General features: G+C 45.9%; 2 protein-coding genes across 3 annotated transcripts in view; one reads left to right on the top strand and one right to left on the bottom strand.

Moving 5' to 3' along the window:
* GTF2B (general transcription factor IIB) overlaps nt 1–10,761 on the top strand; it is a 23,711-nt gene extending 12,950 nt beyond the window's left edge. Inside the window, exons 2-7 of the mRNA XM_066597324.1 lie at nt 2,771–2,871; nt 4,315–4,448; nt 5,799–5,945; nt 6,044–6,173; nt 7,367–7,648; nt 10,385–10,761. Coding sequence (XP_066453421.1) covers nt 2,771–2,871; nt 4,315–4,448; nt 5,799–5,945; nt 6,044–6,173; nt 7,367–7,648; nt 10,385–10,518 — 928 coding nt within the window. The 3' untranslated portion in view covers nt 10,519–10,761. The remainder of the gene's footprint in view (nt 1–2,770; nt 2,872–4,314; nt 4,449–5,798; nt 5,946–6,043; nt 6,174–7,366; nt 7,649–10,384) is intronic.
* A 13,797-nt stretch (nt 10,762–24,558) lies between these two features.
* PKN2 (protein kinase N2) lies at nt 24,559–141,911 on the bottom strand. 2 transcript variants are annotated; one of them, XR_010791258.1, is made up of 23 exons: nt 141,581–141,911; nt 78,989–79,286; nt 72,357–72,511; nt 70,276–70,396; nt 66,630–66,775; nt 62,013–62,226; nt 57,048–57,233; nt 55,704–55,813; nt 48,902–49,045; nt 46,990–47,065; nt 46,728–46,902; nt 43,426–43,558; nt 41,217–41,353; nt 41,058–41,133; nt 40,889–40,980; nt 39,646–39,822; nt 39,117–39,179; nt 37,039–37,115; nt 34,459–34,601; nt 33,048–33,155; nt 32,200–32,280; nt 25,992–31,138; nt 24,559–25,452 (listed from the first exon to the last, which is right to left on the bottom strand). XR_010791258.1 is itself a non-coding variant. In XM_066597323.1 (22 exons), the coding sequence occupies exons 1-22, from the start codon at nt 141,626–141,628 to the stop codon at nt 30,935–30,937; spliced, it is 2,964 nt and encodes a 987-aa protein (XP_066453420.1). In that variant the 5' UTR covers nt 141,629–141,911; the 3' UTR covers nt 24,559–30,934. The 2 variants fall into 2 exon arrangements, 1 of the variants encoding a protein (XP_066453420.1); XM_066597323.1 differs by having other exon boundaries at nt 24,559–31,138.
* Between the last annotated feature and the right edge of the window lie 2,268 nt (nt 141,912–144,179).

The following is a 144,179-nucleotide window of genomic DNA, read 5'->3' as shown; positions in this document are numbered from 1 at the left end:
GTATTCCAGAATAGGAGGCTATTAGAGCAGCATGTATAGTATGACATCAAGTCTTTCTGATATGGTGTGGGATGTTGCACTTCCTACTATGTATTAAGGCCTCCCTCACACAGGCGTTTGCAGAAACGCAGTGTTTTTCAACGGTTCCAGCAGCGTTGTCAACTACGGTTCCAGCATCTTTGACAACGTTTTGGCTGCCTTTTCAGCTGTGCCAAGGATGCTGAAGGAAAAAAAAATTAATCCTCACCTAGCTGGTGCTTTCAGGGTCCCTGCCGCTGCTCTCTGGATCTCCGAGCAGGCTGCCGGGCACTGGTCATGGCCAACAAGCATCTATTGTTAGTGACAGGGATTAAAATCCCTGCCTCCAGCAAGAGGTTGGCTAAGGCAGCTGAGTGTCAGCTGGCTCTGCGAATCAGAACTAGTACTTGGTACTTGATGCACCAATCACTTTCAATGAATAGCAGTGATTGACAGGGCCAGCTGACACTCGTCGGCCTCAGCCAATCAGAGCAATCTCTTGCTAGAGGTGGGGATTTTAATCCCCGTCACTAGCAATAGATGCTTTGTCGGCCATGACCAATGCCCGGCAGCCTGCACGGAGCTCCAGAGAACAGCGGCAGGGACCCCGACAGCAACAGCTAGAGGAGTATTGATATATTTTTTTTTGGTAGTGGAGCTAGCACTTGCGTTTAGCGCTGCCAACAAACGTGGTGCCAAGTTGTGCCACGGTTTCTGCAGCACTGCTACTGTTTCCCCCCGAAAATGAGACACTGTCTTATAATACTTTTTGCTTCAAAAGAGGCATAGTGTGGTATTTTCGGGGGGGTGTCTTATACTTACCCAGCTGCCGGCGTCTGTGTCCCTCACGCTGGTCCCTGCGCTGCTGTAGTCAACGCTGACAGGATTCTCAAGCCCCCAACCCTCCCTGAAAATAGGGGTAGGGCTTATTTTCAGGGGAAACCGGTAATGCTGCTTATTTATTTTAATGGCTAACGCACGCCTCAGAAAGGCCAAAGATGGAACATGCATCACCGCCAAAGTGCAGCTTTGAAGACCATGCGGTTTGATGCTTATGTGAACAGCCCCATTGAAATGAAAGGGAGCGTTGTACAGCGTTCAGCACAGCGCTGAGAAGGCAGCACCAACCGCTGTACAAAAACATCTGTGTGAGGGAGGCCTTATACAGCGAGGTGGTTGCTTACGGGAGACTTTCATGTACTGGATGTTTACAAAAGTAGCAAAGGCCTTCATTTCCCAAGTAGTAACAATGTGTAGGATTTCAGCAGTTCCAGAATGTGGTCCAGTTTATGGTGTGATTGTGGCGAAGATCCAAGCGGGCTGTTTACAAGCTAGTGAGATATTGTGTGAAGTAATAACCCAACTGCATTGTAATGAATTCCCTGGCTAAAATGTTTGGAGCAGAAACCCCTTTATGAAAAATAGTAGTTCCACATACGAGCTGTGTTGGATCATAGCAATAATCACTACATGCCTGGAATCCACAAGCTTTTTTTTGTTTGTTTTTAATTATGTGAAGTAGAATTAGTGATGATTCCTAGTTGATTTCGGTGGAACTATGTAATGCCCCATTTTACCTGCGGAGGTGCTGTAGGGGAATTGAACACATGCTGCTGTGTTCTTCAGACTACAGCGTATTTATTACTGGTAGATGCAGCAGCAGAACACAATGTGTTTTTCTTCAATGGACCCTTCCAAAGGGAATTGTTAAAAGCAGATGTGCATACTGCAGCCATCAGTCAAGAAACCAAGGAGCAGTAGTTGCCTGCACAGGATTAACATGGCTTAAGATCTGAGGACCGAGGACCCAAAAATTAGTATGGCATTTTGTTGTGAGTTTTGTTTCAGTGATTCCTTACAGACAGTGCAGGAAGCAGATAGTGCTGTCTGTTTTCCAATGGCCTGGTTTGGTACTGCAGGCGTACTTACCATAGAATTTCATGGAAGCTGTGCCTGCGGTACCAAACCAGATCGCTGCAATGTTGAAGGCGCTATTTGCTTCTAGCATTGACCACATTGACAGCTCTGCCAGGAATCAGTAGTTTGGCGAGGATCCCGAGCAGCGGACCGCCACTGATCTGCTAATGACCTGTCCTGAGGATTGGTCAGCAACAGAAAACAATGACTAAAGTTTCAGTCAACCCCATTAAGGCTCAGATTCGGCACGGCTAACATTCTGCCGGCAATGCAGGCGAATAAGAGTTTATATCCCAATCAGAATATGGAATAACGAGCACGCTGCAGATGGTAAAATCCGCCATATGTTCATTATTGCCATAGACTCTATGTGCCTAAATTCCTGTGAAAGCAAATATGCAACAAATTCTGCATTGGACCCCCCCTTTATAAGACGAATGAATATATATATATATATATATATATATATATATATATATATATACACCGTTAAATGTCACATTACTAAATAGATAGTTTTATTGTATATTTACAACTTGGCAAAGTTTTTGTGCTCTGATATTGTATTCCATTAAGTGGACTTTCTATTCTAAGTGGCTCAGTTATTTTATCACAATAGTGAGAAGCCTGATGTTACCACTCTAATACAGTAAATTTATACACAAGTCATACTAAGGAATCTGAGTCTGGGAAAACGGAGGAGTCGGTGGTTTGGCTTACCGGCTCTACAGCCCTGCTAAGATCGGGCAGAACTTTAGAAAAAAAGTTCCCAATTTTAATGCAAAAAAAAAAAAATTTACTTTTTTTTTCTCCCCCCCCCCCCCCCATCCTTTAGTGTGGAGCCGAGAGTGACTTGTCCAAATCATCCAGATGCCATGTTGGTAGAAGACTACAGAGCTGGAGACATGATCTGCTCAGAATGTGGATTAGTTGTAGGTAAGATGAATTATGGTGTACGGATGGGAACCAGTCACTGAGCGCTGCAGCAGCTCCTTACTGTAGGGTTCGGCTGGCATCACGTTGTACTAGACAGGTGAGACGTATGTTTTTACTGCTACAACAGGAGGAACTGGATGCCTGCAGAGCTGGATTCTGTGTCATTGTGTATAAAGAAAACCTCACAGTATACAATATGTTGATGGCACGGGATGCAACTGTATAGGTACACGGATCTTCCCTGGTGGCCATTAAAACGTGTGCCTCAGCTGTATGGTAAAATCTAACCTGACGGTGGCTTTACAGGGGCTCGCTCCTTGGCGGGATTACTTGGAGGACTATGGGGAGCGGTCAGAATCCCTCACTTGTTAAAGTTGCTTGAATTTTAACTCTCCTAAAAACCAAGTGACTTTCAGACCATTTTTAAACAGACTTCATCTATGAACAATTGCCACTTTTCTCTGACTGGAGGTGGGAGCGGCCGGTAGAGATCGGCGCACTCTGCCCCATTCAGTGAGCGATAATCATGGGGACAACTGTGGGGTGCATAAAGAGAATCTGTTGCCATATCTTTGCACCATAGTGCCTGTCACACTGATGACACTGGAGTGTATTTTATGAGCAGCAGCCTGACACAGAAGTAGTCCTGGATATTCATAAACTGCAGGCTGGCCACACCCACCCCGCCCTCCAGCCAATGATTGACTGCTGTCTGCTCATTACTGCCAATCATTGGTTGGCAGGTGGGTGTAGCTAGTCTGCAGCTCATGAATATCCAGGATTACTTTTAGTAGTCTATATATATGCTGCCACCGATTAACCCTTTCCAATCCACTGTCTGACGTCTTCCTACATTCTGATTGAAGCTTGTACAGCAATGTCAGAAGACATCCGACAGGGTATTCTTACCATCTATTTCCAGCCACTCTGCTGTTGGAGCCTCTATGGCGCGCACACACTGGCTTTAGCCAGCAGATGGCACCACTGTATAACAGCAAAAAGAGAAAGCCTTTTTAAGAAACCTAAATTGGATTGGAAAGGGTTAAATGTAATTTTTCTCCAAAACTACTACAGATCCACGCAGATCACTGATCGGTGTGACTGTCACTACCTTATGCTGTCCTTGGTCTCATTAAGCACCAGATGGTCATCCTGTGTAAGCCACCCTAAGAATTCTATCCTAGACAATCTAGTTCAACGGTCAGTTTACATTTCATGTTTTTCATCCCTTTTTAAAGCGGTTATATAGATGGGTAAATGGATTTGGCTCAGCCTGCTGCACACACATAATAGAAGCCATGCTCTCCTCACCCCGATCCTCATCGCTCCCCTCATTCAACCAATGTCCGGTCCTCACTTGCTCTTCACTTCCTATAATCCAAGTTTGCAGCTCTTTCTCATTCTGGATTATCCCTGAAGTAAACCCGTTTGTTTAACTTTTAGGTGATCGAGTTATCGATGTTGGCTCGGAATGGAGGACATTTAGCAATGACAAAGCTACCAAAGATCCGTCTAGAGTCGGAGACACCCAGAATCCTCTGCTAAGTGGTGGAGATCTGACTACAATGATTGGAAAGGTATTTCTTATGGGAAATGCTGCTGCTAGGTGTGTTGGGCTGATTATACATTTACACTGTTATTCTTTATATAGCGGTAGTCAACCGTATTCTCCAGCCTCTGGTTCCCTAGCTGTTGTCAAACCAAAGCTTACCGCAGCAGTTGGGGATTGCTGGGAGTTGTAGTTTCCCTATAGACTGCGATGCAAAAAAAAAAGTAAAATCTTTTCCATAAAAAAAATGAAGAAACGCATTCGTAAAAGTCTTAACTATTAAAATTACATTATTTCTCACAGGAATACTGTAAGTGAAAAGTACAGAATGCCAGAATGGTGTTTGGTTAGCCAGGCTCCCCAAAAAATGAACTAAAACGTCATCAAAAAGATGTATGTACCCCAAAATAATGAAAACTACAGCTAGCCCTAAAAAATAAAAGCCCGCTCACTGAAAAGTGGGAAGGGGGGTGGAGGAGTTATGGGAATGGTAGTGAAAAGCAATTTGTGTGTTTTAAAAAAAAAAAAAAAAAATTCTGTTTTCTTTGTTTTTAAAAGTAAATGGTGTATTCTGTGGGTCAGTATGGTTATGGCGATATCAAATCTGTAAATTTCACACTGGGTTTCTTTTAACTACTGTGTCCACCATAAATCCCCCCCCCCCCCCCCCCAAAAAAAGCGCAACTGGATTTTTTTCTCCTCACCCCACTTAATATTTTTGACGCTTTTACAAAATATGGGATAAAATAAGAATGAAGTACACTCCTATCCCTGCAGTTCCCCATCCACCGCTGCAGCCCCAGCGTCTGCCATATGAAACGCAGAAGAATCGGCAGACGGTCAGATGCCATTTATTGTCTACATGACCGCTTGCAGGCTTAAGCGGCCATAGAAGATTTGCTGTTAAAGCCTGCGAATGGCCACGTACACAATGAATGGCATGTGACCGCCAATCGCTTCTTCCAGGTTCCTTACCTGCGGGCGCAGGGGCTGGGTGCGGAGGCATGATAGAGTACTCAATTTTACTTATAACACATTAAAAATGTTTGTTTTTACGTGCTGCTGAAGCCCTTTAAGTGATGCCATTAAAAAAACATTTCTCGCGCACAAAAAGAAAACCTCATACAATGGCCGAAGGAAAATACCTACGGCTCTGATGGGGATGAAGAACATATTTTTAAAAAATTCTCTGGTTAAAGGATCCGCTGCTGACTTCTTGATGCCGAATACAACTGGTCACCTTCAGGTGTTATCGAGTCGTGCCTTGATGGGTCACAGCAGTTCTGACATGAGGGGTCTACCCCATATGAGGCTGGCGTGTTCTGTGTTTGTGTTTTGACAACTGGTGCATTATTTATTTCGCTGTCCTTTGCCACAGGGAACAGGTTCAGCAAGCTTTGATGAATTTGGGAATTCCAAATACCAGAACCGTAGGACAATGAGCAGCTCAGACAGAGCAATGATGAATGCCTTCAAGGAAATTACAAATATGGCAGACAGAATAAACCTCCCACGTAATATCATTGTAAGTCCACATCTTGTAACTCCAAATTTGAGTTGTAAATATCACTTTTCTAAAATGTTTAAATTTAAAAAAAAAATGTTTTTTTTTTTCCTTTCCAGGATCGGACTAATAATTTATTTAAGCAAGTGTATGAACAGAAGAGCCTAAAGGGTAGAGCGAATGATGCTATAGCTTCTGCATGTCTGTATATTGCCTGTAGACAAGAAGGCGTACCCCGAACATTTAAAGGTAAGCACTCCTGCCGGCTGAAGTTTGATCACTCTGCTTGGAATTGAGTAATTTTTGTAAACATGTTAATCGCAGTCATGATAAAATTTGTTCAGCCTGTACAAAAAATGGAAACGGACTAAACCTCACACAAAAATATTCTCTCCATTATTGTGTCCTTAATACGGACGAGTGTCCCCGGCTGACCCAGATCTGAACTACAGTTTGTGAGAAGCCAGCTGACCTGTAAAAACTAAAGACTGCACTGTCTAATGTCACTTCTCACAAAAATGACTGTTGCCACTGAATAGGAGAATGCCGTTATCATTATGGCGGTAATGGTTATGGCTAGAGATGAGCGAGCACGCTCAGTAAGGGCAGTTGAGCGAGCCTCGCTCATCTCGAGTAACTGCCTTCTCCTCCGAGTGTGCTCGGGGGGGGGGGGGGGGGGGGGGGGAGGGGGAGAGGGATCACTCTCCCCTCCGCTCTTCCCCGCCGCCCCTCTGAGCACGCTCGGAGGAGAGGGCAGTTACTCAAGATGAGCGAGGCTCACTCGAGTAACTGCCCTTACCGAGCGTGCTCGCTCATCTCTAGTTATGGCAGACTTCCCATGGTTCAACTGAACCGAACAGAGAATGCCATAAAATCTTTGCTTTTCGAAATTGGCTCATTTGAACTACAGGAGTGCCTGGTGGTGTGGCCGTAGTACATACTTTGTACTCCCCATATGGAACCCTTATAATACATCCTATGTTGGCCTCTAATGGCTCCCCGCAGCTCCATCTTCTGCATTTGGTCTGTGTTGACAGGCTGCAGTGAGCCCGTTTATGGGGCGTCATATGCTGCTGCAGCCATACGGACCTTGGCATTGGAGGGCTGTGATTGGTTGCAGCGGCCTTTGACATACTGTACGCTGACCGCAGCCTGTAAATAAAGTCAGAAGAAACTGAAGTTGCAGCGGTGGAGCCAGGAGAGGAGAAAGTAGGATGTTTTACACAGGGGGAGCACAAATTACATACAAACGGACACCCCCATTAAGCAACATTCAGTGCCAACTTCACCTGCTGTGTTCTGTTTAATTTCCATTAAGACCTCGTTGAGAAGAGCTTCTGCCCTCCCCCTGAACACATCTGATGCAGATTTGCTGGCATTTAATTAAAACTCATTCTTGTGAACGGATTATGATGGCCTGACAATCGATGTTTACTTTGCAGAAATCTGCGCCGTCTCAAGAATCTCCAAGAAAGAAATTGGCAGATGTTTTAAGCTGATTTTGAAGGCTTTGGAAACAAATGTGGATTTGATTACGACGGGAGACTTTATGTCCAGGTTCTGCTCAAACTTGGGTCTCACCAAACAAGTGCAGATGGCAGCTACTTACATTGCACGCAAGGCTGTGGAGCTGGACTTGGTTCCTGGAAGAAGTCCCATATCTGTGGCAGCTGCTGCCATTTACATGGCTTCACAAGCATCTGCTGAAAAGAGAACGCAGAAAGGTTAGTACAATGCTGCTACAGTGACCCCTCCACTGCTCGGGAAGCCTCTGCTCTTAGGTTTTGTATAGTTTATTACAATGCCTTCTACGCAGTACAAAACCCTGTGCAATAGTATTTCTGCAGGTCTGGACTTGTGGATGTCAATTTGGCTATACAGAATACATCCTTTTAAAAGTCTCTGGCAGGCCAGAAAATACAGGCGAGACCGGAAGTCACAAGAAGTTGACATCTTATGTTCACAGATGTGTTTTGCTTTCAGTTCCTGTTGGGTGTCCCCACAATACAATAGTTACTTTGCACCTGAGCAGCTTTGTAATGTTCAGTCCTGTCAGCAGAGAGCGCTGCAGCAACGAAAGGAGCACTTTAACCTTAACCCCTTAATGCCACAGGCTGTACAATTACGTTCTGCAGCTTCATGGGATGTTTGAAAGGGGATCACGGGGCAAACACGCTCCATACAATGCGAGTGCCGGCTGTTTCTTACAGCCGACACCCACACACAAGAGCTCTGATGAGCCTCGCGGTTAACCCTGTAAATGCCAATGTCAGTTCTGACAGCGGCATTTAAGTGCCCCAACTGATGTTCGGGTGTCCCGTACTGCCCTCCGTGATGAGATTGCGGATTATCATGGCAGCCGAGGGCCTTCTGAGAGGCCCCAGGGTTGCCATTGCAAAATGCCTATCAAGCCATGTCCACATGTTCATCTCCCTCACATATATCTTCCCATAATGTGGGTTTTACATAGACAAACCCCTCCCCCTCTGTTTTTTGCAATCTTTTCTGAACAGACTGTAACCCTAGTAATCGCCATACAGTTTATAGAGATTTTTATTTTTTTAACATTATATCCCTAACTATTCTGCCAGTTCCAACTGTACTGCCCCCACCCACTCCGCTCCGTCACCATTCTTACAACTTGGTCTCAGGTTACTGTCTACAGTCTGTTGTCATTTGGTGCCTGGATCTTTTTCCTCTACCCCTCCTGTCACCCAGCTAGCTGCCTGCTCATCATGCTCTCCCAAACTACCATCCACCCCCACATCTACCGCAGCCAGTGCCTTCTGAGTAAGCAGCAAACTCCCGTCCAGGCTGCCAGTGGATCTCGGTGTTGCAAGATACTAATCTAGATCCATGATCTGGGCTTCCGAATGCACAACACTCCCATCTCGTACAGCAGTGTGCACCCTCCAACGGCTGGTCAAGGACTGCACACATGGTACAAGATGAAACACATTCTAAGCGGGGATCATAGAGATAGATTAGATAGAAGGAAAGATAAGTAGTAAACAGAAGTGACTCTTCCAAAGTCCCTGAATCCAAAGTCACTAATCCCAAATCACACACTGAAGAAACAGCATTCACACTCGGGCTCACACACTCACTTCTGTTTGCTTTGTACGGCTCTTATCTGTAACGCTCCTGCTCCTCCGAAAGGTTAATCAGTAACTATGGGGAGAATAGAAAAAACACATTCTTCAGCACTTTCACAGTGAAGTTAAAAAATAAATTGGTTAACTTTTTGTTAAAGAAAATTGTACATATAACTGTATGCATTTTGGTTTCTTTTGCACAATACAACTTTTTAATCTTCTATTGTGGGATGAACAAAAATGGCAATTCTTGCTGTTCTTTTATAAGGTTCACATTGTAGGATGTAGATTACATTAGTTTTGTTGCAGGGGTCATAAAACTGCAATACCAAATCCTTTCTTTCCCTCTTGCAGTCACTTGTTTTTGTTTTTTTTCATAATACACTGCACTACTTGGGCCCTGATATAATATGTTCATGTGCTTTTACTAAAGGGAGAAGTAGAATTGTAAGAGTTGTGTCCTCCAAAAAATAATTATTATGTTAAACGGACTAAACTTTGCACCTTTTCTGTTTGCTAATTAGTTAGTGGTTCCATCTCAAAGCTTCACTAGCCAAACAAAGGCATATTGTAGCCAGGAATACTTTGTGAATGCAGCCTAGGGTCCCGTTCAGAAGGCGGTTATTTTCCAGTATTTCGTGTATCTTTGTATAAGCCTTACCAGGAGTGGAAATACGGAGAAAGTGTAGCGGAAGAATTTGCACATCTTATGTATTTTTGGATCCACTCTTGGTATTGGCTTAAATACTGACCATATGCTGCTGTCTGAACGGGCCCTGACCAAGGTCCAATTTCCACTGGCTGATCTGATTTGTGGAATCCCTGCATCGAACCGCCCATAGGGATACATGGGTGTCCACAAATGAAATAAAGCATGCAGACTTGATTTGTGGACCTTTTTTGGTTCAGAAAAAAATCACAGCATGCTCCATTTCAGTGCAGGTCGCGTGCGGACAGCTTCTATTAAAGTCAATGGAAGCTGGACAGTCAACAGATACAGCAGGAAAGCGGGAGTTAAGAAAAAAAACAAACCCTCCGCTGCGCATGTGCGGCGGTGTGCCGGACGGCACTTCCGCACACATCCGCAGTGAAGAAGATAGAAGACCCGGACAGGTGAGTAGAAGATCCGCAGGGTCTTCTGCCACACCACAGGCAGGGTCTGGTTCTGCTTTGTACATTATATGGCCGGTTGCATCGATATTGAGTTTGTTCAACATTCACCTGATGTCGGGCACCTGAACTGCAGGAGTTCCTCTCTTTAAACCAAAGTGAGGTGTAGGATCACCTCCTGGCTTTTGTTATAAATACATAACTGCATACAGTATTTTCTATGAAACCCTCTTACCAAATGTATCCTTTCCACAGAAATCGGTGACATAGCAGGTGTAGCTGACGTAACCATCCGACAGTCCTACAGACTCATCTACCCTCGGGCTCCAGACTTGTTCCCTGCAGACTTCAAGTTTGACACACCCGTTGACAAGCTGCCTCAGTTATAAAACTACTCGTGGTTCTGGAATAGTTGACCTTTTGTTGATCGCGGTTTTGTTTCAAGGTGATGCAGAGAAGTCGTGTACAGCTGGTGGAATCTGCAGCAAGTCTGATAAAACATTCCAAGCATTTTCTAAGTGTATATATCATAGCGGGTTAAATATTTAAGATCTGACAAATGGCGTGTTTCTTTTGTTTTGCATACATTGTATATTGTTGGCTAGTAAGAACTATTAAAGACTTTCCAGAAACCTTTTGTCGTCATCCTTTTAGGAGCCGACCACAACTTACAGTTCTAACATGTAAGGAAAGGTACCTGACAAGTAGAGGAGCAGATAAGCTCCGTATTAACCGAAGCCTTTTTACTGTACATTGTAATGGGGGACTTATTATTTTTTATTCATGCAATTTTCTATTTTAATATATAATTTTCTGTAATTGAATGGCCTACTGTGATTTTTCTTTGGTGACCAGGGACAAGTGAAATTTACTAATGGCTGAGCATTCACTTTAACAGATTACAATTTATCTAATGGTAGCAAGAAAGTGCTAAATGGGTCTTTTGGGCCGTAAATAAAAAATGGACAGGTTTAGAATTGTGTAAAAGAATCAAAAATGACATGCCTACCCCAGTCACTTCCTGAGCCATGCTGTGGCCCAGCCACTTGAAACCTGAGAGATGCAGGTTGGTGGTCATATGCTATTCATTGTGAATGTGATCAGGCTTCAGCGGCCATGGAAGATTCCTTACTGAAGGCTGCAGTTGACCGAGTGGTTACATGCACATGAATGGTATGTGGGTGATTGGGCTGCAGTGTGAGTTTGGTAGCTCATGGAGTAGGAAAATGTCTTAAACTTTGACAGTCTTAGAACTGTGCACAATGAAGTCCTGGAAACCCCTTCAAAGGAATTCTGTCAATGTATCATGTCCTATTAACTCTTCACACCATAGGTGCAAAGGCAGGCAGTGGTGGCATTGCAGAAACCTACTTTTTCTTTGTCTGTCTTTAATGCCCAGAGAACTGTGTGCAAACAAGCGCTAGATCATTGGCTTTGGCTGGTCCAGTTTGTCATTTTTCCCAACACCTCACTTTGTTCCAAAGCAGATGGTATCTGTGTCATTGGCAACTCTTTTCTGCTCATCGCTGGACAAGGGAAGAGGGTTTGGTGAAGTCTGACAGCAGAAGGTCCGAATGGTTTGATCTGACACTAGACTGTTCGATGGGCATTCGTTTTTATACAATGCAGATATATATGGCAAAAAACCTGGCTTCTTGTGACTGTAGCACTAGCAACAGAAATAAAGGGGTAACCACTACCCTCTTTAGCCCAGATCTAATTGTGTGACTCGCTCGTAGGGACATCCTATGCTGAGGGACTCCTTAGGATTGTATTTATCTGCTTGTTTTTCATTTTGCTGTAACTCGCTGTAATCACTTACTACGATTTTGTATCTCATTGGTTTGTATGTACATCTCTTTGCACCAGTTTTGATAAATGTCTTCCCCCATTGTCATTACTGTAAATTTCTTTAATATAGCCCCCCTCTGCCAGCCTGAAGTTACTACGTACATTAATTTTAAATATAGAATTGCTGGTCGGCAGATGCCTTGTCCGCAGCCGTAGACCAAGCCCCACTTCAGTGTCGGGTCCCCTTTTACATCTCACAGAAATAACATGCATGTTAACTTCAAGTTGTAACTGAGTGAACTTGAATACTGTCTGACTCCTTTTTAGGTTTGGGCTCCGCTGCTACATGACGTTTCTGCAAAAAAAAACTGTTACAACTTGCATGTTATGGAGGAATATTGTAAGCATCCCTACAGCTACTAACTTAACTAGACTTATAACTATCATCCCTTAGCTAATAATTCTTTACATTCTATCCATCCTGCCAGCACACATGGAGGTTGCCCTCTTGACCTCGTTGGAACAGGAAGAGGAGAGTTCAAAAGCCCACTTCCTACCACTACTATCCAGTGTTCTTCCTGTCCCAATGGGATACAGAGGGAGTTCTCCATGTATGCCGAAGGATGGACGAAGAAGCGCTCACCGCGATGGAGTATGGATCCAGTGTGCGTTCAAGAGAGCGGTGGTGGTCTGAGCTCGCTGACTTTGGCAGATGCTGCAGCATTCCTGAACATGGGTCTGGCGTTTAATGGTGGCCAGCTCGGGATGAGGATGTGTCGCACACAATGACGTCAGACGCATGCTCCGGTGCCGTCTGCGACGCCAAATTGAAAAAAAGCGGTGGTTTTGATTTTACTGGAGCTCACCCTGTGGGATACAGCTTCTGATTCACCATCTAAACACTATGGATAACATGGAAGGTGATAGAGAAAACCCACCAACTGTGAGTAGTCATTACAGGCTATATTGGTATAATGGCTTCTGTATTGAAGGAGGAAGCATCAAAACTGAAGCCTGACAAAAGATTAAAAGATGCGCATTGTGTTTTGAGCGATAATTGTCTAAATGGACCTTTATCCTTGCTAGATAAAAAGTTTAAATTGTCCACCTGTGTGAAACAAATTGTTAAATTGGTGGTAGTCACCCTGTAACCTTAGGGAAAAAAAAACTCAAACTATAGAGAACTGAGAAGTTTGGTAAACATTAATCCAAGCTGAAGATATAGTACGTGGAAACGCGTAAAAATATTGTCTGACAACAGTGTCTTTAATTTATCAGGGCGGTGCCAGCCAGCCTCATCTGCAACATTTATTGAGAAGAATATTCTCCTGGGCAGAACTGTTGGGTTGAGTTATTTTTCACTGTCCCAGAATGGCCAAAAAGGCCATGGTTCCTGTTTATTGACCTCTTTGGCGATAGACTCCAATTACACTGCCCCTCAGGCAGGACCCTCTGTCAAAGGCCCCAGTGTTCTGCCAGGAGATCTGTTGGATGAAGCTGACGGCAGAGATTGAGAGACTGAGGGCTATCATCCAAGGTAATAGACACTCTTAAAGAGTCAAAAGGATATTACCTTCATTATATACTCTGGTATATGGAGGAAATTCTGCCATGCGTACGGATCAGATAGTCCAGATCTGAATAATCCTGACCTTACGAAGATCTTAGGTTTACAAGAAGGTCTAGGTAAGGGACTTAGCCCTAGAACACTGCGGGAACAGCTGGCGGCTCTTGGTTCCTTGATGTCCAACTGATAGAAAGCAGGTTTTCACAGGGAGCGGATGGGCTTAAACCATTTGTTAAAAAATTGGTTCCCTCTTGGGACCTTAATGGGGTGTTTAGTCTCTGCGAACCTCCCTTTGAGCCCATGCATTTGGTATCACTTAAAAACCGATCTATTAAAATAGCCTTTCTGGTAGCTATTGCAACAGCTAGACTGACTGGTGAGATATGAGTTATCTTGTAGGGAACCCTACTTCAGGGTATTGCACGATAGAATAGTTATCCTTTTTTTTCCCCCACAGTGGTATCTACGTTCCAAATGGAACAGGAAATAATTATGGCCTTTGGGCAGAAGGTTCTCCAGTGGATTTTCTAAAGATGTATCCTAAAGGCTTGGTTGCATCCTTACCTTTTTGGGTTTCAAAAGCCAGGTCTAACAACCGGGGAAAAGGTTTTATCCAGACTCAACTCCCTGCAGTGAACTTTCAGAAACAATCTTTTGTTTCAAGATCATTTTGTGGCATTTATTGATAAGAGATTTTGCAATGACCAGGCAGAGCCAGCTCCAGCTTTGTAAGAACAGAAAGAGTGTTGGTATCTTCCTTACTTTCACCTGTAAAAATCTAAACAGATCAGGCTGGTGTTTGACTCAAGGGCTAAGCATCATGTTGCATCTGACTAATGTTCTTCCGATGGTGGAAGGGTAGGATATGCTAAAAGTAAAACCTGCTGTGAAGGCACAACTCTCCAGTGGCTCCAATAAAAGGTACCAAAACAATTAGATGAATATCCAACTTCTCGTTTTATTTAGAATATTAAAATCCAGCTAATAAACACGTTTCGGGGTGAACCCCTTCATCCGTAGTGCTGGGATGACATGAGCTGAAGCAGGGTGGATGTCCAAGGGAGAAATGGATAATCTAGATGTGCTTGAGAGGTTCAGAAAGGAGCCAGTCACCATTACTGCTTGAGTATTAAAGGGTATTCACCATATAAAACAAACATTGCTTTTTGCCTAGATAAACCATGATTTATAGGGGATTATCCAACTTCTAAGAAAATATCTTCCAAAACACATCTCTGGAATGGCAACAGGTCCTCTTAGAGCTTTGTGTTGTGCTGCTCCTCTTATGAACTGACAAATGGGTGTCACCTTGCCCCTGTCAGCACTGATTGGATGAAGGCAGACTATGTAAGGTCAAAGCTCCAACTGGTAACAGCCAATTGTCTGTGCTGTTCCTTCTATAAACTTATGAATGTATAAAGATGCTGTAGTATTGTTTCTTCACATGTATTTTAGTACATGCTTTGATGAGAAATGCTCAATCCATTAAAGATCAAGCACTGTAAATATACAGCACCTGGACCTGTGCTTTAATCCCACCCAATAATACAGTGTGGGATTAAAGCTCCTCCAATCTAGCAAGAACAAGTCGTGTTCTCAGCTATTAGATAGAAGTGGTTTAAAAAATAAATAAATAAAGCTGCTTCTGCTTCCTCCTTTGGGTCCTCATCTGTCTCTCTTTTAGAGGCAGCATAGCACTCAAATGAGTGCTATGTATAGAATACAGGAAGTGGCAGTGCCACTTTCTATATGGAATCCAGCAACCCACAACATGTCAGAGTTGCAGGATCTTAACAGTAGGGGGATGGTTTCACCTGTAATGTGGGCTTTTATGCATGCCCCAATTAGTGGAGAATTGAAATACATTTGACAGTGTGAACGTCCCCCAGCTGTATTAGGACATCATGGGGGAACATAAATGTTAAAAAAAAATTACAAAATAAAATTTAGGTCATGCCAATGTTAGTGCAAATGCATTTTAGATATACTGTGGGTGTCATATCAGATATGGTGGTAGGAGCTCTGAGAAGCCAATGAACACCACTCAGTCTAGTGTGAAAACTGAATGACATCGGCTTTAATTGTGGTGGGAAAGAGGTTATATTGTAACTCAAACAAAACAAAGGTGTGACATTCAGATGCATTACAACATATTGTGTGCTAATAAGTCATTCTCATGGGGAGAACCATACAATGTGCCCTCATAAAAGCAAGAAGGCAGCAGCCACAGCGCTAATGAGGATCTCAGCAGAAATAAAGGCCATGGTCTAAATTTCTAACACTACATCAGAAGGTCCAGCCTTTGTACTGCATTCATACGACTAGGTCTTCTATGCAATGTAACCATCTGTAAGGCCGAGGCTACATGGAGAATTTATAGCACGATTTTCCGGTGTTTTAGTAAAGGTGTGTTTACATGGAACAATTGTCGCTCAAATTTGACCAATGCAGTGGGTTTTTTTGACCAAATTCATTCCATGTAAACATGACCAACGATTGAGCGATAATTGGTTCACTTATCATTCATGGCATACAAGCATGTAAATAATCATTTATTTGCTAATCGTTTCATTTAAATACCATTCAGTAGTTCTCATTCCCATACAGTACCTGTGAATGACTGAACGATTCAGCACAATTTAGCTGTCTGTATAAAACAGGCTAGAGGAGCAAAAGAGTGAATTCTTCTCAGTCGTACGAACAATGTCAATCGCTCCATCTAAAATCACATCTAGCAGTTTCCAGTGATGGGGATCCCGTGTGAAATTGGGACTTAACAGGGTACGGCACAAGAAATGGATTGCCAGCAGCTTCGTTTTAGCTCACTTGAAGGGTACTTTTACACGGGACAACTATCACTCTTGTTTTCACACAGAAGCGTGTCATTCACCGAATGGAGGCGGAGCACGCTGAAGATCTCTTGTAGCCGCCCGCATCCATTCAGAGTAAACAGGCAGTTCATAGAGGTTTACATGGGCTGACAGTCACTTGGTTTTTAGGCAAGCTGAAAACCAAGAGACTCAGACAAGTGATTGATTCTCGGTCATTCGCCCTGTCAGATCCTGTTTTTTTTTTTATATAGGATAGATGCCTGTAAAAAATCGCTCTTTGGAGTGACTACTCTGGTGAATATCCCCCCGCTAAAAAGCGCTCAAATGAAGGGACTTCTCCGTGAACGACTGCCTTCTCTCAGCCTGGTCACCCTACTGCTTACAGAACAACTTCTGGGAGTTCCACAAACTTTTGGAACCATGTCACCCCCAAGTCTCCAATTCTTTGTACACTTTAATCCAGCCAAACTGATGAAGGGGTCTGACCCCGAAACATTTTCACTTTCTGGCTTTTCATGTTGTACAATAAAAGAAGTTCTTCCACTATTGTATCTATCACCTTCGAGGTCTACCAAGCTTCGAGTGTTACGCCTTTTTTCCCTTCCTCCTCGTCACTTTCACGCCCACCTGGATGGAGCGTTTTTCTGGCAACACCTCTACCGTTCCGACCGCTTACAATTCCAAAACCTTATTGATTTATCACTCCTTCCACCTGGTTTTGCTCCACCCTTATTTTTTCTCCAGCTTTACTGTTCACAGTGAATGGAGACGAGTGGCTGGAAGAGATCTCTACCTCCATTCACTGGACTATTCCTCCTATGTGAAAGCACATAAGTGACAGTGTGAGGGTATATATATATTGCCATATGTGTTTTTTATGCTTTTATACCTATATGCAAGTTTTATTCAATTCCAAATGAGAAAAAACTTTAATACTTCGCCTTACATCAGATATGCCAAGGCTGAGAGAGATGTTCTAAGAAATTCAGAGAAGATACGGAACCAGACAAGGCCGCATGTACTTGGCCGATTTCCCAGAAACGCAGAAACAAGATATCAAGATGTTCAAATGTACATAATTTTGACTGTCTTAGGCCAGAAATCCGGACTTCCCATATATGGATGTTAGGCCGGACTTCTTAGAATTGTGTGGGTAATTCTTTGTACTGGAGTTAATTGAATACGTGATTTTCTGTATAAGCCAGAAGCGCCTCACTGTCTAAGGCGGAAATCCGGACTGCCCATATATGATTATGAGCCCATCACCCCATAGTGGGGATGGGACAGAGGGTATAAGATCTCATGTAATCTGTAATAAAGTGCGCAGTTTTTTCTCCCGTGTGAGGAATGATACCAGATCCCTGTGTGGTGTCTCTTCTTACCGCCGGCAGCGGGGCAAGTGGGGTGGGCCCGATTGGTGTTGCACTTAGAAATTTTAACCCTCATAAATGGCGCCCGAACGTGCGGCGGTAAAATCGGAGCTTACAGCGCAATTCACCCGGATCCACGCTACTGAGAAACCGTCCTACTGCAAACCGAGCCTGATCAACTCACTTAGAACTCCAGGTAAGACAAACATATATCTATGTTGTGTTTTACGCTGAGAGTCTTGCAGCAGGACTGACTATCTGTGGTTTGTGACCGGACGGGTTGGGTTAAGAGTTCTACACGGTAACTCGTGTGGGCTCCGGGTTTGCCGTCATGGACCACTGACCGTGATATGCGCACCAATGGCTCACCCAGAAATTAGTCTGTAGTTTATTTGTTGTTGAAGTCCGTAGCGTTTTAGCGATAGTGGAGATTGTTTGTTGTATCTGCAGAATTTTTTTTTCTCTTACTTTTCATTTGATCTCACAAGAGAAGGGACCCTCAGGTTAGTTTAGTTAGTTGTTAATGGTTTAGCAGAGAGGGATGCATTTTGTGAGATGTCTCATAGAAAGAAGGGACTTTCGGTCGGTTTGCCTTATATATGGGGCTAGCGATTTGATTTCAGAGAGATGCATTTTTATGGGACTGGTTCCATAAGAAGAAGGGACCCTCGGTTGTCTGCCGGTATATAAGGGGCTGACAATTTGAAAATTAAGAGGGATGCATTCTATGGAGCGTGTTATTTTTTGTTGTTTTTGTTGTAATATGCGTAAGACCTTATTAAAGAAGACAGAGCCCCTCAAGGGCTGCCGCCGTGTGGATGAATCTGTAGAATGTAAGAAAACTCTAATGAAAATGTGTGACACCGACCGCATGGCAGATTACAAAATGGTGTCTGGGAGGAGGTCTTTAGGACCCAGAGGTGCCTTGGAAGATCAAGGTTTGCTAGAAGGAGAGAGAGAGAGACAGTCAGAGTAAGTTAAGTATGTACACATTATTTGTTTAAGAAAGTGTCCGTAAGTGAAATGTTGAAAAGTACAGTAAGTGATCAAGAGGGCGTCAGGAGAGTGTCTATTGAAGGTTATATTGGCAGTTAGGTAGGGGAGAAAAGTGCTGAAGGAGCAAGAAAGTCGATAAGTAAGTTACAATGCACGTGATTTGTTGGTAAAGAGAGATGAAAATGTGTATAATACAAGATAGATAATAGATAATGTATAATCCATACTAGGTGGATATATATGTGTATATATATATATATACTGTAAGTGCAAATAGTTAGCTGAAGGGGAGAAGAGTCTGTTGACATATAGCTGTGAGCTTGTGTTCAGTCTCCAAGGTCAGGAAGATAACAGCGAGTGAGAAGATACAATAACATCCTTGGTTAATATCTTGGCTTGCTTGCAATGAATTGAAATGAATTTAATTAGTAGTTATACTGTCTTAGTAGGCAGGGAAATATAGTAATTTCTAATGTATATTCTTACTTATACAGGGGTTGAAAATGAATGTTGCAAGGTCCCAGGGTATGTGTTAATTATGATTTCAAAATGTTTTTTCAATAGTTTAAGCTAAAACTTATTTCAGTCTGTGTTTCATAGTCGCGGAGAGATAAGAGATTTGTTTTGAAAAGGTGGGGGCTTTCAGAACTCACTCCAAATTCAGGGTCACAGAAACTAAATACTTCAGTGTTTAATACAGCATATAATAGCTTCAGTAGATAAGAAATATAGAATATTTTAGTCACTCAGCAAACTTTTTCACATAATTTGTCATAGATAGCGCTCATTCACAATCTCATTTCAATAGAATTATGTACTTTATAAAAATAATAGCACTCACCTCGGTGTTTTTCAGCTGATGTATGTATGTTTGCCAAACTTTTTTTTTGTCTGTGCATCTGTGTGTACTGGTACACCTTTAAAGGGGGGCGACGGAGCAGACTTGAGCGCATGGATGGATGTGAGTTAGTGACCCGTGTTCAAGCTGTGGTGGAATGTGTGATGTGGAAATTGACTGGGGGTAAAAGTCCTACCCCATGCATGGGACTTTGCTTGGTTGTGATGTGGATGCTTAGACGTTTAAGCTGAAATTAAGTTGAGAAGACGGACGCAATGTGCCAATATCGAAGGGGTGGAGCTAGATGATGTAATAGTACGTAGTAATGTTTCATCCCTCCTGCACAAGGGAGGGGGGAGAATTTTGAGCAGCTAGTTGTTTTTTTTTCCTGTTTTGTTTTTTTTCTCCTGTCTCAGATTTTGATAAGAAATTGCAGGCAGGAACAGACTAATAATGAATTCACTTAAAGGGATCTCACATTTCAAATATTAGTAGATGGTTTGTAGATTATTCTGCCCCGATGTAACTCATGTTTCTGCTATTGGTGTTAACATTTTACAGGCCTTATCTGCATCCATCAAATCTTTTTACAATGTTATAATAACTTAAACCCGGCTACTATTGTTCCAATTGAGTACCCTGGTTTCAAAGGGGGGGAGGAATAGACGTAGGTGATCTAGGTATTGCAAATCAGCCATTTTTAAATTTTTTGCAAGTCATTTTTACATTTTTTAATTTTTTGCAACAAGGTTCTGATCTTTTTGAAATAGAATACCAGCCTGATTGTCTAGCAGTGATGCAACAAGAAAATTTAAGTTTAAAAAGTTACTGAAAGCCCTTGTTAATAATGCATATTTTGAGTTGTTTTTTATAGATGGTACCCAGGGTGATTGACGACTCCACACTGGATATACGGTGGTTACACAACAAGATGTCCTAAAAAGCAGAATGTCTCCGCATGTCGCAGTACAAGAAGCGGAATTAAAAGCACTCACGGAGGCGTGTAGAGTGGAGGAAGGTAAGACGGCAAACATTTACACTGACTCCCGGTATGCATTTGGCATAGCTCATGATTACGGCCCAACATGGAAGGCCAGACAGTTTTTTACCACAGCAGGACAGCCAATTAAGAATGATGCAATGGTGCAGTCTCATGGAGACCCTACTTCTACCTGACAAAGTGGAAAGCTCACACCAATTCCTACACCAAAGAAGCGAGAGGCAACGCCATCACAGGCCACACAGCAAAAGCAGCGGCCCTCAAGCCGTGGAAGAAAGAAGAAAAGAAGAATTTAACAATGATTTTGGACTTTGACTACACTTGGACTTTGATAATAAATCTTGGACTTTGATAAAAATCTTGGACTTTGATAAACTTGGACTTTGATAATAAATCTTGGACTTTGATAAAAATCTTGGACTTTGATTATAACCTTGAACTTTGACTAAAACTACAAATGGACTAAAAAGGGACGGCGTATGGTGAACAGTCAACAGCACTTGCCCACCATAGTCCCTGTGCCCCATGATGGCCCAGCTGACGCACGAAAAGACGCACCTCTCAAAGCAGTAATGATGACGACGCTTGAACAAGGACGGGTGGCTCCTTGGTTTTCTGTAGCTGCCGCATCATTTGTCCAATTTTGCATGATCTTTGCCATAAAGCAACAGGGCAGAAGTAAATTTGCCACATCACACTTGCCTAGGCCACTCTACCCATTTCAGGGATTGCAAATTGGCTACACTCAGCTACCACTTGTTGGGAAGCATGAATATGTGCTTGTTGTTGATTTCTTTTCAGGTTGGAGACCTACCCTGTTACCAAAGTAAATAAGCAGGTAACCGCACAGAAGCTCATGAATGAGGTAATCCGCAGATATGGGGCACCGGAAGTGATTGAGTCAAACAAAGGTACACACTTCACAGGTGAAATAATGCAACACATTATGTCTGTTTTGGGTATATTCCAGGCTTTTCACACACCCTACCATCCACGGAGTAGGGGGAAAGTAGATACAAAAGACAATGGAGGAAAATGGTAAAATTTTGAATTGAGTGTTTTCCATTAGTTTTTCTTTTTCTCAGGAGGATACATACCACAGTAGATGAGTTTGGGGAATGATTTTCTTGTTAATTTTGTCATGAGCCTCTCCAAGGAATTGTCAATAATGTATTCTGTAGTCTCTGCTTTTCTCTCAGGTCCTACAGATGAGTGTCACAATCTAAAATCAGGTGACAGGGTCTATGTAAAAAAGTTTGAGAGACAAACCCTGTTTGAATGTCCCTACCAGATGTTGTTCACCCCAACTGCAGTCAAGCTTGAAGGAAAGCCCACTTGGATCCACACTTCGCACTGAAAGAACTAATGATCCTGCATATCCTTTACATGCTATAATGTGGTACAATTCCTCTAACACACATCTTTGACTACTGTACACTAGCCCCCTGTTTCAGAACAAAGTAATACAATCAAATGTGCAATATGCCTACACTGAGGGTGAGAATCCAACACCGCATCCTGCTAAGAGAAAAGTTGACTCTTTAGGTGGTAACTTTGATCCACATGTACACATAGATACAATAGGAGTGCCAAGGGGGGTGCCAGATTAATTTAATTCTAGAGATCAGGTTAAAGCAGGTTTTGAGTCCTTATTTGCTATTGTCACTGTTAATAATAATGTAGATTAGATGAATTATATCTATTACAATCGGCAGAGGTTTGTAAACTACACCAGAGATGCTTTACAAGGTTTAGCGGACCAGTTAGGGCCCACTGCATCCATGGCGTTCCAAAATAGAGTAGCCCTGGATATGATTTTAACAGAAAGAGGTTGGGTATGTAATTTTCTGTATGTGTATTATCCCTTTGATCAAAGAGTATGAGTAAGGGACTGGATAATGTGACCAAAATTTCCCTTGTTTGAAATAAGATGAAGAGCCAGTTCCGATAATGCCAACCAGATATGTTACCAGAAGAATGGAGAGATGGACTAGTACTGTGTCTGCCTCAGTCTCATAAGATGGACTGTCAGTGGACTTCCCATTTGCCTAGGGAAAGTGCAGAGACCTTAGGTTCCGGCGAGGGCACACCCTGTGGGGTGTTAACTTGTACAGATAGAGGGTATGGATGCCCGGAAATAAGCCCAGGGAATCCATGGCCTCCTTCTGAGGTGAGGTAGGGATCCCTCCCTTTTAGGAGTAGGGACTTACGGGCAGTGGAGAAACCCTGACGCAAGGGAGAGACGACCGAGGAAGAGTGCAAGGTCTGATGCTTGATCTCCATATTAAGTTTTTTAGGGGGGTTTGTGAGGGTATATATATATTGCCATATGTGTTTTTTATGCTTTTATACCTATATGCAAGTTTTATTCAATTCCAAATGAGAAAAAACTTTAATACTTCGCCTTACATCAGATATGCCAAGGCTGAGAGAGATGTTCTAAGAAATTCAGAGAAGATACGGAACCAGACAAGGCCGCATGTACTTGGCCGATTTCCCAGAAACGCAGAAACAAGATATCAAGATGTTCAAATGTACATAATTTTGACTGTCTTAGGCCAGAAATCCGGACTTCCCATATATGGATGTTAGGCCGGACTTCTTAGAATTGTGTGGGTAATTCTTTGTACTGGAGTTAATTGAATACGTGATTTTCTGTATAAGCCAGAAGCGCCTCACTGTCTAAGGCGGAAATCCGGACTGCCCATATATGATTATGAGCCCATCACCCCATAGTGGGGATGGGACAGAGGGTATAAGATCTCATGTAATCTGTAATAAAGTGCGCAGTTTTTTCTCCCGTGTGAGGAATGATACCAGATCCCTGTGTGGTGTCTCTTCTTACCGCCGGCAGCGGGGCAAGTGGGGTGGGCCCGATTGGTGTTGCACTTAGAAATTTTAACCCTCATAACAGTCACCCCGTATCAAAGAGTACCCTAACTCACAGGCAAATTCACATGTGGGAGATTGATTTTAAAAAATCTTCCGTAACTCCCATTCAACTGAACGGTATCTGAAATCCTTTCGTGTCCAAATGGGCTCATTTCTAACATATGCATAACCAATTGCAGTTGCATAAGTTTCCATAGCAAGTCTGCCATATATGAACCTGTCCTATGGCTTTGGACTACAGTTGTAGCTTAAAAGGAGTCCTAGAACAGACTGTACTGAATACATAATGAAATGCTAAGTGGATTGAACAGTCATGGCTCTTGAGCTGGCTATAATGAACAACCACCCTGTCCCCCTACTCCCCATAAACCTGCAAAGTCTGCTGTGTGTGTTTATTTCAATGGGAAGTAGAGAACAAGTTCTGCCAGATGCCAAAACAAAACCCAACATGTTTACTCCCTCTTTTCTCCAACATGTATGTAGTGTCAACTGAAAAGGGAAACTGTCATAAGCTATAAGCACAATAAACTAAGTTATGTTCCTTATAGCTTAGGCTCCTCATACTCATCCGGTCCCCCCAGTAAAGTCAGCTGGGCTCTTTTCAGAAGCCATTCATCTCTATGCATGCGCACAGCCTACTGAAAACAAACCGCCAAAGCAGCTGTAACACCTTCCGACTTTATTGGAGGAGGGCGCAGGAACGGGAAACAATATGAAAAGAGGCTCCCAACTTGTCACCTAAATTATAACCACCTTTACTTAGTTTATGACACTTATAAATGATGGCAGATTTCCTTTAAAGAAGTTGTCCCATTACAACTATTGATCATCATTAAATCCAGCCCATAAATTATAAACATTTTTATATTTACACATTTTTAATAAGTGTGAATACAAAATCTTTAAATTCCGGGATCGATTTAAATATAAATAGTTTTCATGGGACAACACCTTTAAGGCTTTCTCCCCCATTTGGATACCCGTGTGCTAAAAAGCCCATCGTCGCTGTACTGCAGCACATGATGCAGAACCACTGTGTCCTCTGAAGTGGAAACCTCAGTGGTTATGTGGGGTCACTTACAAGGATTCATGTATAGGTCAAATACATCGAGACAACCAAGGAAACGACACGAACGTCACCAGATCTATTTGAAAAGTTTTAATTTGTGCATTCATATGACTTAATGACTGCAAAAACACTCTGTTGTAGAATGACATTTCTTAAAAGGCACATGTAGTATCAATGCATAGTGTACCATCCTAAAAATACTCTAATATCCTTACAAAGTGCTTTAGCAGCCACTTACAGCTATAGCAAAATATATTTACAATCTAGTTTAAAATCATAATTTGCCTAAAAATAGTTGAAATTTGTAAAAAAAAACAAACACAAAAAAACAAAACAAGAAACATTCTAAAATTAGTGCTTCTCCTCAGCTTACATCTGTGACATACCCTGGGCTTATAACGTCTAGTGATTCCATTATGGTAGCAGTTATGTACATGATGTGGTTTAGCTTGATAATTTGTCAGTTATGATACTAAAACCCTTGTTTGCTCGCTGCCGTCTTACTACATAAAACAATCAAATAGAAAAAAAATGCACCTCAGAAGCAAAGTATCTAAAATAAACATTATTTAAGAGTACAAGATTCCTGCTCGTATTTCCTAGGCACGTGTAACAGCCTTCATCATCGGGCCGAGGCCATTCTCTACCCAGAATGCAGTTCAAAAACCAGATGAAAGCTGCATATTTTATAGGTGGCGGCCATTTTTATTAAAATTGATAGATACAAAGCGGCATCCTCTCATTTCTCGCAATCAGCGACCTCACAGAGGCCTGAAGAACTTCATGATTTAGTGATGCGTTGTGTAGTAGATTGTCACGTGTGGCTCTCATTAAAGGGACGTGCTTGCTGGGACATCTTACCAACACTAGAGGGGGGGGGGCAGGGACTTCTAAAGGCGCTTCTCAGACAATTGGTTGTTATTGCTTCGTTTCATCCATAAGACAGTTTGCAGAGTTGCTTCATTCTCCCTTAGGGCTCATGTCCACGGGCAAAATAAGAATTAAAATCCGAAGCAGATTTTAACTCTTCTCCTGCCCGCGGATCCGCACCCCATAGGGATGCATTGACCACCCGCGGGGTAGATAAATACCCGCGGATGGTCAATAAAAGGGATTTTAAAAAAAATGGAGCATGAAAAAATCTGGACCATGCTCCATTTTTATGCGGGAGACCTAAAATAGGAATTTAAAAGAATTTACCCATGCGGAGCGGACGGGGAAGGTCTTCTCTGCCTCACGGCCGCATCTTTCTTGCTTTGGCTCGGCGGATGTGCCCGGCGCATGCACGCGGCACGTCGGCGACGTGCCGCAGCCGTGACGAGTTCATCCGCCGGCCGAAAAAGAAGATCCGGCCGTGAGGAAGAGAAGACTTTCCCTGCCTGCTACGGATGGGTAAATTCTTTTAAATTCCTATTTTCAGCGCTCATGTCCACGGGGCAGGAGGGACCCGCTGCAGATTCTCCATGTAGAATCCGTAGCGGGCCTGATTTTCCCCGTGAAAATGAGGCCTTAAAGAAAATCTATTGTGTCAACAGCTTCTAGGCATAGACGTGGGTCTCGAAAGGAGACCCTATGCCGTCTCCCTTCCATCCGTCCTCTACACTTTGGTAAAACATTCAACAGTAAGACGTGAGGAACAGGTGGAAAAGAGCACGGACTGCAGGCTGTCAGACTACACAGTTTGTTTGTAGTCTGTTACCATGGTGACCTAACTCTGCATAGGAACTACAGACAAAAATTGATTTTTAAAAGGGGTATTCTGGGGCTTCAGGTCGTCAATAGATGATCGGTGGGGATCTGCCACTCAGATCCCCCGCTAATAAGCTGATTCCCAAAGCCGCTGTCAATGCGGTTAATGCAGGAATATTGACCATAGCAGGGTGGCCCAGGTTGGGAATGGAGGCATAGCTCTCATTGAATTCATCGGGAACTGCACAAGCCATACCGACCCAGGCTTCAGTGCTTTCCGCTTCCTGTACTGACTGCAGTGACAGCAGCCCCAGGGATCCGAGTGAGGCGGTCCCAGTCGGTTATTAGGAAAAGAAAGAAAAACTAGTCCTAGAACACCCCTTTAATGAAGACTATTTGCAAAGCTGCTTCTTTTTAGATGTATTGGTCCAATTAAAAAAAAAACCACGCAGTAAAAGCTGGACATAAAACATTTACCCATCGTTCTAACAGCCCTACTAGCATCAGCATAGCTGAGAGACTGGATTACATGCAAGGGAGTGCATTATATGACCCCCTAAGAATTTTGACCCCATAACCTGGTACATATTAAATGGGGATGTATTTAGTAGGTAAAACGGTGTCCACTGGTTCAGCTTTGAAAGACTTTTGTACAGATGCACTAATTAATTCGAGCCTACCTGGTGACAGGTCCCCTTTAAGAGAATGTTTAAATGACATAATAGACACACACGTTATTACTGGGTAGCACGAACATATTTTCTAGATCCCTAGGCAAGTGTCCAGGTTATAGCGAGCCTAGTTGGAGTGAGGTACTTGTAGTCGAGGTACACAAGGGAATATGAGCAAGGATCTTGGCCGTACGTAAAACACTTACTAGTATTTGATCTCAAAATGAACAAAAATACATGACATGACTCTTTACTGCTGGAAGGGCCTGAAAATCCATAAGCAGAGCCCGCCAGTCAGAAAAAAGGCAGGTTTTAAAAAATTTTTCTTTTTTTTTTTTTTTTTTTTTTTTAACTCTTCAGACTCTGAGGTACAGCTACAATTAGTGTTACAATAGGATTATAAAATATACATTATCATCAAAAATATTTATACATTCTGTTACACCATATTGCATTTCACCTCCGATGCGCAAGGTTCAGAAATCCAGTGGCCCGCATATTAGTGTGTGTTTCTCAAAGGCGAACTTCTCATCTGTTGTTCACGCGGTCACGCCAAGGTGTCCGCATGAGAAAAAATATTACAAGTTCCATAAATACATATGAAGGACATGCACTAGAAGAACAGGACTGCAGCGTGTAGCTCCCAGCATAGGTACAATCCCCTTCTCCGAGCGGAGGGAGTCTAGGAAACACCATTTATGGTTTCTTCGGGGAGCGCTGTCATTTAAAGCAAAATACACAATCTCAGAAGAGAGGAATTAAAGGGAACATTGTGACACGTAGTTAGAAAACAGTTCTCGGAGCGTTTAACCAGCGAGGCATCCTCTCACCTGTAATATACCTGCATGCACCAGTCTAAGCATCTTTCAATCACGCGGTTAATGATACCCACGCAAAACCTGCATTTCCTGGCGCCCGCATAGAATACGCTGAAGACTGACGGCTTTATTAAGCACAGGGACGCTGGGACACTAATAAGGCAACTAGTTCAGCACTTTTACAAACTCTCCCTGTGAATTGGATTGTTCGGCTACAGAGAGCAATCCTCTTATTGACGGGTTTCTAGTCCAGACCCGGCTCATCGATCACCGCGTGGATAGAAATGAAATTTGCATTGGTGACTGTCGAATTCCCTAATATGCAGCCATATTTCCCACCAATAGAATAATGGAGGCTGATCTATGGATCTCTGTTAGGTTGTATTCACACGGGCGACTGCAATGTAGGTCAGTGAAAAACTGATGGTTTTAAATTGCAATTTCTATGCATTTGCAATAAAATCTGCATGGAAAAGAAGAAAAAAAATTGCATGTGGTCCCAATAGTAAAATGCTTTAAATTGGATCACACTTGCATGCAAATCCCATAGCATGCTAGTGTAATTTTTTTTTTTTTTTAAACACGCCAATAGAAAATAAATGGGAGATTCTTGAACAAGAATCGCCTAAAAATATGTTTTCAAACTTCGATTGTCGCTCCTAGTAAAAAAAAAAAACAAAAAAAAAAAAACAAAAACACACATTTGTGTGAATCAGCCCATTTAAATGTTCTTTTCCCAGTTGTATCACAATTGGACAGAACTCACGCTGGAAAAAAAAACAAAACGCCCGTGTAAATACAGCCCTATAGGGTTTTCCATGACTTAAATATTGATGACCTTTCCTTAGGATAAGTAGTTCTCAAATGGGTCCAACTCTCAACACCCCACGAATTAGCCGTTTGGACTTGGTCTGTGATGTAATCGATGAACGAAACATATCTCTTGTCAAGCTGCTGTATGTCCAATTCAAGTAAATGGGATTGAGCTGCAATACCAGACACAGCCACTACAAAATATAAAGCGCTGTGCCTGGTCAGAGCACTGTGATCTTGTCAAACAGCTGACCCAGTGGGGGGTGCTGGCAGTCAGACCCTCACCAATCTGATAGTAATGACCTATGATCCTTAGGATGGGTCAATGTCAAAGTCCTGCAAAACCCTTTAAAAAGGTATTCCCATCTTGACTTTTCATAACCAAGATGGGAAGCTGCTGCCATCACTACCAGCTAACCGGTAGACTAAGAACTTGGGTCTAACAGGAGGTCGGAACAAAGCTTCTAGGTTTTCCAATCTCAGCCATGAAAAGCCAAGATGGGAGCACTCCTTTTAAGTTGTTCAGGACCCAATGTCTTGAGTTAGGGGGCTAGTGGATGTGGTAGAATATGGCTCTGTAATAGCATAGCTGCTAGTAAGCGAATTTACACAAATGGACAAAGCTTTCTGCTGCACCAACCAGATTAGGCAGTACAGTACATTACTACAACATCCCAATCCTAAGGAGATGCAGTTGGCTTCAACATGTCGTGAGGCCCTTGCCTCTCCCAATTAATGAAGTCATTGGCACAGGAGCCACCGCTGAACTATGTGACATCTAAGTTGGGACCGCAGCAAGGCAAAGTATTTGGCAAGTGACTTTGGTACGTGTGATTCTCAGCTGGAAGATCACAGTCTTGGAGAGTTAAGGCATTACTAGGACATGATAGTGGAATACTTGTTAGTGGAATTTCACAGCGACAAGGCATCTCCTGCTGTGGAAAAGTGATGCACAAAGTAGGCCCAGACCCGAGATTCTGCAGCCCGAGCCACATCAGATGATGGGTATAATGCAGAGCCTTTAAAGAGACCAGATTATGGATACAAAAGCTATAAGAAGAAAAGGAGAACAAACCAAAACATGACTGACTGCAACTGATGCCCTGGAATCATTTCCTTAAAACTGGCTAACACAACACAAAGAGTCACATCCTTAAAGAAGGGGTTATCAGGGGATATGGTATTGTGTAAAACCTTGCTAAGCCTTCAATAGTAAAACAGAATACATACTCACCCTTCCCTGTTCCTCACTACTAGGGAGCAGACGATGACACCTCCAACAAAAGGGTCGTGTGAGGGCTTCAGCCTGTGAATAGCTGCAGCTCTCACGTGACCTCTTGTTGTGTTGTCAATCCTTTCCCAGAAGTGAAGTACAACGGGGACCGAAGAGACAGCAGTGATGGGTAGGAAGGGGTGGGGGCGTGAACAGGCAAAAGTTAGTATGTATTGTGTTCTTTTTACTACAGGTGTTACACAACACTAGGTCCCCCCGATTACCTGTTTAAATGGCCCTGTACAACGTTAAAAAAAAACAAAACACAGCGCCTGCTGTAGGGCGGTAACCAACAGTAGTGTCTTATGAAGGCACCAGTAGGATTATGATAGTGTTAGAAGGCCGACAGCTTTAGATCTAGAGGGTCTAGTGGACAGAATGCTTAAGCGGATCTTAGAAAATCAAGACCTTAATTAGCAGACGCTCTTGTATTGCACCATGTTGCACCCAGAATCCCTGTTCTAGAGGACGCACCAGCTCCAGATAGCGGTGCATTGGATATAAATAGGAAAAGGCCCTTATTTCGAGCAAACACAAAAGCGATTATCCGTCCTTCAGAACTGAACTGACCAATAGTCCGGACTAAGACATTTCTCCCATTCTGCGCACATTACTGATTGATGCATCAGGAGCTTTAGTGTTCTACGTTACCAACATTCCTAATCGTACAGACATTTCTTCTGTTCGGAAAGCGATAAAAAAAAAAAAAAAAGTTAAAATTTAACAATGTTCTATTTATCTGAAAAAATAAAATTTCTTATTCCAAAAGCACGAGCAGCCCTAGCGTGGGTCCCATGCCAAGCAAACTCTTTAGCTGCGAGTATCGTTAAAGCATCATTTTAGGTTTCTATACCAAGATCCCGGTATCCGCGGGTAGGAAGTCCCCATGGAGAACAGACTACAGGCCCCGAATCCTCGTATTCATGGGACCAGGTGTAAAGTTGCGTTCCAGTGCTCAGTTATAAAAAATATGGGCGTATGTTGGAAGTGGCCGCTCTTCTATGGAGTTCACATACATATATTTATATATATATAAAATGAAAAAGTACTTTAAAATAATCTTCATGTGTTTTAAAAAATAAAATAAATCAGGAACTGAAGATGGCACAAAGTGGTGAAGACTGATTCTTGCTTTTCCGTAGTCCTCTTGTCAGCCAGTTCTCTCCAGTTTCACAGCATCCGCCTTCTCAACACCAATCGGCTATATAGTCAAAATCTCTGAATGCTTCCTGCTCGTCCTCTGTCAGTAACCTTGGCTCCCGGGGAGGGGTTAAAATGGGGGCTTCTGAGGTAAATTCATCGTCGAAATTGCTCACGTCTTCCCGTCCTTTGATTGTGGGTACAAAAGGAGGCTTCACTTTCTTTGCCAATAATCCTTGCCAGTCTATATGCTGCATAAAAAAGGAAACGGCATTAATATTTATGGAACTGCGGGGACCCCACTTACTAAAAAGTCCACGCAAAGGGCACTTTTACATGGGTGGGAGAAAAAGAAAATTTTGCCCGATTGCTCAGTAGTCACCTCGTTTTCAGCTCATTGAAACAAGGCAACTAATGAGCAACTTTACTCTGCGTGTCAACAAGTAGTCGTCCTTTTAAACGACCATTTAAAAATGAACGATCAGACACTCAATTTATGGTCGGATTGTGTCGTTTAGGTGACTATAAAAAAAAAAAAAAACGTCCTGGTCAGCTGTATATCTTCCTGCATAAACGATGAGACGCCCAAGCGGTCAATTACTGCTGTGTGGGAACGGACAATCATAATGACAATTGTCGTCACCGTAGAGCAGATATGTTCATGTACACGGAGGGACGAGTGCGACCGCCATGCTCATCAGGCAGATTATCAGTGTACAAAACCCTAACCAACTATAATAAATCAAGAATGAAACCCTAGAAGCCGACCTGTCACTCAGAGGGCTGCCCAACTGATCAAGGCAGGCATATACACAAATATATGTATATGGCAGCAAGAACAGCACTACCTACCATGCCATCGTGATGGAGAGAAACGTATAAGAATACACAATTCTCCATTTTCATCTTATAAGTCGTCTTCTAGTAAGAAGTTACTGGATGGCTAATGAGCAGCTGCTCTAAGTAGGTTCTACTGTAAAAGGGGCATCAGAGGGAAGTGGCACTTTTGGTTACTTCCTCGCTCTGGCACAGGAAGGGGAGAACAGAGGGTCCCATCAGATAACAGTTCCTCCCTTATACAAGATAGAAGTGTGTTGAGCATTAAAAAAAGCATACAACTAATCATTAACCTGCAGGAGGCGCTACAACCCTTTACTGCTGCCTTATCAGTTGGACATTTGGGCATCAGTGATCCAGAGAAGCCGTTTCGTTGAACCCCTGGGAACAGTTCCACGATGCTAACCTGGTGCTATAAGCCTCCTTGTACGGGGAGACTGTGCACAAGGCCGGTGTTTAATACCCCATCACTTACCCTGAAGAACGCGTGCTTCTTCACGTCTTCTGCGTCCTTTTCACTCGCTCCCAGCCTGCGTTCAGGATTTCTTCTCAATAGCTGCAAGAGATTTATTTTTCAGTGTTGATAAAAGTCAATAAATGCAAAAGAGGTCATAAATGCAAATTCTCCACGTCAAACAAATCTGATTACCTACAGCTGTAGATTTACAAGATCATCGAGTCTCTGACACATCAGAAAAGCTTTAGTCAGCAGCAAATCATGTCAGCATGGGACAGAGATCAGGACCCCTAAATTGTGCTTTAAAAGGGGAGCTGCACCAGTTCGTCTGTGATATTCGGATCCTTGTATCTAATTTGGGATCCACAGCAGGAGCTCAAGTCTCAGTAGATAATGTCTGTAAAAGCTACCCCAGCACCATGTTGGCAGAACCGCGTTATGAGTTGCATATAGTAAGTGTAAGGGCAAAACCACACGTGTTCTTCTCCCCTTCTACAGCCGTGATAATCATGGCTGTAGAACGGGACAAAACGAATCCACTGATGTCAATAGGAGTTCCGTGGTTTAGTTTTTTACTATCGGGATTTCTCAGCCTTGAATACTACGGCCAAGAAAACATCGGTCAGGTCCTACCTTCCCCGCATGTAGTGAATACATGGTGCAGGGAAGAGCGGGCAGCACCCATCTTAATGAGGGAAGAAATTCCTCTTGTTCAGGCACAACTGCACTCCGTACGGCCGGTCATAGTTGCGCCTAACGCAGGGTGTGCTTTCTTTTTTTTTTTTTTTAAATGTTGACATTCTAGACACAAGAAGTACATTCTAAATAATACATTTTGCCCAAAAATACCACAATCTGTTACTTACTCTTCTCATAATAGAAATGGCTTCTGTAGACAGGAACCGCGGGTATCGGACTTCGTCATTAACTATGCTGTCGAACACTTCCTCTTCATCATCTCCAGGAAAGGGGGACTAAACAATAAGACAGCAAGAACACTGGATCAGGAATTACAGTAATACAAAGTACTTTATTTGGCCCTGGCATGGATAGCAACCACATTAGTTATCAATATTGCTTCTTGGGGGAGACCCAAAACACACTTGTTCAGACATTTCTGCATCTTCCATTTTCATTATGTGACACTATTTATTGGACTTAAGCAGGGGCTCCCGTAATTAGAACCGGTGGTACATGGGATATACCATCATATCTTGATTGGTGGGGGTACCACTCATGGGACCCTCTCTCACCAATCCTCAGGTTGAACAATCGGCGCTCCTGTCCACCGGCTGTGTATAAACTACAACATGGCCCTTTTCGCTTAGGGCTACAAGAAGACTTTAGCTGCACTGCATCAGGACACAATAGAAATTAATGCAGCTGTGTTGCGACTTGCAAGTTGCTGTGCCCAAACAGTCACAAGACGTCCGGCATGCTTGAACTTCTGGTAATCGTTATATAGCTGTAACTTAAAGGGGTTGTCCTGCGAAAGCAAGTGGGGTTATGCACTTCTGTATGGCCATATTAATGCACTTTGTAATATACATCGTGCATTAAATATGAGCCATACAGAAGTTATTCACTTACCTTCCCTGCGCTGGCGTCCCCGTCTCCATGGCTCCGTCTAACTTCAGCGTCTAATCGCCCGATTAGACGCGCTTGCGCAGAAGGGTCTTCTCCCATCTGTTGGTCCGGCACGAGCGGCATTCTGGCTCCACCCCCTTCTACAAGTCATCGCGTAGCTCCGCCCATCACGTGTGCCGATTCCAGCCTCCTGATTGGCTGGAATCGGCACACGTGATGGGGCGGAGCTACACGATGACACGCAGAAGGGGGCGGAGCCAGAACGCCGCTGCTGCCGGACCGAGCCGAAGGGAAAAGACCCTTCTGCGCAAGCGCGTCTAATCCGGCGATTAGACGCTGAAGTTAGACGGAGCCATGGAGACGGGGACGCCAGCGCAGGGAAGGTAAGTGAATAACTTCTGTATGGCTCATATTTAATGCACGATGTATATTACAAAGTGCATTAATATGGCCATACAGAAGTGTATAGACCCACTTGCTTTCGCGAGACAACCCCTTTAAATACAATTCTTGTACTTCTGAATTACAAAAGTTTGATAAAAACTTCTAACTTGGATCCATTACAAAGAGGTTAAGGAAATTCTTCAGTCCCATTCTCCAATCCTTGGACTGGAGTTCATTATGGAGCTTTATGTATCACATGCCTAATAAAGACACTTGTAGTTAGAAGGTTCACAATCTACCACCTACCTCTCCAACAAGCATCTCATAGATGAGGACACCGAGTCCCCACCAGTCCACCGCTCTGGTGTATGACGTTTCTGTGAGCACTTCTGGTGCCAGGAACTCCGGCGTTCCGCAAAAAGTGCTTGTTCGATCGCCAAATCCCATTCCTGAGAGTAAGAGAAGGCGCAAAACTGGTTTAGTTCTGAGATATTATCTAGTGTACGTATGTGTACACACACACACACACACACACACCTCTAAACACTAGCAAGCATAATAGTAACAAAAGGGTGCCTTCACACATAGGGGGCCTTCCGCAGCAGGAAAACCGCAGAGGCCAAATTCACGCTTAAATACGCATATTTGACAGTGTTTTTTTCTTGCGGATCTGCTGCAGGATTTAACCCTTGTAGTTCAAGAGTTGCATTCTGCAGCAGAAGTCTGCAGCGTAAATTGACTGTAAATGGTGCAGAATTTCTGCTATAGAATCCAGCAGCAGAAACTGCAGCATTTCTGCTGTGTGTGAATGCAGCCCAGACGTATAGTTACACAGTTGGCCAGTAAATTTATTGTCATGTCGCCACAGCACAATAGACTTGTATAGGAGAGGGGTGCACGGGACTCTGGGGTGTCGGTGCGGCAAAAAAAAAAACAAACCCCGTCATGCAGCGCTCCCTCGGGCCCCGCACTAGTCCCAACGCTAACATTTATGCCTACATGGCTGCTTTCAGCTGTTTCAAATAGAACGCATAGTCCCACAGATCGCCCGTAAAGGCGCCACACAGTAACTGCCATAATGCCAGCTATGCAGTCTTTCTAACATAGAAGTGAGCAGCCACCAGATGGCGATCACACTCCTCTTTCAGGTACTGCACAACACCAATGCTGTGTGCAGGCAAGAGAGCGGAGCAGCCATCTAATGACAGCAGGGTGTGTCCTCATGGTTGGGGTCATAAAGAACAGCAGCGTGGGTCACATGTGGGTGCACCCCTTGTTTAATAGAAGGGAGTGCTATATTTAAATGCTGACCTACTTCAGCCCCTTGCGGGCTGGCCAGGTTTTGCTTTTTCATTTGTAACATCGCAGTACGAGGGCTTGTTATAGCGGGATAAGATATTTTATTGGGATCATTTATTTAATCATAGGGATCATTAATGTAGTTAAAAAAACTATTTTTATTACTGCAATAGTGTGATAACTTTTTTTTTTCTACCGTTGACAGTTGCGCGGGGGCTCATTTTTGCAGGACGTAATTTCTATTGGCACCATTTTTAAAGTACATGTGCGTTTAAAAAAAAAAATAAAAAAAAAAAAGAGAAAAATGGTCACAATTCTGGCGGGTTTTTTTTTCCTTCTTGAGGACGTTAACCCCGCGGGTAAATATTGCTACGTCCAATACTTCAAAGTCATGCAATGCAATTTTTAATTTTTTTTATTTTATTTTTTTTAAATTTGGAGATTTTATTTATATTAGAAATATAGTGAAGAGGTATTATTTTTTTAACTTATTACCATTTATTTTCTTTTAGTCTCCATTAGGGGGACATTGTTTGATCTCTCATGCAGTATGGTGATCTAATACCGTAGTATTATCACATCATACCTCGATCTGACAGGCAATCAAGTCACGCCACAGGCATGGTTTCAATCAGCAATAACAGCCCTGGGAGCTTTCAGAAGGCCCCCCGGCTGTCATGAAAGCTGAATGGTACCCCGTGATATCATCGCGAAGGCTATTTAGGACCCCTGAACATCGATCAAAGCATTTAAATCCCCCTGTCAGAATTGCTGGCAGCATTTAGAGGGTTAACCGCTCTGATCAGCCAGCATACGCATTGTATGGAGTGGGATTGACTCCCGCCTCGATCCCCCTTTATACAAACCCCGAACCTCCATGATGTAACGTATGTCCTGGGGTGTTAACCCTTTCCAATCCACTGTCTGACGTCTTAAGACATTATGATTTAAGACTGTACAGCTCCGATGTTGGAAGACATCTGTCGGGGTTCTCTTAGGCCACCTGCACACGGGTGGAAATCCCGCGGCGGTATTTCCCGCGGGATTTCCGCCACTGAAAGTTTGCATAGGAGTGCATTACAATACGCACTCCTATGCAGACGGCCGCGGTTTGGCCGCGCGAAATCTCGCGCGGCAAACAAACCGCAGCACGTCCTATTTTTGTGCGGGGCACGCACTCACCCGGCCGCCGGCTCCGGGCTGCGCGGCAGCCGGCACATGAAAGAGCCGGGGCCGCCAGGCGCGGGTGAGTACGCGCTCGTCTCTGCAGGCTCTCGGGTCGGGTCCCGCGGCGAGAATTCTCGCTGCCGGATCCGACCCGCTCGTCTGCAGGCGGCCTTACTGTATATTGCCAGCCTCTCTTCTGTCGGAGCCTATCCAATGTGTCAACTCATGCAGTACTGGCTTTAGCCAGCAGATAGTGCCGTTGTGTAACAGCAGAAAAAGAGTAAGCCCCCTAGGAAAACCAGGATACAAATTGGAGTGGAAAGGGTTAAGAGGCTACATTTTGTTAGAAGGTTCCCCTGGAAATCAGTTGATCGCAGGGCATCACTCATTAGTTTGTTACCGCTGTGCTCATAGCTTTACCTTCTTTGCAAAGGCCAAAGTCTGCAATTTTCACAAATCCTTCTGTATCCAGCAGCAGGTTATCCAGCTTCAGATCTCTGCGGACGGGCAAAGGGGAAAAATGTGAAACAAGATGCAAAACAAAAACAAACTTACATGAGAATCATCTGGAAAAGAAACAAATACTCCCATTAAAGGGGTTGTCCAGGGAGAATACTATTGATGACCCGATCAATAGTTGATCGGCTGGGGTCCGTCGCTCGGGACCCAACCGGTCAGCTGAGCGGGCACATGCCGTCAGCGCTGCAAATACAAAAGTCTCAGCGCCGACCTCCATGTAGTGGCCGGTTCTTGTAACTGCAGGCACGGCTCTCATTGAAATCAATGCAAGCTGCTTATCCTGTCTCTACAATGCAAACAAAGATTCCACCCAGTTCAGGTTTGAGAGAAGGAACGTTACTGGCATGCAAGAAGCTGAATGGTTGTATAGATGAATCACCTATCTGGGCCACTGTGACCAGACTATAAAGAGGTGTTGGGACTAGTGGATGCATGAAGGCATGGACACAAAGTGACCGGGCTCAGGACGTTCTCTGCAGACCACCAGAAAAAGGATAGTCTGACCAGCAGCAACTGTTTTATTGTCCACCACCCAGAGACAGGTGACACCATTGTTACACCCCTGTGTCTGCCAAAACCATTTTCAGGCGCTTGGCTGATTGATATTTGGCATTATCGAGCCCATTACATGTACGGCTTTTGACACCCACCCACCGTCACCTCTGTTTGCAGTGATGTCGGGAACAAAACTAGACTGCTACAAAGTGGAACAGGGCTGGTTGTCTTCAGCGACGAGTGCAGGTTTAGTTTGAGCACTGACATTTTTGTGTCCTGAGACGTTGGTGTGAGCGCCTCAGTCCTGCCTTTGCTGTGGAGCGGCACACTGCCCCCTGCTGGTGTGATAGTCTGGGGGGCCATCGCATATAACAGTCTGCCCCCCCTAGTAATGGTACGAGGGACAATGACAGCTCAGCCATATGTTCAGGACATCCTGCAGAGACATGTGTTCCTCTCATTAAGATTCATCACCAATGGAACATGTTTGCACAATCTAGAGGCTCAGTTACAGCAAATGTGGACCGATATGCTGCAGGATAACATACGGAGCCTGTATGCCTCCATGTCAACCTGTATCACATCTTGTATCCAAGTTAAGGCGGTACAACAGGGTACTAGATCCTCCATGCCTGCCCGTATCATATCTTGTATAGAGGTGGTACAGCAGGGTACTAGAGCCTCCATGCCCGCCCGCATCACATCTTACATCCCAGCTAGAGGCGGCCAACAGGGTACTAGTGCCTCCATGCCCGCTCTTATCACATCTTGTATCCAAGCTAGAGTTGGTACAACAGGGTACTAGAGCCTCCATGCCCCCTGTATCACATCTTGTATCCAAGCTAGAGTTTGTACAACAGGATACTAGAGCCTCCATGCCCACCAGTATCACATCTTGTATCCAAGCTAGAGTTGGTACAACAAAGTACTAGAGCCTCCATACCCACCCGTATCACATCTTGTTTCCAAGCTAGAGGCCGTGCAACAGGGTACTAGAACCTCCATGTCCACCAGTATCACATTTTGTATCCAAGCTAGAGGCGGTAAAACAGGGTACTAGAGCCTCCTTGCCCGCTCATATCACATCTTGTATCTAAGCTAGATGCAGTACAACAGGGAACTCGAGCCTCCATACCCACACATATCTCATCTTGTATCCAAGCTAGAGGTGGTACAACAGAGTACTAGAGCCTTCATACCCACCCGTATCACATCTTGTTTCCAAGCTAGAGGCGGTACAGCAGGGTACTAGAGCCTCCATGCCTGCCCGTATCATATCTTATATAGAGGTGGTACAGCAGGGTACTAGAGCCCCCATGCCAGCCCGCATCACATCTTACATCCAAGCTAGAGACGGCCAACAGGGTACTAGTGCCTCCAGCCCTCTCTTATCACATCTTGTATCCAAACAGGGTACTAGAGCCTCCATCCCTGCCCGTATCACATCTTACATCCAAGATAGAGATGGCCCAACAGGTACTTACCGGTAAACAATCTTGTGCTCATGTAAATACTGAAGGCCGAGAACCACACACGCTGCATAAAACCTGGTAAGAAGAGAACACAAAACAACCACTTCAGTAAATGAGCTGTAATAACACCAAAGCACAACCAAGTTATGGCGGACTGAACGCAGAGCGCAAAATACAAGATATACTATTATCAACCTATTACAATGTGACCTTCAATTGTTGCGAGCCCTTGAATTTAGTTTTTTTTCCCTGAGAACGCACTGAATTCCATTATAAGGTTAAATAAATCAACTCGCAACAAAGTATATTATACTGTCATTTACGTCAACAGGCGCTGCACTTTATGCATCAGAGTTGTGTGCCTGAAGTGGCATAACAGATGTGGGATAGTCACACCAAGCGCTACTAAGATGCATGCGATCGCGTGACCAAAGCGCGCCTAGCCATATCCTTACTTCTATTCCCAGCTCTACCCGCCACCATGATGTGCATTAAATAACCAAGATCTGGGCCCTTAAGAACGACGTACAAGACAACTTACACGGCTCTAGGTTCGGAGAAGACATCGGTGTGGATGTGCATCATCAGATCCCCTCCAGCTGCATATTCCATCACAAAACAGACGTGATCTTTTGTTTGGAAGCAGGCAAATAGATTTACCAGGAACGGGTGCCGTACGCTATTCACAGTTTCAAAGATTCGCTTCTCGCACATTAGGCTAAAAGAAAAAAAAACAGCAAAAAAAAAAACAAAGGCATGTGGTGAGTAAGAGGAACACAGACTGAACTGTGAACACCAGCAAATCACAAGGAGAATTACAATAAAAAATTATTTTAACCCTTTAATGTCACTGTATGCAAGTTTATGTCCTGTCTGCGGGGCACTTAATGCAACAGGACGTAAACGTACGTTATGTGGATGACACGGGATCAGAAAGCAGAGTCTGCGCCATCCAGCGCCAGGAGCCGGCGGATACATAAGGCCAGCGATTCCCGCTGTTAACCCCCCTACATAGATCGCAGCATGTAAAAAGTTTACAGAGGGATCACGCTCCCTCTGTGGCATCATCAGAAGTCCTGCAATGCATCATGGTCGATCATAGCCATTATGGTTCAAGCCCCCTACAGGAAAATATAATATTAAAAAAAAACTCCACTCCCTACTTTTTTGTGCATTTTGCCCTATTTGTATAAAACAAATTTGAAATGTAAGACATGCCATATATTTGTTATCATCGTAGCCGTGAGAATAGGTTGAACACTTTTATCCTGCATGGAAAAAAAAAAAAAGACAAAATGCTTATTGTGTTCGTTTTGCCTTCCAAAAAACGCAATAAAAGTGATCATAAAAATAAAAACTACAGCTTGTCATGCAAAAAACCAAGCCCTCATACGGCCATGTGAACAGAAAAATAACAAAAAGGTTATGGCTTATGAAAATCCCTAAAAATGTGTTAGAAGGAGAAGCCCCACGACAACAGGATATATTTCCACCTCTCCAGCAAGCCCGCGCTACAAGTCCGTCACCTCGTTCCCCGCTTAATTAATATGCAGGGATTTTGTGTCGAACCAAAATCCTTGAAGACATAATGTTCGGTGTACAAGTGCCCGGAGACTGTCACTACTGTGAGCTAGACTGCAAAACTGGCTGTCCACAAGAGGGCAGTATGGTTGCCGGTTACTTCTCCCCTTACGTCACTCGGAGCTGTAATCATCAAGTAAAGTAGTCCCATATTATATGTTTAGGGCACTTCATTCAATGCACTTGTAAATAAAAAGAAGTACCTGTCCACTTCGTCACGGGCTACAATATCTCCTTTCTTTAAGGCTTTGATGGCAAACATCTCATTCGTGTTCTTGTACTCGGCCAGCAGTACCTGCAGTGGAACAACACTGTAAATACATCCAACATGCAGCGCGCCTGAAACACACAAGGATCAACAACTCTACATACCTTTCCAAAATGCCCCCTGCCCAATACGGCACAACAGCGGAAGTCCTGGAGACTGAACTGGAACCGCGGTTGTACTCTGCAGAAAGAGGTCCAAGAAGCTCAGAGATAAGCTAAAGACAAATCTACCAATCAGACCTGTAATAAAGCCAATCCCGTTACCGTCTCTCCTCGGCCTCCTGCATCGCACTGTAATCCAGATCCGACACGGTGATCTGCCCATCATTCTTCAAGTCTGTTGTGGATTTTGAAGTTAGGCTGTTTCTGTTATTTGAAAACTCATAGTTTGGTCCCGAGTCCTTTATAGAAGGAAACAAGAGTATTAAAGTAATCCTCTGTGGGGAATCCTCCAGCTGTAGTACCGGGGACATTAATAAGACACATCCAGAGTTACAACACTCATTGTACAAACTAATGTACAGGATTGGTCATCTCTCCATTGTGCAGTTCCTCTGTTATTTCCCCGGGTAATATATGAATAAATTGACGACAAAGTGTTATAATTAGTCTTTGTCAGCAGAGCATGACCCTACCTACTTTAATGAGGGAGATGGAACAATACCTCTGCAGCGCCACCTATTGAAAGGCAGCATTCCTGCAAGTCAATGCTAGACTCTTTATACAAGCCTTGTAACAATGACTAGGAATTGAAAGCCAATCCATACACAAAACAGCTGTTTCGGGTTGTTTGCCCCTCAGTGTGCAGTAGGTTTCTGGCTTGGCTAGTGAGAGGCCTGTGATGTGGGTCAGGAACGCCATCTTTTCTCCTTAGGGAGAACACTTAGAAGGTGAATGAGCGAGTCTCCTCATTCACCTTCTAGGTGCTCTCCGAGAGGAGAAAAGATGGTGTTCCTGACCCACATCACAGGCCTCTTTTGCTAACCAAGCCAGAAACCTACTGCACACGGATGAGGGCCAAACACCCTGAAACAGCTGTCTGTGTATGGTATTCTGACTTAGCTTTCAATTTTCACCAATAGATTCTGCGGCAAAGGTGTTGTTCCTTCCATCTCCCTTATTTGCATATTACCCAGAGCAGCATTAATGGCCTTATAAGTCTCCTCACATACCTTCTAGGTGCTCTCCCTAAGGAGAAAAGATAGTGTTCCTGACCTACCTGCTTTGACACATTGTAGTCAATAACTATAGTATCAGACTGTGGGGTTGTCCCTTATTGACAAGGGGAATGGCAACAGCCAGTTGTGAATTAACTCATACATTTCCAAAAAGAATTAACCGAGGAATGGCAGAGCACAGTTTAAAGAAAAGATATCCCGAAGAACTGTTACCAAGCACATCAGGGGAGCTGAAAACTCCTCTTTAGGCTGGTTTCACACGGCAGAGAAACCTGCGTGAGATATGCGAGATGCGAATACGAACTCCGTTCTGTATAATTGAGTCATAAACATGAGCGATGTTTTCCTGCAGCACAAGGCGGGAAAAAAAAAGGGGGGGGGGGGGGATAAAAAAAAAAAATCGAGGCATGTCCTATCTTTTTGCATTTCTCGGAACGCATTGACCATTATTTTCAAAGGGATGGTAAAAGACATTGCACACAAGTGGGATACGAGGATCGCTACTTTGCTGAAGTGACGGGAGGAGTTTTTGCCATAAAAACGCCTCTCATCCCTGTAAAAACAAATGAAGAGTGTGATTGTCAGGCCAAGTTGCTCGGTCCAAAATCGCGCTCACCTATTTGTAGGAAGCCTTAAAAGTACAACTCAAATGAAGCCTAAAAATTCAGGTCAACTCAATATATCCACCAAACCCTACCTAATGGAGGCCAGGAATCTCCTATATACTATTCTGCTTGGAATGAAGTCACCGTACATGCAGGAGCCCCTGACATAGCAGTCCAGGGAGAACTGTAGGTCAGGTCTGGGGCCCAGTACGACTGTGTCCACCTTTTTGTGATCTGCAGTTATGCAAAAAAGGGGCATGTACATTTATTATGCACTTCCATTGTGTATAAGTCAGTGTCTAATCAGTTGGAGTCCAGAGGTTCCCCCGCCTTGTATGAACACAGCAGCGGTCAGATCTGAGAATTACTGCTCCATACATCTCTATGGGACTGCTATAGATCGTCAAGGGCTTGCACTGGACCATTTCCCATAGAGAAGGGCGAAGCCGCAGTACACATGCTCAACCACCACTCCAATGTGCTGGAGATAACGGAGGATCCCAACAAAGGAGATTTACCAAGCCAGTCTAAATGAAAAGCTGTCTGTTGCCCGTAGCATCCGCAGCTCAGCGTTCATTTCTCAAACTACTGTGATAATATGAAAGCTGCGCTGTGATTGGTTGACGGGCAACAGTGTTTCTTTAGATAGTTTTGATAACTCTGCCCCACAGTTTGCACTACACCAGGTACCTGAGGTGGTGTACTTGATGTCTTAATTTCTGCCGACGATGGATACAGATCCAGGTCTAATGACGATGCCCTAGGTGGAGCCGTAGGAGGCTCTGGTTCTGTTTCAAAGTCCAACTTGCCTATAGGAGACTCTCTGAAAGAAATGAAATTTTACAGGTCAGTGAAAAAGTTGTAGGACGTCGTTTGTAAAGCTTTTCACACCACTTTCTGATGAAGCTTTGCAGCTTTTTGCACCGGCCTCGCCACGCTTGCACAAAAAACAGTGAGTGGAGTCATCATGGACCTACCGATTTATGTATAAAATTTACGCTGTAAACTAGCAAATTATGCCAGATAAGACCATACGGTGCACGGAGGTGCCGAGATGCACCCTATACATGGAGAGGCAGGCTTCTCTGGAAAGTCCAGGCATAATAATTTAATGTGAACATAAAAGGCACACATGATCATTAAAAACTTTTACTATTGGGGAAAGAAAAAAAAAGCAGCCTTTGTGTATAGTATTGTTCTAGGCTTGTTATAGGGAACCCTGCTGGTTTCTTTCTTCACTCTGAACATCCACCATGCCCAGTACTGGTGATCGCACGCTCCGAAGATCCTCCTGTATATGGCGAAGGGCGATAAGTCCAGCCAATAAGAACCAACTCACTATATGCCGATTTTCTCCCCTTCTATCTTTCCTTTTTTATTTCCACAGTTCTATTATTGTATAGGTGTCGGCAGAATTAATTTTTGTTCGACATAACCCCTTAACGCAACAGGATGTAAAATTATGCCCTGTGGATGGCGCAGATCAGAAGCTGAGCCCACTCCGTCCTGCAGCGAGGGCCAGCTGTTACTGATAGCCGGCCTCCAGATACAGCAGCGGGGATACATAACTCTGATCCCCGCTGTTAACCATCTACATGCCACGATCTATGCAGATTGCAGCATGCAAAGGGTTCACACAGGGAGCGGGAATCAGGACGCCAGATGGCTATTTTAAGTACAGAAGTCCCGCAATGTATTATCATAGTGATCATAGCTGTTAGAGTCAAAACCGTGTAGGGAACTTAAACCATATTTGTATTTTTTTTTTTTAAATAAAACAAAATCCCACATATTTGGCATCATCGTATCCATAACTACCAATACAATAAATGGAACATACTATTATACAGCAAAAACTAAATAAAAAAAAAAGAGATTTGTTTTGCCTCCCGGAGAAATGCAATAAAAAAAAGCGATCAAGTAAGCCGTACATGCCCCAAAATGGTACCAATAAAAACTACATCTCATCACGTATTTAAAAAAAATAAATATATACAGGTCGCCCCACAAAATCAAGAGCTCCCACAGCTCCATAGACGAACACAAAACTGTGGGAAGTCAAAAGATAACAGAAGTTTAAGAATTAAAAAAAAACCTTAAATATTAGTACATTAAAAAAACCTACATAAATTTGACCCAGCCATAATTGTATTGGAAAACAGAATGAAGATAAGATTTTCGGCACACTGTGAATACCATAAAACCCCACCAAAAATTGTGATATTGTATTTTTTTTTCATCTCTCATTTCGCCCCACTTGTAAATGTGTAAAGTTTTCCAATTGATATCTGGTACCACTAAAAAATACAAGTCATCCAGCAAAACCCGAGCCCTCATGTATCCGCCTACACTGCCTGGAGAACCAACCCAACAATACAAAAAAGCTATGAGAGTGGGGATAGAAAAGTGAAAGCGCCTCAGTGAGAAGGGGTTAACCTGCACACCAGGCTATCTTATCTGCAGATTACTACTACAATGAAAGTCATGTTTACCGCCATAAACCCCTGGGAGTAGATGAGAACATCGGGGAACTGTTTAATTACTTAATGTCTCAATGAGCCATAAAAGCTGTAAATCTTTGTATTAGATTTTTTTAATTATTCATTTATTTGCAAAATTCAAAATCAAGGAACCTTCTACACTCTAATGTGCTGCTCACTTGTCTGCTGCAGAATCTAAGCACCCTGACGTCCTTGCAGACAACGCAGCGCTGGCCAGATCCGCTTCCTCAACCTGATTGTAAAGGGTGGATTTTGCTGCGACTTTGTTGCTCCCAAATCTGTGGCATAACATTACACCAAGGGTGAATCCACTCTTAGGGCTTTTACCCACTAGCATTTTTTTTTTTGTAACGCTGCGATATCGCTGCATTTTTTTTCGATAGGACTTTTTAATGTTAAAAATCGCAAGTTTGTGTTTTTTGCGATTTTTGTGCGATCCGATTTTAACATTAGCAAGTCCAATTGAAAAAAAACGCTGCGATATCGCAGCGTTACAAAAAAAAAAAATGCTAGTGCATAAAAGCCCCTAGGCTGCATTTTGACACAAAGATGGTCGCTCAAAAGATGGCTTTTGCACAATCATTTAGCATAAAACTACTACTTGGTACTAATGCCTATTAGTACCAATTAGTAGCACGTGAGCCGCTGGGAGCTGTATTCAGAGAACAGACTACCCGCTGTTCTCTGAATAAATTCCCTTTGTTCGGGCAGAACACAGCATGCGGTCCTTCTTATCAGCTGTTCTGCCAAACGATGGAATTCATGCCGAACTGAAATAGTTAGTCAGAAAAGTGAAAGATGGGCACATTAACACGTAACGATTAGCACTCAAAAGATGGCTTTTGAGTGATAACTGTTGTCTAAATGGGCCTTTATGCTTCCCCAACAGTGCTAGACGCCGTCAGAGGCTCCCATTGTTGCCACTCACATAGCATGCTGTGGAAAAGTGCTTCTTCTTGCACACAAGCAGAAATAATGAGATCTTTCGCTTGCAGAGGAAAAAGGAAAGGAAAAAAAAACAAAAAAACTCAGCACGCTCTATTTTTGTGTGGCGTCTGCATGGACAACTTCCATTGAAATCAATGGAAGCCGTCCGACCCGCGGCCTTCCCGCAATTAACATTGTGTTAAGGTGACAATTCCAGCGTCATCAACTAGCGACAGCTCGGGAAAATCTGTACTGAGCATGTCCGACGGTGACCTGCAGTACAGATATACAACAAACAGACCGGTACGCGTGGTCACCAGCCGGGCACAGGGTCGGATTCCGGTGCTGGATCCCATAAATTGTGTATATAAGAGCTGAAACTAGGAGCAGGTTGCAAGCAGGGAATCAAGGTTCTGAAATTAATGAAGATTGCGGCCTGAAACCTTTGTAATTTTTAACCATTAGCCTTTGGAAAAGGTCTCCGTAGCCATTAGAGGGCCTTTAATAACGTGAAGCTTTATGAAGTCCACCTGACAAAGTACAAAGGAGCGCCCTACTACTTACCCGACTGCTGGAGATAATTCTACATTCCGGGTGTCTACAACAGGGACAGAGGCGGGAACAGACACCTGAGGGCTATAGGTGCCGGAGTGATTGACAGTGGGGATCGCTCTTCTAACTAGTCGCCCCCATGTGGCAATGTTGATGTTCATCTGAGGAGCTCTGAGGAATGTTTTGCCTGCAAACAAATAAGAATAATTAATATATGTGGGCAGAGGATCCAGAGGGCAAACATTACAGTCTGGAAATGCAGATCCCACTGTACCTTGCTGTTTTGAAAAGATCTTCTTTTGCCTCTGAAGCTTTGGTCTTCTTTCAATAACTGGATTGAAAAAGGTTACCTGGAAAATGGAAAACAAAAATATCTACCTATATCGCACAATCTTCTTATAGGTGAGCTTGGTTCTGCCAGCCAGGACTATAAGGAGGGACTACATCTGATATGTACTGCGTCAGGAGAGACTGCAGAACCGGATTATGACAGAGGTAGCGCACAGAGCACAAGACAGAGAGCATAAACTCTGGGCCCAACTATCAAAAGTGCCAGAGGAGCGGTGACCTTGTGGTCCAGTCACTGGCGTTTCAGACTGAAACACAGAAAAGAAATGTGACTCCCCTATAGCGCTCTGCTGGTCTCAGACTTACAATGAAGCAGATTGCACGAGCAACCATCACTCCACTTAAACGCCTCATCACATGATTGGGGCTCGAATCACCAATATGGGATATTCACATGGGGCTGAATTTTTGCTTTGACTGAAAAGAAGTTCCATACCGGTGATCGGAGTAGTTTCTATAGTACGTGCAGAGACTTCTGCAAGCCACATTTACATGAATAGGACCAGTCGCGGAAGTTTCTTAAAAGCAACCCTCTGGTTTTGGGACAAAAAGGTTTTCCCGGGACAGAAGGGTATATTACCTGCAGTTCTTCTCGGTCAGCCTGCCGATCCACCGCTTCAAGAGGTCTACGGCAATTTTCTAGCAACCTTTTGCACACTGTGCAGTCTGATTGGCCAGTGCTGATCACATGAGCAGCTCTGGCCAATCAGAGATGGTATAGTGCATTAGTAGTCCAACACTAGCAACGCGCTGTGGGGATTATTTTGTTTGAAGCTTGGACAGCCTAAAACAGGACTTGGAACCAGTGGATTGGAGGGGTGATAGAAAACACCTGAAGGATATATTTTCCCCTCTGGTCCTGGACAGAATTCTGCCCAAAAACTGTAGGGTCGCTTCAACAAGCCAGGTCATGTGTCAACCTACCCAATGGCCACATGGGGCAGATCTACTGTATCATAAGTTATCCCTCAAAATGTATTCATGACCTATCCACAGGGTAGGTGATAAATCACTGCAAACACCACTGGACCACCACTTGGGTAGAGCTACACAGGCTGAGGATTTTCTGTGCAGTTTCCATACAGAAACAGCAGTATTTACAGTTACACCAGAGTGGATGAGATTTAACACAAATCCCATCTACTCCGCAGAAAAACAAAATCCAGATGACATCTATGTGGAACTTGACAAGCGATGCACCTTTTAAATCCGTAGCATGTGAATGTCTGCTGCGGATCTTCACCCGTGCCGATGTGCAGCCAAGACATCTGCGCAAACACACTTTAGATTTCGAGCAGATAAACTGTAAATTTCCCATCCTGTGTAGCTCTACCCAAAATAGTGAAGGTGGGGTCCCAGCAGTGATCAAACAACCCGTGGGACAAGGGATAATGCCATTAAAGGGATTGTCCAGCTTTCACCGATTGGAAGCCTATCCGCCAGACAGATGATCAGTAGTAGATTGGAGAGCGTCTGCGCCCCATGACCCCTGCTTATAGGTCATCAACAGTTTAAAGCTGAACAACCCCTTTAAAGTGATTTATGACATTAAGAAAAAAAAAAAATCGACAGCGTTATTTATCATGCTGTATGATTACATCAGGGGGGAACCAGTCACCGCTTCCAAAATCATCACAGAGAGCCTCCAAGAATAACTAAACCATTTACTGTCATTAGTGAAAAAGTTACTGAACTCTACACATCTTAACTAGAGATAAGCGAGCATACTCATTAAGGCGATTTACTCAAGAGAGCATCGCCTTTTTCGAGTAACGGCTGGCTCATCCCTGAAAATTCGGGGGGGGGAGGGGGGGGGGGGGGTTGTGCAATGTTCTTACCTCTGCGAAGAGGGTGCCCTGCGGCTCCAGGTACAGGCACATCCCGTGCCGCTGATTGTCCAGGAAATCTTCTAACCTCAAAAACTTTACTGCACACAGGGATCTCCAATCTCTCCAAAACACCGAAATCTCAAGTTCTCTGGACTAAGAGAAAAGACATAAAAGTAACCACCATTGCCTATAATGTACCATGCTTAACTCACCCAGGTTTAGCAATTCATCAAAAATACTAAAGAGTGATTTAATTTTATTCAATGTACTATTGCATTAGGTTTTGGATTCACATTTTGCTCTTTGGTAATGACTGGATCTAGGGCAAGTGGAAGGTTTTACAACCAGTGACAAAATCTCTACCTCATATCTCCAGCTGGATATACGTCACATATACAAAAAAAATAAAAGCAAAAACACAGCACATGCCATAGAATGCTGCCACTAGGACAGTGGCAAATACCCAGATTGAACTACCGCTTCTGATCATGTTGATTTTTCTTTGGCCATTTCTATAAGCAACAAGACCTATCAAATGTCAAAATTAGAGAGAAGTAAATTTTGAGGCTAGGGTTACATGTCAACATCTGGCCACAACAGGGGTTCCACAACCTCATACTCCTATTGAAGACAATTGAGTTACAGTTGCCATAGGTACTATTGTATCTTGTCTCCACTGGAAGAATGGGTAAAGACCTGGGTTTGAGATTCAGGGGACGCCCACAGGTGGTGATTGGCTGATGTAGCCTGTCGCTTACCCCGCTGCCCTGCCATCCCCGCTCCTAACAGGGTGCGATATGCAGTGGCATGTACCCCTGATGAGCACCCCACAGCTGACCTTACAGTGTCCCATTTCCTCTCATGTCTATGCTGTTATCAGGGCTGCCCGTGACCCGGCCCTGGCACTCAAACAGCCTGCCATATGTCAGCTCACCGGCTTCCGGTTGCCAGAAAAAGGTTCATGGATGGATTGTCAGAGGAACTGACAACGGCTGCACACTCCCTTCGCCGCTGCCGGCAGCAGCCTCCTGATGTGCAGCTGGTCATTCTTTTTCCTGTCAGCCTCTGAAATGTGCTGGATGCTGCATTGTAATTCTGTCTGCCTCTGCACTGTGGTCCCAGCTCCGCCATCACAATGTTCCTGGTCGGACGTGCTGAAAGCACCGCGGCGCACTTGCATGTGGGCTGGTCGCGGCACACTTGCCAGCAGCCAGGTGGTCAGTCGTCTCGTCACCCTCCGCAGTGTGCTGGCAGCTGTAAGTATGTTGCCGGCTGAAGCATCAACAGTACAACAGTACCGTTGCCATGAGTCGCAGGTTGCAAGCAAATCCAACATCCAAGAAACTTTTAGCAGCCTGTGGCAACTTGCACTGTGACCGCATTCACTTTAATAAGAGTGCGAGGTTGAAGAGCTACAAAGTGATTTTTTTTGGGGGGGGAGGGATCACGCTACCCGTTGTAGCCAAAAAGGTGACATGTAGTCGTAGCCTAAAATATACTTGCAGTGAAACATAAAGACAAAGTGCCTTAGTGAAGCATTTCCCTCATAGCTCAGCAGTTTGTGCTGAAGTCCTTCCCTCCGTTTACAAACAAGATATTGCCTATGCTACAGATGAATCCTGTCTTTCGCAAAAACTGCTGTCTGACATCACACTTGCCACTCCTTCAATTACCCTCTCGCAGGAGACACTGCTAGTCTGAAACTGTACTGAGGCTGCTGTAATCACAGGGCATTAGCTAGCAGGTTCCCTCAACAGACCGCTAACAATTTTCTATGGGATCAACACTTTAGCTAAACCTTTATTAGAAGAGAGAATGCAAAGCACTGAAGTAAATTGCCTGCACTCAGTTGGCCCCATATTGAAATAAATGCAAAGCTTGTAAGTGGACAAACCTAAATGAATCACTATTTAACCCCTTAGTGACGGCCCTATCGTAAAACTACGTCCAGGACGTGTATGGAGGGAGGTAGCGGCGCTATCTCCCTTCATACAGCGCGGGCATCAGCTGTTTACTACACCTGACACCCGCGGGCAATAGCTGCGCTCGGCCGTTCGCGGCTATTAACCCTTTAAATGCCGCTGTCAATTCTGACAGCGGCATTTAAATCCCCCGAACGCTGTTCAGGGGTCCCGCACGCCCCTAATGAATGGCCCCAGGGCTGCCTTAGCAGATTGCCTATCAAGCCATCCACGCAGGGAGGCTTGAAAGACTGCCAGTAAAAAAGCAGTATGACGTAATGCTATAGCATTACGTCATACTGCAGGAGCGATCAAAGCATCGCATGTTAAAGTCCCCCAGGGGGACTTCAAAGTAATGTAAAAAAAATAATCAATAAAGGTTTAAAAAAATAAAAAAAAGTTATAAAAGTTTAAAATCACCCCCCTTTTGCCATATCAATTCTTAAAAAAAATCAAAATCATAAAATCAAAATCTGTATTTGATATCGCCGCGTCCGTAAAAGTCCGATCTATCAAAGTAGTGCATTATTTTTCCCGCACGATGAACGTCGTCTGAAAAAAAAAAATAAAGAACGCCAGAAATGCACTTCTTTAGTTACCCTGTCTCCCAGAAAAAACGCAATAAAAAGCGATCAAAAAGTCGTATGTATTCCAAATTGATACTATCGGAAACTTCAGGACATTCCGCAAAAAATGAGCCCTTGCTCAACTACGTCGACAGAAAAATAAAGGTATTGCGCGCACAAAATGACCGCAGAAAATAATTGAAAAAAATTAAATATCTTAAAAAAAAAAATTTTAAGTACTACAGCAAAAAAAAATACTATACAAGTTTGGTATCGTAGCAATCGTACTGACGCATAGAATAAAAATATCAGGTCGTTTTTGTTGCAATTTGTGTGTTGTAGAAACAGGACGCACCGAAAAATGGTGGAATGACGTTTTTTTTCCATTTCTCTCCGCTAAGAATTTTTTAAAAAGTTTTTCAGTAAATTATATGGTACAATAAATAGTGCCATTGAAAAATACAACTCGTCCCGCAAAAAACAAGCCCTCATACAGCAACGTCGATGGATAAATTAAGGAGCTACGATTTTTTAAAAGGGAGTAGGAAAAAACAAAAATGGAAAAAAGCAAAAAGCTCCGTCACTAAGGGGTTAATAGCTCTAGATTAGAAACCAGAATTTTCTGAAACCTCAGAGAATTCGCACAAGTGGATCACAGGAGGTACAATTTAAAAGGATGTAAAGTTGTGATTGGACTATTGTGATGCATGTAGCCAAAATACTCCATTTACAGTCCACGTGGCTGTGTGTTATGTTTACCTAAAACATTAAGTAATGAGCAGCAATACATTGTTCATAGCAGCGAACGTTCTGCCAAAATACAGCGGAGCAACAGCAAAGGAATTTCTGCTTCCATGCCAGTTAAGTGGTCTACTGTTTATTGTCCCATTTTTAGGATACAGACTACAGCTAGTCAAAAAGAGTTTTATAAACTTACAGAAGGTTAAAAAGGGAACCTCAGTCACCAGCTTCATGGTGCCTGAACCACAGATGGAATGAACCCGGGACAAGCATTTACAGAGCGTCCATGTAGGTCTTATACCGAAACACTACGGCGTTTGAGAAAACATACATATTGAAGTGTGACGTGGATGGGAGCTAGAATGGTGCGGCTCCAGCCTCTCCCCACCTGCATCATGCCCATACACTGCTCTCCCCAATACATTATAGGGGAGAGAGCTGTCAGTCTCCGTGATGCAGGTGGGGAAAGTCTGGCACAGCCCGCCGCTACGACTCAAATCACCGTTCATCAGACTAAGGAGAAACCACCTCCACCTGTTGCCCTGCCGAGAGCGGTTTTGATAAAACTCTGGCATTATTTTAACCCCTTTAGGATGCTGCCTTATTTACCCCCCATTATCGTTTTTTCATCCCCCCTTTAAGAAAACTCGTAACTCCTTCATTTATTCATCAACGTCGCTGTAGGAGGGCTTGTTTTTTGCGGGACGAGTTGTATTTTTTAATGGTGCTATTTAATGTACCATATAATGTACTGAAAAACTTAATTTTTTTCAATTTTCTGCCGCCATCTTCTGCGCACAATAACTTAAATTTTCCGTCTACGCAGTTGAGCGGGGGCTCGTTTTTTTGCGAGATGTCCTGTAGTTACTGTTAGTACCAAGTCAAAATACATACGAAGTGTACCGATCCCTAAAAGTCTCCTTTAGATGCAAGTCATCTCTTGTGGATTGCATGGGGAGATTAGTTTGTCGTAAGTGTATTATGCAAATGAAATCCCCACCCTTCTTATTCTGTATTCCAGTGAATGTATTAAAAAGGTGATGGCATTTGTGGCTCTATTTCATGCTGTTCCTATGTGAATGGTAGGGGATTTTAATTGTCTGGATCCCTGTTCAGATAGAACCCTTTAGTGCCTTCTCCTTCCCCAACTGTTTTTGCACACTTATTATTGGAATTAGGTTTACGTGATCTGTGGAGGTTGAGAAATCCAGAAGTTTGACAATACTCTTGTTATTCCACTTCACATAATAGAAATTCTAGAACAGATCTTCCCATAGGTCTGCTATCTATGATTCCTTATGTACAAAGAGTGGAATGTCTACCACAAACGGTCTCATCACTTTCCACTCTGTCGTTGATTTAGGACTAGTGGGGGATTTGGTTTGGCTCTAAACCTACAGATCATTTGAGAGGTGTTGCAAAAAATAAGTGTGTTTATGAATTGGAAGGTTTTTGGGGAACGGGAGACTAGGTCATTTTTTGGCTTCTATAATTAAGGCACAGGAATCATCATCTTATATGACAGGAATGAGACGGCCCGATAAGTCTTTGGTTATAGAAGGATGAAATTTTGGAGCAATTTTTTAAAAACCTCTATGCTTCTCGGTTAAGTGTGGATTGTGAAGATCTTTATGAATACTTGGCGCAGGTGCAATTGGCAATTTTGTCTGATGATCGGCACGTGGGGTTAGAGGGTCCTTTGACACTGAATTAGTTTTATTTTCCTAAAGAAAAGTCGTCTGGGTTGGATGGTCTTCCTAATGACTTTTTTTAAAGCACTACCAGGATACGCTTCTGCCACATCTGACAATGCATGAAGGAATCCTTCCACCATCAATGAGAGATGCCAAGATGGTCTTTATCCCTAAACCTGGAAAGGATTGGTCTCTTCCTTATGCCTATCGTCCAATATCTCTGCTGACCACTGATGTTAAAATCTTGGCAAAGATACTTGCGAATAGATTACTTTTAGTAATCTACTAAAATCTACTATGAATAAATGTGGGACCCTTCAAAAGGGCTAAATGGTCTGGAAGGTTGGAAATTCCAAAAATTCCAAATGTTCTTCACCATCTACCAATTTTTTATTTTTGGTTTTATCTGGAGCTCTGGGATTTTCTATAGGATTTACCCATACTACTGGCTCTTGGATATATTTTTTGGTATCTCAATTTTAACAGTTGAAGGGGTTAGGGGAAAAACTGTACATTAGTTTCTAAAATGACAGTTTGTAGCCCCCCTATACTGAGAGAGGGATGAAAGGTGAATAAAGGACTATATACGGCAATTTTATTTAAATTATGGAATATATTTAAGCAGATTTTGAAGCTAGATGAAGGAACCTTAAATTGCCAGTTTTTTAGTTTTTTTAAAAGTTGGATGGATTTTCACTATGGGAGAAGAGAGGGGTAATCCTTTTGAAACCGCTACTGCGTTTTTTGTTTTTTTAAATATAGTTTTGAACAATTTAAAGAGCTTTATGATAAGCCCCATATTTAATTTTTTTTCTTCAGTTATGACTAGAGATGAGCGAGTATACTCGCTAAAGGCAATTGCTCGAGCGAGCATTGCCTTTAGCGAGTAACTGCCCGCTCGAGATGAAAGGTTCAGGTGCCGGCGGCGGGCAGGGAGCTGCGGGGGAGAGCGGAGCGGAGGGGAGATCTCGCTCTCCCTCTCTCTCCTGCTGACAGCCGCTACTCACCGCTCCCCCGAACCTTTCATCTCTAGCGGGTAGGTACTCGATAAAGGCAATGCTCGCTCGAGCAATTGCCTTTACCAAGTATACTCGCTCATCTCTAGTTATCATGCGTTTGCTGCTATTTACAGCAATTCCCAATTAAAGAAAAATGGGAAAGAGATTTAGGCCATGTTAGCAAAGGTAAATGGTCTGTAATGTTGTGTATGATTTCATTGATCTCTATCTGAAAGTCAACAAATATTGCAATTGTCTTTAGTGCATGGGGTTTATTGTGAACCATTAAAGTACTTTAATATTGGTATTAAACTTCCTGTCCAAAACGTTATAAGGATGGTGCAGTTTTAATGCATATGGTCTGGGATTGTGTAAAATCGTGTGGGGTACTAAAGATAATTTAATAAAAAATTAGGGGGAAAGCCGAAGCAATGTCAAAGTATTATTTTACTTAAAGAGTAGTAGATGCTTGGAACAAACTTCCAGCATGCGTGGTTGGAAAAGGAATAATAAATGAATTCAAGCAGGTTTGTGATATTCTGGAAATAGAAAGGAAATAAGGGCAGAATGGATGGACCATGTGGTCATTCTCTGCCATAAATTTTCTAATTCCTTCAAAAAAAAGAAGAAAGAAAGAAATACAGATTCATCCAGGTATAAATTCGCCCCAATCAGACCTAGATGGGCGAAAAGATAATGTCCCATTGTTTTCCATTCACAGAGGAAAGGTTCATAATGGACACTTTCTATGTTTCCAGTTAGTCAAATACCCCTTGATGTAACGGATGCACACAAATACATGTATCCCTTTGCAGACTGCTGTAATTCCGGTTCTTCACTCCTCTACTTACTCTGTCCAGCTCTAGTGTAAACTTCTGGTCCCATGACTGGTTGGAAATAGGTTTCCAGTTGGTCTGGCCGACCACGGTATTGTCCAGCTTCAGCACAGCACAGACCTCATCTGTAAGGAAATTACACCAACTCAGCTTAAAAGGCTAAGAGGATTGCAAGAAACAAAAAGCCCCAGTGTTAAGCAGATATTTTCTTGTTGTGGGTTTAAGAAAAGATTAGCGCTTTAGTTTTCTTCTGTAAAAAAAAAAGCCCAAATGTATGAACAGACCAATTGCTTTCAAATGGACCGGGGTTTCTTGCCAATTACTGGGCATGTTAAGCGGTATTTACTATGGATTGTCTTTAAACCTTTAGTCTCGGTTAGGTCTCCAATTAAATGTTAAAATGTAGCTTGCTAGGCCGTACATACACATTATTGACCAGGACAACACACCATACTTATCAATTTACCTTATAACAGCTCATTTTTAATGTCAATAACCACAGGTTTGGTTGAAAAAAAAAATTGTTTATCAATGGCTTAAATCTGTTCATAAATATACAGCCAATCTATAGAAATAAAACTATATACTTCCCCTTTAACAGGAACCAAGGTTGGAAAGACACTGTTCCCTTTGTTCATCTAGGTAGCAACACATCTATACCCGTTTTTATAAGTGTCCCTCCAAATATACTTTCACCACCTGATCGGGCATCAGATATGGAGACGCAACTGCATGCAGGTCTGTATAGATGGCTGAACAACCATAGCATGCATTGTGCATAGGGCGTCTCCTAATTAATAAGACCCGCGTACAACATTGCACATTTGTCTTGACAACTGCATTGTCCAGTTGCATCTCTCTAAGAACGATGTTTGATTAGCTATGCATTAGAATAAATTTACATGGGGTCAGCCCAATATCCACTAAAGGATTGGGCATGTAGAATTTCAGTATGTCCAATCCTTTTGTTCCCTCATTATTCTAAGACAAAGTCTACCTTATACCAAAGCTATAAAGTTGCCTTAGAGAGAAGGGACTTATGAACATAGGTGCAAGATGGACCCAAAACAAGAAAAACTATACTTAAAATGTCTTCTAACATTTATCGCCACATGCAAATAACAGTGGATCACTGACCATAAAGTAATGGTGCTCTAACGGTTGTATAATCCATATATGTCAGTAAGCAAGGGTAGAACTGGCCAATTTCTACAAACAATTTAAGATTAAGCAATATTAAACATGCAAACGCGCAGGCCAACTGCTAGAAACCCTTTTTCCATAAACGTAGCGATCAGGAGACATTCGTCTGCCAAGATCATGTAAATGGAAGGAGACAATAACAGAAAATTACTGAACTGGAAAAGTCATCTGTCTTCAGGAGATTCCGACTGCTGACACTTTTATTTTTACTTGTCCTGCTCATGAAGGAGGATCTGGCTTCACTTGGACTCCAGCCTGGTAGGGTAGTGGTAGCGGCTTTCGACCTGCCAGGAACATTCTCAAGAATGTCCTGGCAGCCCATGAGTCGGACTTCCAGGGTACCTGAGGAATACAAACAGTGAGAAAAATGATTGTGTTTGTAATGGATGAGTAGAAGGTAGCAGACTAGATCAACGACTAGAGCTTCACTCAGCTCACACTAGCCAATGGAGTCAACATTAGTATGGATAATGCAGTGGTTAACATTTGTTTTGGGTACACCATGAAAAACCTAACAATTGCCTTCCTAGGCTACCTGGCCTAAACATGTGAGGATATCTGGGTTTGGCACTCGTGATTGGCAGATAATTGCTGGGCTTAACCAGAAAATTCAGCAGATCTTAGTAGTGCTAGGGTAACAGCGCCCATACAACACAAAGGTCGTATTCATCATAGCACTCCAAGCATGCTCAGAGCATGGAAACCATAGAAACCAGAACTATAGTACTAGGCAGTGACTGCTCTCAATGTGCTCCTTAAAAGAACAGTCAACCTCTTTGGTCATATTCAGCATTGCACTCTGAACATGCTCGGAGCGTGGAACACACAGAAACTAAGACTGCAGTACTAGGCAGCGAGTGCAGTCAGCTCTCCCCCTCCCGATCCTGGACTATGGTATGCCACCTCCCTGCTGACATTACTATTAACACTCCCTCTGACAAGTGTGCTCACTGAACTTGTGGGGATTAACCCTTTGAAGGCAAAGACACCCTGTGATCTGTATAAATGCACTCAAGCACATGATTCCTTCAGAGGGTTAACTGCTTCACGTCCAGTGAGCATGAGGGGAAAGTGTTAATGATAGTGATGTCAGTGGAGAGGAGGAGCCAGGATTGGGATGGAGAGAGCCGACAGTAGTTGCTGCCTGGTTTCTGTGTTTTCCACGCTCTGAGCATGTTCAGAGTGCAATGATGAATATGACCAAAGAGGTGGACTGTTCTTTTAATGAGCACATTGATCACTAAATTAACAAGATAAAATAATAAGTGTGGATTCATAGGTGCTTTCCCCATTAAATATAAAACACACAGTCTGGTTACTGACAGATCTGTTCCTTCTCAAAAAAATAAATAAATAAAAAAAAATAAAGTTGTTCGAACCATTCCAAGGCACAAACAACTTTCAGAAGATCTCATATGTGCGTTATAGACAGACACAGCCGGAAAAATGCTGCAAAAGCTTTGCTTAAGGCCCATTTACACGGGACGAATGTTGGTCAAACGATACCAGACACTCGTGCCCACATGTACTCGCTCCCGTGCTGTTGCACAGGAGCTAGCATCACTGGCTCTCTGGCAGAGCAGCCAGCAGGAGATTTCACTCCTCGCTCTCCCCCGCCCTTCTCCATTCACTGACATAGCGGCCGTTCGGTACTGAATGGCTGCTATTTACAGTAAACAATCAGCTCATCATCCCTCGTTTATGCTGCATAAACGATAGACAATGAGCTGAACTATGATCATTCAGTGTAAATAGCAGCTGTTCAGTACTGAACAGCCACTGTGTTAGTGAATGGAGAAGGGCAGGGAAGAGCTAGGAGTGAAACCTCCTCCTGCCTCCCCACTACAAGCCAACGATACTCGCTCCTGTGCAACAGCACGGGAGCGAGTACATGCGGGGATGAGTGTCGGGCAATAAATGGGGCTTTAGACTTGACCACACGTCGATTCACGTTTATTCAAAATGATCTACTAATGGAAAAAAAAATCTGAACTGTTGCTAATCTCCCCAAGAATGAGTCTCTCAAGTTCACTCCTAGAGCATAATATGTAATCCTATAGGATTCCGCAGCAAAAAGCCGCCGTGTGCATGAGCCTTTAGCTATAGACAAAACACAATCAACGTGTCATTCGTAATCAATGCAGAAATCCACGTAAAGCCAAGGGGTTCATTCCTTCTTGCCACTGTAGTCTAAAAGGGGAATCCTAGAAGCTCGCCTAATGCTTTCAATTGCTGACAGGTAGATGGCGCTCTACATTCAACATGCTTCAGTATGGTACTTGGAGGTCTCAAAAATATACCCACAGGATCCTCTGTCCATTATAACATTTTATGGAACCCTTTTTAAAAAAGTTTTCCCGGGATAAAATAAAAGCCGCTCATGGACAAGAATGGCGCAGTTTCAAAAAATAAAAGATCTGCATCCCGCGTTGTATCTCAGCCTTATTCACTTGAATGAAGGCTATGTGTGATACCGGACACGGCACAGTGAGGAGGAGAAAGCAGACGCTTGTATCTCAAAAGTCATTTGACAATTAGACGGAACTCTTTAATGGGATGGGGCTGTATGAGATTAAAATACTGCATGATTACAATATGGCCAGCATCAATTACCATAAAACAGGTCCTGCAACATCACTACAAGAACTGCTCATAGAAACTTATTGGCAAGCTGAAAAATTTTAAAGGGAACCAGTCAGCATTCAAGTGCGGCGCTGCAATGTACGTACTGCGCTCTTCTACAAGACCCTATTGCTGGTCATGCTAATAAAGCCGTAGCGGGGGTAATTGGCTTTCCAGACTGGTGTGGTAGGTAGGCCGGACCAGCTCATCTGTGGCTTTTTCCCCAACGTCATCCCCGCTGCGCTGGGAACCGGTCTGCATGTTTTACATTTGGCGTGGGAGATCGTTAGAAGCAGAGGACTCCGGTATAGTTTTATTAACATGACCAGCAATAGGGCCGTGTAGATGAGCGCAGTTTACACATTGCAGCGCTGCACTAATATTACATTGCAAAAATCTGCTGACGGGTTTCCTTTAATATTTTAGATGTAAATATCACAAATTTGCTGCTCTACTTCTAGAAATGCAGTCCAATAATAGCAGAACTTGACTCAAGTATATATCACTCCGGTCCCAGTGGTGCTACAACCTCAGCCACCCACCAGGAACATGAGTAGATGCACTTAGTCAGATGCCAATTAGAAGCTAATTAACCTACATAATCTGTAGATATACAAGCACTGGCGGAGAAGCGGCATGAGGCTGGAGAGGTCTCGGAAGGCAGACAAGCAGCGATGATCATGCTCAACACCAGCAGAGCGCAGCATTTCGGATATGGGTCACAACGTTACAACATGTATTTGACCACAATGGAGACCAACGAGACAATGGTAAGCAGGCTTGTTGTGCCACGGTTGCAGTTAAAGCAAATATACCCTTATAGAAGAAGCAATCTAATGGAGGTCGCTGCAGAATTCTGCATCCATCTGGGAGGTTTTCAGCCATTAGAGGACTAGACTGCATATCCTAATGCTTCACCAGTCACTGCAAGGTAGCAGCTTAATAACCCAGCTGAACCTCACTGACCAAAGCGCAGAACAAAGTGGCTGCAAGGAAGAGAGCGGAGATCCACTATGCAAGTAAAACGAACATTCACTTTAATACCCAACCACAGAATAGGTGATCGATGTCCGATCGGTAGGGATCTCACTGCTGTGACTCCCATTGATTCTCAGAAAAGAGGTTTCATGTCCCCCCTCCTCCTCACTGCACTCTCAATGCAAAGACTGAATGGAGCAGAGGTCACACACGCACAACGCTGCTCCATTCGTGTTCAATAGGACTGCCGGCGGTAGCCAGGTGCTCGCACTTGTCCATTTCCATCAGTCCCGTTGAAATGAATGAGTAGCGCCGTGCAGGTGTGACCTCTGCTTCATTCAATCTGAAGTCATTGTAAAGGATGCTGCAAGCCTTTTATGGCTGAAGAGGGGAATACAGGACCCTGGTTTTTGGGATCGGTTGGAGTGGGGGTGGGTTCATCTGTGAGATCCCTACTAGAGATGAGCGAGCGTTCTCAGTAAGGACAGATACTCGAGTATCGTCCTCACCAAGTACCTGCCTGATCGTCCGTCCGGGTGCCGGCGGGGTCGAGTGCTGTGTTGCAGGAGTGAGCGGGGGTGGTTAAGAGAGAGATCTCTCCCCCTCCCCCCCGAATCTTTGCGGGCGAGCAGGCAGGTACTCGCTAAGGACGATACTCGCTTGAGTATCTGTCCTTACCGAGTACGCTCGCTCATCTCTAATCCCTACCGATCAGATTTATCAGCCATCCTATGTGTAGCTGGTAAAAGCAAATCTTGCTTCAAACCCTGGAACTGCGAGTATGGCTGATGAGGCTGCTGCTATGTAATAGAATACCATGCACTGTTGTTTCTAACTATTGCTGCAACTTGGAAGAAATAAGTGGCCACAAATCCCAAGATAAGCTTAGATAAAAACTTTTCATGTGCGATTTGGGTCATAAAAGTTGGCAATATATATTCAATAGCTATTGGCTGAACACTCGTTTAGCAGACCGCGTTTCCTCCCAATAACACATGCTTGCTCCGTCCTGCCAAGTGTGCATATGTTCTCAATAGGAAGAGGAGAGCAAAACACTTTTTTGGCGTATCCCCCTTGAGAACAAAGGATCAGACCAGTTGAAATTCAATATGCCTGATCCTTCTCCAATGTACGAGACCACCCCATGTATGTATTGCTACATCACTCATTTCAGAAAATAGAAGCATCACAGGGAGCTACGTGGGGTAGAAGGGTGCCCAACTTCTGGACAGCAACTGAAATTTACACTGGGCTCTGCGGTTCACAATCTATACTCACCTATCAGTATGCCTTAGCAGAGTGAGAGGAAATCAGAGCAACCCATAGCCAAGCGAACGCAGGAAGAACATATAAACCCCATGCAGAGGTTGTCCTTTAAATGCAGTACACCAACACGGCAAGGCAATAGTGCTAACCACTGAGCCACCATTCTGCTTTTACCATCTAAATGACTACTAGATCATTGCACTCTTATTTCACAACTTGAACTCCCGTCCATCACGGAAGGATTCTTCGGTTTACCTGTTAGAGCAGCTGGCTTGGATAGTGTACTGTACTGGTTCTGTGTAGAGATCATACTTTGTCGTGGGCTCAAAGTCGGAGATGCAACCATAGACAGCTCTTCTATGATGATATTGCTTTTCGGGTGATTTTTGGGGAGTTCACTGAGTCTTTGTTCTAGAGAGTATTTCAGGAGGTCCAGCTTCTGACTGGATTCATTAAATCTTGACTGAGCCTGAAAACCATAGAAAGTCCATCAGAGTTTAGATTAACGGAAAAAGGTTACAAAAATGTTACAAATACATCGCACTTTAACACGTTTAAGCATCTCAAAATAAAAAAAACAAATTTCACCCTGTTTTTTGAGGTCATTTATTTTTACGCCGTCCAACATGTGTCAAGTGTTACGTTAACTTTATTCTATGGGCTCAATCATGTAGGCGTATTGTCACAGTGTATTACGCATGGATATATCCCACGGGTGATACACTGTAAATGGAATCACGAACGGAGAATCATGGCGAATCTCGACGGTGAGCCTATCTGTCAGATATGCTCAGTGCGGAGAACAGTCAGCTCTCCCCTGCTCCTGGGCGGCTACGCCCGTGGACAGGGAGCCTAAGGCAGTGGCTTGGCTGATTAACAGCCAGGCTCCTGCTCTAACAGCCAGTAGCAGAGAATCATCAGATCCTGGCAGTTTAACCCCTTACATGTCCCAATCAGTAACTGCACCATGTAAGCAGATGACAGGGGAAGGGAGCCCTTTCTGCCAGATATCATCACGCTGCAGCATGATCACAAGATACCAACAGGCTCCCATGGCAGCCAGAAGCCTCAGACCTCCATGTCTGTCATGTAACTCAATCTATTAGACCTCACCTCGGGCGGAGTATATATAGTAGGCTGTCGTCATAGGTTTAATGTTTTCGTGCAAGATGATTCAGTTTTTATTGACACTATTTTGATATATATGACTGAGGATTTTTTTTAAATTTCTGTTTCGGCAAAATGTGATGAACAGAGAACTGCTATTTTAGCATTAGAAAAAAAAAAAACAGTGCTGGAAAATGTAATCTTTTATGGTACATGATATGTGGCAATACTGATTATGTATAGTTTTGTTTTTTCAATTTTAAAAACCTTGTGTAAAAGGGGGAAATTTCTCTCTTTTTTTTTTTTAACAGAAAAACATTTAGATGCTGTTGGCGGCAATGACAGCATCTGCCGGGTGCAGAGGAGTGATTAGATGAGCAAGTCATCATGCTTTCACTCTCAATCCTTTTCTGGGAAAGACCCCCATGTGTGGCAACAAGAGAGCAAGCATGCTCTCTGATTGATTGGGTGGAGAAGGTTACATGCGACCTGGTAAGTGGTAGGAGAATCACAAATTTTCTCTGCTGGTTGCCCATCCCCCTTTTCCTCTGCTCTGCACACCCACTGAAAAGTGACAGCCATAAATTCAGTATTCTCGACACCTCTACAAACGGCTGTAGCTGCCATCGGTATTACACACCAGCTTCTGGTGTCATTTTACAGAGAAACCACGTTTGTAGCAAATAAAACTGAAGCTACAGCAGTGTGAAGCGGTACGAGCTCCGTCCATCCAGAACGGTGATGTCCTTTTGCTGCAGAGTTCGTCCGAAACGGTGTGCTTTAGAACATGGATATCACCATACATAAGAATCGAGACTGACGGTTCCATAGAAGTAAAGCGCTGGAAGCACTGCGTTTTCAGCCTTGAGTGAGCAGTCCCATTGAAATGAATGGGAGCGTTGTACAGCGTTTAGCGCAGCACTGAAAACGCAGCGCTAAACGCTGTACAAAAACGCCCGTGTGAGGGAGGCCTAAGATGTACAGAAGCCTGACGACTGGAGGATCAGCAGTGCAGCAAGAAGAACCACCTCTAATGTATTCCACATGAGGAATCGATACTACTATATATAGTAGCTTTACCAGAAGGTCACAATTTAGAGGATCTTAATCCTACTGTCCGTCATCTAGATTTTCCCCAACTAACGACATGCTGCTTTCTTCAGTTCTATTCCACCGAGATGGAAGAGATATGCTCTTGCAAGCAGTTCAGCAGTAATCAACGGCAATTTGTAACATACACAGCAGGACACAATGTAGCAAAACATCTAAAAATCATTCTACAGCATGAAAAAAAACCAAAAAAAACAATACACACATTGCGGTAGTATATCTGTACATATCAGACAAGAAATAGGACATGCTATTGCATGCCACCTATGTGTCAAACCGACTGGTGTCTGTGCGCTGTCTGATGAGTGTTGTGCCTGAGCCACTCAGACACAACTTGCACACATGGGAAGTGTGCTGGAGGCCTAAAGCAGATCAGTTTTTCTTCTACTCTCAAACCACCCAGGTTAAAAGGGGTTGTCTCGCGATAGCAAGTGTGGTTATACACTTCTGTATGGCCATATTAATGCACTTTGTAATGTACATCATGCATTAAATATGAGCCATACAGAAGTTATTCACTTACCTGCTCCATTGCTGGCGTCCCCGTCGCCATGGATCCGTCTAATTCTGATGTCTTCTTGCTTTTTTAGACGCGCTTGCGCTGTGCGGTCTTCTTCCTGGTGAATGGGGCCGCTCGTGCTGGAGAGCTGGTCATCATAGCTCCGCCCCGTCACATGTGCCGATTCCAGCCAATCAGGAGGCTGGAATCGGCAATGGACCGCACAGAGCCCACGATGCACCATGGGAGAAGACCCGCGGTGCATCGTGGGTGAAGATCCCGGCGGCCATCTTGGTGAAGGAAGAAGAAGGAAGACGTCGCAGAGCGGGGATTCGGGTAAGTAATAAATTTTTTTTTTTTTAACACATCCTTTGGGGTTGTCCTGCGCTGAACGAGGGGCCTATGGAAAAAAAAACGTTTCGGCGTGAGACAACCCCTTTAAGCCTTAAAAAGGGACTATCCTATGACACCCCTCTTCCAAATGTAAGCATCTCCTCAAACATACCGCTGCCGATGCTTGCATACTGTACAAGTAAATAATACAACCCCCACAACACCCATTCAAGTGCTCTTCGCATGTCCCCCTATTAGGATCCCCATTGAGGAACGGTCCGATATGCACATGCTGTAAGGGAGCCAATATTTGTCCAGGCTCATACAGGGCGTTTGCACTGCAGTTCTGGCGATGCATTATTTTACCCGGATGTACAGAGAATTTCTCATTTACACACTATGGCTTTTATTCCGATTTAGAAGCTGCCAAGGGTTTTGGGAACTGCAGCGTGTGCTGGATGCGGATCACCCAATGACTTCAAAAAGGGGGGAAAAAATAGAAACCCAGGTGATAGCATGATGAGCATCTTTTACATGCAAGTTTGGTTTCAACAAAAATAGTTGAAACACACCATTGCTAGAACTATTTGTATGCAATAAAGGGCTCTGCATTCGCATATAGAAACCCGATGTTGAGCATGGACGTTCGCACAATACTGCGCCACTGTGTTACCTACAGATTCTCGCGGGATAGAAGTTGGTAAAACCGCGCTACGCTTTATTACTCCGATTACCACACAAAATAAAGAGATGCAAAAACCTTGAAAACCATTTTATGTGACTCGAGTGATTTATAGTAAATGGATTATTTAAGCCTACTTATCCAGCAAATGTGCATTATCACAGAGCCGTCTGCCAGAGGAGGGACGGACCTCACCTAAAATAAACTTCAAAAGTCAAACACTACTCCACCCAAGAAAAACACCAAACCCAACTGCACCGGAGCTGTCAGATTCTGAGGTATCATGTATTAGCCATGACTAAACCCTTCTGGCTCAGGCTGCAATGCAGAAGTAATGCCAGGGAAATCAAGAATGCTGCAAGCATAGTCGGTTACAATGTAAACTCTGAAGTATTTTTGTGGAACATCCCCTTGAGCTCATCACCTATCCGCAGGGTAAGTGTCTGATAGGGGTCCCAGTGGCCGGACTCCCACCAATCACAAGAAAGGGGTTCCTGAGCACTTCCTGTATGAATAGAGTGGTGGCCACAACAGCGCACTACCGCTCTACTCACTTCTATGGGACTGTGAGAGAGGAAGCACAAGAAAAACTACAGAACCAGGTTAGGCAGATGGAATACAAGCACTGGGCTATATCCAGCCGTCCCGTGAATGGAGTGATAGTGAATGGCGTGATAATGAATATGCACAGCCCCCGCTCCATTCATTCAGGATCCCCATTCTTATGATCATGGGGGTCACAGTGGACAGACTCCCAATAATCGGGAACTTATCACCTACCCTATATAAGTTATTTTTGTGCGCCAGAACGTGTATGAATATATATTCTCGCACTCCGTATGCAGGCGAATTAAAATTTTCCAAAATGTATTCTTCACTAGTCAATACGCTCGGCCTAGTAGGTTTTTAACTATTCAAGAATAAAGTTTGGAATTTTTTATTCGGCTGCATAGAGAATGCGTAAATCCATCCTTCATACACGGTCCGTGCTGCAGCAACCCACAGCGATCTCTAAAGCACCGTCAGCTGCCAAGGAGATACAATTCCATGGAGGACAATATGTGGAGGTGAGCAGCTTGAACCTTTGACTTGCAACCTTTGTATAAGTCTCCTCGCTGACAAAACCCTTAGCAGAACTTACTTCAGTAAGGGCTTTCCTGTCCGTCACCTTCCCGGATCCTAGCAGCTTCATTACGTTTTTGGCTCCTTCTGCCACTGCGAACTCTATCCTAAAGTGATGCCGTAATTCTTCCATTCGGAGCTCCAGTGGGCTAATCACAGGTTTTGCTGAAAGCAGTGCAAAAACGTTAGATGGAAGATTAACAGTCCTATCGACATTGTAGAAGCAACAAGTCATGATGAAGCTGGACAAGAGTACAATCGCTAAAAGCAAGGAGACATTCACACACTTGACGAAGGCCAGCTTCACACTGGCGGAAAAAACGTGCGATGCAAGAGCGAGTGAAAATGCACGATTATGAAACCAATAAAATTTCAATGGTTTCATTCTCATTTGCGAGGTTTTCGCTTCTGCGATGTTGCGTGAAAAAAAATTTAAAATCTCAGCATGTCCCTTCTTTTTGCAATATCGTCCATTGTTTTCAATGGGACTGGCTGCAGCAGCGCCGGCCCCATTGAAAACAAAGGGAGAACACGTTGATCTCCTGCCGCAGCGGTGACAGCCACGCCGGGGGATTACTTCAGACAAGCAGGGATGCAAGGTTGTCTCTATGTGAAAACGCCTCGCATCCAGGGGTTTTCAGAAGGGTTGCGAGAGGGATATTGGGCCATGAATCACGAGACGATATCGCCCTGGTCAATGTGAAGTCGGCCTTGAAGGAGCTGTCATTATCTTTTTGCACCCCTGTGAGGGCAGCATGAGGTAGTGACAGTCACACTGATTGCAGGGATATCTCTCCTGGGTGGATCTGTGCGGGGTTTGAAAAAACTAGTAGTCCTGGATATTCATGAGCTGCAGGCTAGCCACACCCACCCTGCCCTCCAGCCAATGATTGACAGCTGTCTGCCTATTACTGTGCATAGAGAGCTACCAATCATTGGCTGGAGGGTGGGGTGGGTGTGGCTAGCTGCAGCTCATGAACAAGCAGGACTATTTCTATGTCTTGCTACTACTAATTAAATGCAAGTTTCTCCAGAACTACTGCACAGATCTACACAGCAGACATATCAGTGTGACCGGCATTACCTTATGGTGCTCTCAGTCAGGGCTGCTTAAACATTGTGACAGTCTCTAAGTTTTGTTTTGCAAGCAAAATGCTGAAGTGTAGAGATTCATGCCATGCAGTAGATGTTCATTATTAAATCTAGCTATCAGGTATACTTAAAGTTATTATTCATAGGTTCCAACAGGACTTTAAAGGGTTTGTCCAACTCTGAACTATTGATTACCTATCCTCAGGTCATAGGTCATCAATAGTTGATAGCCAAGGATCTGCCATCGACTGCAAAAGTGTGTAGAGATGTCCCCGTCCGACTTTGTACACTGGCAGCGGCCCAGTGAGCAGTTGATCGGCACTGGTTCCTGGTGGCAACACTTAACATCATGGGCTCTATTCTGAGGATTGGTCTACAGCGGTTCAAAGTTGGGCAACTGTACCTCCAATTTCATCCTATGACATGTCACAGAAGTAGCTTGGAAATGGGTCATTTTTAAATTACCATAAAATGGCTGGATTTTAAAATCCATATTACTCAGACCCCCAGTGGTACGGATCCGAACCCAGAATGCCCCAATAACCAGACCGTGGTGATCAAAGATTGATTTAGAAGAACCACGGTAAGGCCGGTCTCACATGACTGGACTTCCATTGCGGTTTCCACGACCGGTGTCTGCAAGGAGGATCCGCAGCAAAAGGCATGCATTGACGGGTATGAACCACAAAAAACACTTTTCCTTCACACTCATAGAAACAAGTAGATTGCAGAGGGTAAAACTGGCAGCACGCTCTATTTTGCTGTGGATGCCGTGGCTTGAAGTCAATGGAAGCAGTCCAACCCACAGCCAACCCACAGGTACCAGAGTCATTGTCTAGCAACAATGCGGGGAAAAAAAAATATATATCTATACTGTGCATGACCAACAGCGAACGCCCATGGTCATCCCTAATAAAGAAGAATGCAGGGTTGCCAGCCAGGGTCAGAGTCGGATTCCACTGTGGGCTCCTACATGCAGAATCCAGATCACCTGTGAGAGACCGGCCTAAGCCTGGGTATTGTGGACATAATACAAATACTAAAATGTGGTGGCATTAAAGCTGTGCAATAAGGACCATACACAAAAAACATGAATTTACATTAGACTAGTGGATAGTTTATTTTAGCAACTCAACTTCAGCCCTCAGCCGCCCTGGTGCCGTCTGACATGTCTGAATTGCAAACTATTTAGAAAGAGCTTGTATACAATAACAGAACATGCACAGAGCAAGCGGCCCGTTGTCTGGTAAAACTTTTATTGCCTCCTTTGCAGTCGTGATCATTGACCGTCCCAGCTTTTGGCACCAATCGCACATGACCAGCAACACAGAGCAATGGACACCTTTAGCCTGGGTTCTCACATGCTGGATTCCAGGAAATGGAATTTGGCCGCAGCGAAAAAACGCAAGATTTCCGCCGGGAGAAGCGCTGCTTTGAAGCGGCCTGGGCGCTTGCTCTTCCGCTGCGACCGGCGCTTTCATAGACTAGAATGCAACCGCAGCGGAAGAAAAGAAAAAAAATAAAATAAACATGCTGCAACCGGCAAATCTGCAACGGCGGCTTTTGCCGTGGTGGATTTGCCATACCGTGTGTACGAGATTTCTGAGAAATGTCGTCCAAATGGCTGGCGTATCCCGAGATTAACGTCCGCAGGCGGATTTGCCGCGGCGAACTTCCAGACAGAATTTCTGCGGCAAATCCGCCCCGTGTGGACCCTGCCTCAGGCCGCCTGTACACGGCTGGATTTGCATTGCGGAGTCCGCAGTGAGCATCCACCAGCAAATACTGCCCTGTAGCATGCCATGGAAATACGGGATTTCATCTCCATGAACGGAAACAGATTGCAATTATCTGCATGTGGAGGAGAAACCGCGGCATGCTGCGATTCTGTGCGGGCTACGCCCAGACGGCTTCCACTGAAGTCAATGGAAGCCGTCCGTCCCGCGGCACCTCAGAAGTATTGCAGTTTCCGTGTCAACGCCTAGCACCGGTGCCTACTACACATGCACAACGGAGCTCCAGCTGGCACATCAGCAGCACAGAAAAAAGCCGCCAGACAGGTATGCAGGAGTCACTGGCCAGGCACCGAGTCGAACTCTGCTGCGGGAATACCGCATGCCGGTGGAGTGCCGCGTGCATGCGCCGTGCCTTTTTTTTTTATTTTATTTTTTTTAAACTTCTTTCCCGTGGATCCACGACACAGCCAGTGTCATCCGTAGCTGTGTCGCAGATCAGACGGCTTCCATGGAAGCCGTCCGTGTGGGGAAAACCACAGAAAATGGAGCATACTGCGCTTGTTTTCCTGCACATGTGAACCGAGCACCGGGGGAAAATGACATCCACAGGTATTTAATTACCTGCGGGTGCCCAATGAGTCCTTGTGCGCGTAGACCCGCGCAGATTTTCTAATTCCATTTTTGCCTTGACCTTAGACTTTTGGCATTTTCTTCATGAAAGAGTGAGGATCATATATACCCCATCAGCTCAGGGCCGAAACATCTCATCACTACACAACAGACGCTGCTCTAGATGGAAGTAAAACATCAGGTATGTACATTGTTCTGAAGCTTTACCGTTATCAAAGGACATTTCGTGGGTCTGCTGCATGGCCTGAAGGATCTGCATGCGGATGACTTCAATCTTGGTTTTGCTGTCTTGAAGCATTTGCTGGGCCGTGCCAAGCAGCTTTCTGTCCTGTAGACAAAGAAGAAGGAAAGTATTTAACACATCGACTGCAGGTGAACAAGGCGGGCGCTTAATGTAACTTAGAGACCACAGATACATGAAGGGGTGCTGCAAGCGATGCAGCTTCCTCAGGGATGACCGAGTGTATTCTTCTGTTCTTATGGTACATTTTACACTAAGGCTTACGCACTTTATTATATTCTAGCATCTTGTTTATTTTCGTTATATATGATGTATTACCATCTTTACACTTTTTATTTTATTTTTATTTTTTTTAATAAAAGTTTAAAACTGAAACCAACCAGCGCCGCTATGTTATAGACTGGAGTCCTTAACTGCTTTGTGAATAGTCTAGGGTGCTCTTCATGGGGGCTTCTTTTTGCAATATACTAGGTAAACAAACCAAAAACAAATACATTTTATACATTCACATTGGGGAATATACTTGCTGCAACGTGCCAAGATACCAAATTCCAGGTAATTGCAGAAAGTCCGTGAAGACATGACCGACTCCTCATCGTGAGGATGCACACGTCTAGAATCATTGTCACGACGACGCAAGTATCCATGTTCATTTTGTATCACGCTCACCGTTCTGACGTCTGGCTGTACAAGACATTGCTGCCTTCAACTTGTGAAATGTTAGGAGGTCTATGTGGGGCGTGCCGTCCGCAGCGCAAAATCTGCACGTGGCTTCGGTGGAAATATATCACAGGATTTCACCCGCTCATTTGAAGGAGTGAAATCTACAGCTTAAATGGCCATACCGGGGATTTATTCCACAAGTCAATCTACACAGTTTACTGGATGAGGGATATATATATTTAATTCATTTTGGCTGTATGGTAATCTGCTGTATCTCCCACATGTAGATCTGTGATGGAAGATGTGCAGCAGTTATACCACGAGTGAACATACCTAAATGTTGTGACTAGATGGTCAGGAGGAGCACTCCTACTGGGGTCTACTACCGCATTGTGCCACTTCTGTCTCCATATTCCCACATTCTACACACCAAATCACACCAGCCTATTATGATGGAGCGCCCCTTTACCAAGACAGATGACCCGCTGGACCCTACTCGACTCTGAAGGACTCCTGCGGTGGGCAGCACCAATGTTAGACATCAAAGTAGTTCGGTAAGTTGTGGCCTCCAATGGAGTCAGCTTGTTGTTAGCAGCACATCCCACAGATGCCCGATCAGATCGTGGGATGACATTTTAAAGGCCAAGTCATCACCTTGAACATGCTGTGGCGTTCCTCAAACCATTCGAGAGCAGCACACCGGCTCCGCCATCTCTTCATATGATGCAAAAGATGTGATTTACCAGACCACCTCCCGCCATTGCTCTGTGGTCCAGGTCTGCCCACTATAAAGGCGCTTTCAAGCATACATATGGGTCATCTCAGCCACTTTGGTCTCAGTCAGCCCTGCAGCTTGTATTGTGGGATCAGACATCTATCAGTAAGTTTCTTCACCAGTAGCTCTTCTGTGGCACCAGACCAGACAGTCTAGCTCTCATTGCCCACACACCACTGATTCTTGGGCACCCATGACACCATGGCAGGTTCACCACCTGTCCTTGCTTGGACCATTATTGGCAGGTACCTCCCGCTGCATATTGCGGACACCCCACAAGACTTGTCATTTTGATGACTTCTTGATCCAGTTGTCCAGCCCTCAGAAGCTTGAACACAACATCAAAGACTCATTACCTACTGTCTCATATAACCAACCAGGACAGGCGCCATTGTAGTGAGGATCTTATTCACTTGACCATTGGTTGTAATAATATTTCTGATCAATAAGTTTCCGTAGTTTCCGGTAGTTGGTCATGAGGGAAGGAGAAGTAATGCAGATCTGCTGCACTTTACTTCACACAACTCTTGGCTGCAAGGCTGTTAAAAGGTATTATATTAAATATTACCCATTTTAAGCAAGATAAAACCTGATTACATTCGGACTTACTTTTGAAGGACCATTTGAGTACGTCTGAATCATATTTTCTGCTCCTTGTTTCACTTTCAGCTCAATGTCTAACTGTTTCTGCAAAGCTATCAGCCTTCCATTGCTTGCAGATGAGCCAGCGTCACTTTTCGGAGTGTCTGGTGTCTTGGGACAATCTGTAAGTGTCAAACAAACATATAGAGGATCATGAAGAGTCAATGGTATACATCGGAAAACTGAGTGATGTATGATTTAAAAAATCAGAAGCTAGTGTATAAAAAAAAAAAAAAAATTAAAAATTAAAAAAAGGGGGGAAAATCTGCACTCCTATATAGAAAGTAAAACTGCTCAATGGCCTGGAGCAAGATACAAAAAGTGTCCTAGGCAATCAATGGAAGGTTAAGGGGAGCGAGGTGCAAAGCATCTGGTTTAGAACAGAAAGCTTCATTCTGTCCGACAGGTAATGTAAAGGTAAGCTGGTGGGCAGATCAAAGTAAGAGCCTTAAAGGGGTATTCCGGTGAGTCACAATAAAAGTTCTATGCTTCATAAGGCGATGACAATGTTATATTGCAAAATTACCTATGACTTGTTTTATAAAGCTGATGTATCTCCGGTGGGCTCCCCCACTTAGTTCACCATTGGTACCCAATGGTTACAACCTGTACGCTCCGCTGTTTTACTGGTTGGGCACGCTCAGTACCTTCACATTCTGTAAGGAGGACACAGTTTGTTGCTTGTCAGTAACAGGCAGTGGGGCATTGTGGGAGATGTAGTTTTTGCGCTCCACAGCAGCCATATTAAATAAAGCGGAAATCTGAAGCTGCTGGAACGCAGCAGGATTCAGATGGACATAATGGCAATAAGGGGAAACATGAGGGAGGCTTTGAAAATTTGGCCCAGACTCCAGCTACCACTTAAGGGCAGGCTTACACGAACGTGCGGTAAAACGCTTCATGTAAAAACACAGCCTGTGGAGCTGCTGATTGTGACTGCGTATGCCTGTGCATGATGGCGTATCTCATGGCTTCCAGCTTGTTTTTCCCAAACTTTCCTTGTTTGGCATTTTTTATATGCACATTGCCAAGAAACCACACATATGCAATGTAATTATGTATGTACAGCGTTTTCATATGCCCCCATAGAGAATAGGGCTCTATTGCACCTAATACTCGGTAAGATACAATTTGCATATAAGTCCTCCTTCACACAGGCGACACGGCATCACCGCGAGAAAAATAGTAGTGGTCGCATGTGACGCTACAAAGTAGCGAGGATTTTCAGGGAAGAAGGTGTGTGTGTGTGTGTGTGTGTGTGTGTGTGTGTGTGTGTGTGTGTGTGTGTGTGGGGGGGGGGGGGGGGGGGGGGGGGTGGAGGAGTATCTTGAAATATAAGCCCTACCCCAAAAATAAGCTGTGACTGAAGAAAAAAAAATCATAAGTATACATCACCTCTCCCGCGCTGTCTGGGGCACCGCAGTAGCTTCTCTTCTTCATCTTCTGTTCAGGAATTGAAAAATCCCCTGCTGCTGGAAGCACTGACTGTGATTGGCTGATGCTTAGCCAATCACAGCCAGTGCTCGATGAATGGCTGTGTGATACACACGTAAATAAACGCAGCAGATGCGAGTGGATCAATGTACTTTCACTGACTATTCACCGCGTATTAGAGCGCCAAATAAAATCCACACAGGGCCAAAAAAGCACGTAGTGTAACAGCAAAACCACTTTATTCAATAACGCAAAGAGTTAAAACTATATGCAAATATTTGGAATGAAAAATCACAGCATGTTCTATTTTTGTGTGGACTCCACACGAAGGGCTTCCATTGAAGTCAATGGAAGCTGTCCGCCCCGTGGCCCATCTGCAGTCGACATTGCGATAGGCCGTGGGTACCCGGGTTAGCGACGACACGGGAAATACGAATGTTTAGGGGGGGAAAAAAAAAGCTGGACTGCGCATGATCGATGGTGAGTGTCTGTGGTCATCCACAGTACAGGAAAACAAGGTATGTGGGGGTCGCTGCCCGCAGTCAGAGCCAGATTCCGCTGTGAGCTCCTGCATGTGGAATCCGGCCCGACCGACCATGTGAGACAGACCTAACGGTGATGAACACAGAAGATTTCAACCATTAGAAAAATAATTAAAAGAAAGAAAAAAAAAGTCATCACTTGAAATATAAGGAATGCTTGTTTCGGCCAGCCAACAACAAAGTTATTGTTTGCGAGGAAGTTGGCCATGTTTGAACCCTTCCTGTAAGAAGGTTCCCAGACCAGACTTCGCTGGGGTCACGGAGCACATTGCCAATGTAAGAGGCGCTAATGGCCAATAAGGACAAAAAGGTGGAGAAAGGAATCATGAAGATACTTCTGCCTAAGGCCCATTTACACAGGACGAGTGTCGGGCAAGCGATGCCCAACACTCGTCCCTGCGTCCCCGTGCTCCTGCACTGGAGCTAGCACAGCTGGCTTGCACACGGCGCAGCCAGCAGGGGGCGGGGCAGTGCAGGGGATTTCTCTCCTCTCGCTCCCCCGCCCCTCTCCATTGAGATACACAGCGGCCGTTTGCTATGGAACGGCGGCTTTTAAACTTAAAAGATGAGCGATAAAGATCACTGCAGTTTAAACAGCCGCTGTTCAGTAGTGAACGGCCGTTGTATATCTCAATGGAGAGGGGCGAGGGAGCGAGAGGAGAGAAATCTCCTGCACTGCCCCCCCCCCCTCCCCGCTGGCCGCTCCGTAATACAGCCACCTGGGCTAGCTCCAGAGCAGGAGCGCAGGGACACAGGGACGAGTGTCGGGCATAGTTTGCCCGACATTCGTCCCATGTAAATTGGCCTTAAGGCAGTGCTTTCCAAACTCAGGTCTTCATTACCCCCCCCCCCCCCCCCCCCCCTCCACCCCCAACAGGTCACATATGGCAATTTCTGACGGACAAATATTACCTGTGCAATATTAAGGAAATCCTGAAAGTGTGACCCATTCATGAGGCCTGGAGTTTGGGGAGCACTGATCCAAGGTTTTGAGTGGAGTGAAGGTGGCCATACACATGAAGCTTCAGTCGTGACAACAGTAAGGACTCATTCACTTCTGTGGAGGAAGCTCCACTAGACAGATAACTTACCTGAAAGCGCTGCGGAATAAGTTGGCACTATACAAATAAGATTTTTTTTTTTAATGTCCTGGAAGTAATACTGCAGTCCTACTTTTCATACCGTAAAATGTCGAACTCCCCAGCTAAAAACCCAAAGAATCCCATTATGGTCAATGGGGTCCATCGGGAGACGTTTGTGCCCAACATACGAGGGATCTGGCGCCGCTGCCACTTGCTTTGTTCTAATCCGTTATAAGAGCAGAACAATGAATATATAAACTAGTGATACAAACAAGGCCTTATCTGTAATATTACTTTGGCACTCATATTTCAAGGGTCCACAAAGAACTGCAGGGTTGCTTTAGCAGTTTCTTCGCAAGCCTGCAATATGGGGCATCAGAATTGGGGTCACCGGGGATTTTCTTCCTCAAACTCATCAAAACAGCAGTGTTGCAAGAGCCAAATATGGCTCTATCATACACACACTTTCCGGCACAAGATAGAGCAACTACTTTGCGGGGAATCCCTTCAGAAGTGGCGGGGAGTGAGGGGATTCCCCACATGGACGAAGGAATCCCCTGCTGCTGCTGTCAGAGAGGACCACAGATTTTTCTTATTGCTTTCAATGGGGCCGATGTCGCTACTGCCCCATTGAAAGCAATGGGATGAAGGGCTACCCCGCAGTGATGAGAGGCTGTTTTCACATGAAAACGCCTCACATCCACGGGCCTGTCACATGATGAAACTAGCCTTAGTGATAGAAACAATCCACAAAACACAATATAAAACAAAAAAAATATACTCCTTACTAGAATCATTTACATGTATAGCTGCATGAGAGTAAAAGAACTGCTTGGAATTACCAGTATTACTCAAAAATATGGTTTGTCCATAATTGTGATTTAGATCAGCATTTCTCAACTCCAGTCCTCAAGGACCCCCAACAGGTCATGTTTTCAGGATCTCCTATGGTAAGAACACCTGTGGCAATGTCTGGGGCCCCGACAATAATTACATCACCTGTGCAACACTGAGGAAATCCTGAAAACATGACCTGTTGGGGTCCCTAGGACTGGAGTTGAGAAACAGCGATTTAGATAATCCGACTAAACTAGTAACAAACCGTTGTGCCATTTAGGTCTTATTGAGCAAATTGTGCAAAAATCCACAGCGCACAGAGATAAGGTAAGTGAACCTATATTAAAAGCCAATTGGCAAAAAGTGTTTTAATTAAGATGGGTCCAAAAGTGTAGTTTTCACAGGTGCCTTCTCCGTTAAATAAAGGTGATAAATGTGATAAATTTATTCAAAAAAGATTTGTTAGTGTGAACCATGCCATGATACAAATATCTTCCAGAAGAGGTTTTATAGACACAAATTAATCTGAAAAAGGAGTAGTAAAAAAGAAAAAAAAAAAAAAAAAAGCAGCACTGGTGAAAACCTGGGTGTACATAAATCCACAGTTAGGGTGCATTCAGGCGACCGTACATCGGATGGGTATTTACGCCGGCCGGTACACGGTGTCCCCCTCTGCAGGGGGAGGAGGCTGGAAGAGCTGGGAGCAGTGCTCTGAGCTCCCGCCCCATCTCTGCCTCCTCTCCACCCCCCTGCACCATTTTCAATGAGGAGAAGCAGGACGGGGTGGAGCCAATTCCCAAACTTAGCCCCACCCCTTCCTGCCTCTCCTCATTGAAAATAGTGCAGGGGGGTGGAGAGGAGGCAGAGATGGGGCGGGAGCTCAGAGCACTGTTCCCGGCTCTTCCATCCTCCTCCCCCTGGAGAGAGAGACGCCGAATATCGGCCGGCATTAATACCCAGCCAATATACGTTCGTCTGAATGCACCCTTAGGCCCCTAACTGTCTATGACTAGAAAGGTAACCAATATAGCATTTTGAGCATATTCTAGCAAGTCTAATATGGATCCGTTTTACAGACGTGGTACAAATGACATTACAACAGTATGTCTTCAGTATTTCATCACCATTTCATCACCATTTGCCGCTGTATATTTTATTTTGGGCAAATAAATATCCGTATTTACTCAACAGAAATATGGAGGCAAATATGGAAAAACTAGGTCATGGTTTTTTTGTTTAAATATTAAAAAAAAAAAACAGCAGTTAAAAATCTGTCCATGTGGATAAATAGGTTTTACACTAGCTCCATATTACGGTCCGCGAAACAGAGACCAATTATGGAGCTAAAATACGCGCATCTAAAAAAAGTGGCCTTAGACATTATTTACAGATGAAAGTCATTATGAAGAAAGTCACTGCGGCAAAAAAACACTATTGCAGTCCATCCCAAGCTTGCCCGAGACCTCCAGGATTTCCCGCAATGTTTCAGCGAAAAGGTTTTATTGGCAAATGAGACAAAAGTGGAACTTCTTAACACAAGTGCACAACGTTATGTCTGGAGGGGAAAAACATTGCACACCAACACCTCATTCCAACTGTGAAGCGTGGTGGAGGGATCATCATGGTTTAGGGCTGCTTGACTGTCTTATGGCCTCAATGTCCTACAATCCGTTATGGAAGAATGTTTTGTATGGGTGCTTTTAGAGACGGAACAATTGTCATGTGTTTAAAGAGGTCATCAGATACATTAAAAAAAAAAAAGTTTTTCAAAAGGGGTCTCCAAGTGTGTAGACACAATAAGGCCCCCTATCCACGGACGTTGTGGTATCCCGCAGCGAATCTCCTCCGTGGGAGCCGCCGCCCAGGAGCAGGAGCCGGCAGACGAATCTCCGCTGTCAGCTTGACAGATAGGCTGACCGCGGAGAATCATGGCAATTTGCAGCATGCTGCGAATTGCCGGCCACGAGTGGAGAATCTCAATGATTCTCTGCTTGTGGACAGGGGGCTGGCGCTTTCCATAGCAACACTATGGAAAGCTTCAGACAGTGTGATTCGTCGTCGATTTACCGCCTGTGGACAGGGAACCTTCAGAGCTCATATACACCCCTCTCCCCGCTCATCCCTTGTCGGTGGCTCCAGTTTCCCTGCCGACGTCATCTTTGCAGGTTGCAGTCAGCCTTAGCAATCTCCAAACAAGCAATGCCAGAACTCAGCGACTGCTACTCTGTCATTGGCTGCAGCGGCAGGTTTACGGGACTGCAGCCTGCAAAGATGAAGTCAGCAGGAACACTGGAGCTGCCGACCGGGAACTCACAACTGTACAGACAATGGGGCGATGTTGGAGATGTAGCTTTTGACCTCTCCGGAGGCCGTATTGAATCACAATGAGAAGATCTGAAGCTAGCTGGGATGCAGCAAAGGCGCAGGTCAGCAAAAAAAAAAAAGAAGCGTACCAAGTTTACTTTCATGATTTAGATGTTTGAAACAATGGCATTAAGTGGAAATATTGGGCAAATTTTACTCAAATCTCCGGAATACCCCTTTAACCATATAGTTGGCTACAGTTTATTCCCTTTCAATAAGCCCATAGCTGCACTACACGAGACATTCATGTGCTATATAAGTTAACAAAAGGAAACGGGGATCTACGGCAAATTATATATATGTCAGTGTGACTCATTAGAAAATTGCATACGCTACATACCTGGCAGATCCTCTTCTTCCCGCACAACGATGTGTGCATTTATTTCTTGCAAGCTGTTATGTAGCTCTTCTAGTTTTTTGTTTGATTTTTTCAATATATTATCCACATACGCCAAATTCTTTTTATCCGTCGTAACCTTGCGTAGGTTTTCTGCTCCTTCTTTAATTTTAAGTTCTTTTCTAATTTCACGCTTGATCTGGTCTTTTATTTCGTCCAAATTTGGCTGTGTAAGAGGGTCGGAAAAATCTAGTTTCTGATTAATACCCATGGGTTCAGGAGCTATGTGGCTTCTGGTGTCCTAGAAATAGAAAAACACTAAAATAAGGCAATGCACACGTTAGTGTCATAGAATTTACATGTAAAACCACGTACAATGAAACAGGTCTGCCTACAGTATAACAGAAATAAGAGGTAACAAGTATACTCAGCAATTGGTACGCTTCCAAAAGTAAATCCTGGGCTGGAAACACGAGCTGGAATTGTGTTTCTTTAAGATTGGCCAAGAAGATCTAAAGACGACTTTAGAGGCCCTCCATTCATATATTCAGGTGCATGGTAAGCACCATTGACAGAGTCGTCCAGTGAGGGAAGGGCATTGAAGGGAACTGTAAACTAAAAGGGGTTGTCAAAGTTAAAAGATCCTATTATTTGTATAGCGCCAACATATTCCACAGCGCTTTCAGGTCAAGTCAACCTTGAGCGGGCTACTTGAACCATGCAGGGATTGAACCCACAACCTTCAGGTTGTGAGCGAGAGCTTAGGACTGCATACTGCTGTCTTAAGACTCTGTGCAACTCGAGGCCCCTGAATAAGCATATACTCACCTCTCCTTGCCCGTGCGGTGGCGCTGCTCCGGGTCGTCACGTTTACAGGCTGCCGCAGCGTGTTTGCGGGACGTCATAGGCGCTGCAGCCAATAAGAGCTCAGTGATCAATTGCTGATCTCAGTTACTGGCTGCAGTGCCGGTGACGTCCCATCAACCAGGTAGGAGTGCAGCCAGTGAACACTGAGGCGGAGGACGAAGGGGCGCCGCGGGAGACAGTGGGGCGAGGAGAGTATAAGTTTATTTGTTATGTTGGTGCATGGCAATGGCATTTTACACAGGTTCGTTTAACTTTGAGAACCCCTTTAATGGACCAATTAAAAAAAAAAAAAAAAAAGGATGCAACTGTTTAACATATGCCATCAAGACCTCTACAAAGTAGTAGTACGAGGATATTGTTGCGCAAAGACAGCCTAAGAATAGAAGTTAACCACCAGCTGAAGTTTTCAGCATTATGCAATCACCTCTCATAGTACACTGCAGTACGCCAATGAGCTCATAAAATGACAGTGTCACAAATGGGATTATAATTATTTCAGAAGAATGGCCTCTTCTATTCTACATTAATTTCAAGCCTGTTTGTACGGTGAACAGCTGATGAAATCATTCAATGAATATTTAATGGTTCCAGATCTCCTATCCTGCGCTTCACATTTCAGTGCATGCTCAGTAACATTCCCTCTACCGTAGCACGTCACCTAGTAGTGCGATGGCTCCTTAAAGGGGTTGTCCCGCGCCGAAACGGATTTTTTAAATTATTTTTTTAACCCCCCCCCCCCCCCCGTTCGGCGCGAGACAACCCCGATGCAGGGGTTAAAAAAACAACCCGCACAGCGCTTACCTGAATCCCGGCGGCCCGGCGTCTTCATACTCACCTGCTGAAGATGGCCGCCGGGATCCTCTGTCTCCGTGGACCGCAGGGCTTCTGTGCGGTCCATTGCCGATTCCAGCCTCCTGATTGGCTGGAATCGGCACGTGACGGGGCGGAGCTACACGGAGCCGGCATTCTGCACCAGCGGCCCCATAGAAGACTGCAGAAGACCCGGACTGCGCAAGCGCGGCTAATTTGGCCATCGGAGGGCGAAAATTAGTCGGCTCCATGGGAACGAGGACGCTAGCAACGGAGCAGGTAAGTGAAAAACTTCTTATAACTTCTGTATGGCTCATAATTAATGCACAATGTACATTACAAAGTGCATTAATATGGCCATACAGAAGTGTATAGACCCACTTGCTGCCGCGGGACAACCCCTTTAATGCACATGGGGCTCGCCTGCTGGGTACGGCCAAAAACAGCAAACACGTGTGTCAAGTAGCCTTCTACAAGTTTTGCAGAAAATACAGGGAATGTATTATCCGTCATAATGACCTAAATCTACAGCAGAACGGTACAGGAGGAGAGAACCCTCGTTCAGATGCTGCCCCCCCCCAAAAAACTATTAACAGTTCTCTGCATAGGACTGGGGAGTCTGTAAACCAAACCGGGTCGTCAGGATGGAATGTAACTGTGTGTGATTGAAACACTGATATAAGGGGTAGAATAGCAGAGCAAAAGGAGAATTTATTACAGAAAACGGACCCCTTCAACAGTGGCTCTAGTACCCTGTTGTGCCGCCTCTAGCTTAGATACAAGATGTGATACGGGCGGGCATGGAGGCTCTAGTACCCTGTTGTACCACCTCTAGCTTGGATACAAGATGTGATACAGGCGGGCATGGAGGCTCTAGTACCCTGTTGTACCGCCTCTAGCTTAGATACAAGATATGATACAGGTGGACATGAAGGCTCTAGTACCCTGTTGTACCACCTCTAGCTTGGATACAAGATGTGATACAGGCGGGCATGGAGGCTCTAGTACCCTGTTGTACCGCCTCTTGCTTGGATGCATGATGTGATATGGGCAGGCATGGAGGCTCTAGTATCCTGCTGTATCGCCTCTAGCTTAGATACAAGATGTGATACAGGCAGGCATAAAGGCTTCGTATGGTATCCTGCGGAACATCGGCCAACATTTTCTGTAACAGAGCCTCTAAATTGCACAAACTCGTAGGCGGTCAAAATTGGCACACCAGATGGACCCATACATGTTCTATTGGCAATAAATCTGGTGCCCGGGCAGCCACAGAAGTGTGACAATGTTGGAGGCTCCTGTGACCCGCTTGTGTGCGCGGCCAGGCATTATCCTGCTGGAAGCCTCTTGGAAGCCGCCATGAGAGGAACACCAGTGGCTGCAGGATGTCCTGAACATATCGCTGAGCTGTCATTGTCCCTCATACCACTACTAGGGGTGTCCAACTGTCGTATGTGATGGCCCCCCAGACCATCACACCAGCAGTGGGGCAATGTGCCGCTTCACAGCAAAGGCAAGTTTTGAGGCACTCAACCCGAGGTCTCCAGACACAAATATGGCCATCGTCGGTGCCCCCCCAAAAAACGCCTGGATTAGTCACTGAAGACAACCCGGTTCCACACCATAGCAGTCCAGTTTCGATGTTCATGACACCACTGCAAACGGAGGTGACTGTGGGTGTCAGAGGCAGTACAAGTAATGGGCGCCGCGTGACCTAACCTGATCTAAATTATTTTAAAGACTAGAGAACAGACTCTCTACACCAACTTGGTGACCACCAGGGCAACATCTCTGGTTTTCTTTTGTCGTTTCCACATTTTAGTTACCAATGTTTTTCATAACGAAGAGCTTAGATGAATAGAAAATATGTAGATTGCTGGAGACCTTCCTTAGCAGTTACCAGTTCTAGAGAGGTGGTTTCAGCAGTCTATATACAGAAGGAGCTAACCACAGGCGGTGTCTGGGAACAGTCCACCAGGTGCTGAGATATTTGCCAGGTAGAGTAGATGAAGCGTCCGTAATACACTGTGGGCAATAGATTATTGATCTGTACCAGCTTTCCCTCCTCCAGTATATACAAGTCAGCTAGTGTCACCTTGATTAAGTTATTTATTTCTGCTTGAAACTTCCAACCTCTTTCAGATGGTCATGTGATCTCAATTCTGACCAGCTTAGATCTGCTTGGGGTTGGGTGTACATTTTCTAGTCACATTCTCAGTTTGTGTGATGCTGTTGCATGGATCTACCACAGCAACTAAGTTGAAGGGAGAGTCAGGCACTCCCATCACCGTTGATGGGATGTTGATCGCACAGCTTCCTGTCACACCATTATAATAGAGGAAATCACAGCTCATCCTCCAGACTTTTCTACTTATGGTATGTAGCTCATTTAGGTGCTGATAATTAAACTGCCCCCCCTTGGCAGGCAGAATGGTATAACCATTGCAGTATTATTGTATCTTGGCGCCACAAGGAAGTCCTGGTGGAGCCAAGATTGACAGGGGGTGACGCCCCCTGTAGCCGATTGGCTGCACAGCGGCCTGGGCTGTAGGTCCTGGCAGCCCACTAAGCAAAACGTAAAATTTCAAGGCCTTAATGTCAGAAGCAGACATCGGCCTGAGGCTGTAGCCGTGTGACAGCCGGACGGCGGTGTGTCAAGCGGCAGCAGAGCAGGAAGTGGACAGAGCCGTGGGGCCCTGCGGTGAATCCAGTGGCGGCGTGGAGTGAGCAGGTAGCCGGGATGCAAGTGACAGGCTGTGGACAGGATGGAGGGCTCATCCGGCGATCTGCCATGATGCATCGGGTCTGTCGGTTGTCCGGCACGCAAGACAGAGCCTCTGGCAGGGACAGACTGCTCATCCAGCGGTCGGGAGAGACGCATGGCTAAGAAGCGCCATGGGACCCAGCGGCGAGACTCCATGCTGCAGCGTCTGCTTTGCTTGTTGCCGGGCGTGCTGCCTTACCGTCAGGCTTACTTTTCTTTTTAGCCGTAATTTCTTAAGTGCAGAGATTGCAGCGCTAAGTGGATAAGTAATCCTCACCCTAAGCCAGCACGCCCGGCAAACTATGCGGACGCTGCTAGGACCTTGAAGTCTTGAGCCAATCGAGAGCTAGCCGTGTGACAGCGGCGTTACCCCTGTCAAACCCCTAGCTTCTGGTGGCGTCAAGATACAATACCAACCTTTACTTCATACCAATCCCACAATGCATTAAAACTAAGTGTAATTATTTAATTTTTTTTTAAATATACATACACACACACACTATATATATATATATATATATATATATATATATATATATATATATATATATATATACATATACATACATATATATATATATATATATATATATATATATATATATATATATATATATATACACACACACATATATACATATATATATATATACACACACACACACATATATATATACACACACACATATATATATACACACATACATACACACATACATACACACACATACATACACACACACACACGTACACGTGTGTGTGTGCATCTATCAAGATGGTGCCCAATAAGTATCAGACAAGGGGCTGCACTTCATTCGAGTGACTCAAACACAAATGCCTATAGAAAACAAAAAAAGGCAGAGTGCCTCATTGGGTAGTACCACTGACTGAAAATAAAAGCAACAAAAACAAAAAAAATTGCTCACTTTGACTGTGCCCAGTGCACAACCACCAATAAGACAGGAATATAATCCCTGATAGCAGGAATACCTGAAAAAGCATGACACCTCCAGTGATAAGCCAATGTGGAGAGATTATATCTAGAAACCATGGAAGTTGCGCTCCAAGGATAATAATTCCAGAAAGATGATAAATTTGCTTTAATGAAGTCCAGAAAGACGTGTTTGAGAGTGAATTGCTGCACCGTAAACAGACAACATACTAAATCAGCGACTCAAAACAATCCATGTACCTGGATGGAACACGTGAGGTCATGGATATAGCTATAACCTTTTCAATTGGAAGAGCCCTTTAGATCACCTTAACTCTTGTTAGCCAGTCAACAGATATCCCGACACTTAGAGTTAAACATTTATAGAACGAGACAAGATTTTCACCAAGACTTACTTCAAAACAGCTGATGGCAATATGGAAAATTTAAGAAAATTATTGCAATTATAAGTGGAAGACGAAAGTCCCCTATGGACCATTTCAACACCTACGCCATAAGTGGGTAAAACATTCCAATTTTATTGAACAGAGTGAAATTTTGAAAAGTCAGTTGAGTGAGAAAGATCATCCAAAGCCATTGATCTCGGCCTCCTTTGATCGATCAAGAAAACGAACAGTCCGATTGTTTAAAGAGGAAGAGATGGCCCCAATCCTGCATGGGACCCAACGTCATTACCGCCTGTACCGGTTCACACGGTCTAATCAGAAGGGTTCTTGAGGAACATTTGCCCTGATCTATTCTTTTAGATGGCCCCTTTCTGAAAACCAAAAATACCAGTGAGCGAGTTAAAATTATTTTTTGTAGGACGAAAACAATTAAAAATGATGATATAGACCCAAGTAAGTCCGGGCTCACACGATTGGGTCGGATTTCACATGCGGGAAGCCCACAGTGGATTCTGGTGACCATGTGTACAGTAAATGCCCGTGTTTAACCGCGGATAGTCCGTGCAGACTGTGATCTCGGAATCCACAACTCAAATCTGGTTGTGAGAGACCGGCCTAAGCTGTGGACGACTGGCTGTCAGAATCCTCACAATACACCCCGTCTCAGGATTGTTGGGTGTTGTAGATGTAACCAACCGAGAGGTAAATGTTGTATTAGCATATGCAATAATGCCACTGAGGATGATTACCGGCATTTCTTACCCAACTGCGAGTTTGAGAAGAACCATTTTTTTGGTTTATGAGCTGGAGTGCTACTGTGGTCTCCAATACTTGGGTATGACCACAATGAACTGATAGGTGTGTACAAGCAAGCACAAGCCCAATGTATAAATAGGGTATTAATAGCAGTCTTTCCTGATATACGTTTCTGGCACTAACTTCAGCTTAGTGTTACTCCCTCGAAGAGATCAGCCGAGATGGAGCAGACCGGTTTGAGAGTCTCCGTAAATGGGACTTGTTCTGCATCTACAGGCTAACTACTAGAGATGAGCGAGTATACTCGATAAAGGCAATTGCTCAAGCGAGCATTGCCTTAAGCGAGTATCTCCCCTGCTCGAGACGGATGGTTCGGGTGCCGGCGCGGGGGAGCGGTGAGTATCGGCTGTCAGCAGGAGGGGGGGGGGGGGGGGGGGAGAGGGAGAGAGAGATCTCCCCTCCGTTCCGCCCCACTCTCCCCCGCAGCTCCCTGCCCGCTGCCGTCACCCGAACCTGCAGTCTTGAGCGGGGGAGATACTCGCTAAAGGCAATGCTCGCTCGAGCAAGTGCCTTTAGCGAGTATACTCGCTCATCTATACTAACTAAGAACCTCTGGAGATGTTTGAGAATATCTTTGATCAGGACTGAAGGAGCTCCCTTTCCTTCTTTTCTGTGCTTTTAGGTGTATTTTTAGCCATTATGTATTTGACTCAAAATGCCTTTTTTAGCTAGTCTTTTTTTGTTATAGGTTATGCTTTTCCCATCTTGTTCTCTTATTACTATTTATACACATTTGCTGTTTTACTTGATATCTGCTACTGCATCTTCATATATACCATTTAGTTGTATATTCATTTACCAATTGTTATCTGATTTGTATACGGTCACTATTTTTAAATGGTTTTTAGCCCCTGTTGTGTCATCACAACAGCAGGAGTAATACTGATATTTACACTATATACCTGGGCACGTTCTGTGGGTTATTCGCTCCTAATTGTGAGTGTATGATCTGCCGATGATTCGTTCGCTCCGCAGGGATAGCATGCTTACGTCACTAGCTCTTAAGTCTTGGCTAACAATCACACCGCCATTAACTTTGGCCAGTGGACCGCAGCGAGCAGGAACTTTTGGCCACATCTAAGGGCTTGTTCACCCGGGCATAAGCACATTTCGGCTATGCAAATATACTGCATGTTTGCCCCTGCTCCTGTATACGCGTGCACATCTCAAACAAACGTTACCCGTGCGTCAGACTCTACGTGGAACTCTACCCAATGATAGCCTTCCAAAACTCCATCTCTAATAGCTGCAGTGATTGCTTGTGCAATGTAAAAGGACCTTAACCAACAAAACGCCAAATGCGTAGAAATGGCTGCAGTCCCTTATCCTAAAAAGCTCACAATCATATTGTAGCATTAGTCCGTCTGGGTGTAGCACAGAGGATGAAAAAACTAATCTGTTGTACAAGAAGCCCCCGAACCCGGTTTATATATGACTGGAGTGTTACATTCATTATTAAACTCTCCCATTTATAGAAGATACTTAAAGGGAACATGGCGCACACCCATTCCGCGCGGGGAAGCTGTCCGTGTGTAGCCCGCTCTAGAATAGAGCATGCTGCGTTTTTATTTTCAGCCCATCGTGTCCGCAAATAAAACCAGCATGTGTGCGTGGAGCGGAGAAATCTCCATGCGCATTATGGGCAAATTGAGCCGCGGATTGCTCGCGCCGATGCCAAGCGCAAGATCCACAATTCAATTTGCCCCATGTGCATGAGGCCTAAGATTTTCATGTGGCGTGCGAACTTAAGGCCCTTTTACATGCAACAATTATCGCTTAAAATTTGTCCAAACGGCCAAAAATGAGCAGAAGATATGCACATAGGCGTTAACAGAAAAGGCCGCTACTCACCTGTAGAATACTCTTCTGGTCGCGGTTTGTATTGCAGCGACGATGATATGCCAAGAGTCAAACAGGACATTGTGCCTTCACTACTCCAAAAACCTAGCACTGGAGTGGGGGCACTGCACCACCAACCACAAGGGGGCGATCCCGTTACTGGACATCACCAGCAGAAGAACCGCATCATTGCATCTGGTGGACAGGCTTGTAAGACGGTTAGATCTCAGAAACCAAGTAGCTGGTTCTTCCTGGCACTCGGACTGCACTGCTCTGCTTACATGGAGTAGCAGAGGATGTGAGACTAATTAGGAGGCGTCTCCACAGGCGACATCATTTCCTTGCCTGTTCCTGTCCATTTTTTTAAAGGAAACCAATCAGGAAGGCGATTATCCAGGGAAGCAGCGCCAAAGGGTTTTACGGCATTGCGTTCCTCGCTCCTTCCTCCTTGTAAAGCATACAAAAGAGTCATAGAATGCATAAAAACATCAGAAACTGCGATGTGTGAACACGGCCTTACAAATGTGCAGAGAGAAACCTCTATAGCGATGTGAAAAAAGCCAGTTAGTACATTTTAGTCCATGTCTTACTGGTAGATATTTGGCTTAAAAGGCACCTTCCGGGGAACCCTGACGATTAGATGTCTGAAGTGCCCAGAAGGCTCGGATGAGCACCTTGGCCACATTGTAGTAGGCACAGCAGTGTACATCTCCTAGTGGCTGTGCCTGGTATAGCAGCTTCCAAGCGCATTCACTTGAATGGACCAAGCTGCACATGGGCCCCTCTTACACGGAGCGATAAATCATTGACAGTTCTGGGCTGTGAACTCCGTATTACTATACTAACACATTAGTGTTCATATGTAGACGTTCAGGAGCCTGAGATGTTCACACAAGCCCCGTGGCCTGTTCAATCAGCTGGTCGATGGGGAATCCTGAGTGACTGACCCCACCAATTAGATTTTGATGGCTTATCCTGAGGATCGTTCATCCCCAATGCAGTCTAAATTGATCATTTCACATGTGTTGATCAATCAGGGCTGGTTTTAAGAAGGACCCTTAGGCAGTCTGACATCTTCCAGTTGGGTGCAGTGTAGGGTTAAAACTCTATCGTCTCTCCTTAAGGAGAGCACCTAGAAGGTGAGTGAGGAGACTTATAAGGCCATGCATGCTCCTCTGGGAAATATGCAAATAAGGTAGATGGAACAATTAGGCAGCCTGCACACGTGGGGCAGCGGCGGCATCGCGCGTACGTACCAGAAAATGTTTGTTTTTTTTTAAACTCCTGCTTTTCCTGCGTAGGACGCGGAATCAGTGACCCTACCACAATCTAAATTACGTAAGGGCCGCGGATCTGATGGCTTCCATGGACTTGAATTAAAGCAGTCTCTGTGGAATACGTGCAAAAATGGAGCATGCTGCGATTTTTCCTTCGGAAAGGGAAACTGCAGTTGGTTTCTACTCCTGTGCAGAAAGAATCACTTTTCCATAGTATGTGCTGCGAAACCTGGACGCCCGCCGCAGCAAAAACTAGCCCGAGTGCAGGCGGCCTACCTCTGTAGCACCACCTATTGAATGGCAGCAGTCCTGCACACCAATGTCCAACTTTTGGGAAAAGTCACACATAAAAAGGGTCATAAAAATATATATATAGATATATATATATCCCAGGTAGCTCTAGAACTAGAGGTTGAGTCCCCTCTACTATACATGTACGCAACTGAACGGCACTGGGGATAATGAGTCTCGTGCGCACAATGGGCCACTGGCGTTAATGGGATTGTGCATATTTCCCAGCTGAGTAATCGGCATTCTGGTATGAACCAGGTTAAAAAGCAGCATTTATATTCAGAGATGTTGGTCACCAAAGCGTTCCGGTTTGCAGTTACGGGAATAGCTTTGTTGTGTAAAGACATGGGCTGTGATTCAGATTTAGGATAAATCCTAGGATTCTGGCTTGAACTCCGTAGACTCATACGTCAGTCTATTAAGTCTGGGATCCCTGCTGCCAGCTATTTGTTCTCAAATGCTCCAGGCCAATATCAAACCCCAGAACAAAGTGCTAATTATAATAATCATCATCAAGAAAGTCCAAAGTTTGTCTGTGCAACTCCGAGCTTGTGCTGCATGCCACGGGGAAAAGGCAACGACCGAGGCCCATCTCAGTGCTCTGCGGCCCCCCATATATGTAAGCTATGGGATAGGAGGTGTATCCTAAAGGATTCAGAAACTGAACAGACACTTTAAATAGAAACAGCTTCCCCCTCAGTTTTAGGGTGAATCAACATTAACATGGGAAAACCCAGTCATCCGAGAGACTTCCAAGTGAAGCCTGGTCATCAGTGCTAGACTAGCCGGGCCAGGGTTTCAAAAACAGCCGTCCATCAATAGCGTCAAGAGTATACAGAGAGCGGTGTGATTGGAAAAAAGTCACTGAGTAAAAGAGGATCATGTGGATGCAAAGAACTCCCCAGCCAAAGGGGGTCGGAGGTGGATGTCAAGAATCGTTCTGATGCACAGTAAGGCTGCCTGTCCATGGGCGTTTTTGCATTGCGTGCCTCGCAGCGATAATCCGGCGTTGCTATGAAAAGCGCAGCCCCCCTGTCCACTAGTGGCCGGCAAATCGCAGCATGCTGTGAATTGCCACGATGAGCCTATCTGTCAGATGGATCTCCGCGGTGAGCCTGTCTGCTGGCTCCTGCTTTCGGGTGCCGGATCTCCACCGAGGGAGATCCCAACGCCCGTGGACAGGCAGCCTAAAGATGACCAATGCAAAAATATCGCCTGGTCAGAGGAATCCAGATTTCTGTTGCACTATGTTAATGGGAGATCAGAATTTGGCACAAGCAGCATGAATCGAGGACCCCTTCCTGTCAGCTGTTGCCATCGAGTCTATACCTTCAGATAATCTGTGAACGTTACAAGAAATGGTCCGCAGGGGCCAATATCTCTGCAGAACAATTCCAATCCCCGGTGGGATTACGCCACCATGAATCGCTACGGTTCTGAAGGTCTAAGAGGGTTCAACGTGCGACCGGATGGCAGTCTCTAAGGAGGTGACCATTCATCTTAAGTCACCTTAAAAGGAAATTAAAAAAAGGAATACAAAATCAAGGCAATCTGCATTTATTGCCAAGTTATTATAATATTAATCTTGTCTTCGTTTTTAAAAGAAAACCCAATATAATCTAGTTCCTGAGGGCGTAACTAAAGCCAAAGTGCTCAAAAATATACTCCACCGGGCATACAACAGTTAAGGCACCATTGCAATATTTGCAGGAAACCTCTAGAATCCCATATATAATGTATATATCCCCCAGTACAGTCATATACGGACACACCATCCCTGTGCATCCTTCTGCAGACAATGCGGCCCCTCATGGCCACCTGTCACCGCGCACAATGTAGGTCCTCATGTAAGAAGGGAACCTCTTAGAAGACACTGACAGCTGCTCCTTCATGCCTCCCCTGCCGCGCTTCCTCCTAAAGCTCCTTACACCAGATGTCCAGCTTACCTTATTAAATATGGTCTCTTTAATATTTATAGGCCTGGAGAAACGTATGAACTTCAAGGCAAACCCATCTACTTCCAGTCCGGACAAGAGATCAGAGAAATAATTAGCCATCCCCCGCAATAAATAGGGACGCGCCGCTCGTTTTAATGTATTCTCTTGATCAGTTTGTACATAATTTACCATATTACATAGGTTAGAAATGACTGCCAATGTGCAGAGATGGGAGAGGACAAACAATTCTCCCCCCTTGCCCTACAGGACTAAACAAGTATGTTCTTCTGATCCCCCAGAGGAAAAGCGTATGCAGGACAGTTCTCTACACAACAACATTTTTATGTCCCTGCCCCTTAAAGAGATTGGCTGTCACACTCTGGACGTATATGCATATTGCACTCACTTCCATGCAGTGCAGCCTCCTGTCTGATGCTTATCAGGCACTATCTTGATGCTGAGGTTTCTCCCAGTTTTCTCTTTTCTGTGTGAGCAATTCCATGATGCATTAGTACAACATCACACGACCATCTAGAGACAGGACCATCACTGCCTGCCATGAGGACAGTGTGACTATCACCACACTTTTATATTCACTTAAACATGTTTCAGACCATGAAAGTATACAGTCAGGAGAATAAGCTATCATCTCCATTATAACTGTGTGACATGAGCCTCTAATCATTATCAGTAAGGTCTCCTGTCCATGGGTGTAGAGATATCCTGCGGCAGATCGCCGCCGCAGAAGCTGCTGCCAGGGAAAGCCAACAGCTCTCCGCGCTGAGCCTATCTGACAGATAGGCTCATCGCGGAGAATCACAGCAAATCGCAGCATGCTGCGATTTAAATCCCATGAGTGGAGAATCGCTAGGTTTCTCCGCTCGTGGACAGCGGGGCTGCGCTTTCAATAGTAAGTCTATTGAAAGTGTTCACTGTGCTTCCCACAGCCGGATTATCAACGCAGGTAACGCAGTGGGAGGGGGGGGGGGGGGGGGAATTGAAAAATTTAAAAGCGCCCATGGACAGGAGGCCTAGCTAGAATAGGAGTTCATGTACCCACCTGTGAAAAGCCAGTATTATTGTATCTTGACGCCACCAGGAAGTCCTGGTGGAGTCAAGACTGACAAAGGGTTCATGGCCCCCTGTACCCAATTGGCTGCACAGGGCCCTGGAAGGGCAGTAAAGCCGGCGGCGCTGCAAAGCAGGCACCCCCACCCCGAACCAATGTCACTTCGACATACTGGTGGCTGCAGGGAGGCGACAAGGCTGGTGTGAGATACATCGGTGTCTGTCGGCTGCCCACTGCAGGAGCACACGCTGCCGAATGAGATCACATAACCCAACTGAAGAGAATAACTAAGCAATGTGATGCTAGCTGACTGATATATACTGGGGGGCCAGTTACATAATTAATGAAAACATTTACCGGAGTGGCCCTTTAACTGAAGGGACACTTTTTAAAATTAGGCATTGGGGCTTTAAATCAGGACATTGACTAGATCCCAAAACCGTGTTATTAAACAGCAGACTGAGTGCACAACAAAGGCTGCCTGTCCACGGGCGTTTTTACATTGAGTTCCCCGTGGCGATAATCCGGCCGCGGGGAACATAGTGCACGCTTTCCATAGCGTTGCTATGGAAAACGCAGCCCCCGTGTCCACGAGCGGAGAATCAAAGCGATTCTCCGCTCGCGGCCGGCAAATCGCAGCATGCTGCGAATTGCCATGATTCTCCGTGGTGAGCCTATCAGCTGGCTGCTGCCTGTGGACAGGCAGCCTAAAGCCACTTCTGACGTCCTTCTGAAAAAAGACCAGCAGGCAGCACTTTAGGAAAAGGACCCAAAAGGGACCTTCTAGATGGGGCGGAGTTGTCCGCAGGATGCAGGAAAGATGAGGATTTTGACAATTAGTGCAGATTTTCTTGTGTTCTTCACAGTGGAATGCGCTCTGTGGAACATCTTGTAGAGTTTTGGTTTTTTTTTAATGCACCCTATAATTGCAGAACGACATCTCCTTTATGTTAGAGATCTGCAGCAATTCTGCCGGACGTCCTTAATTCCGTAGCAGAACACTTTTCAGCTGTGGAATGTAATCTTGCAGTTTTGAAGTCCAGACTGCGGATTTTGACAGTTGCGGTATTCAAGCCCCATGGGGATGACATTGTGCCGCAGAAGCGTCTGCGCGGACTAATTCCTTCCCGTGCGAACGGTCTCTTACGGTCACAGGCGAGGTACAACTATTTATAGGCATCTAAAAGGATGCACTTAGAAGTGCCACGACGTTAAACTCCATGGCAGAGTAAGCAGTGCAATCTATAAAGGCCTCCTGAAATAGCACAGATGTCTACAATGAAAGGATACCGAAACCCAGATGACACACGGATGTGCCAATGATGCACTGCAGATCCGCACCAGAAATAGTCCTATCATTAGCGCTAATCCTCAGCAAATAAGTGACGGCTCCATTACTTTCTTTGCATAACAGATTGAAATCAGCGCAGAAAATTTCGGATGCGTGTAAACTAGATGGCAGGAACCTCGTTCGCTCGCCGATTGGGTCAAATTTGATGCAATTCTTGCATGGAAACCACAGCAAAATCCATGCCAAACCCAGAACATGGGAAGGAATAGGCTGTAGAAATCTCCTGCATTATTAGGTAAAACCAACTTTATAAAATAATGACAATAAAGAGGTGAAAAAAAAGCTGATTCTGATGTGGTTAAAAACAAGCAGCCAAAGACCAGCTTCACATCTGCCCTGGGACCTCCGAATGGAGCTTTCATCATAGAAGCGGATGAAAAAGCCAGGGCAGCTGGGTGGCAAGTAGGCGTACCCCATTATGTCAATGGGGCCGTCCGACGCTGTTCATTTCCGTCCAGAGACCAAGTCATTTGACCGCGGGAACTACCCTTGGCTGCTCCCTGAACCGAGCAGAAAAGCGGAATCCCCAATGCAGATGTGAAACCACCCAAATAGTCCAGCAATACAAGAGCTCCATTGGAATAGTAAAAACGGTCTACCAAGGGGACTTCAAGCAAGAAGTATCTGACAGAACAAGGAACTAATACTAGAAGCCACTTCATATTATGCCGTGGCTCGTCCTCTCGCACTCATCACCTCCAATCATGACTCTTCATAACAGTCATTAGGCAGATTTGTGCTAAAAATTGTATTTATCATCTGATTCAGATTTTAATCTGTTTCTGCATTTTCCATCTCCATTCCATTTTTGTTTTTTTACACTGGATCAAATGCGCAGACTGCTTTCCAGTCTCAGAAACTGTAATAAAGAATCCATCTTTTCTCATTGTACTCAACGGGAGGCAGATCCATTTTTCATTGCCAGTTGTGTCGGTATGGTGGTGGTACCAGCTCTTCATTGAAGGTGGCTCAGTCGTGGTTAGCAATGTTACCTTGCAATGCTGGGGTCCCTAGGTTTAAATCTCATCAAGAGTGACATAAATCTTAAAAAAAAACTCCATACAGCCACCACCCTTCGTCAGATTTGAACCTACAACTCCAGCACTGCAGGGTCGCAGTGCTAACAACTGAGCCACCAGGCTTGTTCTTTTATTTTTCTTGTGCCATTTCTCTGCCAATAAAACATAAAAAGCCAACACAGCCATCACCCTTGATAGGATTTGAACTTACAACTCTGGTACTGCAAGGCATCCGTGCCAATAATGCTGGGTTCCCACAGAATAGTTCCACTGGGAAAATCTCGCGGTTTTGCCGCAGCGAAAAAACACAAGATTTCCATGGGATAAGTGCAGCTTCAATACCCGTGGGTTTAGCGGCCACAGGCGGATTTGCCGCAGCGGAATTCCTTGGCAAATCTGCCCTGTGTGAACCCAGTCTAACTGAGCCACCATGCTTGTTCTTTCCTTCTCTGGAGAACAAAAAACACAGACCATACCGAGTCCCTGCAGAGGTGGTCTTTGGTCAAATTTGAACCTAGGAATCCCACTCCGGATTTCGCAATGCAAATCCGCCCGTGTGGAGGAGGCCTAAGCATCATACTTCTCATTTCTCCTGCCTCGTTCCGCTCTTGCATGCTCTCATTGTTTTTGCAGTGCTGGAATGGTAGGTACAAATCTGACCAAGTGTAATGGCTGTATGGAGTTTTGTGATTTGAGCTGACCCCAGCACTGCAAGGCAATAGTGCTAACTGAGCCACATTCATTGAAGGAGCACCACCATCCCTCAAGGCTGAAAAACGCCTCTAAACTGAAAGCTTATGTATTCTTTCCATTTTACCTCCGTTGTCTACTTTCTGTTCCTAATAAAGTTGGATTAGTCAAAAAAACGCTAATGTGAAAGTAGCCTTAAAATGGGTTTTCCAGGGAGACTACTACTGATGACCCATCATCAGAATAGATCAATAGCTGATCGGCTGGGGTCCATCACTCGGGACCCCAACCGATCAGCTGAGCGGGCGCATGCTGTCAGTGACGCAAATACAGGAGGTTGGAGCGGAAGTGGCGAAGTCTCCGTGCTGGCCTCTGTGTAGTGGCCGCAGCTTGTAACTGCAGGGACAGCTCGCGTTGATTTCAATGAGAGCTGCGCCTGCAGTTACAAGCACCGGCCACTACACGGAGGTCGGCACAAAGACTTCTGCTGCTTCCGCTCTGACCTCTATTTGTGGTGCCGACAGCATGTGCCCACTCAGCTGATCGGTCGAGGTCCCGGGTGATGGACCCCGGCTGATCAACGATTGATGACCTTACAGGTCATCAGTAGTATTCTCCCTAGAAACCCCCTTTAAAAGGGCTAATTCAGACGGTGTCCTTGTCTGCAGGGGAGGGGGGGGGGGGGTGGAAGAGCCAGGAGCAGGAACTGAGCTCCCGCCCCTTGCCACTATTTGCAATGAGAGGGGCAGGATGGGGTGGGGCTAAGCTACAATTCTTAGCTCCGCCCCATCCCCTCCCATAGCAAATAGTGGCAAGGGGCGGAAGCTCAGTTTCTGCTCCTGGCTCTTCTATTCTCCTCCCCTTGCAGACAAGGACACCGTATAGCGGCTTGGCGTAGAAAAAACAGCCGATATACGGTCGTCTGAATAAGCCCTAAAGATGTAGATACAATGTAGCAGCAAGTTTTGTGAAAACCAATATGTGTCAGTCTCAAAACTCTTGGCCACAACTGTACATTATGGCCTAATGCCCATGGACAGATTTATACAGCGTCTCCTGCGGCAGAAATCCGTGGCGTTATCTCGAGGCTACAAGGTTCTATTGAACCCAATAGTTTTCTGCCCTTCAGTGTTCACACCGTGGAATTCTACTGTGGAATTCCGCAGCATGAAAGAAATTGCGGCTCCCACACACCTGCGTTTTTTTTTTTAAACGCTGCATTTTATTAACGCGACTGTCAATGGGACTTTCTAATGAAAAAAAACAAAAAAAAACGCAAAGCACAAATTTGCGATGTTTTTTTAATATTGAAAAGTCCCATTAACCTTTGCGTAAAAAAAAAAAACTGCAAGTGCGTAGGAGCCCTTAAGCAGCGGAAGTGATAAAGTTACACAAAACCATGAAAATTTTTTTTTAATTTATATATATATATATATATATATATATATATATATATATATATATATATATATATATCTATATCTATATCTATATCTCACATTGAACTTAGGCCTAGAAAGGTTTTTCAGTACAAGTGCGTAGAAGAGAACGCAAAATATTCCTACACATCACATGACTTCAGATCACGTTTGCTTCCATTTTTCCCCAGAAGGAGGTATATTAGGTGGTGCAATAAATCACAGGACATTTCAGTGCCCATTGCAGCCACACGAATCTTTATTCATTCCTATGGGGCGCAAGTGTAGAGACCCCCATTCGCTTACGTGTATTTGGTGAGGAACCCGCAATGATTGTGTAAACTGAGCCGAATGTGTTTGCAGCCCACAATAGACAAGTACTACAAGCCAACGATATATAGATGTGCAGGTTAGCGAGATTTGGGGGGGTGGCGGTCATGGTCTAATAAAATCTCAAACAGGCTCAACCACCCGACGATAGTCTTGTCAATTACTTGTGTGTTGTGAGAACTTCCATGCAAGGTGCTGATTAAGTAGGTTAAACGAGTCTCATGTAAATACTGGAGCGAAGATGCCAAGTGAGTGGGAACAGCGCTACTCATCAAGTGAAAACACCAAACAAGTAGAAGTGGCCTCACCCAACTAACCCTGCATAGCACCAAGTTCACACGGTCAGGATTTGGGGGTGGATTCCCCAGCACACCCTCCGACATGCTGCATCCAATGCAAGTGAAGGAGGCATTTCATACCCGTTCACAAAAAACCTGCACAGAATAAGAAATGTGCTGCAGATTTTCAAAGCTGATCGCAATGTGATCGCTATTTCGGATCAGATTCTACATATTAACTGGATTCACACCACCGAATGGCAAAATGGGGCTGATCTATAAGGCCAGGAGAACGGATCCTGACCGCTGCAGTCAGGTGGCAGTAGTTCCTAAACAAAGGCCGCGGGCTGTAGCGCCGGACCGCCAGGGAAGAGGAGGACAGGCTGCTCTTATTTTAAAGGAGATGTCCCGCGCCGAAACGGGTTTTTTTTTTTTTTAAACCCCCCCCCCCGTTCGGCGCGAGACAACCCCGATGCAGGGGTTAAAAAAACCACCCGCACAGCGCTTACCTGAATCCCGGCGGTCCGGCGTCTTCATACTCACCTGCTGAAGATGGCCGCCGGGATCCTCTGTCTTCATGGACCGCAGGGCTTCTGTGCGGTCCATTGCCGATTCCAGCCTCCTGATTGGCTGGAATCGGCACGTGACGGGGCGGAGCTACACGGAGCCCCATAGAGAAGAGGAGAAGACCCGGACTGCGCAAGCGCGGCTAATTTGGCCATCGGAGGGCGAAAATTAGTCGGCTCCATGGAGACGAGGACGCCAGCAACGGAGCAGGTAAGTATAAAACTTTTTATAACTTCTGTATGGCTCATAATTAATGCACAATGTACATTACAAAGTGCATTATTATGGCCATGCAGAAGTGTATAGACCCACTTGCTGCCTCGGGACAACCCCTTTAACAAATATGGAAACAAATTTTTACAAATTTTCTTTGCAAATCGCATTGCACCCAGACCACCCCTTTAAGAAGTTCAAGTTGTACCATCATGATTTAAAGGGGTTGTCCCGCGCCGAAACAGTTTTTTTTTTTTTTCAATAGCCCCCCCCCGTTCGGCGCGAGACAAACCCGATGCAGGGATTTAAAAAAGAAAACCGGATAGTGCTTACCTGAATCCCCGCGCTCCGGTGACTTCTTACTTACCTGGTGAAGATGGCCGCCGGGATCTTCACTCTCGGTGGACCGCAGGGCTTCTGTGCAGTCCATTGCCGATTCCAGCCTCCTGATTGGCTGGAATCGGCACGTGATGGGGCAGAGCTACGAGGAGCCGCTCTCCGGCATGAGCGGCCCCAATCAGAAAAGAAGAAGACCGGACTGCGCAAGCGCGTCTAATCCGGCGATTAGACGCTGAAAATTAGACGGCACCATGGAGACGAGGACGCTAGCAACGGAACAGGTAAGTGAATAACTTCTGTATGGCTCATATTTAATGCACGATGTATATTACAAAGTGCATTAATATGGCCATACAGAAGCGTATACCCCCACTTGCTTTCTCGGGACAACCCCTTTAAGGACTAGAATTCTAAAAAAAAAATGCATACTTTGTTTCCTCTAGTGTTGGTCCATATACTGCAGTCTGCCTTCATTTTCAAATTACCAATCGTTCAGTACCAATAATCATTTGCTTGGCGCTTGTGGTCTCAAGTACCGTCTTAGGGCACATTGACAAGGCCATATGGAGTCTGGGTATTTAATGGACAGCATACAGAGGCTATGGTGGAGCCATTTGCATGGCAAGGATGAGAATAGCTCATGCAGTGTGCGGGGCCCGTGAATATGAACAGATGGGAGTGGGGAGTCCGTATGCTGTCCGATGACAGTTGTGTATAGAAGGCACCCTAGCATATAGTCTCCTCCCACCAGCTCAGAGAGAACTGAAAATTAGAGATAAAGTCTGCAGATGGGGAAACTGGCAATAAATGCAGGATACAAGTCATATAATGGCCAGAAATTTTATGTGAGGTATATCACTAAGGCCGGCTTCACACGGGTGAGAAAAATCGCACGACACACACATCATCTCACATGAACATGAAACCCATTCTTTTGAATGGGGATATACAGGAGTGATTTTTTTCCTACATTGCACTGTGATGCAGGAAACAAACGGCGGCACGTTCTATCTTCGTGCGTGCTCTCACATCGCATCTCCTATTGTTTTCAATGGGGCAGGCAGCAGCATTGCACCACGTACCAGGCGCACACGATGCAAATGTCTCCCGTTGAAAACAATAGAGAAACTCCACGAACTGGTTACAAAAATGCCTTGCATCCGCAGGGAATTCACATGTTGGTGGGCGCGTTAGTAGGCCCGTGAATCATGGCCCGATATGGCGCCCGCCCGTGTGAAGTCAGCCTTACACTGCAACTTATTCTGAAAAGTCATCTAAAAGTTCAGGTATGCATTAAGAGTTCTGGATCTCATGTAAATTTGGATTTAGTATTGTCTACGGATATTGATCATCTCGGAGCTACATCCTGCTACAGCTTTCAATAGAACAGGATGTTATGAGTGCACGGGATAATGGCTTCCATTTGACAGACGCGATCATTTTAAATATGATTGATACTTGTGGATGATGGCACACAATTTAAAGAGAATTAAAACAAAACAATAACCACAATACTTTCCTCCATAATAGCCGGTTCTAGATCACAGTCCATGTGGGCTGGGGGTGGGAAGCTTATCTACATTTTAAACATTTCATAATGGGGTTTATAAAAAGAAGAAGAAAAAAAAACCCTCATACCCTCCTCCCTCTGTATGGGGGGCAGCTTCCTAATAGTCCATCTCAAACAGTAGGGAACGTCTTCCAGTGAAAAACTATCGGTGAGATCCTCAGTACAGGGGTCTGCTGCTCAGGACCCCGACTGATCAGCTGATCAGGCACCTTCTGTCAGCACAGCTACACACAGGGGTACAGAGCAGAAACTGTTGAGCCTGGTTTAGACAACGATTAACGCTCAAAAGATGCCTTTTGAGCGATAATCGTAGTGTGCCTTTACAGTGCAAGGTGATCGAGCAAATGTTGAGCGATCACTGTGCACTCCGAGCAGGGCCGCTTGTCTTCTGCATCCAGCTGTTCTCTACTCGGAGCACCCGGCTGTTATACAGCAGAGCGCTTCGAACGGTGGATGGAGAAGACAAGCGGCCGAGCGCTCCATGCAGAATACAGCTGGACCGCTGTGTTCTTCATACCCCGGCAGTTCATGGAGTGCTCAGCTGGTATACAATAGTATCAGCTGTATCCTGCTGTCAACTCCTTATAAGCATGCTGAAAGAAAACGATCAGCAACGGCTTAAAGGGGTTGTCCCGCGCCGAAACGGGTTTTTTTTTTTCAACCCCCCCGTTCGGCGCGAGACAACCCTGATGCAGGGACGTACAGAAAGCTTACCGGAGCGCTTACCTTAATCCCCGCGCTCCGGTGACTTCTATACTTACCTGTGAAGATGGCCGCCGGAATCCTCTTCCTCCGTGGACCACGGAATTCCTCTTCCACACTTCTTCTGTGCGGTCCATTGCCGATTCCAGCCTCCTGATTGGCTGGAATCGGCACGTGACGGGGCGGAGCTACACGGAGCCGGCATCCTGCACGAGAGGCTCCATAGAAGTAAGCAGAAGACCTGGACTGCGCAAGCGCGGCTAATTTGGCCATCGGAGGGCGAAAATTAGTCGGCACCATGGAGACGAGGACGCCAGCAACGGAGCAGGTAAGTAAAAAACTTTTTATAACTTCTGTTTGGCTCATAATTAATGCACAATGTATATTACAAAGTGCATTAATATGGCCATACAGAAGTGTATAGACCCACTTGCTGCCGCGGGACAACCCCTTTAACAAAAACTGCATGAAGTCAGTGCAGTTGCACACGATTACCACTCAAAAGACGGCTTTTGAGTGATAATCGTATCTAAATGGGCCTTTACACTGTCGTCAGTTTAGCAGCCGGCACCTGTAACTGCAGGAGTAGTTCGTTTAAGATTAATGGACGCTGCACCTGCAGTTACAAGCACCGACGAGCACATAGGGCCTCCTGCACACGGGCAGATTTGCATTGCGAAATCCGGAGCCGAATTCCGCCTCTGGATTTTGCAGCAAATCCAGCCCATAGCATGCTATGGCAAAACGCGATTTCCTGCCCACGAGTGGAAACAGATTGCGATTTTCCACTCACAAGGGAGAAATTGCAGCATGCTACGATTTTGTGCGGGCTATGCGCGGCTGTCTTTCCTTGAAGTCAAGGGAAGCCGTCCGTCCTTCGGCCATTCTGCAGTCATTGCAGAATGGTTGCGGCGTCCTCTGTACTGCGCATTTGTGCCAGACGGCACATAAACAGCAGAGGAGAAGACGGGCAGGTAAGCAGGGGTCAAAGGCTGGCACCGGGTCAAACTCTGCTGCGGGAATCCTGCATGCAGGGTCCGACCAGACTATGTGCAGGCGGCTTAAGGCCTCATATCTACGGCACACGCAGATTTCGGCAGCTGATGCACTGCAAGTCATTAAATTGTTTCATTGCTTGCGGGAGATTGCGGATTGCGTTTTGTTCCCAAATGCACTGTGCATCATCCATGCAGAAAAAAAATCTGCAACCCCACCTCCCAACTTTATTTTAACCTTCAAATCCGCAAAATGTATTTGTGGATGCTCTGCATGTTGTAAGCTCCCAGAGAGATGAATGGAGCACATCCGCAGTCAACTGCAGCATGCTGCGATTTATTATCCGCACGTGGCATCAGCAAATCAAATAAAAACAAACCCAAAAAGTTTTAAATGAAGTGCGGACACCCAATGCTTCCCTACGGGTGGCTTGATTTGCGGATCTCCCACGCGGGTTCCACAAATCAAATCCGCCCGTGGACATTGTGCCTAAGGGCTCATGTCCTGCACATCTTTTCCCTGCAGTGTAAGGGCTTGTTCTGTTTAAAAAAACAGGAAAAAAACCCACCACATTAAATAGCATCAGTTAGCTTCCATTTATATCACTTTAACGGATCTGTGTATTTTTTTTTGTCTTACCCTTCTGAGCATGCTCATTTACAATCGGGACTAATTCTCTAACTTCCCGATGTGATACAAAGTTTGCCATAACCATTCTATAGCTCCTACATAAAAAAAAGTAAAGGGGTCACAACTCGATTATTCAAGACCACGTGTAAAAGTAAGCGCACCCCTATGTAAATGTACCTAGTCCAATTCTCTAACTTCCCGGTGTCATACATGAAATTTGCCAAGACAAATCTTTAGGTCCTAAATAGGAAAAGTAAAGGGGTCACAACTCTATTATTCAATGCCAATTGCATAAGTGCACCCCTATGTAATGTCATTTCCCGGTGTCGTACAAGCGTGAAATTTGGCATTCTTTAGGTCCTAAGTGAGGAGAGTGGGGGGGGGGGGGGTCGCACAATCTGCAGAGGGACATCAGTACATGCAGCCTGAGGAGAATTTAACGCTCGTCTATGTGCATACATATTTTATTCCTCGGTTCGCTAAGGTTACCACAGCTTCATAACATTTTCTGTGCGAACAACACACAAACACCCATATCAAAATAACTCGGGCAAAGCCGGCTATATTAGCTAGTTGATTAGAAGTATTAAAAAAAAATTAATAAGAGAAAAGTGTCCTTTCCCTTTGATTTCCAATAAAAACGAAAAGATGAAAATGTTAAAAAAAAAAGAAAAAGAAAACGGGGCGGGGTCATGCCGAGCTGAAGTACTGCAGTTCTGATTGAAGTCAATGAGAAATTAAACTACACTATTCTCTGTTTGGTAGCTCCTCAGATGGAACAGGTAAGTGTGAATGAGCCCCAAGAAATAAAGTGGCCAATATGAATGTACATTAATGCTAAGCGCCATACAGAGGTCTATGCGGAGAGCAGCAGTCTGGCTTCTGACAGAGGACGAGGCGGGATCACCTCACCGCCATAAACTGATTTATTTCTATCCCTAATGGATGGCAGTGGGAAATAATTAAAATGCAGCTAACGAGCAGAAGTCCCGGCTTGCAGGCTATTATCCAGAATCATTCTCCTCGCAGGTTAAATAGTCATCTAAATAAAAGATTGCTTTGTGTAAACTCTGAAGCATGCAGACTAAATACTGGAATGCTAAATTATTCACAAGGAGAAAACACAAATAAAATCATGCAGAAACCACTTCTCTAATTATTCCCAAGGAGAACAACCATCAAGCCTTCCCTCCGCTGAACATGAACGCCGCGCAGCGAGGAAGACTGGCTGCCACTACAACAGCACCGAGGCGGTGATGCTGGACCCCGATGTCAGCTGTAGTACAACGCATATGTACATGTATCGCCTTTACTTCACTCTGCGAATCATCAGGAACGGATCACAGCCCTTCTGCACAATGACTGGTCTCCTGAGCTGACAATGCGATCCAGGTGATGCCCCCTCCTGCGCGGTTACACAGGGAGCGAGCATCCAGGTGATGCCCCCTCCTGCGCGGTTACACAGGGAGCGAGCATCCAGGTGATGCCCCCTCCTGCGCGGTTACACAGGGAGCGAGCATCCAGGTGATGCCCCCTCCTGCGCGGTTACACAGGGAGCGAGCATCCAGGTGATGCCCCCTCCTGCGCGGTTACACAGGGAGCGAGCATCCAGGTGATGCCCCCTCCTGCGCGGTTACACAGGGAGCGAGCATCCAGGTGATGCCCCCTCCTGCGCGGTTACACAGGGAGCGAGCATCCAGGTGATGCCCCCTCCTGCGCGGTTACACAGGGAGCGAGCATCCAGGTGATGCCCCCTCCTGCGCGGTTACACAGGGAGCGAGCATCCAGGTGATGCGCCCTCCTGCGCGGTTACACAGGGAGCGAGCATCCAGGTGATGCCCCCTCCTGCGCAGTTACACAGGAAGCGAGCATCCAGGTGATGCCCCCTCCTGCGCAGTTACACAGGAGCGAGCATCCAGGTGATGCCCCCTACTGCGCGGTTACACAGGAGCGAGTATCGTTGGCACCGCTTACATTTATCAATGTTACACTTCAAATCGCTCACCTGTTCGAGCTGTTTGGTTTTTAGCTCACCTAAAAACCAAGCGACTATCTGCCCTTGTGAACAGGCAGTCAATCTATGAATGACCGCCTGTTTGAAGTGAATGGAGGCGGGTAGCTGGAAGAGATCTCGGCCCGCTCAAACTTCATTCTTCGAACGGCTCCCACTCCTTTGTGAAAGCGCAGGTGGAATAGTCTGTGGGAAGACTGTTAGGCACTTAAATGCCAGATAGCTGTGCCATGTAAAGGCTTAATAGACAATGAACTACACCCGCTTCTCACATTAGTGGCATATATAGAGCCATTCTAAAGCGAGATGTTCCCTATATGAACCAACAATGGGTAACTGACCTGTGTTGACGAATACTCCCGATTGTACGAAAGGAATGGCTATTCCAAGCGTAGGGCCTCTACCGTACCTGCGATTCAACATGCCACGTTATGATATTGGAGGCAATGGGATTCAGTATGTGAAAAGGTATTCTTCGCCAGAAGTGCTGCAGAAGCCAGAAACAATAAGGCCTCAGTCTGACCCCTATTAGTCATAGCAGAGTGTCATTTTAGGAAGCACGATCCTTGTAAGCGCTCGGCACCTCTGTGGTGGCCGGCTGCCAGCTCACTTCTGGCACCTCGGATGGCACAGCAGCACCACTTCCAGAGAGTTATTACATTGTAAACAACTGGATTTACCCACTAACGGCCAGTCACTGCTTATAAACAGATTGTCAGCAGTAGTGATCAGGCAGAACCGCCGACGGCACTAGGCAGGGGCAGGGCAGACTAATCCATTATAAGGTTTCCATCCATCTTTATCAATGCTTCGGGCAGTTTTATCCTGCGGGGAAGTGGCATGAGGTGGGACCACAATCTGACATCACCTTTATTCAGCTGATCCTCTGATGGATGGCTCCTGGTTGGACGTTGCAGCCATCTTTACAGATTGGCATCCGCGCCCAGACGCTACGAGCGGCACCTCTGGCCTCACCATTATAAGGGTTGGGATTTGCAGAAATCAATGGGCGTGCAGCAACCTAAACCGGTTGCATGGAAGGGATTTTCAGTCATCCGTCTGAGGTGTATGAGGTTATCTAGTAGAGCGCCAAACAATAAGGACTAGTCTGGTTACACGGATCGGCCTGGAAAGCATCACTGCAGGACGGAACAAGCCCAGTAGCCCAATAACATTTTGGCTGTCAAGGCGATGCAGGAAACAAACGGCAGCACGGCCCATCTTTGGGTGCGTTATGGCATCGCACCGCGTACTAGGTGCATGCGGTGCGAGGTTGCCCCATTGAAAACAATGGGAGACACTGCGATCGTCCGCGGATTGCTACTTCCCCATAGCGATGCGAGACGGCTTAGAATCAAAAAACGCATGTTGGTGAGAGGCCGTTAAGAATCGTACTCGCCCGTGGAAATTAGCCTTAGAGCTCATTCACGTGGGTATATGCAATTGTGGTCTGTGAAAAGCTGACCGATTTCACCATGTATGTGAGGTTTTTGGTTTTTTGACAGCCATGTGCCATCAGGTTTTTCAAGTCTCCTCACACATTCTAGGTGAACTTCCCAAAGAGAAACTATACCCTTCCTGACCAGTTAGTCACGCCCCCCACCCCCCCGTCCACGAGCGGTGAATCATTGTGATTCTCCACTCGCGGGCGGCAATTCGCAGGTCAGATAGGCTGACCGTAGAGATCCGCCTGCCGGCTCCTATTCCCGGGCGGCAGTATCCCACAGCGGAGCTCGGCTGTGAGATACCTCAACGCCCGTGGACAGACAACATTTGTCCATGCTTTAATCTATGCTTAAGACCTGCAACAAAAAAAAACACCAACAACCAAAAACCGTGCTGTGGATTTTGTTATTTGTGTCCTGCAGCATGTAGGCAAGATCCATTCAACTCATCCACATGGCTAGTATCCTCTCCATACACGGACCTGCTTGCACAATCCGCAGCCTGACCTCTACTTGAGCGCCGACCCTTTACCTTCAGTAAAATACTAAAAAGTTATTGACTTGGCTTATACTCGAATATATACGGTACATTCCAATTTATAAGTTTTAAACACAAATAACCGGTAAAAAACTTATTGACTCAAGTATAAGCCTAGCTATACTTAAATATATACTAGGTAAAAAAAAACGCAATACACACCTCCCAGCCGGCGTCTGTATCCCCGGCGCAATGGTCTCCCCGGCGCTGCGGCAAGCGGTCATCTCCCTGCTCGACTTTGAGTTCCCTCACCATCAGCGCTGTGTAAGTAAGCTCTGTGATTGGATTGAGCACCAGCCAATCACACCCGGTGCTCGATAAACCAATCACAGCCATTCAGTGATGTCATTCACTAAATGGCTGTGAATGATCAAGCGCTGGCTGTGATTGGCTTGCGCTCTACCCAATCACAGCGCTTACTGACACAGCGCTGACAGCGGGCGAATTCAAAGCCAAGCAGGTAGATGACAGAGGTGAGAACTCTCAAGCTGCTTACCGCACCGCTGGGGAGACTATCGAGCTGGGGACACAGATGTCAGCTGGGAGGGGAGCATTGTGGTTTTTTTTCCCTCACTCGAGTATAAGCCGAGGGGGGCTTTTTCAGCATAAAAAAAATGGGCTGAAAAACTAGGCTTATACTCGAGTATATATGGTAATTTAATTTCATACATAAAAACGGAAGAATGGTGTTAAACCCTCGCACATTACAAAGTGAAACAAGTAAAGCATCACCGAGCCGCAGACCTGTGTACACACAAGATATTGATATCACCTACCATGTGTGTCAGACGACAAGCACAGCTCTGCTACACCACTAAACATCCCTTATTGTAGAAAAGGGTTTTTTTTGTCACCACAATCTCCGATTTCTAGCTATTTCAACCCTGATGAATATCCTTCCTCAAACTTATCAAGATCCCCATATGAAGAGGTCAGACTTACCAGAAGCGCCCGCTAGTAACCGCGGCCTTCAGGAATCATCACAACAACAAAAAATATTAAAAACTAAGAGCAAAAATAGAAGGAGGTTAGTTTGCCACACGGCAGGTCACCAAGGAGACTGTTTACTGTACCCCCACCCATTGCAGGGAGGGCAGACCGCCCCCCACACATTCCTGCGCTTATCTCTGCCCCTCCACAGATACAAGGCAGAAAGACCTGCTCTGCAACAGTAACAGCTCAGATGTCTCAAGGCTGCGGGTTCCTCTGCACCCTGCCAGCTCCTCGGAAGCCCAAGGAACCAGCCAAGATACTTATTTTAGGCTCCATAATATGAGCAAAACAAAAGCTACATTATGGAAGGAAAGTACATCAGTGCACAAAACACAATGCAGGTTTAAATAGATCACACATATATAATATAATACATATTACACATGATGCACACAAATGGCCGGCTCTATTAATAATTCCCACAGGCGGATTTCCGCCGAAATCCGTGGCGTTGCCCCGCAGCTATTAGGTTATATTGAAGCTAATAGTGCAATGCTCACGATGCGGAATGTTCTATTTGCCGCAGGCATACGCGCGGACGGCTTCCATTGTAGTCAATGGAGGCCGTCTGTCACGCTATCTTCCGCTGTAGCACAGCAGTGGATAGAGTGAAAACGCTTCCCCGCCCACCGACACCTGCATCACATGACACTGCCGGCGCATCATGCGCTGCACTGCGCATGCGCGGCGGCATGGGATGCAGGACATCGGGCAGCAGTTTCGGAGTGGAGTATGGGGTCTCTGAGGGGGCGCAGTGACGGACTACGCTGCGGAAATTCGCTTGCGGAGCCCATCATGGCCGTGGGCACTAGGCCTTAGAGACACTCATCTAACATGTCGGACCTCCTTTGCCTTTCAAAACTGCAACAATTTATAGTGTTCTATCTACAAGGTGTCATCATTCTGCAGGAATATCAGCCCCTGAGGACAGGAAGCTTTTTGCAGTTGCCACAAACTAGATGGAAGTTCAGACATGTTCTGTACAGCTGACAGGAAGGGGTCATCAATTCATGCTGCTTGTGCCAAATTCCGGCCCTCCCAAGTGCCTAGTGCAGACAGAAATCTAGATTCCTCTGACCAGCCAACGTTTCTCTGCGGCACGGGGGATCCAATATTTGCGCTCTTTTGCCAACTGGAGCCTTTCCTTTTCGTTTCTCTAAGACAGCAATTGTGCTCGAACTGATCAGCCGTTGTAGCCCCTCCGGAAGGAACGAGGAGTTGTGCATATGGACATAAGTTTAAAAAAAAAAAAAGTGTATTTGGCTGCAACGTGCTTCCCTGCACCGTCCGTCAGAAAGAGGACAATCACTCTTTCATTGACAAGTTGGTAAAAAGAGGGTTCTACCAAGACTACAAACTATTCCTCATCAACAGGATAGGTGATAACTCGCTGATTGGTGGTGGTGGGGGGGGGGGTCTCTCATCTGAGATCCCCCCCGATCTCAAGAACAGGAACCCTTCCCCTCCCATATGTCCCGTCTTCCTCACTGTAGCACGCCAATGCTCCATTCACCTTCAATGGAACTGCAGGGATACCCAAGTGACAAGCGCTCAGGTATTTTTGTCAGCCCCATTGAAATGAGTGGAGCACCGACTACACATGCTCAGCCAACACTCCAATCATCCTGACGTCACTGCGGGGAAACCGGACCCCACCAAGTCAGCAAGTAACCCCCCCCCCCCCCCCCCTCATCATGTCAATGGGGGATAACTTGTAATCTTGGTACAACCCCTGCACTCTGGAGTCACGGATCTATTTTCCATAGGGAAGCTCCAACCATGAAAGAGCAGGCGTGTCTAATAAAGAGGCCATTCAGCAGATATTACACAACAGAGGCGTAGATGCCCATAATCTATACGAGGTCTAGGACCGCATGCCAGCTGCGTACAGGCGTGCAGCACGGACCCCGGAACGCAATATATCTAAAACTGTGCGCTTTTATGGAAAGCAGAAGGCAACAGATTTTTCAGAACCTCCTTAGCAAATACAAACGAGCTTAAACTGTAATCTGCTGTAATGGGATGCTGTCGGATGCATCAAGATCATGTAAATGCAAAGGAGATGACGGTAATTTAATTGGAAGGCGCGCTGCAGCAGGTGTGTCGACATCAAAGAACGAGCTGTCAACTGGTTTGTAGATCTCAGCACAGACATCTTCTTGGGTAAACTGTATCCAATCAGTGACAGGCCACGGCAACAAATGACTAGCGGTAGAGCATTCAAGTCAATAGACACCCTCTATCAACTGGGATTTCCATGCTCATCTTCTGACAGCGGATGGCCAGTCGGAGAGTGTATCCAAGCAGCATAAAAAAAAAAACACAACAAAAAAAAATAACACACACACACACACACACACACACACACACACACACACACACACACGGCAAATCAAAAAGAATGGTGGAAAAGTACACCTGATTCAATACATGAATTGACATTCAACATCCAGAACATGAAAAGACAGAGGCGCTCTTCAAGTTTGTATTGCACTAACAGGATGTTGGCGCTGTTGGTGACACAGTAGTTGTCAAGTCTGCAGTCCACTTCTGCCCAGATGGTCCTAAACTAGAGATGAGTGCGCACCAAAATGCTCAGGTCCCCGTTATTCGAGTCAAGCTTTTCGTAAAATTCCAGAGCTCTACTCGAGTAACGAACCCCATTGACAACAATGGGAGACTCGAGCATTTTTGTTTGGGGGCCGCCGTGTGCCAAGGTTTTTTTTGGGTTTGTGTTCTCTCTCCTCAGCCAGCCAGCTTGCTGTTGACACACGCGCTGTGTCGTGGCGGGGAGGGGCCAAAACAGGCACGTCACAGCGGGGAGGAAGCAAAAACTGGGGCGAGGTCGACCACTGCTTGATGCTCGTCGAGTAACGAGCACCATCGAGTATGCTAATACTCGAACGAGCATCAAGCTCGGCAGAGTATGTTCGGTCAACTCTAGTCCTAACATATCCTCGGTTACGGAGTGCACTGCAGCAGAGATGCATTTAGTTTTAGGTCATCTAGTGTCACCAGCAGCACTCATATGGAACATCTGTAAGATGCCATAAAAATGTGACACGTTTTATCTTTTTAGGTCATTGTGGCTGTTATAGGTCAATTCCTGTATAAATAAATCACTTTTGAACCACCATATACTTATGTTCCCCATTAAACAATTCTGGCTCTTTTCTCAGAACTCTGCGGCACCATTCTTCAGTTATATGGAGAAAATTGTGAATAAATTGACAACTGGGCATTACCATTCCCTTTGTCAAGGGGCGTATCCCTACATAATCTGACACTAATTAGACAACATTATCCCATGGAGGGATATACTGGTAAACACCCAGTCTTCAATCCATACATTTTTTAGGAACAACAGAAACGGAACATAAGATAATTTTTAAGACTATGTGCCATCTCATGAAAAAAAACAAAACAAAAAAAACAAACCTGAATTTACAAGAACATGTCCAAGGACGTTGCGCGCCCTCTTTAAAGGGAACTTGTTGCGTTGCATCTCTCACTGTGGGCAGCATTAAGTAATGACAGTTCCCATTTCAGTGTGTCGCCTAGGGGGTCATGCGCAGTGGTTTTTAAGAACTTACAGGTTGTTCCTGCAGCTCGAACATGAGACCGATCCACTTTATGGATGGTGTTGCTAGCCCCGCCCACGCTCCATGATTGGCAGTTCAGTGTAATCAGGGAGGATGGGTGGGGCTTGCAGAATCTCATGACTAAAAGTGAACTTGTTTCACTGGGAGCTGCAGACGCAACTTGTAAGTTCTTAAAAACCAATGTACATTGCCCCATAAACGCAAACCACCACGATTGTCACTACTTTACACAGGCTCCTCTTAAAGTGAACGAGTTATGACAGGAGACTATAAATGTTTAGTATCAGGTTGGCCCCCTAGTTAAACCGGCAGGGGTAATACGCTATACTGTATACAGATTACAGAATGCACCTGTTCCATTGTATTTCAATTACTGTAGCTGGCTTTTCATTCTGACCCCCGCTGACATTGCTTGACTATAAACGGGTATATTATAGAGAAAAGGAAAATACAAGACATTTAAGTCGTACCAGCCGGCAGACAAATTACTTGCAAACTACTTTGGTTGTAAAGTGATGAGCTGGAGACTTTACTATTACAGAGACCATGTGTCCATTAAAGGGCATGACAAGCACTCTTAACACTGGGCAGACGTTCAAGAATGCTATAGCACAAGTTAAAGACTTATGGGATCTGCAATAGACGGCAGCGTTCCCGCCAGCGGGACAATGTATAAAACCGTACGGATCATGACAGAACACTTTTTTTTGTTAAATGTAAAGGAGAATGTGAGCGGCTCTGGTCTGGCAAGCACCCGGCATAGCTTAGCACTTAGTAGATTCTTGGCCAACCCTGGCAAGTTATTTAAAGGATGTGCTTTCAGCTCCAGAATATATTTTGTAGTAATTAACAAGCTATTAGTGAGTCTGACGGATACGAGGCTTGAGGTGAAGAATAATATTACCGAGAAGATACGAGACACTGAAGTAGTACCAGCCGGCCGACAATAGATAGCGCTGGGAAATAATCATCCCCAACGCTGCAAGAATGAAGAAATGGTGCAAGTTGTAGAACTAATCCAGCATATAATAGACGCGTTTCGGGCCATTGTGCCCCTTCCTTAGTATTCTAACTGGGGACGCACTGTACATATGGGGAATATGTTGACAAAATAGGAAACTACGTAAATTTAAAATCTAATGATTTTCTTAACGCTATAAAGAAAACCCGAAATCACGGTGAAATTTCATTCATCATCAGTCATGAGCGGTTATAATCCAGTAAATGCACTGTCTGACCTCTGAAGACATTATGGTTTAAGGTTGCATAGCTCTGATGTTGGAAGACGTCCGTCGGGGTTCTCTTACTGTATATTGCCAGTCTCTCTGCTGTTGGAGCCTATCCAATGTGTCACCTCATGCAGTACTGGCTTTAGTCAGCAGATAGCGCTGTTGTATAGCGGCAGAAAAAGAGTAAGCCCCCTAGGAAAAGCAGGATACAAATTGGATTGGAAAGGGTTAAGGACCAGACACTTTTTAGGGATTTTACCCATGTGGTGGTTTTACTGCCCTATTTTTTTCCTTCAGCTACCAAAATTATTTTTGCTGCGTTTTTTCCGTGACATGTAGGGCAATTTTTTAAAATATTTTTTTTCACTAACTTTTTTCCCGTTTTTTAGCTTTATTGGGGGCAAAAAGCTAAAAAAAAACCAAAACACATTTCTAGTTTTTTTTTTTTTTTTTAAACTAATATATTTACTCTAAAATAAAGTATGGGATTGGGTCCCTCTTTTGGTTCAGACATTTCGATATATAATACGTATGGTTTTGGATTACAGGGCGCATACGGCAACGGTTTTGGTTGGCGTCAGTTTTGGGTTATTTTCTTATGTATATATTGTTGTTTTATTCTGTATTTTTTATTTACTTGTGTATGTCGTTATATTGTTTACTATCTATGTCCCCCATGACATCATGTAAGACCTCTGGGGGACATTCACTTTTTTTTAGGTGATATTTAGGAGCCTCAGTTAGGCTGCATGTCCGCAGGCGTTGCAATATCCGGCAGCGGATCTCAGCTGCGGGAGCAGGAGCCAGCTGACGGATCTCCGCAGTGAGCCCATCTGACAGATAGGCTGACCGCGGAGAATCGTGGCAATTCGCAACATGCCATGATTTGCCGGCCACGAGTGAAGAACCGCTAGGATTGTCCGCTCGTGGACGGGGGGGGGAGGGGGGGGTGTCTGTGCTTTCCATAGCAACGCTCCCCGGGGAAAACGCAATGCAAAATTGCCCGTGGACCGGCAGCCTTACAGGAAAAAACATCTCCTGTAGTGACATTAGTCACTGGTAGAGCTGGCCAGGGTCTAGTATGACCCTGCAGCTCCGCTGTGTGCTCAGGGAAGGAGAAGGAAGAAAGAGTTAAAGACACCTCCTGCCTCCTCCTCTGGGTTATTAGCTCTGACTAACAGCCAACAACGCCTCCTGCTTCTGATTGATTGCAGAGACAGGAAGCCTAAGTCTTCGCTATAACTTTACATACGGCTGGGCTTAAGGCCCGGAACTAGGCGTTGTAAATTTACAGTGCCTGTTCCTAAATGGGTTAATGGACAAGTCAAGTAAAAAAAAACAAAAAAAACATTTTATATATTTTTTTTCCCCCCCCGCAGTGAGGTATGCTGGAGGTCTACTGGACTTGCATTTGAGAAGGGTCTCCTGCTGTATATGTTACACTGTAAGACGAAGGGCTTTGCCATGATGCGAGCAGGGCCTATGCCTGGAGATATTAGCCACGTTCAGGCTTCCTAGAACGCTACCGTAACGCTAGAGGAAAGTTGGAGGTTTACTCGGCATCTTTGTTGGACAAAGTACAGTTTCACTTATCATTGACTACAATGAATGAAAACAGGTTGGACTGGTTAGGAGAAAATGGAGATTGTGTTCTCAGGAGAAAGTATACCCACGGCTCTGGCCACACAGAAGGTATACCCGCGGCTCTGGCCACACAGAAGGTATACCCGCGGCTCTGGCCACACAGAAGGTATACCCGCGGCTCTGGCCACACAGAAGGTATACCCGCGGCTCTGGCCACACAGTAGGTATACCCGCGGCTCTGGCCACACAGAAGGTATACCCGCGGCTCTGGCCACACAGAAGGTATACCCGCGGCTCTGGCCACACAGAAGGTATACCCGCGGCTCTGGCCACACAGAAGGTATACCCGCGGCTCTGGCCACACAGAAGGTATACCCGCGGCTCTGGCCACACAGAAGGTATACCCGCGGCTCTGGCCACACAGAAGGTATACCCGCGGCTCTGGCCACACAGAAGGTATACCCGCGGCTCTGGCCACACAGAAGGTATACCCGCGGCTCTGGCCACACAGAAGGTATACCCGCGGCTCTGGCCACACAGAAGGTATACCCGCGGCTCTGGCCACACAGAAGGTATACCCGCGGCTCTGGCCACACAGAAGGTATACCCGCGGCTCTGGCCACACAGAAGGTATACCCGCGGCTCTGGCCACACAGAAGGTATACCCGCGGCTCTGGCCACACAGAAGGTATACCCGCGGCTCTGGCCACACAGAAGGTATACCCGCGGCTCTGGCCACACAGAAGGTATACCCGCGGCTCTGGCCACACAGAAGGTATACCCGCGGCTCTGGCCACACAGAAGGTATACCCGCGGCTCTGGCCACACAGAAGGTATACCCGCGGCTCTGGCCACACAGAAGGTATACCCGCGGCTCTGGCCACACAGAAGGTATACCCGCGGCTCTGGCCACACAGAAGGTATACCCGCGGCTCTGGCCACACAGAAGGTATACCCGCGGCTCTGGCCACACAGAAGGTATACCCGCGGCTCTGGCCACACAGAAGGTATACCCGCGGCTCTGGCCACACAGAAGGTATACCCGCGGCTCTGGCCACACAGAAGGTATACCCGCGGCTCTGGCCACACAGAAGGTATACCCGCGGCTCTGGCCACACAGAAGGTATACCCGCGGCTCTGGCCACACAGAAGGTATACCCGCGGCTCTGGCCACACAGAAGGTATACCCACGGCTCTGGCCACACAGAAGGTATACCCACGGCTCTGGCCACACAGAAGGTATACCCACGGCTCTGGCCACACAGAAGGTATACCCGCGGCTCTGGCCACACAGAAGGTATACCCGCGGCTCTGGCCACACAGAAGGTATACCCACGGCTCTGGCCACACAGAAGGTATACCCACGGCTCTGGCCACACAGAAGGTATACCCACGGCTCTGGCCACACAGAAGGTATACCCACGGCTCTGGTCACACAGAAGGTATACCCACGGCTCTGGTCACACAGCAACTTTTACAGGGACCTACCTGTGAATGAAGGGTAACGGTGTACTTAACGTCTGCACCAAGAAGACTACCAGTCTAATGCATCCATCAGCTCCGACCACCCAACACAAGTCTAACAAGCATCGCCCGTACAAAGGGTGGGCCATGCTATTCTACATAAAGGCATTGGGGTTTATAGACAAACTTGCAAAATATGTAATGGCGCCAATGGAGGTCTACACCGCGGCATCCGCTGTTACACAAGCCTATACCTCCTATGCACAGGCTCTTGAAGTCTTGAAGTGTTCAGATACTTGCCCCAGTTGTGATGGGTGAAGCCCCCCTCCACCCCCCGTGACCGACGCTTCCCAATATACAGCCTCCACCTCAAGAGTGTTGATTACGACTTCTAAGCTCCGACAGACGCCCGATTCCTGCTTACAGCAAATACTCTCCGTCCAGCAGGACATCATTCTGGATCTGACAACGGCGACCATTGTGAAGACAGACTGTAAATACTCAATTGTTCCAGTGTTTTCAATCAAAGGGGGATGACAGAGGAGTCGACGCAAGGACTGGAAAATATTACACACGGGCACAAAGGGCGACGGAAAACCGGTGTCCTCATGTATATAGGACTGATAAAACCAACATATACATGGCTGCCCGGTAGTAACCGATACTACACCTTCAGCCGCCCCCTGAAAGCATAGCGTTTTTAATCGTGACGCTTTGCCGCGATTTTACTTCCGCTTTTGGATGCAGGGAGCCGCAGCCAACAGCGGAGTTTCACATACCTCTTCATTGATGAGGAGCGCTAAGCATCCAACTTGAAAATCGTGGCGGCTGCCTGAGAGGCTTTATTGAAAACAACGGGAGCCTCAGCCAGCGTTTAGCTGTGAGGGGGGCCTTCCCGGACATTAATACCACGCGGTATCAAAAGTGATCGCACAATAATTGCGAAGTATTTCAATATATATGGAAGAGCTCAAAAAAGTTTTCTGACCATGCATTCAGGCAGAGAAGTCTCAGGGCTCATGTCGGCAGGCGATCGGATCCCGCGTGTGGGAGCCCGCAGCAGAATCTGAGCCTGCCCGCGGCCCGCCACCCTGCTTACCCATCCAGGTCTTTCCTCTTCTGCGGATGTGTGTGGAAGCGCCGGCCAGTGCACCGCTGTACATGCAGTAGAGTTGTGTTTTTGTTTTGTTTTTTTTAACTCTCGCTTTCCTAGGGAATCCACGGCCCATCTGCAATTCAATTACGGACGGGCTGCAGACCGGACGTCTTCCATTGACTTCAATAGAAGCAGTCTGTGCAGGATCCGTACTGAAGTGGAGCATGCTGGGGATTTGCCTTCCGGACCAAAAGGTCCATAAATCCGGAAGCTTTATTTGCGGACACCCATATTTCGCTACGGACGGCTTGATTTGTGGATCTGCCCCGTGGGTGCCCTGTGCAGATTTCGCAAATTAAACCCGCCCGTGGACATTGGGCCTTAAAGCAAAATGAAATGGAGCTCGTCAGCAGTCAGGCTGCTTTCACTTCTGCGTTGGTCTCAGATGCGGCTGGAAACGCCAGAAGAAAAATGGTCAATGGAGTCCGTCCGACGCCGTTCGGTTCCATCCAGGGTTGGAACGGTTTGGCCGCAGGGATTTCCCCCCAACAACACAGAAGAGTAGAAATTAGCTGAGCTTCAAATTGAGACTAGCAGTCCTGGAATATACAAAGTGGGCCACAAAAATGAGCCGAGCGACACGCTTATGAAAGCTGTCAAAAAGAACATCTTTGTTGCCCATAGCAACAGTGCAGCTTTCATTTTACCTCAGTAGTATAAGAATGGCAACCAATCACAGCGCAGCTTTCACTTTACCTCAGATTTTCTTTAGGGCATCTTTCATAACTATACCGCTGAGGTAAAATGAAAGCTGTGATGTGATTGGTTGCCTTTTATTATACCGCTGAGGTAAAAATGAAAGCTGCACTGTGATTGGTTGCTATGGGCAACGCAGATTTTCTTTTGGACGGCTCTCAAATAAACTGCTGTGTTGCCCATAGCAACCAATCACAGTGTATCTTTCATTTTACCTCAGGAGTATAAGAAATGAAAGCTGTGCCGTGATTGGTTGCCATCGGCAACAATAATTACAGGGGAAATCTGTGAGCTTTCGATTTTTTTAATTCCGCCAGTATTCATCGCCTGGTGCTGTAGAACGCTCATGCTAAATTTCACTCAAATTGGGCCAGAACTGTGGATACGGCCCACTTAAATTAGATTAAATTAGATTAAATGGCTCCTGGTAAAACACACGGTGAAGAGCAACCTCACTACAAACACACGGTTGAGCGCATGAAGCGCCATGGCCATCAATGTGAGATGAAGCACAGGACGCACGGAGGCTCAGTGGTCAGTGTTGTTGCCTTGCAGTACCACTGGGATCCAATCCAACCAGGGGCAACAACTGCATGGAGTTTGTAGGTTCTCCTGGTCACTCCAGAAAATACTAAGAGGTGACTTAGGTCACAAGCCCCCCCCATGTGGACGGGGCCCAATGTACGCACATTGCCAACAGTTACAGCACCATGAAATAGACTGAAGCGCATTAGCAGCAAGCGAGGTTTACAAAACCCGGTCAAGTGTTACATTTCCCACCCACTTTCATTGGGTACAGAGAAATTCTAGTCAGTGTTAAAGGGCTGCTATCTCAGGGCCCTTTTATATATGCCTATTACACAAGAGCTTCACTAGTCCCCAGGGTCAGCTCACAGCAAGCCGTCTGGATTCTCTTCCCCTTGTTATGAAGCCTGCATTCCTCGCATTCTTCCTCCTGCAGGTCAGTGAAGGTCACGTCCCTGGGACTTAGCATTCAGGAAGGAATGCTGATCTATTGCACAGACAGCAGGCATGAGCAGTCTCTGCAATAGCTCGGCACTCCCTCGTAGGCTGTAAACTGTGGCATAGCGTACATTCCCGGGCAGGAAGACGACTGAATGGAATGGATGCTTCATCACAGGAAGCAGAAGAATCAGACAGCTGGAGGTGAGGTGACCCCCTCCCGAGGCTGCAGAAGACAAGAGAAGATGCAGTAAGTAGGCTGCCAGGGAAGGAATAGGCAACTATAGAATTTTATTTTTTTTTAAATGACAGAACCCCTTTAACTGGCCTCCTGATAGAGGATGAAAGTCATTCATTCCCATTTACCTGGATTTTTGCTCATTCGTCAGCTGATCATTGCTCAATGACTGGAGTGAACAAGTGTTCTCAAGAATATTCATTCAACAGTGATTTATGCACCATAGAAGCAAACCACAGCGGCCAACATACAAATCCCTGTCAAAGATGGCCACACCAGCCTCTCAGACAGTGTGCATCAGGTAGTCAGAGAAACGGTACAGCCATCTTTAATTCTCCAGGCCTGGAGGGTCACCTTAAGGGCTCAAATAGGCGCATGTTGGATGTTGGTCATCAATAGAATCAGTCCAAAAAAAACCCTTGAAGTGTTTCCACTCCAATAGACTCTGGGGATGAGTGAGGGAGGAAAGCTAATAAAATATGACATTTTAACCTATAAGTTATACATCCCGGAGGCTGTTTACAGCAGTACACTACTACAGACACAACAAACCACAAGGGGAAGCCAGGAGCACAACAACTTACAACCCAGCGCTGCTGCGAAGCCACAACACAACTACTACTTTTCTTTGAGGTTAGTCAGAAGCTCAACTTTTATGGAGCAACATATACCACAATGGTGAAGATGAAACCCAACAAGCGAGACACGGCTTTTATCCTAAGAGGTCTGTCAGAAATTATACCTTTAACCCCTTAAGCAGCAGGCTGTTTCAGTCCTGAAGAACCAAACACTTTTTTAGGGATTTTACACATGTGGTGGTGGTTTTAAGGCCCTTGTTATTTTTTTTTTCTTTCAGCCACCAAGATCGCTTTTCCTGCCTTTTAAATATCTTTTTTTTTTTTACTTTTGTATTTTTGCGTAAATATACTAGTTTTAAATTTAGGTTTAGTGCTTTCCCTGTAATAAAATAAAGTACAGGAATTGGTTCCCTACTTTGATTACAGGGCGGATATGGTGACAATTTAGGTTGGTGGAAGGTAGCAATATATATATATATATATATATATATATATATATATATATATATATATATATATATGCGCAATTATTTTTATTTTAGCATTTTTGTAAATATTTTCCAAAACCCTTGTGTCTCAATGACATCATAAGACCTCTCGGGGGACATTTACAATGTTTGTTTTCCATTTCAAGCTTTTCCACTATAATTGGGGAATCCATAGGAACCCCAGTTACAGGGAAAAAAACCATTCCCCTACAGTGTCAATAGTCACTGGCAGAGCTGATCAGGGCCTACCAAGACCCTACAGCTCTGGCACGCTAGGGGGCACCTGGCGATCACACAGGAGCGATGATCACTCCATGAATGGAGGCGGAGTGTGCCGGTGGAGGGGGGGGGGGCAGTTGCCTGACCGCCTGCCTTCATTTACAGTTAATAGTCAGTTGCTAAAGTCTTGAGTGACTCCCGTATACACGGCCCGACCATCGCTTGGTTTTTAGTTCAGCTAAAGGTTAAGAAACTTCGAGAAGTGAGCGATTTGTGGCTCGTCACGCTGTCAGTGGCCGTTTGTACACAGAACGGTATTGCCCAAATCTGTCATTTCCAGTGATAAAATCGCTTTGTGTTAAAAATGTACCTTAAAAATTAGGAGCTGGTGTAACTGCAACTAAGAAAATGGCCTTTAACTTTACACCCGCAGGTACAAATTGCGTATGCTGCGAGTGGAAGAAAAGTGGCAGCATGCTCCATTTCACAGTGGATAACCACATTATCGCTAAATAACATATCTCTGGACAATAAAGCCGAATACACGGGCGTAGTTGCATTGTGGAATCCGAAACAGGCGTCTGCCTCCATATTTGGCGGCAAAAACTGCCCATCAACATGCTATTGAAAAATTGCCTTTCCCTGTCCACGAGCGAAAGTCAATTGCGCGTGAAAAAAGAGCTGCATGCCCTATTTTAGCGCGGATTCCGCACGGACGGCTTCCATTGTAGTCAATGGAAGCAGTCTGATCCACGACCCTTTTGGAAGGTCAGTGCGGAAAGGTCGCGGGTTCCGCGTCATCGCTAGGTGATGAAATGGGGAAAACAGGAGTTAAAAAAAAAAAATCTGTATTGTGCGTGTCTGATGGCGAGCGGTAGAGATGAAGAAAGCAGGTACGAGCGGACGACCGCTGTGGGAATCCGGCTCTGCAGTGGGCAGGAGGCACAATAACTGGATTGAAACTTTAAAAAAAAAATGTTTTTTTAAATTAACATTTATTAATTTTGACAGATTCTGCTTGAAAAGCGAGTGGATTGGCACCGACGAACCCCTTTCCATTAGAGATGTACCATAGGGTCTGCACGCGGCTCGTCATTCAATCTCAGATTTCTGCGGTACATTCTTAGAACCATCGGCATATCCTGAACGTGTAAGCATAACCTTAGAAGAACTACACCCTCCCCCGTGCCGAGTCATCAGGGAGCAACGCCTTTCATCTCCTGGAGTCTGTGCCTACAGAGCGGGAGACAAAAGCTATGTAAATCCACAGGTTGCATTATGGAGCAGGTGCAGCGAGCGCAGCTCTGAGGAAGCAGAAATACGACCTCAGTGGGCAAAGCGCCAAACATCACCTTCGCGGCGATCTTCACATTACAACCGGCTAGAACAGAACGCTGACACAGCGACATTTGTGTTCAGTTTCATTTCAGGCAATTTACATGGCACAGAAAGTCGTTAATCAGAATATCAAGACCAGAACCCATTAGTGACCCCATAACGGCCGTAACAGAAGACGACGAGACCGCTGGGCTTTATCAGTCTGAAACATACGACGCAGGGAAACGAGATAGAGGCAAGAGGAAGCCTCAGAGGAGGGGCTCGCCAGGAACGGGCGATACCCAAAAACAAGACCTCACGCACACATTGTGGACCTGTTGCCTACGGAGGGTTATGGCCCCATAATGCACCTCCGACAGTCTTCTCACAGATTCTGTATGGACCCATAAGATGATTTTTAAGGTTCATTCTCTTCTTTGAAACCGCCGCCGCTAAATTCCATTTAAAAACAGGATGAAATAGCACAACATGTTGCGCCGCTTCCTCCTATAAAGTGCCGGAGGCCTGGTCAAAAACCAAACAGACCCATTATAGTCAATCAAGTCCAGCCAATCATAAGGAGGATGTATTCGTCCAGGGGTGCCATTGTCTTACTTCCCAAATGTGGCAGGAAGATGGAACACCGATGTGAACTGACACTTATTTTCTCCCCTAGCTGGATCTCTAGATTATGACCTGCATTAATTACAGACCCCTATGGACTTGCGCGATGATGGTCACGCGTGCGGACAATCCGCGGTATTCCGCAACCATGGAAAGAATAGAACATTTGGATGTTCACTCACATGAGCGGACAAAGATTGTGATTTCCGTGAGCTTCGGAAATAAACTCCCAGCATGTTTTATTTTCGGATGGCTTCCATTTAAAGCAGTCTGACCCATGGCCCATCCGTAACGGACATTGCGGATAGGTCGCGGGTACCGGCGTCACCACCTAGCGACAGAGTGGGGAAAACAGATTTTAAAAAAGAAACAGCTGTACTGCACAGGACCGATGGCGAGCGGCTTTGGTGAACCGCAATACAGAAGAAGTCAGGTACGCAGGGTCGCCGGCCGGAGTCAGAGCCAGACTTTGCTGTGGGTCTTGCATGCGGAGTCAGACCCGTTCCGTGTGCCATAGAAAGAACCTAGTGACCCCATGGAAGAGTTTCCCAAATTCTATGCAGTCCTTGATGAGATCTGCTAAAGTCATTAAGCTTTTAACAAAACGGTCCATGAATTGCTGGTTTTTGGGCAATTATTTCCAGGCATTTCAGGGCTCTATCCAATTCTAGTTGCCCTTGAAGCAAGCCTGGGATAACAGCAGCAGCAGACAAGACCCGGAGTCCCGGTCCTGACTAGCGCACACATGCTGGCTTACCACCGGTGGCCATGAGCCAAGTATCCGCAGGGCCATCTCCTCCCAGTTATAGCTGCAATATCACCAGGCTAATTCCTAAAAGCCAGATGGGAATGATAAGGCCAGTAACCAGTCAGAGGATTCCATTCCCCCGCCTTACCCGGCGGGCCATTACCTCCTACCTACAGGCTAATATGCTCTTCTGCACACGAGGTTAGTGATAATTAATCCGGGCCATGACGGCACACAACTGGAACACTTTCAGCAAGACGTTAGTAATTCCATCCACCGCACTCAGCAAATACCCGAAGCTTGTACAACAGGTCAACAACTGACTCATCTCATTGTGGGAGTGCTGGAGAACTTCATCCACAACTCAACTACTGGCAACACGACCTGGCATTTGCATTGCCGTTTTTGTACATACAAGCAATTTAACCCGTTCCCGCCATTCATACACAACGTTAATTGCGTAAGGTCTGCGGATCGCTCGCATCCATAGACATCTATTGAGGCTGCCCACGCGGATTCCGCGCTACAAGAGAGAACATGCTGTGATTTTTCTCCCGCTCATGGAATCCACAATTTGCATCCGCGAGTGTGAACGAAACTTCGAATATTCGTGACTTTCAATGGCAGTGTATGCTAACGACAAATGCTGATTGAAAACCACACGTACCAGAAACCTGCGCCATTCTCCCATGCGGTTCTCTCCGGGCAGCTTGTATAGGTGAAGAACATTGTAAAAACGTGTGAACTTATCAAACAGCATTTTTTGATGTGAAATTAACATGCAAGTCAAGAACGCCATAGAAAAGCTTTGTGGAGGCGCAGCCAGGAGTCCAAACCAGACATCTTCGTTACCTTATGGTGGATTAAGACCATATCAGTTACAGTATTTGTTCATTCTCGCTACCATTACATGAGACGTGAAACAAGCGCCAGGAGATCAGAACTTCAGAGAAGTGATGAGAGGAGTTTTTGCATGAAACACCTTGACAAGCGCAACATCAGGCCAGATTTCTCGCCCTACTAGCGCGCTCGCCCGTGTGAATGCAGCCTTACTGAGCAATCACCAGCCCGTGCCACCTCCATTCTCTGAGCAATCCTCTGCCATCCATCATAGCTGTTCATTCAACCTTTTCGCGAATATGAAGATGCCAGTATTTAGAACGTCAGCCAATAAATGTAGTTGGATAGCTTTGGGGGTAGTGACCCCCCCCCCCCCCCAAGGCATGGATGTAATCTTGTGTCATCTTAAGACTATAGCAGAAGTCAGATTTTGGCTACTAATGGTTAAAACGTCTTAAGGGCTCATTCACACCCGAACCAGATATTTGGAGCCTCCGGCACAGATTTGGCGTGAAACAGGACCTTCATCCTGTAAAAACGCCCAGACATGCGAGTGGAAACCAATATAATTAATAGGGATCGTTGGGGTCCGGCAGACGAGAACTGTTCAGTCCGGGTATTGTCTTCCTGCTCTCCCACACAGAAAGGGTGAGCGAGCCCCGATACGTGCGAGCCAGGATATCCAATACAGAGCTAATCTTTACAGTTCTGTCTTTTACTAGGACTTTCTTATAGAAAAGGCAAAACTTTACTTTAACACCACAAAACAAAATTTATAGCTTTTTTTGGTTGACAGGTCATTAGAAGCCTTAAAGGGGTTGTCCCGCGAAAGCAAGTGGGGGTATACACTTCTGTATGGCCATATTAATGCACTTTGTAATGTACATTGTGCATTAAATATGAGCCATACAGAAGTTATTCACTTACCTGTTCCGTTGCTAGCGTCCCCGTCTCCATGGTGCCGTCTAATTTCAGCGTCTAATCTCCCGATTAGACGCGCTTGCGCAGTCCGGTCTTCTCCCTTCTGAATGGGGCCGCTCGTGCCGGAGAGCTGCTCCTCGTAGCTCCGCCCCGTCACATGTGCCGATTCCAGCCAATCAGGAGGCTGGAATCGGCAATGGAACGCACAGAGCCCACGGTGCACCATGGGAGAAGACCTGTGGTTCACCGTGGGTGAAGATCCCGGCGGCCATCTTCGCAAGGTAAGTAAGAAGTCACCGGTGCACGGGGATTCAGGCAAGTACTATCCGTTTGTTTTTTTTACCCCTACATCAGGTTTGTCTCGCGCCGAACGGGGGGGGCTATTGAAAAAAAAAAACCCGTTTTGGCGCGGGACAACCCCTTTAAATGCTGTGGTTCTCATATGTGCACCAACATGTCAGACCCAGAATGAAGGGGCTCCTCGCAGAGCCACATTAGTACATAACCCTACTTTATAACCAGGCATGTAACCCTTTCCTATACAGAAGCCACTGGATATCAGCCAGCCTGCAGATGGCATCGGTGTCGGCCACATATGTGCAGCGTCTAACGAGCCAATATTTGCTAAACTGAGACCAAATTAAATATCAGCAACAAACTCCCACAGAACTGAGAACATAGACGTCTGATCCGGTTGTACATTCTACAATACCTCCTCGGCCTTACAGGAAGCTTGGAAGTGCAGAGACAAGAGCAGTTACAGGACATTCTTCCACCACAGTGTAAATGGCATTTCTAGAAGCTTCTGATAAGTCAGAGGGAAAGGTCAAAAGTTTTGTTCAGTGGAGTCTGGGTGCCGAGACCGCCACTGACGGCTGGCAAGAAGCGCTCATTCAAGCCTACTAGATAACGACGGGCTCAATAGCAGGTCTAGGAACCTAGGAGGCGAAAATAGACAGTGGGCTGGAAAGGGTTAAATTGCAGCAATTTTTTTCTGACGTCTGAAGACATTCTAATTGAAGGCTGTACAGCTTCGATGTTGGAAGACGTCCGGCAGGGTATTCTTACTGCATATTACTGGTTGCTCTGTTGTCAGGGGCCTCTCCAGCATGTCCCATACCGCAGTACTGGCTCTAGTCAGCAGATGGCACCATTGTATAATGGCAGAAAGAGAAAGCCTCCTAGGAAACCCTGAATCCAAAGTTGGATTGCAAAGGGTTAAAAGATAATAGGTCTGAAAAACCACTCCTACAAAATTTACCATATATTATATATATATATTATATATATATATATATATATATATATATATATATATATATATATATATATATATACGCCTCCGCAAAAGTCTGAACAATTAAAAAATTGTATTTATCCCACACTGTGAAGACAGGAAATTTAGAAAAGGTTTGTTAAAAGTAGGCAGTTCTAAGGCTACCTACATATAGGCGGGCGCTGCGTCAGGCCATCGAAAGATGGTTTTCTGGCAAAAAGTCCTCCAATCACTTCTGTGAAGTAGTGAACCCCCGGCGCAGCTTTCAGGCGCTTAAGAAGATGGGAAACCTCACATTGCACATCGTGTTGCGCGTTTTACTGTCCTATTGAAAATAATGGGCGATGCGTTTCAAACCAACGCAAATATATAGGCCTTGCCATGATTTTTTCCTGATGCGGTTTTCGGAAGACATCACTTAAAATATATCTATTAACATGAGGAAAAAAAATTAAAAATGATTAAATCAAGCCTTTGATTTAAAGAGGTCATTTTCTGATGACTGGTTTCCTTTAAAGAGAATATATCGTCATTTTTGAGCCCCATAAAATATGTCTCAAAGCTAATCGAAAGCAAAACCAGGAAAAAAGATACAGAAAGTATTAAGGGGGGGGGGGGGGGGGGAGAGACTTTTCATGATGCACAATCAAACTAAACTATTGCAGTACGCACTAAGAAGCATTCAGCACAGCTATGTGACAAGCAAAATAAGTTTATTCTAGAACTTCCATACCCTTCATATCGGGAGCCGAACACCAGCCCTAGAGTCCCATGGAAGACTTGAGAGCCGACACTAAGACTGTGACTGCAGGCTTCCCCATTGGAAGTCCAGCATACTTGTAGATCTGGAGATAAGTTTGGGATAATTTACAACTGCTGCAGATCCCAGAAGAAGCATCTGCCAAGAGCCTCTGATTAGCTCATACTTGTACTTTCCTCTTCTCCAAGTCATCTGTAGAGAACAGTCAATTGCTGCAGTGACTAACACAAGAGGAATTCTCCGAGATTTCGTCATGCTTTAAAGACCGGTGGAGGAAGAGCTCAAATGTAACAAGTGATTTTGAATTACAATCCCGCCAAATGCCTTGTGGTGCTTCCCATGTATAGCGGGAGGTATAAGGAGAGCTGATGCAGCATCTCAAGACATTGACCAGCCTTCTCCATGAGCCAGACTTGACGGCACTTCTCGTAACAGGACAGATTTGCTACAGAATCAGTGGCAAAATTCTGCTGTGAACGTACCCCCATATTTAAATTCTGGATGAAGGTGTACGGCCGGCTTCTCTCGACCAGATTCCTATTGTGGAATTTGCGATCGGAGTCCGCAGCAAACCACACGCATTGAAAAAAGGTACGCACATTAAAGAGGTTGTCCCGCGAAACAAAGTTGGGGTTATACACTTCTGTATGGCCATATTAATGCACTTTGTAATGTACATCGTGCATTAATTATGAGCCATACAGAAGTTATTCACTTACCTGTTCCGTTGCTAGCGTCCTCGTCTCCATGGCTCCGTCTAATTTTCAGCGTCTAATCGCCCGATTAGACGCGCTTGCGCAGCCCGGTCTTCTCCGTGTTGAATGGGGCTGCTCGTGCTGGAGAGCTGCTCCTCGTAGCTCCGCCCCGTCACGTGTGCCGATTCCAGCCAATCAGGAGGCTGGAATCGGCAATGGACCGCACAGAAGACCTGCGCTCCACCGAGGGTGAAGATCCCGGCGGCCATCTTCGCAAGGTAAGTAAGAAGTCACCGGAGCGCGGGGATTCGGGTAAGTACTATCCGTTTTTTTTTTCAACACATGCATCGGGTTTGTCTCGCGCCGAACGGGGGGGGGGGGGGGGGGGCTATTAAAAAAAACCAAACCCGTTTCGGCGCGGGACAACCCCTTTAACTATTTCCTTCATACTTGCAGATCCAAATTGTGTATTCCGTAAGCAATGTACAAGTCCACAGCATGCTTCATTTTGCTGCGGACTTCGCGTGGGCCGCGGCTACCTGCATCAGTCTAGCAATGGCGCGAGAAGTACAAATATTGGAAAAAAAAATATTCCGTATTGACATGACTGCCTGTGAGCCTCCGTGGTCAACCGCAATACAGGTAATGCAGGTACGCCGGGGGAGGGGGCGCAGTCGACCAGAGTCGCAGCCAGATTGCACTGCGGGATCCTGCATTCGGAATCCGGCTCACCCGTGTGCGGCCAGCTTAATGGCAAAGCAAAAACTTTAAAAACGTACTTCTAACACGGGGCTTTGCAGTACCAAATCTTACCGGGATATCTCAGGCTTTGACCATTTTCTTTTTTTTTTTTATGCATTTTTGCCAAACCTCTTGACATATGCCGCTTGTTTTCTTAGAGCCTCCGGCACAGATCTGTCCACGAATCCCAGCTGAAGTAGCATAAAAATCTAAGCCCTGCGATACGGAGGGGGGAGTGTAAAAAAAAAAAATTACGGAAGCCAAAAAAAACTCAATTACAGTCAAGGCCATTCAACCGGTTGTTATTTGGTTCAGAGGACGAGCCGGTTACTCCAGGGTTTCCAGATTTTTCTGCAGATTGTGAGCTGAACAGTCCAATGGGTGGACCTATCAGTGATTGTACATAGGAGAAAGGCTGTCAGTCATCCACAGACAGCAGTCGGTCACCGATGGCTCCGCCCACTCAGCTCAGAATAAGCAGAGATATAAATGAATAAAATACTAGTTATACTGAATCTTCCCCATAAAACTGATTACATCTCCATCTGCTCGGCCCCTCCAGCTCTATAACATGCCCCCTGCAGTTAGGACAGTGTGTTTGACAGGCTCCCTTTAAAGATGCCCATTGATTGCGCAGACCTGACATCTTAGTACATAATCAGCTGTCTCTGTCATTGGATGGTCTTGTTTATCTTAAGACTTGTAGCATGTTGCGAGGAATAAGCAGATGAGAAGGACATATGTTGTACAGGCAGCTGTTGTACCAACCAAGAGGATGGGGACCACAGAAAACCATCACACACTGACAATACAGTCATTGTCCAAATACCACTAAATATACTCCAAAAGTAATGTTAACATTGTCGTCTAATGCATTAAAAAAACCCTGCTAGATGTATATGGCCAGATACGGGGAGCGTGCTCTGCAGGGCACACCCCTGGTATATACAGCCTAGGATTCCCCGATGCAGGCCCTGAGCCATAAAGCAGGCTGCATTGTGTGTACAGACATATCTATATAGCACACATCTGGGACGGACCCTCAAACCCTTCAAAAGCCCAATGGGAGTCAAGCCAGCACTTCCCCTCCGGTTTATAACCACGTCCAGCCAGACGAGGATCCATCAGTTGAAAATAAATAAAGGAGTTGGCTACCCATAATAGGATCCGCCGCTCCCCTGCAATAGAGGAATGAATGAAAACTTAGAATTTTTTTTCCCCTTGTCAGGACTTAGGAGCACGAAGGAAGACAAGGGAGCCCGTCAATTAGTCAGGTCGTGCCCGATCATTGGCCAATGAAAGGCGTCCCCAAGAGAACCTGCAAAGGGTTACAAGAAAAAAATATATATATATATTTTGCTCATCAGATGTTTTATCTTGCAATTTTCTCATGACAGACAATAGAAATTTCTAATGTTAAAAAAGCATCGCACAAGTGTCAGAAAAGTTCACGCTTTGCGATGCAATAAGAAAAAAAAGGTTCCATAGAGAAATATCGGAGATAAAAAAATTTTAAAAACGCAGTAAGATAAGACATGCTGCAACTTTTTTTTTTCCACTGCACATCGCATAAGTAAAAACATCACAAACGGTAATGAAACCATTAAAAAAAAAATCTTTGGTTTCATGATTCTGCAATTTTTTTGACAGCATGAAGGCAGCCTTAGGACTCCTACACACTTGCGTTTTTCTTGTACGTTTTTTCCCCCGCGATATCGCTTTTTTTTTACGTGAATGTCAATGGGACTTTCTAATGTTAAAAACGCATCGTAAGTTGGTGCTTTGCAATTTTTTGTGCGATGCGTTTTTAACATTAGAAAGTCCCAGGGACAATCACAAAAAAAAACAACGCAGTGATATCGCGTGGGGAAAAAAAACATGCAAGAAAAACGTTAATGTGCAGGAGCCCTAAAGGGAGGATAAAAACCTAGGACATTCACGGATCAGCTATCACATTATAAACCTTGCCCCTACTACCGGTAATAGACCGGTAATACCAGAAAGCGTTGCTCGCCGTGTGGCCCCCGCAGCACCCATCACAGCCTGAAGGAACCCTTTCCAGCAGCAGCTGATCTGTGGGATCGGAGCAGACGGGCTAGCCCCCTGATCCATAACAATGACCCCAAAGTGTCCATGACTCACCTGTTGCCCCTCTCTCGGGCCACTTTTGCCAAGTACCAACCGCTGCCCACCAGAAAACGGCTCAGTATGGGGATGCTCTGATCCCATCCTATTCATATTTTAGCCCTTTAGGCCAGGCTCACATGAACGGGTCAGATTTTGCGAGCGAATATCCACAGAGGAAGACCTGTGTAGGAGCGTGGAAGCAAATTATGTATGCGCATGGTATTCTGCACGGATGTACATTGGAGGACAGCATATCGTTCACACAGAAGAACGACCACAAGCAGGGAATGACAAGGGGTTGCCCAACCCCGGCCACATTCTTTTGGGCTGTCGTGCTGAGAGCCTTCAGAACGGGCTAGTGCTCTTTCGGTTTGGCTGGTTAAGGCCGCCTGCAGACGGGCAGAAATTCCGCGGCGGGATTCCACGCAGAAGTTCTACCCCTGGACGCCTGCATAGGATTGCATTACAACACGCAATCCTATGCAGACGGCCGCGGTTTGTCTGTGCGAAATCACGCGCAGCAAACAAACCGCGGCATGTTCTAATTCTGTGCGGGGCTCACAGAGCACATGAAAGAGCAGGAGCAGGTGAGTCCGCGGTGCTCTCTGCAGGCGCTCTGGTCAGGTCCTGCTGCGAGAATTCTCGCAGCCGGATCCGACCCGGCCGTCTGCAGGTGGCCTTAGGCTGGGTTCACACAGGGCGGATTCCCGCCAGAAATCCCGCGGTTTGGCCGCAGCAAAAACCACGAGATTTCCGCCGGGAGAACCGCCGCAGAAAAGCCCGCAGTGGCTTTGAAGCGGCACAGCCGCTCGCTCTTCCGCTGCGGCCGGTGCTCCCATAGAGGAGAGCGCGGCCACAGCGGAAAGAAAAAATAAAGAGACATGCTGCATATTCTAAAGCCGCGGCGGCGGTCGCCGCGGTTCCTGCCTGACTTACCGCAGCGGATTGGCCGTCCCGTGTGGATGAGATTTCTGAGAAATCTCGTCCACATAGCTGGCCAATCAAGGGATTAGCGGCCGCAGGCGGATCTGCCGCGGCGAACTTCCGCAGCAAATCCGCCCTGTGTGAACTCAGCCTTAGGCCGGCTTCACACGAGTGTGACGGGCTCCGCCGCGGAATATTCCGCAGTGAAGCCCGTCACGGCGCCCCCCAGAGACCCCATACTTACCAGCGGAAGATAGCGTGAAGATGCTTCCCCGTCCACCGCCGTCGCGTCATGTGACACGCCCACCGCGTCACATGACACGACGGCAGGCGGGAAAGCGTTTTCACGCTATCTTCCGCTGTGCTACAGCGGAAGATAGCGTGAACGGACGGCTTCCATTGACTGCAATGGAAGCCGTCAGCGCGTACACCCGCGGCAAATAGAGCATGCCGCGGGTGAGGATGGGAGATTCCACGGTGCGGAATTCCGCGGTGGAATTTCGCATCGTGAGCATTGAGCCATTAGGTTCAATAGAACCTAATAGCAGGGGGCAACGCAGTGGATTTTTGCCGCGAATTTACGCGGCGTAAATCCGTTCGTGGGAAGGAGGCCTTAGACTACTTGTTTTGGAAGTAGTATAAACCACTTTTAAAGAGATAAATAAAAAAAAGCAACACTTCTTCTGGAGGTTGCAGACAGTCTGGATGGGCATGCTGCTTCCCAAACTCTGCCCACAAATCCCTGCTCTCTTTATTCCATTTGTATCTGATCTCCTAGCAGCGTGCGTACAAATCCACATCCAATGCAATTAACTGAGTATGCACTATGGATCAAACACATTCATAGAGATCAATGGAAGCCATAGGAGCAGAATCCGCTGCGAAATGGAGCATGCTACGGTTTTTCTTCCTTTTGCGGAATTTACAATTCCTTCTCTTCCAGAGGGCACCCGTGGAATCCGCAATTCAAACCCGTTCGTGTGAGACCGGCCACACACTTGCACATTTTTTCCTACTTAACACACATCTTAGAGAACTGGCTGATGACTTGCTGCCTAATCTAACCCAGCCATGACAGGAGCCGCGGTCACAAGACGATCAGTGTTATTCACTTCACCTGTCAGCACTTTCAAAGGGGGGGGGGGGTTATACCAAAACAGACTTCTCACCCAGCCACAGGACAGGGGATCGGTGGGGGTTCTGTGTCCCCTTCACTACAGTATCAGTGAGGAGTGGTGGTCATATGTGCTCCATTCATGGGACTGCTGGTATCCCACTGGTAGTTCTCAGCGGGACACCAGTTGAAAGCTAAGAACAACGCAGCTGTTTGCCTATACAAAACAGCTGCTTTGTTCTCAGAGCCTGCATTGACTCTTAAATAGCTAATTAGCTACTTAAGAGTTATGCAAAGATGATCGCTCAAAACGGTCACTCAAACTGTCGTTGGAGCGATTTTTGAGCAATTATCTTTCAGTGTAAATGGGCCTTTATCCTTGTTTTTAGAACTAAACACAAACTACACCCAACTTTCCGGTTGTCTGAAGTCCCATTCTATGACAGCTTGTACTCCTGTATTACTAAAAAGGTTACACTCTCTGCGGGCTCCAATGTCTAGGGGGGCTTCTCTGCGGGAGAGGAGGGCAACGATTAGCCTGTAGTCTGACTTTAGTGGCTGGCACCCTTGAAGTTCAGCAACTGGCAGAAATAAGACAAATCACTAGATTCCTGAAGAAACCCATCTTGAGGACTACTTCCAGGTTCTCTTTCTGTACTAGAGGGGGAAATCAATAGACAAACTGAACACAGATACGCTGCTTATAATGACGGCTTCAAGTCACAGCAGACTGTTTTTAAGGCTGGACTCACACAAATGAGCCGGACTTGGCATGTGGGAGGCCTGTAGTGGATTTCGGCTGCGAGTCCGGCCGCCAACCCTGCGCACCTTCCGTAACTATACTGCGAATGACCGTGCAGGCTCGCCGTCAGTCATGCGCAGTACTTCGTTTGTTTCGGGGGTTTGTATTTCCGGCGCAGTGGCTTAGTGGTAACACGGGTAGGCACAGCCCATAAGCAATACTAATTGTGTATGGGCTGCAGTTTCCACCCCTCCAGTGACTTTCATGCAGGCCGTCCGTGCGAATACCGCAGTAAAATAGTGCATGCTGCGATTTTTCTTCCGTTCACAGAATACGCAATTGATAATCCTGAGTGCAAATAAAAGTGGAAAGATACATGCTGGGCAATGCCTACGTTATAATATATATCCACAATACAAATCCGGCCGTGTGAGTCGGGCCTAAGGGTGCCTTCACATCTGCGATAAAATCGTGCAATTATTTTTTGGAGAGTGAGTGAAAACACAGAATTATGAAACCAATGGTTTCAATCCCATTTGCGATATTTTCACTCATGCGAGTGAACAAAAACCGCATGTTTTATCTTTCTGCGATTTTTTTTTTTAAATCGCCCATGTTTCTCTATGGAGCCTGGCATCGCAAAGCACGAACGTGCAATTTTTAGGCGACGCGTTTTTGACATTAGAAAGTCCTATTGACTTGGAGACACAAAGATCGCAGGAACGAAAATGCGATTCTCATTGAAAAAAAAAAAATTTCTCGCCAGTGTGAAGGAGCTTGGAGGCTTCTTGTAGACGGGCAGATTCAGCGTTGAATGTTTAAATGGAACGATAAGTCAGCTCTGATTTTATAACATGGACGGGCGAGAAGCAAACAAGTCTGGTGGGTCGTTCATCCGTTGACTCGAATTTAGACCGAATGATTATTGTTCAAATAAGTAAAGGTGAACGATAATCATTCCAGCTACAATCCCCCTAACCTAGGGCATCCGAGAGATCGCCCCCCGTCACACAACATCAGATAGCACCCATCATGCCCGCTGATCAGCGGCTGTATGCCGCTACAGTCACGGGTGCACTGATGTGATCACAGATTGTCTTCTACACCCCCCACCACGGGCACCCAGTACCTACACTAGTATTCCGCCACGTGGGCAGTCGCCACTGTTTGGTTCAGTCAATCGTGATGTCCGCCACTGACACTACCCACACCATAGAAGAAGGTTCCTCCTGCCACCATTTTCTGAAATACCAGAGAGCATTGAAGGGTTCTTGCACCCTCACTTCGTGGCGCTCCTGGTCTGTTGGCAGTTTTCAGCTCCTTCCAGCAACTAAATATGGCGCCCCATATAGCCCTATGATCCGCCATCTTCAGACCAGGAGGGCCGCGAAGTGAAGGTGCAGGAACCCTTTAAGGCGTCACATACCGCGATTTCAGAAAATGGTGGCCAAGAAGCGTGAACCCCGCCAGAGGAGTCGTTCATCAACCCGTCTCCATACTGTACGTTCCACACATACGGGATTATTATCCTTCGGACAGGAGATTCTCTGGGTATGCCGGCGATTTAAAGTGGGAGGCGATAACTGTGCAATATATTCTAGCTTGTCTTACAAGGTTGCAGGGTTATTGCTTTCCCAGTCTCTTATTGGTACCGAGTGGTTACGGCCCGTACGCTCCGCTGTTACTGGTCGGCCACGCTCAGGGCCTTCACATTCCATAATGCCAGTTTGTACACTCATAGATGCGCACCCATCAGTAACTGGCAACGGGGCGGGGGAGACGAGGTATTGGATTCCATTTGATGATTTAGATGGACATATAGAATAATGGCAAGGAGTGGAAAAACTAGGGTCATTTTGCTTCGTCTCTGGAATACCCCTTTCATCACGGCTACCCCTCCGTTCCCTGTAAAATCCTATAGGCACGCGCAGAGCGGAGACGGCGGCCGGTGAGTGACGTTTCTGTGCGGGGCTCTGCGAAAATTAATCCTCCACTAAACAGATGCCATGTGCCACCCCCAGCATGGCTTGTACCAACACTAAATACGGATGATGCTTGGCACCTTAGATAAGAGCATAATGTTTCTCCAACCCACCGTGGATTGCCAGGGCCCTTTAACCCCTTAGTGACCAAGCTTTGTTTTTTATATATTTTAACCCCTTTATTTAGCCATTGAGTTACCTGCGGGCTTGTTTTTTGCGGGACTGGTTGTATCTTTCGAATGGTACTATTTAATCTACTGAAAAAAAAAAAAAAAAGTTTATAAAATTCCAAGTGGAGAGAAAAATGGGGAAAGAATATGGGACCCCCGATCATCATTTGGGGGATTTAAATGCTCTGTCAGAATTGACTACAGCATTTAAAGGGTTAAGAGCCCCGATCTGCTGCGTGGCTTGTCAGGGCTGTTGCCGGCGGGTGTCAGCTGTAACAAAACAGCCGACACCCGCGATGTATGGAGGGATGTTGCTGCGCGATCTCCCTCCATACACATCCTGCAGCTATATGGCGGAAAGCCACTACAGGGCGGTCACTAAGGGGTTAAAAAATACTTGTGTTACTTTTTTTTTGTCAACACAGACATTAAGAAAAATCTTCGTCATTCTGCAAAATGCCGGCCATACTTGTGAAATAAGGTCCTTTTATGCGGCACAATTTGAGCCGGACAACAAGTGGCAACGGGCGATATCCGTGCTCGTTAAAGGGCCGTCACACACGGGCCGATGCAGACTGCGGGGGCAAAGGCTTGCTGATACAATAGTTATCCCTCCATACATCTTCACCTTGGTGGGCAGCACATCCCCTCCTACACAGAGAGGTGGTCACATAAATGGCATCACCCATCAAAGAGGTGTTCACCACAGGGTTGCATGCAGAGGGTCAGTCACGTATGTAACATTAGTCTGGCACACATTGTTTTATTTTTTCCCCTTCCTAGCGAAAACCAGGGATAGATTATTGGGCCTCCAACTCCAGTCAATCAGCGGATCGCTGACGTCATCGGCAGCAGCTGATTAGTGGGGGCCCCAAGAGCTAGATCCCCAATTGACATTGATGACCAAAAAACCAAGATACAGGTTGTGCCCTTTGTGACCCGGGGGTGCCGCACACGCTGCCAGCGATCATCTGGAGCCGCATACGATTCACCGCTAATAGCCGGGCGCAATTGGAATTTTTAATGTTTCAATTGGAGAGTCCAAGTACCATCCATCCGCTGTGAACTTGGAGCAGATCACCCACTGCGGGTATGGGCGCCCCAATAGTCACAGCCCCAAAAATGTAATGGTCTACTGACAGTTACTGCAAGATTGAATCCTTCAACAACTTCGTTAGTGAAACGATCCGTTGTGGACACAAGAGGCGGCCGACGCTCCATATATCTGACAAGCAGAAGTGGCGGGTATGGGTTTGCCACAAGGGCCGCCACACTGCACTATTCTGCCTGTGAAAACGCTGGGCGGTTACTGGAAGTTATACAGAAACGTTCTTTCCGCTCAACGGCCAATCTGCTAGAACTACCCTATGGGTCACCAACACATAAGGACTCTGTATTAGCATCAGCTCTTCTCTTTCTGGCCGGCAGTACGACCCCCCATTATAGTCATGCAATTGCCTGAAAAACACAAAAACAAGCAAGACTCACTGCAACATTAGTTGGACGCCCGTCAGATCGGAGATTCATGGCAAATTGTACCAAGATGGGTGATAGAACAATCCTTATCAGAATGAAAGATACATCAAGTGCAATAAAAAAAAAAATCGTATTCGGTTCATCTACACAAGCTGAGAGAAACTAACCAACAACCTTGAGGACTTATTTCATTTATAGTTTAAGGCCGGCTGTCTACGGGCGATGCAGTATCCCACGGCGAAGCTCCGCCGCGGGAGCCGCCGCCCGGGAGCAGGAGCCGCCTCCAAATCTCCGCCGGTCAGCCCTATCTAATAGAAGGGCTTACCGCTGAGAATCGGGGCAATTCGCAGCATGCTACAAATTGCCCGCCGCGAGCGGAAAAATAAATAAATAAATTTAAAGTCGCAATGATTCTCCGCTCGTGGACAGGGGCCGGCGCTTTCTATAGCAATGCTATGGGAAGCGTCGGCCAGAGCGATTCGCCGGCGAATACATTGCCGTGGACAGGGGGCCTAAGGGTTGGCAATTGTTCTTCCTACACAATGGCTGAGGATAAAACTGCTCATCGCGGGTCAATTCATGGTGCCGCTGTAAAATCCGTTATCAGGTAGACTAACATTGCTCACCGGCTGGTCCATAGCTTTCCAGGGAGGCTTCACTAGCAAGTCACCCCATGTATATGGCATCCAATCCCGCAGCACCCCCAGATACAAACTCAATTAAGAAAATGGTGCAAAAAAATAAAATAAAATTTTTGTAAATGAGGGATCTGAACACTTTTTCTCCCCGTTGTACAAAAATGCTAAAGAAAAAAAAAAGCTTTGCAACATGCAATATACATACGTTAGGTGTGAGGAATGAACGAGGCTTAAAAGGAACCAGTCATCACATTTCGTCATATTTTCCCATGCAAACCACGGAGAACGGTCTGATAAGCGGGCCGGACCGGCTCTTCAGGCTGTAGCGTTTCCCGTTAACCAGTCCTATGCTGCCATGATGACCGACTAGACCCGATCCACAGCATTTGCCAACTCGCACATGTGCAGATCCTCTGCCCTTTTGTGGGCAGATGCGGCACACTCATCCGCGCATGTGCTGGTCCGCAAACTCACGAGATGTCCACCGCTCAGTGGCCGAGGGCTACTATGTCAGCCACATGTCAGCACCCTTGAAGGTCGGGTTAATGGGGAACACTCCAGCAGGGACCGCCGGTCCGACCACCAGAGGCTCCATCATGGGAAGTTATAAAAACTGGATTTCTATAGATCTGCCTTAATAAGGAGCGATAATAGATGAAGGTCATTATTCTGCTGTGGTTTAGTATGTTCAGGTGTAATGACCGGTCCCCCCACATTTAGCACCGACCAACAGGTTATACAATAAGTGTCTTATTGCTGGGGGCAGTCCTGAGCCACTCATCCCTCCTCACCGCACATTACCCTGAGCCCCCAAACTGTCTGATAACAGAGTACAGCGCCTGTCTATTTCTACAAACAGAGCCACTCAATACAAGCATCTCACTGTGGTCCTACAGCAAGGAGGGATGGATGGCTCAGGACCCCCATTACAGTGATCAGTGGAGCCCCCAGTGATTGACATATCAGCTATGTTGCAGACAGGCCAACCCATAAGGTCTATAGGAGGACTGAATTTATTGTCAAGATGCCAGTCAATGGTCTACATCCTAAAGGAAGAACTACAACTCCCAGCATCTAAACCATTGCTCTAGAGCAGTGATGGCGAACCTTTTAGAGACCGAGTGCCCAAACTGCAACCCGAAACCCACTTATTTATCGCAAAGTGCCAACATGTCGGGGGCGGGGCTTATCACGACATACAATTTTACCATCGTCGTTCTAAAAAGAACAGGGCCGCTTCAAAATAGAGAGGGTGCAGATTTTGACTGGTTTTTTGGATGCGGAAATGCCACAGAAACTTTGCTGGGGGCATTCTTCAGCATTTCCACCATGTGTAAACATACCCCAGCGGTAACCGTGACATCCCTCATAGCGGCCCCAGCGGTAACAGTGACATCCCTCATAGCGGCCCCAGCGGTAACAGTGACATCCCACAGTAGTTCTAGTGACATCCCACAGCGACCCCTGCAGTAATAGTGCCCTCCTGAGACCCATATACTTCCCCCCTCCTCCTCGTGGAAGCACCGCTGCTCCTCTGCTCGGTGCTGCTAGTGGCGCTGACCCCAGGTACACACTGTGATGTCAGTGTGCTGCCGGACGCCATCTCCCCTGCTCTTGCGGAACCATGGAGGAGACTCAGGGGAGTGGAAAGGAGGATCACGGCTACACGCTGATGTCACAGAGTGCGCCGGGATCAGCGTAGCTATCAGCGCAGCTGAGTGAATACCGGCAGGGGAGCTGCGGACGGTACTAGTGTATCTTGTCGACACCGGAAGCTAGGGGTGTGACAGGAGTGAATGCCCCTGTTATGCCCCTAGATGCCGATGGGGAGACAAGATACAGCAGTACCATAGCCCCACACAGTGACAGCGAGTGGCTGCGACTCATCATGCTAACGGCAGCAGCGGTGCTTGGAGCGTCGGTGGGGCCCTCCCCCACCACCACCAGAGCCCGCCGTCAGCCTGCATGCCGGCCGCAGCATCCCTGCCGCCATCCCATCAGGGCTGGAGTCCCCCACTAACGGACCCACTGTAAGTCTCCATGGCGGTCACAGCATCCCTGCCGCCATCACATTAGCACTTGAGTCCCCCGAGTCCCCTGCCGCACCCGCTGTCAGCCTCCATACCGCCGTGTATCCGGCATCCCTCGTCTATGCCGACCGTCTCCGGCTATGTACCATTTCATCTGCGCTGCCGTGGGCCGCCGGGTGATACACAGACGGGGCTTACCCGCAGGCGCTACAGCCGCTGCTGGGCTCATGCAAGCTGGAGACCACAAGTATAACAGTGCCCATAGCCCACTGCAGCTGCCGCCACGGCTCTGCACCACAGGAAAGGTGTGTCTGCAGCAGCTAATCGTCACCTTTGCCTGTCACATAGCCACTTCCTGCAACTCCCTAGGTCTCCACCCACACTCGTGGTGGAGACAAGATACACCAGTAGCGCCGCAGCCCCTGCCAGTATTCACTAACGTGGTGGGTACCAGCAGGGAGGGCTCTGTGTGCCACCTCTGGCACGCGTGCCATGGGTTCGCCACCAATGCTTTAGAGAAATGGTTTAAATAAAAACTGGTGACTTACAGCCCGATATACAGTAATTGTAGTTATAGATTTATGAAGAAAACTTGGGGGAAAAAAAAAAAAAAAAACACGAACCACGTGATCACAAGCACCTCGGATAGACAATCAGGAAGATGAAGGCTATGGAGGAATCCGGGCAGCGCTTCCCAATACACAATGTAGGCAGTGCCATCATATAATGTGTGCATTGGGAAGCGGTTACAATGTAGCGAGTGCCATCATATAATGGGTAAATTGGGCAGCGGTTACAATGCAGGCAGTGGCATCACAAAGTGTGTATTGGGCAGCGGTTACAATGTAGGCAGTGCCATCATATACAGCCTACACAAAATGCCACTTTATGACTAGAAACAATTCTGCCGGACGGCGTGTTGCCCCCATTATACAGGTGGGCCGCGCAGCACAGCCGGCTTTACTCTCATCCCTTAATTGAATTTGGTCCGGCGATTGGCTTCCTTTTCAGAGCAGATTATCATTTGCTGAAAGCAACAAAGTCACAAAGAAACAAACTTCCAAAACGGAGGAAAGGGGGCCGAGATGAGGGGGTCCGTGTGAAAGACCTGTGCTGGGAGCGGCCCGAACCTCACACCTCGTCTAGGAGGAGACCACCAGAAACATGGCCCAACACAAAGGGGGGTTTACTCTTCGCCACGTCCCTCAACTTAAGGACCGCTACGGCATGACGATTCCTTGGGGAACAAGGATGCAAACTCTGCCGTGCGCCTCCAGTACAGGGGGGGGCGTATTGTGTGCGAGTAGCAGCAGCGTCCTAGTGACACATTGTAGTCACTGCAGCATCCGGACTGCCATGTAGAAGGTGATTACACTCCGCGAGGATACAGAGCATCACTGAGACACCAGATACCGGAAGCCGATCAATAACCATGAGACAGATATAACCGTATCCTCCGCGCCGGACGGAATCCATATTATACAGGAGGAAAGGATAACACTTGTAGGACGGCCGGCGTTCCCATATATCACAGCAACAAGTTTATATCCACACGATGATCAGCTTAGTATCCTCCATCAGTATACGCACCGCAGCTCGTAACGTGGCGCCACTTGTTGGATACCGAACAAGATAAGGAATCTAATTAATAAGTCGCCCCTAATGACTTCCAGGATTTCACTTGATTGCAGCCAACTAGGCAGCAGCAGAAAAGCAAAGATTATCTGCATTAGGGTGCCTTACACAAGCCAGACCGAAATACCCCGGCGTTTCCAACGGGTCCGTTTACATGTGATTTTTTTTCTTGCAAGTCCGCAGAAATCTCATCCGTCGCTTCTAATGGATGAAAGGCATAGAATCAATCCCAGCCCTCCCTCGTACATGCGAGCGTTATGCAGGTTTTCAACAAGAAAAAAAATGAAATCGCAAATTTCACGTGCGTAAAAAAAATAATAAACGCACATTTGGCGATGCCATATTCTAGGCGCTCTCCCCAAGGAGAAAAGATAGCGCTTCTCCCAAAACAATCACGGTGCACTTTTACAAGTGTGACACTGCTGAGTTCTCACGCTCGCCCGTGTGATCGCACCTTTACTGGATTTAAAGGGAACCTGCCAGCCACTCCAAGCACCCTGTACTGCAGCGCTGCCATCTGATGGCATGCCCACAAGCTGCCTTTAAAAAAAATAGAGAAAAAACAAAAAGGTTGACAGCCGGCAACTACAAGTACTTTAGACCAAGTTATGGTGCCTGAAGTTTCGGGGAGCTGTGTCTTATACTCGTCGGCCCCCCTGTTCCTGCAGGGACCCCCAGCAAAGTCTGCGTGGGGCCAGCAGCTTGATGTGAATGGTGGTAGATGCACACAGAAAAGCAAGCAGCTGGCACACGCTGACTTTGCTGAGGGGCCCTACTGGAACGGGGGGCCGGGTAAGTATGAGACACGGGGGGCCGGGTAAGTATGAGATCACTCCCCAAACTACAAGCACCATCACTTATCTACGCTGCTTAAAGTTGCTGATAAGTGGTCTTAAAGAAAAGAAAAAAAAAGCCGCCGTCCGGCATCCCATCGCAGATCTCCAGATTACGGCCCTAAAACCCAGACCCCCCCCCCCTGTGCGGTTCTTGTAGATCACGAATGCAACTTTACGCCATTCGCACGACGCCCTGCACTACCAGGGCGGGGGTCTCGTCGCTGTAACACGGACCCCAATCACCGTCCCCCAATAATCCCTTGCACCCACGGGGGTCTCGTCGCTGTAACACAGACCCCAATCACCGTCCCCCAATAATCCCTTGCACCCACGGGGGTCTCGTCGCTGTAACATGGACCCCAATCGCCGTCCCCCAATAATCCCTTGCACCCATAGGGACTACCGTATTAGACAAAAAAGTTACAAATCACTAATTCCTGCGTCCTTGGTGAATGTGATTGTTGGTTACCAATAGTGATCCATCATAGTAGAGGAGATCAGCGGTGACCACAGCACTCTGGTGGGCTCTCTGCTGCCCCTTCCCCTATGGCGGCGGCCTGCGCTGTCATTCATTGCGCCCCGCCAGCACTCCGCGCACAACTTGCACACAACTCCAAACAAAGTTCCCCGTCCGTCCTGGCGGCGAGGACGGAGCAGCCCCCGCCCCGGCCGCGGGCCCCTCACCTGGTAGTCGGTCAGATAGATGGGCTCCCTGTCCGTGTTGGACGCCATGGCGGTTGTGTCCGAGCACCTGGGGGAATGGAGGGCGGCTCCGAGCGCACAGGGGGAGGGAAACAAGCCGTCCGTCTCCCCCTCCTTACATGAAGAGACACACCGAGAGGAAGCGGGGATACAGGAAACCAGCAGGGACTGGCAGCGCCGCCTCCTCCGCCCTGCCCTCTCAGACCCCCCTGACTACCGCCGCCCGAACACCGCCTGTCGCACCGTTGGCGTGTCACCCCGTCGCACTGGACGACGTTTTGCGACCGTCACGTGATCTCCGGACAGGGTAGTACACAACGACCCGAGGAGGGGATGCCAAGTGCCGTCTTTACCGCAGCTCCCCCTAGCGGCGGCCCGGGGAAACAGGACTGATTGGATATTGCTGTTGTGCTCTGTGAGGAGACTTGTGTCTACATGGACTGCGAGGGGAGAAGTGCAGCGGGGGGTTCTCACAAGTGTCATGGAGGACTCAGGGGGGCGTATGAGTGCAGCAAGGGTTCTCACAAGTGTCATGGAGGACTGCGAGGGGATAAGTGCAGCGGGGGGTTCTCACAAGTGTCATGGAGGACTGCGAGGGGGTATGAGTGCAGCGAAGGTCTTCACAAGTGTCATGGAGGACTGCGAGGGGATAAGTACAGCGGGGGTTCTCACAAGTGTCACGGGCGACTAACAGGGGGGGGGGGGGGGGATGAGTGCAGCGAGGGTCCTCACAAGTGTCATAGAGGACTGTAGGGGGGTATGGATGCAGCTGGGGTCCTCACAAGTGTCATGGAGAACTGTGGGGTGGGGAGGGGATAAGTGCAGCGAGGGTCCTCACAAGTGTCATAGAGGACTGTAGGGGGGTATGGATGCAGCTGGGGTCCTCACAAGTGTCATGGAGAACTGTGGGGTGGGGAGGGGATAAGTGCAGCGAGCGTCCTCCCTCACAAGTGTCATTGAGGACTGCGGGGAAGGAGGGGATAAGTGCAGTGGGGTCCCCACAAGTGTCATGGAGGACTGCAGGAGGGGTGGGGGTATGAGTGCCGCGAGGGTCCTCACAAGTGTCATGGAGGACTGTAGGGGGGGAATGAGTGCAGCGAGGGTCCTCACAAGTGTCATGGAGGACTGTAGGGGGGGTATGAGTGCAGCGAGGGTCCTCACAAGTGTCATGGAGGACTGTAGGGGGGGTATGAGTGCAGCGAGGGTCCTCACAAGTGTCATGGAGGACTGTAGGGGGGGTATGAGTGCAGCGAGGGTCCTCACAAGTGTCATGGAGGACTGTAGGGGGGGTATGAGTGCAGCGAGGGTCCTCACAAGTGTCATGGAGGACTGTAGGGGGGGTATGAGTGCAGCGAGGGTCCTCACAAGTGTCATGGAGGACTGTAGGGGGGGTATGAGTGCAGCGAGGGTCCTCACAAGTGTCATGGAGGACTGTAGGGGGGGAATGAGTGCAGCGAGGGTCCTCACAAGTGGACTGCGGGGAAGGAGGGGATAAGTGCAATGTGTAATACACGCGCCTGAAACCGGCCTAACAGAAACTAGCTTTTGACCATCAATTATAATTGCCATATTGTTAGGGTGCTTTCACACAACATTTTTTTTTTTGGGGGGGGGGGGGAGGGGAGACACTTTTTGGGAGTTTTTTTTTTAAACAGCTTTTAGTCCAGATTGACACACACACAATCTGCGTTAGTCTGTACTTTTTCCGCAAGTGACAGAATTGCGCATGCAAGATACGCGCTTCTGAACGCTTCACTCCATATTACACATGTAAACCTGCGCCGATCCGCTGGTGTGAACCCGGCCTGAAGCAGTCGGGCCCTTATGGGGTCAGTGGATTTTTTCCCCTTACAATCCGCAGCAGGTTGTTGGGGGGCAAAAAGGTCAGGAAAAAAACTCCACAAGTCTCTATAGGGGATGAACACCTGAAAAATGTAAAAAGCCTGTCAGTACGACGTGGATATAGCAGGGGGGCAGCAGGAGACCCCAGTCACACAGCTCTGTGCGCTGCAGGACGCACACATGTGAACCCCATTCTTCTGAAGAGTCGCACACACGGGCACATTTTTGTCCCCCTGCAGCCATGCTACAAGGTTATATAAAAAAAAAACAAAAAAAACACCGCATGTCTTGGAACACGTAGTCCATGGTTTTCAGTGGGACAGTCAAACACACCGCACGCCATGCCACGTGCACACCAGTGTGAGGCGGGCTTTCCCATTGAAGTCAGCGGGAAACATGCCGGAGGATCACAATCTCAGAGAACTGATTGGAGGCGTTTTTCACGCAAAACCGCCTCGCATCCACTGATAAAACGCACATCGACAAGCGCGATATCGGCCTTGGCCGTGTGAATGTCACCTAAGGCCTTATTCACATCAGCTCACGCAGATGCTGGCCCGTACTCAGTGCTGACACTAGGGGACAGGTCAGGGGTCACAGACTGAGCAGCATCCGCCGGATCGGGCTGCGGACCGAGTGAGTAAAATGCTGGTCCAGAGGTCCAGGGACACTCACTACTTCACATCTGCAGCGGGGATTCCATTTCTCTGCTCTGCCCCAGGAACAAAAGTGGGGAATC

Source organism: Eleutherodactylus coqui, chromosome 3 (assembly GCF_035609145.1).
Source record: "Eleutherodactylus coqui strain aEleCoq1 chromosome 3, aEleCoq1.hap1, whole genome shotgun sequence".
In the NCBI taxonomy this organism is placed as follows: Eukaryota; Metazoa; Chordata; class Amphibia; order Anura; family Eleutherodactylidae; genus Eleutherodactylus; species Eleutherodactylus coqui.
The sequence above is the reverse complement of the archived record's forward strand: the minus strand, read 5'-3'. Positions and strand labels throughout refer to the sequence as shown.

Coding starts and splice junctions, on each gene's coding strand:
- PKN2 (XM_066597323.1), bottom strand. CDS start 141,628: ATGGCGTCCAACACGGACAGGGAGCCCATCTATCTGACCGACTACCAG. Junction 55,814..57,047: donor GAAGACAGATGACTTTTCCA/GTTCAGTAATTT, acceptor ATTTCCTTACAG/ATGAGGTCTGTGCTGTGCTG. Junction 31,139..32,199: donor AGAAGCACGCGTTCTTCAGG/GTAAGTGATGGG, acceptor TTTTTTATGCAG/CATATAGACTGGCAAGGATT.